Source organism: Carassius auratus, chromosome 44 (assembly GCF_003368295.1).
Source record: "Carassius auratus strain Wakin chromosome 44, ASM336829v1, whole genome shotgun sequence".
Taxonomy (NCBI): domain Eukaryota; kingdom Metazoa; phylum Chordata; class Actinopteri; order Cypriniformes; family Cyprinidae; genus Carassius; species Carassius auratus.
In genome coordinates this window covers 10,440,039-10,578,197 of record NC_039286.1, presented here as the reverse complement: position 1 = coordinate 10,578,197, position 138,159 = coordinate 10,440,039, and the positions used below count along the sequence as shown (strand labels likewise).

The 138,159-nt window shown below is 36.3% G+C and overlaps 5 protein-coding genes, 1 long non-coding RNA gene and 1 pseudogene across 10 annotated transcripts in view; 2 read left to right on the top strand and 5 right to left on the bottom strand.

The window, feature by feature from the left end:
- The window catches only part of LOC113061947 (uncharacterized), a 14,109-nt gene extending 4,855 nt beyond the window's left edge, over positions 1 to 9,254 (bottom strand). The window contains exons 1-3 of the mRNA XM_026231456.1: positions 8,691 to 9,254; positions 3,303 to 3,356; positions 37 to 143 (exon numbers count right to left, since the gene is read on the bottom strand). Of these exons, the coding sequence (XP_026087241.1) occupies positions 37 to 143; positions 3,303 to 3,356; positions 8,691 to 9,071 (542 nt within the window). The 5' untranslated portion in view covers positions 9,072 to 9,254. The remainder of the gene's footprint in view (positions 1 to 36; positions 144 to 3,302; positions 3,357 to 8,690) is intronic.
- Positions 9,255 to 26,386: 17,132 nt separating this feature from the next.
- LOC113062448 (uncharacterized) lies at positions 26,387 to 31,808 on the top strand. Its single transcript, XM_026232300.1, has 5 exons — positions 26,387 to 26,788; positions 26,881 to 27,089; positions 27,171 to 27,281; positions 28,248 to 28,391; positions 31,557 to 31,808. The coding sequence occupies exons 1-5, from the start codon at positions 26,773 to 26,775 to the stop codon at positions 31,773 to 31,775; spliced, it is 699 nt and encodes a 232-aa protein (XP_026088085.1). The 5' UTR covers positions 26,387 to 26,772; the 3' UTR covers positions 31,776 to 31,808.
- Positions 31,809 to 31,819: 11 nt separating this feature from the next.
- On the bottom strand, positions 31,820 to 37,316 carry LOC113062449 (mitochondrial import receptor subunit TOM7 homolog). Its single transcript, XM_026232301.1, has 3 exons — positions 37,030 to 37,316; positions 32,310 to 32,358; positions 31,820 to 32,224 (listed from the first exon to the last, which is right to left on the bottom strand). The coding sequence occupies exons 1-3, from the start codon at positions 37,193 to 37,195 to the stop codon at positions 32,209 to 32,211; spliced, it is 231 nt and encodes a 76-aa protein (XP_026088086.1). The 5' UTR covers positions 37,196 to 37,316; the 3' UTR covers positions 31,820 to 32,208.
- A 526-nt stretch (positions 37,317 to 37,842) lies between these two features.
- LOC113062447 (hyccin) lies at positions 37,843 to 70,455 on the bottom strand. 3 transcript variants are annotated; one of them, XR_003278531.1, is made up of 12 exons: positions 70,315 to 70,455; positions 53,154 to 53,234; positions 52,973 to 53,074; positions 51,181 to 51,360; positions 48,355 to 48,435; positions 48,164 to 48,279; positions 47,942 to 48,037; positions 46,528 to 46,644; positions 45,177 to 45,264; positions 44,681 to 44,840; positions 42,963 to 43,267; positions 39,439 to 39,575 (listed from the first exon to the last, which is right to left on the bottom strand). XR_003278531.1 is itself a non-coding variant. In XM_026232298.1 (11 exons), exons 2-11 carry the CDS (start codon positions 53,202 to 53,204, stop codon positions 39,049 to 39,051), a joined length of 1,518 nt encoding a protein of 505 aa, XP_026088083.1. In that variant the 5' UTR covers positions 53,205 to 53,234; positions 70,315 to 70,455; the 3' UTR covers positions 37,843 to 39,048. The 3 variants fall into 3 exon arrangements, 2 of the variants coding, with proteins under 2 accessions (XP_026088083.1, XP_026088084.1); XM_026232298.1 differs by lacking the exon at positions 42,963 to 43,267 and having other exon boundaries at positions 37,843 to 39,575; XM_026232299.1 differs by lacking the exons at positions 42,963 to 43,267; positions 70,315 to 70,455 and adding an exon at positions 63,106 to 63,187 and having other exon boundaries at positions 37,843 to 39,575.
- Positions 70,456 to 80,372: 9,917 nt separating this feature from the next.
- Positions 80,373 to 84,008, top strand: LOC113062008 (uncharacterized). The gene is made up of 6 exons (XR_003278486.1): positions 80,373 to 80,394; positions 81,347 to 81,367; positions 81,474 to 81,533; positions 82,928 to 82,984; positions 83,065 to 83,239; positions 83,783 to 84,008. It is a non-coding gene; the product is annotated as an uncharacterized LOC113062008 (long non-coding RNA).
- Positions 84,009 to 108,360: 24,352 nt separating this feature from the next.
- Positions 108,361 to 115,806, bottom strand: LOC113062007 (uncharacterized). Of its 3 annotated transcripts, none has more exons than XM_026231506.1 (4): positions 115,703 to 115,806; positions 114,595 to 114,667; positions 113,830 to 114,042; positions 108,361 to 109,003 (listed from the first exon to the last, which is right to left on the bottom strand). In XM_026231506.1, exons 1-4 carry the CDS (start codon positions 115,739 to 115,741, stop codon positions 108,633 to 108,635), a joined length of 696 nt encoding a protein of 231 aa, XP_026087291.1. In that variant the 5' UTR covers positions 115,742 to 115,806; the 3' UTR covers positions 108,361 to 108,632. The 3 variants fall into 3 exon arrangements, with proteins under 3 accessions (XP_026087291.1, XP_026087292.1, XP_026087289.1); XM_026231507.1 differs by lacking the exon at positions 108,361 to 109,003 and adding an exon at positions 111,432 to 112,420 and having other exon boundaries at positions 113,830 to 114,039; XM_026231504.1 differs by lacking the exon at positions 108,361 to 109,003 and adding an exon at positions 111,434 to 112,420.
- A 6,955-nt stretch (positions 115,807 to 122,761) lies between these two features.
- Positions 122,762 to 135,825, bottom strand: LOC113062446 (transcription factor Sp4-like; annotated as a pseudogene).
- Positions 135,826 to 138,159: the final 2,334 nt, after the last annotated feature.

Here is a 138,159-nt window from a genome sequence, read left to right as displayed (position 1 = left end):
AAGCGGCTAGCAAATGCAGGAAAGTAAATCTCTGACCTGATAATCCTGGCGAGGTGGATCTTGTCTTTTGCTGGATACGGTCCATGAGACAGAAAAGCATTTCTCAAAGCACGTCCAGCGCAGGGAAAACTCTGAGAACACGTCTGTCAGACAGAAAGATCATCTCAGGATGGAATTAAAAGTTGATGCTGTGTAATATGAATGCTTGACGCTATAAAATAATCATAAATATAAAGAGATCCACAATAAAATGTCTTTAACATCTTTAACTCTTTCTCCAGATAGCAAATAAATAGGCAAATGAACACTTTTGCTCAAGTTTCCTGATGTTTTTCTAGAGAAAATACCCTAATGAACTTACATTTGTCTCCTCTAGAGATGCAAATGATGTCTCAGACTGAGCTTCGAGCTTCAAAAATGTCTTAATGTTTTATATCTCTATACTTGTACTGCACACTCTTTTGTGTCCCTTCTTTGTCTTTTTATATGTGTGTGTATTTCTGCTGTCAAACACAGAATGCATATCTCTTTACTTATATTATCGCGTTTCCTCCTGAAGCTCTCTTTCTCATTTTAATCAATGGCACACTGGCCTCTCTGATCCACTCAAAGCCCCTTCAGCATTATTGAGCAGCTTTAATAAGAGCGTTAGCATCCATAGCAAAACCTTCAGCAAGAAGGCGCCCTGTATGAGGACAGAGGTCATTACATTTGATTTATTAAAGCACAAAGCAGTGCACTGCATTCATTTTATCTCTATAATCCCTATAACGGGATCTGGCTTTGCTTAAGCCCCGCCCACAGTGAAATCTCATTGGTCAAAACTCTACATTAAACATCTGATTGGATATTTGCCTTCAGATTAAATCGTGGCTGGATCGATCACGGCGTAATGCTCCTTCTCTCATGGCTTATTGCTGTAATAAATTCTGGGGTCAGTGAAAGAATAAAGATTATAATCTGTAGTCAGCGATAATCATCATTTTGTTCATTGTTATGTGATGATCTATGAATCAGAAAGCAGAAGAGCCTTTAGAGGGGTTTCTGGGGATCCTGACATTGTGTTTGATCCCATATCTAATGTATGTACTTCTGCACTCAAGGGTGATTAGCTGTTAGCGTGAGCGTTTAGCAGAGTTAATGCACGGATTAAAGGAGCTTCAGAGATTCTAATGAGATGAGATGAATCACAAGAGAAGATATTCATCAGATCCACAGATTAACACTACTGAAGTCACATGTGTGTGAGAAAGAGATGGTTTCAAAGAGATGTACTGATCAGATGTTCCTCATGGAGTTCTCGATTATTTGTTATTTGTCAACTAAAACTATAAATAAGAAAAATAATGCAAAAAAATAATGCGCTTTGTGTGGCCGTAGAGTGTGAAAACAACCAGCCTATAATGATAAAAATCCACTCACTCATTGTTTTATAATCCCAATAAATCATAAACAGTCTCTCCACATGAGCAGTTCCAGATTTCTCACTACTGTGACATCATACTCTGGAAAGTCCCGCCCATTTGTGAAGCTCTCTGCCCTTTTAACAAATACACTTCCCTGAGTGAGAAGCAGCAGTCCGCCATTACTGTTTTCTTGCTTTAGCTGCTGGAGGTACAAGGTCAGCACCAAAGATCTATTAAAAGTGTTGTGTGTTGTGTGTTGGGATTCACCAACGAACAGGTCTCCATAGACCACTGAGGACACGGTGGTTAACTTCACTTTTGAAGGAAATGTCCAGAAAAAACAAACAAACAAAAAAATAAAATAATTCTTATATGTTTCTGCTAAAATTTTATGCTGGACTGCCTCACAAGCCAGGGTCAGTTCAACGCTGGAGTTAAGGGATCAATAAGCATCATGCATCATATTTTGTTTTCCAAAAGAGCTTCTTGGCTCTCTGAAAGGCTAATGTTACTAAAGCTACCATTGAATCTTCCTGTTTTCGCGTTTGGAAGCAATGTGAGGTCAGCAATTGAAGCTTTGCACTTTTCTAAAAAAGGGATGTGGGAGCTCATTTTCATTTAAAGGGGACAAACACAAAAAAGGCACGCTTTGGCTCATACATAAAAGTGGCAATTTCAACAAGGTATAAGACATTATCTGTGGGGTATTTTTAGATAAAACTTTTCATACACACTCTGGGGACAACAGAGAATAATAAAAAATATTATATCAATGCATTCTAGCACATTAAACCAAAAAAAATTACAATTTACTGAAAACTAAAATATAATAAATGTACGTACTAAAATTAATAAAACTCAAATTTATATAAAAATAAAAATAAAGAATAAATCAAAATAATAAAAAAATAATAGAAAATAGAAAAACTAATAAAAAAGGCAAAAGCACACAACACAAAATTCTAAAGAAAAAAATAAATATATATGAAAACATAAAGAATGGCTAGCTAGTAAGCTAGCTAGTTCTAAAATTACTCAAATAAAAAATAAATTAAATGCTAATTAGAGTTTTTTAAATTACTAAAACAACCTGAAATTAAAATGAAAACTGAAAATATAGAAAATAAAAGCTAATGCAAAACATGAATAAATACTAAAAAAAAAAAAAAAAAAAAAAAAAAACTTAAATGCCACAGAAGATAGATAGATAAACAAAACAAAAAAAGAAAAGAAATGCTAAATTGTAAAACGGAATGTTCCGGTCCTTGATTCTGATTGGCTGAGCCACATTCGAAGCTGTTGTAGATTACTCTACAAACATACACCTTTGTTTACTTCTGTGTGTTGCTCGGCAACCACTTTGTTGGAACCACAGCTGTTTCTGAGGAACTACATTGTTTGGTGGAAGAATACTGCTTTTATTAATATCATAACACTTTATTTGCTCTGTTGTATTCTGTGAACTCTTACTACGTATATGGAATAGCCATTTTATAAAAGCAATTAGCCCCAAAAAGCCATGGTTTATGGTGAATTTATAACAGCTAAGGGGCGTTATTGGGTACGATCTGGGTAACTACATCTGAAAAAATGAGGCTTTTTCAAATGAGTCAAAACTCAAACAAGACAATTGTTTAAAGACAATGTCTTGACTTATTTGATGAGAACCATTTGAGCTCTCATGGAGATCTCTGACTTTTGTTACCTTGGCATGCTGAGCACAGTTTGAAACCCATCTTCTGAAACTAGAGGAGAAGTGGAAAATTTAAGCAAAAAGTCTCCACTTGTTGTCTTAGGAGAAACACTTGGGATGAGTTATTTGTCTTTCTTATAGGATGAAGTCAATTATATTCAGGGCGGGCCGAACTGTATCAGTGTTAGGTTGCACTTTCTTACCTTGGGTTTGGGTGTGACGCCTGTGCTGGGTCCTGGGATGGTGTCAGGTGACTGCTGCACAATCACAAAGACAGAAAAGACACATGAACGTCCTGAGTCACATTAAAACACGTTCACATCCTTCATATACAGCTGAAAGTGTCTGAAATGTTCTGGAGGGACCCTTAAGGGCATTTCAAAAGTCAGGACACCATGCAACTATGAAAGGACCTTCACATGAAAAGAGCTAGAGAAATGCAGAAATGCAATTTTACAAGATAATCCCACCCTGACAGTTACATGTTTCTGGATGTCATGATGTGTCTGTGACACTGTGTCATACTTCTGGATGCATCTGGATGAGAAAAACGTTTGTTTTTTTCTTTGGTATAGCATGCAAATCGTGGCAAACACAGAGTGCTTTGAAAGGTCAATGGGGTCAAACTTGTATTGAGTATGTTGATATATACTATGGTACTAAATGACTTCCAAATCCATATACCACAACATTTATGCCAAGGTACTTGAAAGAATACAACAGCAAAACAGTACATTTGCACAAAAAAAAAAAAAAGTATCTTTAAACCACTTTCTTTATGGTTAAGACAAACTAATTAAAATGACAAAAGCACATGACACAATTACTAAAAATAAATATATATATATAATTGCGTATACGCTACATACCGTATTTTCCGGACTATAAGTCGCACCTTTTTTCATAGTTTGGCTGGTCCTGCGACTTATAGTCAGGTGCGACTTATTTATCAAAATTAATTTGATATGAACCGAGAGAAATTAACCAAGAGAAAACATTACCGTCTCCAGCCGCCAGAGGGCGCTCTATGCTGCACAGTTCTCCTGTAGTCTACACCGAAGACATAGAGCGCCCTCTCGCGGCTGGAGACGGTAATGTTTTCTCTTGGTTCTTGGTTCTAAATAAATGCGACTTATATATGTTTCTTCCTCATCATGACGTATTTTTGGACTGATGCGACTTATACTCAGGTGCGACTTATAGTCCGAAAAATACGGTAACTGCTTGATTAAGCAAGCTAGTGAAGTGAACCAGTTCATTGAAATGAACTTTCTGAAAGAATCAGTTTGGGGAAACGAATCAGATTTCCCCGTTTGCCTGAGGCTCTGGATCACAGGTAATAATGTTGTAAATAATGTTCAGTTTCTTGCACAGACTGATCTTTCACTTCATAAGACTTCAGTATATCGTCAAGAACCACGGGTATTCATTTTGTGCTCCACAACATGCTTTTTTTGACTCTCAAAGTGCCGGTAGCCATTGACTTCTTGTATTTTATGAATCACAGATTATGAAGTATCATGGTTTCAGTTAAAACTCACTTTACTGTTCTACTGAAGAAAAAACCTTACTACATCTTCGATGCCCTGAGGGTGAGTAAATGAACAGGTTTTGGGTGAACTATTGATATATTCAATACTTAGCGCTCGAGGTTTGTGCAAATCAGCAGTTTCTTGATCCGAGCAACTACACATTAATATTTTGGGTTTCACAAACACTCAAACCAAGAAGATATAAATGACTAACCAACATTATCATTCTGTTTGCATGTCTTCATCAGAGAACTGAAAACAATAGCAATGGATTCATCAGGCTTTCGGCTTGAATACTGTCTGAACTTCCTGAGAGCACCTGTGATGATAGTATCTGTGCTTTCTGTGAGCCGGCGTGATGTGGGCCGACCTGCAGGAATCAGAGAGTAGACAAACCTCCCCAGGGGTCACGGCTTTGTTTTGACTGGGCTCTGAAGACGCCGTGTGTATCAGATTTACTCTATTGATTTGCTGTGGGCTGCTGCTGGAGATCTGGGATCTGAACTCTGTTTGGGTCGGATGGGAAATAGAGCGCACAGGCCACAGATAAGCAAACGCATGAAGCAGAAAAAGCTTTTTTAGATAAAAAGACATTCTTGTCCTTCATGCATTGCTAAAATCTTTCGATGAAATCACATTTCTCATCCTTCGTGGCTCATAAATCACGAAATGATCCCATTTTCTCAATGTCATTTGAACAAAACCCTTAACCTTAAGCATTAAAGTACTGTGTATAACTCGTCCCATGCTATTTGTGCTAAAGACAATGTTTATGTGAAGAGGCATGATGTTACTTTACTGCGGACTTAATATTTTCATGCACTAACGAGCAATGTGTTATACAAATAAACTTCCTTGCTAGCATCGATTACACTGCTTATATTGGTAAACTATGCATGGGTGAACACTGTCTACATTTTCTTCAGGAAATGTAAAATTGTAGTTTAGTTCACACAAACAGTTTTATTCACCTGCACTGAGAAGCAACATTTCAATCTCCTTCAAGCGAGAGAGAAAGAGAGAGAGAGATGAGGGAAAGGATTTACAAATGCATGAAGGAGAGGGAGAGAAGAGGACGAGAGAGGACAAACGGTACAGAAGATGAGTAAAGGATGCACAGAAAGCATCCCGGTTCACTATGTAGTGCACACTGCTCCAGAGTGCAGTGAGTGTCTGTGTTTCATTATGTGTCAGAAACTGATTACTCTCAGATTAGAGCACACACACACACACACACACACACACACCTCTCTTGCATGGCTTGCGAAAACATCTGTCGCTCTGGATGAGTGCACTGCAAGATGGAGACATCAAACAAGCCTGTCTTTCTCGTTAAGATTTCATTACATCCACAGGCACTCACTCACACACACACACACACACACACACACACACACACACACACAGGACTGTGTTATTAAGTGCAGCTTCTCCATCAGAGAATTGCAGAGAACTCCATGTGAGACGTCACTTTAGCACGCGGACGGTTTTGAAGCACTCTTCCTCAGTTCAGAGACGAGCATCTGTCGCCTCATCGAAGAACAATCCCAGCAGACTCAGAGGAAAACTGGATGGTAGATCTGTCATAGCGTGCATACAAGACTCATTTAGGAAACATTGTTGTTTCATATAAGACATGAAACCATAGTTGACAAACTTCAAGAATAAAGGGCTATAAAATGAATGTAACAATGAAAAGAATCTGATTGGAAATTTTTATATTCACATCTTTCTCCGGAGAAACATCTGAGAGGTTCTTCATGTATTGCTCTCAAAGAGAAACAACTGAGATCTAGTATGATTTTTCTAGCATCAATAGCATGATAATTTGTCCTAAACGGCACAAAAGCTTCCTTTGAGCAAACGGTTCTCACTGCATGGACAGAGAGTATTGGACATGCTCTTAAAAATAAAGGTTCTTTGCATGAAACTTTGGATCACCAGAAAACCATGTTATTATCTAGAGCAACATTTTTTGTCTTATAGCATCGTATGACCAAAAAACACTCATCAAAGTAACCTACAAAAATTCTAAAAGACTGTAAACACTAATAATTTGAGTGCACTTAAAAGAATAGTTTAAGAAATTATAGATGAGTTTGATTCTTCTTCAGATTTGGAGAAATGTAGCATGGCATCATTTGCTCTGCAGTGAATGGGTGCCGTCAGAATGAGAGTCCAAACAGCTGATAAAAACACTTCACAATAATCCACAGCACTCCAGTCCATCAGTTAACACCTGGAGAAGACAAAAGCTGCATGTTTCAAACGAATCCATCAAGATGATGTCTTAACTTTACACCAAAATATTCCACAATCCATTATAACTCTTCCTCCAGTGAAAAAGTCCATCTCCTGTTGTCTCTCACATCAAAATCCACCCACATATTTGTAACGAAGTGTTTTGGCTTGTAATTTTGATCTGTTCAGATCATCAGTCATTAACTGATGGACTGGAGTGCTGTGGATTATTGTGATGTTTTTATCAGACTCTCATTCTGACGGCACCCATTCACTGCAGAGCATCCATTGAGGAGACACTGATGCAATGCTACATTTCTCCAAATCTGATGAAGAAACAAACTCATCTACTGTACATGCATTTTGTTAGGCCTGAGGGAATTGTCAACTTTGAGTGTACTATTTAATAAATGTACTAGTGAAGTAATGATATCTTGATTGCTTCCGTGGCATTATAATGCTTCTTCTAAAAGTTTCTCCTATAGCACCAGCTGTTAAAGCCTTTATTTTTTGCTTGCAGTTGTATTTTACCACAGCAGAACCTGATAAACAGATGCTCCAGTAGTTGCTGTCATCGCAGCACACAAGGAAACAAATGTAATACTTGTTTCTCATTTAATACTAATGAGGCTTTCGTTTTTTAATTCTGTAATCGCCCCGGGGCGGATGAATTGAGTCAAATGAGCCTGAACCAAACATTCTGTTTGAAGCCAACTCGAGCAACACCTCCGAGACAAAGAGACGAAACCCTGAAGAACTATGTTCACGCTCAACAGAAGTTACTGAACAAAACTCAAGAGTCAGAGTTACAAACGTCCTCATTGATCGCTTGTGGATTTCCTCTCGCTCTCAGAATTAATCAGTGAAACAATTCCCGTCTTCAAGCCTCTGAGGCACTGAATAGCCCCTCTGTCGCTCCAGCAGTGTATAAACAGAATATATATCAGCTCTTTCCATACAGTCCACAAGAAACCTACTGTGATAGTGTCGTGGTTAAACTATGGCATCAGGTGCCTAACGATCACTGCTTTAGAAGAGCATATATTTACACGGCCACTTTAAAAAATAAAGGTTCTAATTAGAACCAAAGGCACTCTGATGTCATAATAGAATCTTTGTAAAGTGGAATATTGAGAATCAAGCATATTTTAAATAACAACAACTACATTATGCAATATTCCAAGAATATTCTATACAACCACAAACTAGTTTCACACAACATATCAGATAATTGCATTCACATGGTACACAAATAAAGTCTCCAAATACCAAAATTTAAGACGTTTACAAAAAGCAAGACAGTGAATGTCTGGAAACCATAACACTCTCATTGATATATTAGGCTTTAAAAGCATCATTCTGCCCTTACAAAACGTACTGTGTTAAGAAGTTTCTGTCTGTTATTGTATTATTACACTACGACAAGAATATTCCAAAAGCATCTCATATTAATTCATCTTTTAACAGCAAGTCACAAAACTAATGCTTTGGTACTTTGGCTGCATCAGATTCAGCAAATTTAATGTAATATGTTTTTAAATTGGGAAGTTTCACACAGCAGGTGTGCGAGTTTGTGTGTGTTTGTGTACCTGACTGTGTGTATGTGGATCTCTGTTGCCTGAAAAAAACATGACAGCCTCTCCTTTATAATTTAGTTATATTTAATAACGCATTAACGCATTGACAACACGCATGCATTGCACCGTGCTGGCTCGTGCACATCCACAGCGTTATAATAGCATTGATGGAGGATGTGGGTGGTGTATCGATCACGAAACACGCATTCTTCATCACGCACGGCTTGTATTAGTAACTCACGCTCTTTTTGCGCAGGTTCAGTCCGTGCTTTAACAAACCGGGCAGGTCTCGGATCTTCTGCTTGATCTGGACCTGGTCCCGGGCGGTTCTGTTCCATCTCCAGCTCGACACGAGCCCGTCCTCCGCGGTGCAGGGGATGCTGTCGGATTCCTCCATCATCATCATCATCCTCTTCCTCCTCCTCCACCTGCTCTTCACGCACACGGACGCCGGAGCGACGTTCCTCCTCCGCCGCTCGATGGATCTCCAGCCGCCGCAATGAGAGACGAGACCTGCCTTACACTGCTGCTCCACCCAGCGCTCACACACACACACACACACACACACACACACACACACACACACACACACACACACACCTCGCTGCCTGCATGAGGACATACAGACCTCTGCTTTTACATGAAACCTGCATCTGAAAGAAAACTCACCTGTCGACTAACTTTTGAGGATAATCGCTTCTGAAGTTAATCATTGAGACGCTCAGAATCATTTAACCCCTTACTGACCGGCGTTTTCTACACCCATGATAACAATGAGGAAGAATTTTATTGCACTTCTATAATTTGTTATTTCGAAATGTAAGTTATGAATGCAAGTATAACATTTCAATTAAATTTGTTAATATATAAAAGAAAGCAAAACAATTTCAACAGAAAATATAATTGTATATGGAAAATAATATGCTTTAATTTTCGTTTATATTTTATAAACATTACTGAGAAAAAAAAAGGAAAGGAGTAAAACTATTTCAGCAGAAAATATTGTTTTATATGGAAAGTAATTGCATATTTTATGTTATATTTTATAAATATTTTTTATGAAAAATTCCACACACACACAAACACACACACATATATATATATATTGCATATATAAAAGCCAGTCTCATGAAGAAATAATTCCCATTACTTGAATTATTTAAATAAAAATCCAGTCACATCATCCAAAACTGTATTCTTGCAGACTGAAAGAGACACAGATCTGTCCTCAGCATCTAAAGGATGTATCTACGTACTATGACCCACTTTCGGTGTGAAATCGATGTCAGTGTTCAGAGGTTCACATCAGTAGTGGTGACTCTGTGGTGTTTCTTGGGTCGCTGTGTTAAAGCACTGATCGGTCTCTGCTCATCGTCCCCATCCGAAACACAGCTAGTGTTTTCCAGCATCGTGTAATGGAGTTATTCACAGGGTCAGAAACAGGTTTCCAGCTTTACACAGATTGTTTGGGTGCTCAGGCATGTGTTTGAGGACGGATGGAGCCTGGGGTTGTTATCCATTAACAGGTTGGCAGGAGTCCACGCTGCACACAAATGCATGATGGGACAGAAACAGTGCCGCCCCCTTCAGCCGTAGAGATAAAACCTTCAGGACGCTTTTGGAATAAGCAAACGATCAGCCAGCCAATCTAAAGCCAAGGGCTGCTTCTCAAGGTATGAACACACTAAAAGCAAACGGTCGCGCTCGGAAAACCAGTATCTCCACATCTCACATGAAAGAAAAGCTGATGATCTGTCAAAATGAAAGATCACCTCTACACGGCTGAATGGAGCATATGCCTGGAGGACACAGTGTGTGTGTGTGTGTGTGCAGCTCGTCCCAGAGGAGTTGACTGCATGGGGGCTGGTGTGTGTGTTGTGGGTGTGTGTGCTCTAATTTCAGGTGTAACACCGAGGTGTTGGATCACATGAAGAACACAGAGGAAAGCAGGTGTTCAGTCTCCAGGATCTGCAAGAGAGAAAGACACGATTAACTGGATTTAACTGGACGCTCTGTGATCATTTGATACATAAAGGATCATGATGGGGAAATAAAAGTCATCTGAGAATCAAAAAAAAAGGGAATAATGGAACAAAATTGGGAAAAGAAGTATTACCATTGGGATTCATGGAGACGCTCTGGAGGTTAAAGTTTTCCCCCACAATCCACTGCAAGCTTGCATTCAGAAGTGACCACGGCTGTAGTTAACTACAAGCATTAAAACCTGCACTAAAAATGAAATAAAAATATATAAAATACTAACATACTATAATTAATAATAACAAAAAGAAACTAATAAAAATGAAAAAAAAACTAAAACGTTGTCATTCAAATAATTAAAATTAAATTAAAAATAAATGACAATAGAAAATGAAAATAAAATGAAAAAAATGATACAAGCCTAATTATTCAAATAAAATGAAAAAAAGCCTATATAAAAAATTAAAACTGTACTAAAAATAAAACAAAATAATTAGTAAAACGTTATTATTAACATGAAAACTGTAAATATAAAAACACTATAATAAAGACAAAACACACAAAAAATATTAAAACTATATCACTAAAATCCAAAAATCTAAAAATAAAATCTATAACAATAATTAACAAAATTAATAAAACTTTATCATTAAAATTGAAAAAATCAATAAAACTTTATAATGAAATTATATATATATATATATATATATATATATATATATATATATATATATTAAATAAAATATCGGGCAAACAGGGCGTTTTCCCGGTGGATAGATGCGCTTAAGGGACCGACAGAATGTTTTTTTTTTTTTTTTTAAGGCAAGGACCATCACACACGGACAGCGAGCAGCCAGTGGCCCATTGGTTGGTCTCCTGTATTGACAGTGTAAACATCCAATCACAGTGTGCTATAGATCGAGCAATGCTCCGCCTACATAAAGATCACTTCAGCTTAACTTCTTCCTCTTCTGCTTTTCCCAAGTTTCCACAGCAGCTTCATCAAGAACAGGCTTGCTCTGAAAGAGAGTAGATGAATCGGTATGAATCAAGTGCTTGATAGAGACAGGCAGGCATCTAACCTAAACTAATGCGTGCGTTCAATGAGTGTAGAACACAAAAACACTTTTTAATAAAACATAAATTCGTCCCCCATTATTTTTTTGTTTGGCCAAGTCAAGTGAAGTGTGTTCATAGAGGTTTCCAGGGGCATATGTGAATAAATCTAGACTTAATAAAAAATTAAAAAAAAGACACTATATTGTCGGACTTGACATTTTCTTCTCCAAAACAATGATACACTTCCAGTTAAAAAAAATGTTGAACGATAAGATTTATTTATTATATATATTTTTTAAGAATTATCTTCTGCTCACCAAATCTGCATTTATTTGATCCAAAGTACAGAAAAAGCAGTAATATTGTGAAATAGTTTTACTATTTAAAATAACTGCTTTCTATTTTAATATATTTTAAAATATAATTTATCTCTGTGATGTGCAGCTGTATTTTCAGCATCATTCCTCCAGTCTTCAGTGTCTTATGATCTTCAGAAATCATTTGATCATGCTAATTTGCTGCTCAAGAAACATTTCTGATTAACATTATTATTAATATTTAAAACAGTTTTTTCTTAATTAGGATTATTTGATTAATAAAAAGATAAAAAGATCATAGTTTATCTGAAATGAAATAAAAAAGTTTTTGTAACATTATACACTTCATCATTCAGAAGCTTGGAGTCAGTATATATATATATATTATATATATATATTATATTATATTATATTATATTCAGGGTCACAAATCCAGAAGAAAAATCTGTAAATTACTATCTGTAAGTTAACTTACCATATGAACAGACCTGAAAAAGAATGTAAAGTTAAAATGTGTACTTGGTTAAAGAAATACATATTTATATTAAAATTATTTATTATTTTTAATTATATGATATTTTTACGTGCAGAATATATTTGATCTATCATCATTTTGTCTTCATCTATGATATTCCAGAATTTATTTTATTGGATAATAACAAAATAATAATTTAAGAAAACTGTTTTTCAATTATTAACTTAAGAAAACGCTTATCCTTTATTTGTATATTTGTATATTTCAGTTGAAATTGCATGCTGAATTGCATTATTGTTTTTTAGGAAATTGTACTTATTTTTTTAAAAAAAAGTATTATATTAACTGCCTATTTATGCTGAATAATTGGAACATATTTAACATGACAAAAATATTTTAACAAAAAAAATTATGTTTAATTTATAATTAAAATGTTTTACTATATTTATCATGTATATATCTATATATATATATATATATATATCTATATATATATATATATAGATATATATATATATATACACACTCTAATATTACATGTAGGCTACTTTTACAGTTAAAATGTTACTTATTTTAAATAAATCATATTTATATTAAAGACATTTAACAAAATTTTTAACTGTCTAAGTAAATTATAAATATGTATCACATTTGAATCACACACACACACACACACACACACACACACACACACATACATTATTCTAATATGATACATACAGTTCTGATCATGTATATCTAACAAAACTAAACATCTTTCCAAGATTTGCTGTCACTAACCTTGCAAACTTTGGTAAATCCAGTGATGATTTCATCCTTGAAGGACTTCATCTGCAGTTAACACAACTTTTCTTTACACTGTAGAAAACCCTGTGTACTTTTACTCTTGTAAGCTGCATAAAGTCAGCTGATCACACTAGAGCTTACTAGACTGACGTCTTTATAAAACATGAATGAACGACATCCTGAACTTTGCTATCAACAAGTCAGATGTTAAGGTTTGGCTTAAAATTGGTAATGGTTTAAAAGTGACAATTCACCCAAAACTTTGCATCCTGTTCCAAATTCCAAACCTGTATGAGTTCCTTTCATTTGAACACAAGGATATTTTGAAGAATGCTGGTAACCAAACAATGGCGTCCGTCTGAAGATCTTCTTTTGTCTTCAGAAGAAAGAAACTACAGGTTTGAAACAAGATGAGGAAGAGTAAATGATGACTGGATTTTAAGTGCTTATTATAATAAGTATAACACAACATGTAAACTGAACAGGATATTGATGGGAAGAAGTGTTGTACTGCCATCTTGTGATTGCTTTACAGAACTTTTGTTGTGTCCAGTTCAAATAAACATAGGATCCCATTCTGACTGTATGAAATCTACAACAACACACCGAAACTTTCCATAAGTCTTACATAATACACGTTATACATATAATTCTGTAGTGACGTGGGAGGGAAAGAAAGAAAGAATGAAAGAAACCCTTACATACATAAACCATGGTTTTACTACAAAAAAAAAAAAAAAAAAATTATATATATATATATATATATATATATATATATATATATATATATATATATATATATATATATAAAACCTTGGTTATTACAAATTAAGAATGGTTAAGCTGCACTAACCATAGTAGGCCTATCTGTAGTAAAACTGTGCCATAAAAAAAAAAACCTTGGTTACTAAACTTTGACTATGATACAATTTTCGTAAGGGATAAATGATTGTGGTCAATTTAATTTGCAAGTCAATTAACGTTACCTTTTTTAGGAAGAGAGAGTTCTCCAAATCTTTCTCTGTCGACCAGGTTTGAGGGGAAGAAGCCTAAAACAGAAAATCTCCCTAAACTTTGCCTAACGTTAAATGTTTGGCAAAAAAAATTGAGAAATTGTGTATATTTCCAACACCGTTGTTGTCCATCCCTTCACGATTAGCGATGTGTCTTGCTAATCTGCAGTGACATTTTTCGCGGCATTAACAGCCCAAATTGTGTTTCTTAGTCATCTTAAATAAGTTTTACACATACTTGCACGTTTTCTGTGACGAGAAAACCTGTTAAAATTACTAATAATGCTAGTATTTGTTTTGTCAGAGACTGGCCCCAATGGCAACCAGATGCTGTTGATCTGCTGTTGCTATGGTTACCACCACCTGTCCGCGAATTCTTGTCTGAAAACGTCTCCGGTTACTATCGTAACCTCAGTTCCCAGAGAGGCGGGAACGAGACATTACGTCAGCTAAGACGTATATGGGAACTCTTCCCTTTTCCACTTTCACCGAAATCTTATTGGCTAATGCTAGCTGGGGGAAGCTGGCCAATTGACGCGAAGCATGCAAATACTGACAGGTCAGCGGGCAGTATAAAATGCATGGGCGCGAAAATTACGTCAGAATCATGACTGAACGCTAGTGTCACAGGTCGGGGGGGCCAAGCCGGACTGCACCCACCCCTGAAACCCAGGATCACCTCGGGGAGCGTACCAGAAGAACCAGACGGACGAAAGTATAAAAAATGAACAAGGTTTTATTTGGTTAAAAGCAATTTAAAAGTTCAGTGTTCCTTCCGTGTCTCCCGACCAGAACGGAGCCAGACCTCGGACGCCGGGAAGGCGTGGAGTCGTCGGCAGTTCGTGCCTGTACGGGGCCAGCAAGAGCCAGGATAGTCTGTCACCCGTCCCGGAGTGAGGGGGGGTATCCGGGTAAGTAGAGCTCGTGGATGTTTCGGTCGAGACCGGGAAAAGGAATAATTCTCGTGTCCACCTCCTTTTACAGGGACATCACATGCAGCATTCGGCCCAGAGGATCCTGCAATCTCTTTTCATAGGGACATCACATGCAGCATTCGGCCCAGAGGATCCTGCAATCTCTTTTCATAGGGACATCACATGCAGCATTCGGCCCAGAGGATCCTGCAATCTCTTTTCATAGGGACATCACATGCAGCATTCGTCCCAGAGGATCCTACGATCTGCACAGCAGAGTAAGCAATCGACAGCAGGTATGTAGTCTTTAATGGGTGATGGGCTTACGGCTGGGAGATGCTTCGGTTAAGACCGGGAAAGGAATAATTCGTGTGTCCACCTCTTTCTACAGGGACATCACATGCAGCATTCGGCCCAGAGGATCCTGCGATCTGCACAGCGGGGTAAGTAATCAACAGTAAGTATGTGTTCTTGAATAAGTAATGGGGCTTACGGCTGGGAGATGCTTCAGTTGTGACCGGGAAAGGAATAATTCTTGTGTCCACCTCCTTTCATAGGGACATCACATGCGGCGTTCGGCCCAGAGGATCCTGCGATCTCCTTTCATAGGGACATCACATGCGGCGTTCGGCCCAGAGGATCCTGCGATCTCCTTTCATAGGGACATCACATGCGGCGTTCGGCCCAGAGGATCCTGCGATCTCCTTTCATAGGGACATCACATGCGGCGTTCGGCCCAGAGGATCCTGCGATCCAACGATGGCTCCGTCCACTTCACAACGTTATCACTCCCAGTCCAGATGTATACAATTGATCGAAGTCCCAGATCAGGTCTCTTAACTTCCCTCCGATAGTGATGGCGCGGCCTGGTCTTCACTTGCTTTCCAGAACTCACACTCTTTCTGTCCTGAATATCTCCACTCGATCGCTGATATATCTGTTGCACAGCCAGATAGCCGAAACCCCACAATAGTCCTCAAATACCTCCACACGCCAGCCCAAACGTCCCAGGAATTCACCTCTCCTAGGGGAACACATCCGAAGAGAAGAACCACATACGGGGGAAAGACAACCAGGAAGAATAGCCGGGAGAACGAACGACCAATAAGAATCAACCCTCCCCATGGTCTCTGCACTTCTCTTTTTATGTGGTTACTCCGCCTCCATAATCCTCTCACAGATCGCCACATCAAGCTCCCCACACCAGATGTCAATCTGTCATTAGCGTTGTTATTGTGACATCGGGCGCAACCCGGAAGTGGACCGGTGTTACCGCGACACCGTCCCGGGGGGAACACAATTCCGGCAGGACTTAGTTCCGCTTCTCTTTTGTCACCCCGTGACACTAGCACAGCTGAACAAACAGCGACCACGGCGGCTAACCTAATGTCTCGTTCCCGCCTCTCAGGGAACCGAGGTTACGATAGTAACCGGAGACGTTCCCTCTCGAAGCGGTAACTCAACATTATGTTAGCTAAGACGTATATGGGAACTGTATTCAATCCTGCCATGAGAGCAGTGCAGATAAGCCCTGAATGGGGTCAATCACCCCCCACACATAAGCAGGACAGTTCTAGCCAATGGCCGTGCCGCTAAGAGTGCTTGCATCTGATAGACGGAACTAGACCAATGAGACACCTGCTCCGACCCTAACAAAATTTGCATAACTTCAAGCAATAAATCGAAATCTGCACTAACCAGGGCAGACACAACGCAATAGGCACTCAAGCATGAGAGTTAAACAGAGTCGACGGCGTTTGCGGTGACTACTGCATAAACCATATAATCCATAACACAGAGTTAGCAGCCATGGTAACTACTGTATAGCTGGTTATAACAGAATGAATAAAACTCACCGAAAGTACATGTGACGCTACAGAGGGTACATCCAGCTTGTAAAATCTGGCGATTGTGTTCTGGGAAGACCAGCCAGCAGCAAAACATAAATACTGGACAGACATACCTCTAGACCAGGCCCATCAGGAAGCATTTATATTGTCCTCGCAGAATGAGCTCTGATGTTGAGGGGATAATCCTTCCCCTGGCATTCGATAGCGTCCAAGATCCAGTGAGAAAGTCTCTGTTTAGAAACAGCACGTCCTTTATAACATCCACCAAGCACACAAACAGCTGGTCCGACTGATGAAAGGCAGCCGAGTGATTCATATACATCCGTAAAACCCTAACAGGGTCCCGGCGCTCTGAGCATCAGCGTCACGCGAGGCTGACGGCTCAACACATAAGGCGGGCAGGGAAACAAAACGGTGTATTGAGTGACTTCGGAACGGAACCCAGTCTCGGCCGGAGAGTGACATTACAGTCGCCAGGTCCGAAACCGATGCAATATCGTTCAGCAAAAACTCATGAAAGTCACCAAGGCGCTCGCCGAGGCGAGAGCAAAAAAACAAGGCAGCTTCAGGGAAGCTCCTTAACCGCAATCGAAGCCAATGGCTTGAACGGTAGAGATAGAGCCCTCAAAACTAGAGCTAAATCCCACGGCGGCACGGAGGGCATGAAGTATAAAATCTCCTTGCTCCCCTGAGAAAACTGATTACCAGAGCGTGTTTACCGATCGTTTGCCCGTCAACCGGGGAACGAAAGTGACAATAGTGGTCACATAAACCTTCAGCATCATACACCATCCATACTGTGCTGTAGAAAGCGCAAAACATCCGACACGGAACAGATGCCCGGGTCAATATAAATGTCCTCGCACAATTTTGTGAAAACTCCCCACTTCTGCGAGTAGCAGCGACTATTTGATGGTGCTGGCGTCTCTGTAAGCGTCCCGCTCATTAGGGTCCCCGCAGCGGCCACACATGAAGGTTCCACAGCTCGGGGCTGGGTGCTATATTGTGCCGTTCGCCTGAGACAGCAGGTCCTGCCTGAGGGGGATTCGCCATGGGGGAGCCATCACTAACTCTCTCAGGTCCGTGAACCAGGGCTGATTCGGCCAGTTCGGGGCCACGAGTATAACTGACGCTCTCTCCTCCCTGATTTTGCACAACACAAGCAGAAATCTTCACAGGAGGGAATGTGTAAGCCTGGCTTCCGGCCAACGCAATGTCAGAGCATCTCCCGGCAGGGGGGAGTGAGATGGCGAGAAGAACGTCTTACAGTGTGTGTTCTCGCTTGTGGCTAACAAATCCACTTCCTCCCTCCCAAACCATTAGATCTGATCCTGGGTGAAGCCTCCAAACTCCTTGAGGAATCCCGTTCCTCGAAAGCATGCTCAATCCAAGGTTCAAAGTACCGGGGATGTGCGACGCTCTTATAGAGATTAAGTGTCGGTCCGCCCACAACAAGAGACTCGCTGCCTGTTTGAATAGAGCTCTGGAGCACACGCCGCCCTGGCGATTTATGTACGAGACCACAGACGTGTTGTCGGTTTGAATCAGTACATGTTGCCGCTCCAATTTCGACCGAAATGCTTAAGGGATAAGGACACCGATTCCAATTGCCACGGCGGGCTATTTTAGCTGGTCTTTGAACCTAACGAGGTCCATAAGAGCGGAACCTTGCAGATGAAGACTGGAGTGAGCAACGGGGCATCACGTGACTCATCGCCTTGGCGCGCTTTCTGCGTCTCTGAGAAAAGCTCCATGACGTCACCAAAGAGGCCGAAGGGAGCAACTGAAACGTTTAGGAGCGCCCTACGGTCCGAGTCTTCCAGGAAAGCTAGGGTAAGCCATAGGTGCCTGTAAGGACGACCATGAGCCCCATGAAATGGCTGAGCAGAGCCTAGTAGCCATCAGCGCGAGATCAGTTGCCGATGACTTAGATAAGACTTCTAGTGTGAAGAAAGAGATTCTGACGTAATTTTCGCGCCCATGCATTTTATACTGCCCGCTGACCTGTCAGTATTTGCATGCTTCGCGTCAATTGGCCAGCTGTCCCCAGAGAGAACCTCTAGAGGGAACGCGCTCTTTTTGTCATTCTTTAGTAGTTACTCGTTATTTTAAATGTTTGATTGAATGTTGAGGTCAAATTAAACGTTTTAATACATTTGTGTACGTTTTAATAGAGAATGAGGTCAATTTATAGGCCAGACTTAAATGTATTCGCTCAACTATTTTCAGAATAGAAAAAATAAATAATGAGAGGTTATTGCGACTATTTATCTCACAATACCGGCTTTATTTCTCAGAATTACATGAAATTGCAAGTTAAAATCTCACAATTCTGACTAAAAGAGGTTATTGCGACTATTTATCTCACAGCTTTATTTCTCAGAATTACATGAAATTAAGTTTAATTGTGAGATTTTAACTTACGATTCTGCTTTATAACTCACTATTGTGAATTCATATGTCCAAATTCTGAGAAAAAACAAAAAAAGAATTGCGATCACAATAAAAAAAATTATAATATTCAGTGGCGGAAACAGGATTCCATAGTTTCGTTATTATAAGTACAAGAAGGAAAATAAACTTTCACATTTTTTTTTATAACAAAGTATACACATTTATACCAATTATTCCCTCTAATCCTGTTTTATTAAAGATGTATGCTGCAGTTCACATCTGCATGTCATCATGTCATCATGTGTGCACAGTCAGAGAGTGATGCAAGAGATTTTACTGTGGAAATCAATGGAGAAAATACTTAGCTCAGCAAAACTCACACATTGTGGCTTAAGCTTGGGCCAGTATACATACATGTACCAAGGTCTCTTTGGCAAAAACCTGATCTCTGTGACTCGTTGCACGATGGTGCCTAGTTTGCTCAAACTGGAAAACCTAAAGTTGCTCAGTTTAAAAGCATAACTATATTTGGAGCACTTGGGTATGAATCACTTTTCTTTTCTATTTTTTTTTTTTTTCAGCAGTGCTGTTTGTGACTAGTGCATTGCACTTTTCTTCAGTTACATTTGATGTTTTCAGTTTCGGAAACCAAAAAAAAAAAAAAAAAACACCCATTACAATCACACTTCATTTCTGTGGAAAAAAAGGGCCTTGTTATAAATGTGAAATATCTGTATCTGTAGTTTCACAACATATTTCTGCGAAATAACTTCTCTTTTAACATCAATCTTACAAAATGTGCTGACTCTGAAAAGAGTGAGTAAAGAGTAAGTGAAACCCAATAAGCACGTTTACTCATTCCCCACCTGAAAAGACCAGTGCATATTGTGTTTTAGTATGTGAAACTTCAGACAAACCATCAAGACTTTATCTAAACCTGCTGCTCTGTTAGCTTAACCACAAAGACCAACTCGGTCAACCAACTCGGTTTATTGGTGTAGGGCTAAAAACCAGCACTGAGATAGAAGTTCATACTAAGCTGGGATGTTTAACAAGCCTTAAAACATAGTGTAAGATCTTCCTAGCATCTAAGGGTGTTTTCCTGTCATTACATAACCTCTCATAAAGATCTAGTACTCTGGTAACGGTGCAAAATGCAAGGATGTGAGAAAGAATTAAGATAAACTGATATGACTCCTCAGAAAAAGGAAACACTTTCATTAGTTTACCCGCTAATGACCCATTTTCTTGGAATTAGGGCAAAGTAACGCCTGTTATCTCTTCAGAATCACACCTCAACGTGGTTTCGGTTGTAGACCGCTTTCAGAGCAGGGCTTCATGCTGGAGAAATGAACGAAATAACAGAAGAAATGTTTCTCGTCTATCACCACCCACTGCTGCTTGTGCCAATGACGTAAATAAATGCAGCAGAATGCCAAAGAAATGTTTGTTAGAATGCAACCCTGTTATAATGAAACTGGGAAATTGTTATATATATAGTATCAAAACCCAAGGCTTGCATCAGTCATTTTCAACGAGTTTTAAGAGGGGGAAAAGTAAAAAGATAAAAATCCAATCATGAAAAATTTAAATCAGTTATTTAAAATCAAAAATTGTTTTGATCTACAAAAGTTAAACTTCATGTCCAATAAAATTCCATGAGTCCATAAAATTAAAAAAATAAAATAATAAAAAAGGTATATACAGCAGCATTGTTATTCTTAGCTAATGCTTTTTACAATAGTTAGCGTACTATTTTAAATAATAATAATTATTATTATAAAAAGAAGAATATCTATAAGTGAAAACTAAAGTTTTGCCTTCACAACTAAACCGAAACTACTAAAATTAAATTTAGTAACAAAACTGAATTAAAAATAAAGCTAGGGTGAATTGCCCTAATGTTGGACACCGAAAAATGAAAATGATGTCATTAATGACTCACCCTCATGTCGTTCCAAACCCGTGAGACCTCCGTTCATCTTCGGGACACAGTTTAAGATATTTTAGATTTAGTCCGAGAGCTCTCAGTCCCTCCATTGAAAATGTATGTACGGTATACTGTCCATGTCCAGAAAAGTAATAAAAACATCATCAAAAGTAGTCCATGTGACATCAGAGGGTCAGTTAGAATTTTTTGAAGCATCGAAAATACATTTTGGTCCAAAAACAACAAAAACTACGACTTTATTCAGCATTGTCTTCTCTTCCGGGTCTGTTGTGAGCGCGTTCACAGCACAGCACTCGATGTAACCGGATCTTCTTGAACCAGTTCATCAAATCGAACTGAATCGTTTAAAATCGTTTAAAAAGTCTCCAATACGCATTAATCCACAAATGACTTAAGCTGTTAACTTTTTTAATGTGACTGATACTCCCTCTGAGTTAAAATAAACCAATATCCCGGAGTAATTCATTTACTCAAACAGTACACTGACTGAACTGCTGTGAAGAGAGAACTGAAGATGAACACCGAGCCGAGCCAGATAACATTTACATTTAATCATTTAGCAGACGCTTTTATCCAAAGTGACTTACAAATGAGAACAACAGAAGCAATCAGATCAACAAGAGAACAACAACAGTATACAAGTGCCATGACACGTCTCAGTCTAGTATGTTGCTGCCTTGCCAGTGGTCGTCTTGTAGGCAAGCATCAGTACCTTTAATTTTTATGCGAGCGGTTACTGGTAGCCAGTGTAACTTGATGAGGAGAGGAGTAACGTGAGCTTTTTTTGGCTCATTGAAGACAACCCTCACTGCTGCATTCTGGATCATTTGCAGAGGCTTGACAGTACATGCACGAAGACTCGCCAGGAGAGCATTACAATAGTCCAGTCTGGAGAGAACAAGAGCTTGGACAAGAAGTTGGGTGGCTTGCTCTGACAGGAAGGGTCTAATCTTCCTAATGTTGTATAAGGCAAATCTGCAGGACCGGGTCGTTGTAGCAATGTGGTCAGTGAAGCTTAATTGATGATCCATCACAACTCCTAGGTTTCTGGCTGTCCTCGAAGGAGTTATGGTGGACGAATCCAGCTGTATAGAGAAGTTGTGATGAAACAATGGGTTACCTGGAATCACCAGGAGTTCAGTCTTTGTAAGGTTAAGCTGAAGGTGATGGTCATTCATCCAGCTAGAAATGTCACTCAGACAGGCTGAAATGCGAGCAGCTACCGTTGGGTCATTTGGTTGGAATAAGAATTAGAGTTGAGTGTAATCAGCGTAGTAGTGATAAGAAAAGCCATGCTTCTGAATGACAGATCCTAATGACGTCATGTAGATGGAGAAGAGAAGTGGTCCAAGTACTGAGCCCTGAGGAACCCCAGTAGCAAGGTGGTGTGACTTCAAAACCTCACCCCTCCAAGACACACTGAAGGATCTGTCTGAGAGGTAGGACTTAACCCACAGGAGAGCAATTCCAGAGATGCCCATCTTTCTGAGGGTGGACAGGAGAATCTGGTGATTAATGGTGTCAAAAGCAGCAGACAGATCCAGTAAGATGAGTACTGAGGATTTTGAAGCTGCTCTTGCTAGTCGCGGGGCTTTAGTAACCGAGAGCAGGGCAGTCTCAGTTGAGTGGCCACTTTTGAAGCCAGATTGGTCGCTGTCCAGGAGGTTGTTCTGTACAAGGAACATAGAAAGCTGGTTGAACACAGCTCACTCAAGTGTCTTTGCAATGAATGGTAGAAGGGATAACAGTCTGTAGTTTTCAAGAAGCGCTGGATTTAGAGATGGTTTCTTGAGCAGTGGGCTTACCCGAGCCTGCTTGAATGCTGTGGAAAATGTTCCAGAGTGAAGAGAGGAGTTGATAATGTTGATAAGAAGGGATCGCTTGAAGGAGGTGAGTGGGGATCGGATCAAGTGGACAAGTAGTAGGATGACTGGACAGGCTAAGTTTGGAAACGTCCATCTCTGAGAGTGGGGAGAAGGAGGAGAGAGAGTGTGCATCGGCCATTGTGAAGTTGTCCTCAGTCTGCAGTGTGGAGAATTGGTCACTGATGGTTCTTGTCTTATTTGTGAAGAAAGCTGCAAAGTCGTCAGCTGTAAGAGTTGATGGAGGAGGAGGTGGATTAAGAAGAGAAGAGAGAGTTTTGAAGAGTGTCCAAGTGTCACAACAGTTGTTAATTTTGTTGTGGTAGCAGAATGTTTTAGCCGTGAAGACATTTGCAGAGAAGGAAGAGAGGAGAAACTGATACACACTGAGGTTGGTTGAGTTTCTTGATTTATGCCATTTTCTCTCTGCAGCCCTGAGTTTAGAGCGATGTTCAAAGTTGTCCAAGCAAGAGGTTAGAGTGGAGCAAAGAGTGTCCGTAGCACTGTTCGTGTCCAGAGCTGAAAACTGAGAGAGTGAAGGAAGCGAGGATGAAACCACAGAAGATAGGCGAGATGGAGAGATTGAGCGTAGGTTCCATCGAAAGGTGACCTGCGTTGGAGTGCGAGGCACTTCAGGAGTAAGTGCTAGGTTAGCAGTAATGAGGAAGTGGTCTGAGGTGTGCAGTGGAGCAACTGAAGAGGTGTCCACAGAGCAACAGTGCGTGTAGATGAGGTCCAGTTGGTTGCCTGATTTGTGAGTCGCTGTAGTAGACACTAGCTTGAGATCAAATGAGGCGAGCAGAGTTTTGAAGTCAGCAGCCTGGGGTTTATCTAAGTGGAGTTTGTAGTCACCAAGCAGTACCAGAGGAGTACCATCTTCAGGAAAGTTTGATAGCAGCACATCCAACTCCTCCAAGAAGTTTCCCAATTGTCCTGAGGGATGATAAATTACCACAAAGTGGATTTTAACAGGATGGGTTACAATAATTGCATGCAATTCAAAAATGAACCGTTACCTGTAGGTAATGGTTGAAGATAAAATTTCCATTCTTTTGATATAAGGAGACCAGTACCTTCACCCCTCTCCCAGTGGCTTCTCACAAGGGCTGCGATGACCGCTGGGGCGGTGGAAACTACCGCTTTTGTATTTGCCTGATTACCTGTGATTGAAGTCAGCTGGCCACGCCTCACTATTTAGCAGACCGAAACTGGGCAGTCCCGCGATAGGCAAACGCAAAACCAAGTGCCACTTGAGCACGTATTTACCAGGGTAAGACACACTTTAATTTAACCAAACTTTCCTACCAACGATGATCACGCAGTAGTCTAATAAGAAAACAAAGCAAAACACTTACAAACTGCTGTCCTTATCTGTTGCTCGACTGTTTCTTCTGATGGGAAGTTCGGTTCTTTTCCCGCGAACTGGTTCTTTCGGACAGTTCGAAGATAAACGGAGGTCTTACGGGTTTGGAACGACATGAGGGTAAGTCATTAATGACATAATTTTCATTTTTCGGTGAACTAACCCTTCAAGGTTTCTTGTTTGTAGCTCCCCCATAAATACATGAATTCCAGTGAAACTCTGGGTTACCAAAGCTGTGGTGTCATATGATCAAAATCACATCACAGGCCTAGGTTATGCCTGCTGTGGTAATATGTGTTTGTTGAACTAGAGAACACTCAGGAATTCTATCTACACAACACAACACAGGTCTATGATAAAAGTTGCTTAGTGTCTTAATAAATGCATCAAAACTATCATATTGTATTATTTGTCCGATCATATTTGATTATTTCATCCATCCACAACCAAGAGAAATCCTAAGTTTTAAGATTCGACTGTTCTACATGAAAGGTGATTTTGGCCTTTTATCACAGACTTATCAGTGTCCCACATTAGGAAGCGGCATATTTCCTCAGACGACTTGCACTAAGAGCACTAATAGGTCTATAATTTCTTTTACGAATGTGTAATCTGTATTTTCTCTTTTGATTTATTTAGGACACATCCTTGGGGTTTTTGAAATGGTATTGGGTCTGGATTTAATGTTTTGTCTACACATCGCAATACGTCACAGAAATCTGAAATGCAAAAAATGTCACACAATGGGGCACCTAAGAATGACAAAAGTACATAAAATTACTAAAACTGTGTTCATACACACACACACACACATATACATATAAACAAAATATACAAATATTCAAGACTCAACAAAACCCCACTGACCCAGTAATAAGTTCATTTAATGAAACTAGGGCATGGTTTTTGTCCCTTTTTGCCAAAGCAAACCCTGAAAAAAACCATCATTCAAACAAGGGAAGTCCTCGGTTTTACTAACCACCATCAACACACGTATAAACCACCGAGATCCTGAACGACTCAAAGCTGATGTATGAATGAATGAGATCCCTTCAAGCAGAATTCAAAAAGAAGGAAAAACATTGCTTTTATTTCTTATATTTGTAAAGCTCATTTATGTTTAATAGATGCATCTTTTCTTATTATTACAATAAAATAAACTACAAGAGTCTGAAACTGTATTTGCATGTAATATTCAGTGTAATATAGTATATCATGCACTGAGCTGCAACTTTACACTGTATGTGGGTTTAGAAAAGTCACTTTCTCGTTCAGTTCAAAGACTGGGGCAAGTTGTCACAAGGTCAATATCTCGAGGTTTGAAATCAAATTCAATCACACTAATATTTTCTCTCTAACAGTATATTCGTTTAATAATTTCTGTGATTTCTATCATCCAAACACTGTTTTTGTCAGATTTTATCACCCTATAATGCATAATATAAAAATTGATAATATAGTAATAATTAAACAATTATATTTTGAAAAACAACATTTTACTATATATTACAACTGTATATAAAAATATATAGCGTCATATATATTAAATAGAGAGAAAAAAAGAAAATAATTAAAGATAAAATGCATGAACTCAAATCAAAATCAGGGCCGTTTTCTATCTTCCTAAATGACAAAACCATTTTAAACTATAAAAATTATGAAGTTCAAACTATAAAATGATATATACAAACTATAAGTCCAAAAAATATTTTGTATGTCACTTTGTGGCTTGCCAAATATTTGAAAAAAAAAAAAAAAAAAAAAATTAAGTAGCCTATAATGCATATTTTAATAACTTATATTAAATGAACATATAATTTGCAAGATGGTCTATATATATATATATATATATATATATATATATATATATATATATATATATATATATATATATATATTTGTGTGTGTGTATTTATGTGTATATATGGCCTTTATAAAAACTTTTATACATTTATAAAAAAAAAACATTTTTTTTAAATATGCATTTAAAAACTTCTTGCAGTGTCACTGAATAGCTAATTTTGTGACAACATGCCCCACTGTAAAGGCCTCTATCCTCATAAAGAAACATTCAGAAAATAAATGCACTTAAATCAATCGATCAATAACGGTCTCAAAACTGAAATCAAGTTGTGAAATCCTATGTTTAGACGGGGGGAAAAATAACAGAAACAAAGTATTCATTTATGAAAACTGAAGCAGGGTAGTTTTTCCCTCTTCCTAAATGATGAAAAGGTTTTGAAAGGCGGGTTGAGAGACGTGAAACCCCAAGTGTGTGTATAAAAACCACTAGAGACGCACGGCTCAGAAGTCTCCCGAGTTTTCTTGAAGACATCGCACACAAGCTTGCGTAATCAGGATGTCGTCAGCTCAGAGTAAGTTCAGCGCTGGAGACGGAGAGCAGACGGACGGACAGACTGACACAGCTCTTCATGTTCTCTCTCTCTCTCTCTCACTTCCTCTGCAGACGCAGCGCTCTTCCTGTCTGTCGTACTGGCAGTGTTCATCAGTCTGGTGGATGCAGTGCCTGCCTACAGCGGTCTGGCCGAACTATCCGAAACATCTAGGGACGAGGTTCAGGACGTGGAGGGAAAGAGTCCTCTGAGCGAGCGGCAGAAGTGGTATCTGACGGCCCGAGATCTGCACAGAGACGTCAAGACGCTGCGAGACCAGCAGGTGCGTCTCGACTCACATCAACATCACTGCAATGATGCTCAGTGATACTCAAACTAACTCTGAGCTCCTCCTGTATCTCAGTTTGAGAGGGACTTCAGAGAGATGGTGAACATGACGGCGTGTGAAGGCGTGAGGATCAAAACCCCTCTCCTCAGACCCTCAGACGGCTGTCTGTCCAGAAACTTCAGCACGGTAAGAACACACTTCCTCTCGAAGGACTCAAGTGCTTTATTTGCAGCTCTCGGTTTAATCAGGAGCACGCTTCTGAGTCCTAAGCTGGTTTTAAATTGAAAAACATTAAACATTCAAATTTAAAAAAAAAAAAATTATTGTCTCTGTAAATACATTTTCTAACGCATTATGACCTAATATAAGCAATTAATGTTTTTAAACATTTTTATAAATATTAGTTTAATGATGTAAAAATGCATTATACATTTAGATTTGTATTTAAATATTTCATATTTGTTGCAATTTTTAAACCACATTGTTATTAGGTTATTAATACATTATATTTTTATTTATATTATTTAACTATATTAACAGGTCATTTTATCATTATATTTAGAAAATTGTTATTCGCTCATTTCAAAACAATAACATTAAAATTGTGAAAAGAAAATATTGTCTCTAAATACTTAACATTTTCTAATGTATTTTGAACTGATATGAACAAATAATATTTTTGTAAACATTTTATAAACATTAACAAAGTTTAATGATTCATTATAATTCATTATTCATTATACATTTATATATATATATATATATATATATATAATACATATAATAAATGTATTATATTTAGAAAATTACTAGTTCATTTTAAAAAAAGGATTAACAAATGATACTTCATTTTAAAGTGAATATTTAAATCACATTTTCAGGTTGGTCTCTTTTTTAAGTCACTATATAATTTCCATACTTCTGTGTTATTTCATTGTTTTGATAAGTAACTGTAATAATAATAGCAATACACAAAAGCCATAATAAATGTTTTATAATAACTGTTAAAATAATTGAGTAGATGTGTCCAAATGTCTGACTGTTTTTCAAATGTTTTATTACTTTAAAATCAATCATTACTATTGGAGCCAAGTTTTTTATTATTCAGATAAACATATGAACCCCCCCCCCCCCCCCCCACCAATGTTTCAGGAGAGGTGTCTGAGCCGTATATACATTGTCCTGTCCTGGTACAGAGAGAACTGGAGCATCATTGAGAAGGAAAACCTGACCTCTAGCCTTGTGAAGGACGTCAAACACGGGAGCAAACGGCTGCTGGAGGCCATTCACAGACAGGTACACACACCTCTGGCTAAAACCACTGACAAATGCAGATTTATTGACGGAAAGGTCACATTAAAATGCAATTTATTTATTTTGTTGTCAGATCATTGCTTTTCTTTATTTATACACACCTGCCTATTTTATTTATTAGGAGTTTGATTTATTCTTATATATATATATATATACTGTATATATGTGTGTGTGTATATATACTACAGTACGATGGCATTTTAGTGGCACATTGCAACAAAAAAACAAATATATATATATATATTATGGAAATAAAGTCGAAACTGGCCTACTATGAGAATAAAGAAGATATATTAGAAGAAAAGTCGAAATGTTATGAGAATAAAGTCAAAATATTATAATAATACATTTTCATATATTTGGAATTTTCGAATGAATTGTTTCACATAAATACAGCGATCTGATTTCAAATCAATCCCGGTGGCCTTCAACTTCTCCCACTTCTTTCAATCCAAGTATCCATGCACAATAAAGGCTTACTCTCAAAATAATATAACTTTAATTTCCACTATTTACATTCTTGAAACATTTTGACTTTATTCTCGTAACATTTCGACTTTATTCTCATAATATTTCTACTTTATGCCGGTAAAATTTCTACTTTATTCTCGTAACATTTTACTTTTCTCGAAACATTTCGACTTTATTCTCGTAACATTTCGACTTTATTCTCGTAAAATTTCGACTTTATTTTCATAACATTTCGACTTTATTCTCGTGGTATTACGATTTTATTCACTAAACATTTCAACTTTATTCTCGTAACATTTCGACTTTATTCTCGTAGTATTACGATTTTATTCACTAAACATTTCAACTTTATTCTCGTAACATTTCGACTTTATTCTCGTAACATTTCAACTTTATTCTCGTAACATTTCGACTTTATTTTCGTAACATTTCGACTTTATTCTCGTAACATTTCGACCTTATTCTCGTAACAGTTAGACTTTATTCACTAAACATTTTGATTTTATTCTCGTAATATTTTGACTTTATTCTTGTAGTATTACGATTTTATTCACTAAACATTTAGACTTTTTTCTCGTAACATTTCGACTTTATACTCGTAAAATTTTGACTTTATTCTCTTAATATTTCGACTTTATTCTCGTAGTATTACGATTTTATTCACTAAACATTTCGACTTTATTCTCGTAACATTTCGACTTTATTCTCGTAACATTTCGACTTTATTCTCGTAACATTTCGACTTTATTCTCGTAACATTTCGACTTTATTCTCGTGGTATTACGATTTTATTCACTAAACATTTCGACTTTATTCTCGTAACATTTCGACCTTATTCTCGTAACATTTGACTTTATTCTCGTAGTATTATGATTTTATTCATTAAACATTTCGACTTTATTCTCGTAACATTTCGACTTTATTCTCATAACATTTCGACTTTATTCTCATAACATTTCGACAATACTTTATTCTCGTAACAGTTACACTTTATTCACTAAACATTTTGATTTTATTCTCGTAATATTTCGACTTTATTCTCGTAGTATTATGATTTTATTCATTAAACATTTCGACTTTATTCTCGTAACATTTTTTCTTTATTCTCGTAACATTTTGACTTTATTCTCGTAACATTTCGACCTTATTCTCGTAACATTTCAACTTTATTCTCGTAACATTTTGACAATACTTTATTCTCATAACAGTTAGACTTTATTCACTAAACATTTTGATTTTATTCTCGTAATATTTCGACTTTATTCTCGTAGTATTACGATTTTATTCACTAAACATTTCGACTTTATTCTCGTAACATTTCGACTTTATACTCGTAACATTTTGACTTTATTCTCGTAACATTTCGACTTTATTTTCGTAACATTTCGACTTTATTCTCGTGGTATTACGATTTTATTCACTAAACATTTCGACTTTATTCTCGTAACATTTCGACCTTATTCTCGTAACATTTCGACTTTATTCTCATAACATTTCGACTTTATTCTCGTAACATTTCGACAATACTTTATTCTCGTAACAGTTACACTTTATTCACTAAACATTTTGATTTTATTCTCGTAATATTTCGACTTTATTCTCGTAGTATTATGATTTTATTCATTAAACATTTCGACTTTATTCTCGTAACATTTTGACTTTATTCTCGTAACATTTCGACTTTATTCTCGTAACATTTCGACCTTATTCTCGTAACATTTCAACTTTATTCTCGTAACATTTTGACAATACTTTATTCTCATAACAGTTAGACTTTATTCACTAAACATTTTGATTTTATTCTCGTAACATTTCGACTTTATACTCGTAACATTTTGACTTTATTCTCGTAATATTTCGACTTTATTCTCGTAGTATTACGATTTTATTCACTAAACATTTCGACTTTATTCACGTAACATTTCGACTTTATACTCGTAACATTTTGACTTTATTCTCGTAATATTTCGACTTTATTCTCGTAGTATTACGATTTTATTCACTAAACATTTCGACTTTATTCTCGTAACATTTCAACTTTATACTCGTAACATTTCGACTTTATTCTAATAACATTTCGACTTTATTGTCATAACATTTCGACTTTATTCTCGTAACATTTCGACAATATTTGGAGGAGATACAACTATTTGAAAATTTGGAATCTGAGGGTGCAGAAAAATCTAAATATTGAGAAAATCATCTTTAAAGTTGTTTAAATGAATTCTTAGCCATGCATATTACTAATCAAAAATTAAGTTTTGATATATTTACAGTAGGACATTTACTAAATATCTTCATGGAACATGATCTTTACTCAATATCCTAATGATGTTTGGCATAAAAGAAAAATTTGTAATTTTGAACAATACAATGTATTGTTGGCTGTTGCTACATATATACCCCAGAGACTTAAGACTGCATTTGTGCTCCAGGGACACAAATATATAACAGGTCCAGGTCAAAGTCAAACATTGAAGTTAAATTTTCTAACGTAAATATATCAAAATTCAAAACGTAATTTTTGATAAGTAATATGCATTGCTAAAAATTCATCTGGACAACTTTAAAGATGATTTTCACAATATTTCACGTAGAAACTAAATAAAAAAAATTTTGCATGTGAGCTCAGCAGTCTTCTGAACTTATATGAACAGGTCTGGTGTGTCTTTGCAGCTGCAGATAGCGGACGGACAGGAGGATCAGATCTCCAGCGCTCCTCTATCGGTCAGATCCACATGGACACACAAGACCACGGTCCACTCGATCCTGTTCAACTTCAGCAGCGTGATGATCGACTCGTACAGAGCCCTTCATTATATCAGCAAACGCAAAGCAGCGCACCGAGCTAAAGACACCAAGAGACCCGCAAACTGGAGCTCTGACAAGAACTGATTTATCCTGACTATCCTATTTATTTATTTAATCCAGGGCATGATAATTTAATATTTATGAGTCTGTTAATTTATTGACAACACTGATATTTATAAATGCACTATTTGTGGAATTTATTTTTATCGCCTGTGCATGGCCTTAGTACAACGCTGGAAATCAGTGCTGATGAACTGGTTTAGTTTATTTGAAACTGAAAAACTGAGACCATGCATCTAATTTGAGTCAATAATAATAAAAAAACAAAAAAAAAACAAAGAAAGCTCGGTTACATTTTGTGCGTTTCTCAATTGCAGTGTTTTAGAAAGAGGAAGCAGAAGTCTTGAAATAACACAAACGTTACTGGAGTATTTACATCCGAGCACAGCGTCTCGTGAGACGATGGATGTCTTCATGAGGTTTGTGAATAGGTCTGGAGTTTCTGTCAGGAGCGTCTTCATCCCCAAAGCAAACTGGAAACACAAGATAACGTCGGTCTTCAGCAGCTCTATGTGCTGAAACACAGAGATCTTCACACGAGCGACTCACTGAACTCACCTGAGCACCGAGGGTTCAGGCATCCCTGGATCAGCTCCACGCTTGAATCCTGAAGAATTTAAATATACAAATGTATAAACACGTAAATATTTTCAAAACATATACTGTATGTGTGTGTATTTTGTATATACCTAATAAATATATACAGTACACACTCATTATGTAAACAAAAATGTTTATGTTGGATGCGATTAATCGCGATTAATCGTTTGACAGCACTAGTTTAAATATTATTTATTTATTAAATCGAAATTATATATACAAAGAAACGTAAAGCAATTTCTCCCCATCACTTTTGTGTTTTCCCTTGGGTCTCTCTAGTGCTCCTCATGACTGCAATACTGTGTTTTCCCTCGTTTCAATCAGCTTAAGTGCAAAACAAGAAGATCTACAATCATGAATGAATTAATCTTTTACAATTCAATGTCATTTTTATTTTTTGCAACACAGCAAAAACAATGCAATTGAGATTTTGGGAGAAAGTCTGTTTAATTGTCACTAATAAAGTCAATGCAAAAAAAAAAAAAAAAAGTATTCCTTTTCTTAACGCAATTTTTTTTCTTTTGTGAGTTTCACTGATCTACAACCGTTCATAAACTCATCTGAGGTTTTATGTAATATTACAAAATGACCAAATGCAGAGTAATATATGTGATCCTGGAGCACAAAAACAGTTTTGAGTATCTAGGGTATATTTGTAACAATAGCTAACAATACATTGTATGGGTCAAAATTATAGATTTTTCTTTCACGCCAAAAATCATTAGGATATTAAGTAAAGATCATGTTCCATTAAGATATTTAGTCAATTTCCTATTGTAAATATCAAAACGTAATTTTTGATTAGTAATATGCATTGCTAAGAATTCATTCTGACAACTTTAAATCAAATTTTCTTGATTTTTTTGCACCCTCAGATTCCAGATTTTCAAATAGTTGCATCTCAGATAAATATTGCCTGATTCTAACAAACCACACATCAATGGAAAGCTTATGTAAAATTGAAAAAGTGACACTTGTGACTGTTTTTGTGCTCCAGGGTCACATCATGTACTGTCCATGTATTTATTGCATCACTCTCGCTCTCTCTTCTTGACAGAGAAAGCCTTGAGTGGCTGGATTCGACTAGCATCATGAGACCGCCTCAAATCCAGAGCACAAAAACAGTCTGAGCACATGCAATCCTTCCTGTTTTCATCCAGTGTTGTTCTGAATAACAGAACGAGAGCGTCATTTGTGCGAGATCTCCAAGAATCCAGATGAATCCTGACTTCTTGAGCAACAGCGTTCAGAAGAGCTGTGAGGAATAACAGAGCGCTCTCTTCTGCTTCTCATATTCTAGTATTACTCTCACGCTGGATATCTCTGAGCTCCAACCACATAAACAACTCCTTTTCTGCTAAATAAATGCCATATGTGGACTGTAAATATTTATTTTAGTTGAGACAGATATTATGCGGAAAACAAGTGAGCTCATGCTGGTTTAATTGTTGGATTGTGTGCTCCAATTTACTTGTTTATTTTATTTTATTTTATTTATTATTTTTAAACAGTCATATCATATATTTATATTTTACATAACTTTACAATAGCTATACATTATAGAATCTTTATATTATATCTTGTCTATTAAATACTTTTTATAAATAATTTATGAAAGTTTCATATGTACATATATATGATCATATACATTCATGTTTCTAATTATAACTTATTATAAATTGATTTATATATATAAAAACAAATACAACATCTATTTATAATATATTCTAATTATAAATATGAATGTGTACACACACACAAACAGATTTACATTTAATATTTAAAATAAAAGTTCTATATATATATGGGTCAAAGACGAAAAAGTGTTTAAGCATAAAAAAAGTGTAATACTGCTTTAAACTGTTCTAGTTTTTTCCCCAAAAAAATGCTAAAAGTTTTCTGTTTTATTTTATTGCAATTTTGTTTTTGTTTTTCTGAGCAAAAAATAAACATCATACATTTTCCCCTGATTTACAGAAGACACCCAGTAAAATGTCATTCAGTGTAACAATCTTGTCAGGCATATTTACAACAAAAATCAATATATGACATATTAAAAGACTAATTACTTTCACCCCAAATACTAATGAGTTGTAATTTTTAGTGCTGCTACGACGCGTCAACGTCATCGATTACGTCGACTACAAAAATACGTCGACATGCGTGAAATGCGTGGACGCGTCACACTGTTTGTTTACATCTCGCGTAACGGCAAACTGGTAATGGAGAAAGTTGCATTCTATCACAAAAACAGAGACCACTGTTATCAAAAGTATGGGAATACTTTAAACAGAGGTCAAATAAAATGGCCCTTTGCTCCCTTTGCAAAACCGATATGGTGTACCACGGCATTCTGAAGAGTTGAGATGTTTTTAACACGATGCGCCTGGAAAAAAACGAGCGTGTCGAACCGCGTGTGCGTCGCGACCGTGACACTTCCATTATGAGCGCGCTTATCGCGTGCCTACATTGGAAATAACGAATTTGAGCGCGCAAAAGACGCGACATGTGAACGGCTCCTTAAAAGACAGCGCGCCGCGAGACAACAGTCACAAACCACCGAGCTACCCCGAATCAGCTCTAGATCTCTGGAAACCATGCTAAACCATAGCAGAACCCTGACTACATTTTATGGTTTTTGATGCTAGAGAACACTTCATGACGACTCAGACAACTGTAAATTTATGGCTACTGTAGTTTAATTATAAAAGTTATCATAAGCTCATATTTACCATAGTAAAATAATTTTCTTTGCCTCTATTATTTTATACTGTAAAAACTTCAACCACATTGGTTGAAAATGAATAAAGGTTGAAATATTATATTAGAAGTTGTACTCATATTTTTTTTGTAAAGTTATCCAAAAGATTCATTAGCTAATAAAAAAGAACATTAGATTAATTATTTATTGTAATAAAAATAATCGTTAGATTAGTCGACTAATCGAAAAAAAAATAATCGTTAGTTGCAGCTCTAGTAATTTTACATTTTTAACATTTTCCACTATCCTAGGTTTTGCCCACTTGTCAGTAAGAATTTTTTATTAATTTAAAACACAATAAAATTTAATATGCTCCATTATTCTTTTAGATATTTTAATATGTACACGTCAGAATACGCCTGTTGTTTGAATCTTTGCATAAATATTGTGTTACACTGAATGACAATGTTACATTATTTCAACCAAATTTTGAAGTTTTATCTATATACTTGTGTACACATACAAGACCAATGATAATCTCCCTCGATCTGGGGCTCCACACAAGATCTCACCCCGTGGGGTCAAAATGACCACAAGAAGGGTGAGCAGAAATCCCAGAACCACACAGGGGGAGCTAGTGAATGACCCGCAGAGAGCTGGGACAAAAGTACGGCGCCAGGGACTCAAATCCTGCAGTGCCAGACGTGTCCCCCTGCTTGAGTCAGTACATGTCTGAAGTTTGCTAGAGAGCATTTGGATGATCCAGAAGAGGATTGGGACAATGTCGTATGGTCAGATGAAACCAAAAGAGAACTTTTTGGTAAAAACTCAACTGTCTTGTTTGGAGGAGAAAGATCTGAATGGAGGAATGGGCCAAAATACCAGCAACAGTGTGTGAAAACCTTGTGAAGACTTACAGAAAATGTTTGACCTCTGTCATCCCCAATTATCGGGGCGTAGCAACAGCAGGAAGTGATGCGCTTCAGACACTTAACGACCGCACACACCATTAAACTCCACATCATGATCAGAAATGATGCAGAATCTCAAACACAGAGGCTTTTAATGAGGATGAATTAAAATAAGAACATCAGAGATGAATTCAAATCAACACTTATCCAGAAATCAAACGGACTGACGACTAATTTAGACATGCATGCACACGCTTTCTTATGAAAGCCTGATTCTGTCAGGGAATAAAAAAATTAATGACTTTTTTCCTCTGAATTGCATGTGATATAAAGTCAGAAATGCTAGATTTAAACTTGCAATTTTGAGAAAAAAAGTGTCTATTTAAAAAAAAAAATACTCTAGTCTTTTTTTCTCAGAATAAAAAAAAAATATGAATAAGACTTTGCAATTTATTCATTTATGCAACTGTAAGACATAAACTCGCATTTCTGAGAAATAAAGTCATCAACTGCATGAAAAGTGTCTCACAATTGTGACTTTAAATCCCACAATGTTGAGTTCATATCTCACAAAAAAAAAAAGTCAGAATTGCAAGATAAGTCAAAAATATCTGTTTTTATTTTTTTATTCAGTGGCAGAAACAGGGTTCCATAGTTTCTGTCCCTAATATGTGACGCTTTAACACAAAACTAGTCATAAGGGTCAATTTTTAGAAAGTTTTTTTTTTTAAATGAGTCTCTCTTGCTCACCAAGTCTGCATTTATTTGTTAAAAAATACAGTAAAATAGTGAATTATTTTTACTATTTATATAACTCATTTTTATGCGGATATCTGTTAAGATGTAATTTATTTATTTGATCAAACCTGTATTTTCAGCATCACTCCTCCAGTCTTCAATGTCATTTGATATTCAGAAATCGTAATAATATTCTGATTCGCTGCTCAAGAAAAATTTCTGATTATTATCAGTGTTGTAAACAGTTGTGCTGCCGCTATATATGTTTCAAAAGAGCTCATATGAAGCCAGATAATGAGTGTAAATGGTGTAATCATGCTTCACTGACCCAGGTACAACACGGTGGGGATGAAACCCCAGCGGATGATGAACTGGCCGCACTGGAACACCTGCTGCAGCCGCTGCTTGCTCTCTTTACTCAGTTTGGACATCATTTCACTCTCATTACTCAGTTTGGACATCATTTCACTCTCATTACTCAGTTTGGACATCATTTAATTCAGATTTAATCAAAGATCGTCTCTGGATGCGATGTGGAGCAGTGAAGGGCACATAAGAGCGCAGAAAGCACGTGTGTGCCGTAAAGTGCGCGGCGGAGGCGTCCTGCGACAGTCGCGAAAAAAGCGCCACACTGACATCTAGTGGCCACACGGGGAACATATTTTATTTTTCATTTAACCTGTTAACTGCCACCTGGCCCCTCGGTGGGCCCCCATCGATTACTTCACTATATTACAGTTAAATCCTAATCTAATCATGACAAACTATATTTATTTGGAAAGGTCTAAGACTCCTAAATAGATATTTTTTTTTAAAAATCTTTTTTGTTAAAAATAATTTAGGAAAAGTAAGATTAATTTATGGCAAGAGTGCACCTCAAAAACCTACATCATAACAGGAGACAAAAAAAAGTCTGCTTTCTTGTCTTTTTCTCTATCACACTTTAGAAATCAACAAAAATTATATGTCACTTGAAAACATAAGATCTCAAAATTCATCCTTTGATACCCATTTTAAAATCAAGATTTTACATCAAAATCATGTTACAAAATGTTTTTAGTCATGAATTATAAAAATGTAGGTTTGGGTCATGCACTTTCAAATCTATGTTCAAAAATGTGAGTGACAATTAACAGGGCAATTGAATTCCACTTTATTTCACGTTGCTTTATTTATGAAAAATCATTCAAATCAAATGTTACATGTAAATGCATGCATTTTAACAATTACCTCAAAATGCTTCATAATGGCAAATAAAATAATACGTTTTAATTATACTATACTATTATTTTATTTTACTTCATTATCAGTGAAAAACGTGTCATTAATACAAAAATAAATATCATGTGTCAATGCCAATGCATTCTGACAGTTTCCTTGAATTAGTGAATAACGAAAGTGAATTAAGATAAAACCCTAGACAGAAAATAAATTCAGAGTTCACTGTTGTTTAAAGATAAAAAATGTAATCCTTTCATCTCCAAACTCTTTAAATACAACGAAAGAAAAATCTGCATTGAGTATCTGTAATTAAAAGATATTCAGTAAAATATTTTTAACTTGCTATTTAAAAATCCATTCACTTTGAAATAGACGTCTTTATTTTCAGAAACTGTAACGGTGATAAACGAAAGGCAAAATAATAATATTTACAATTCACAACCAAATATTCACATTCTCCAAATAATCTGAGCACAGACACATTATGAAGGATCCACTAGAAAAACACAAACCACTGAGAGCAGAAAAACACCATCCTACAAAACAAAACAATAAAAGATGAAAAATCAATGCTGTAATTAGATTCACCGATTCCGTTTTAAATCAAGAAATGATTTGTGGCTTATAATCACACGGTTTCATGGGGCTCTGGTTAGCAGCTGGTTAACTAAAACCAATCCTAAACCAGCCGTCCGAGTGTCCAGGCCTCTCTTATGGCTTCGCAAACAGCAACTCAATTAATAACCATATTGCTTTTGAAACACCACGACTGTCACTGAAGAAGAATCTTGTTTTGGTTTGATTTCAACAGGATCTTCCTCTCGGGTTTGTATTCAAGCAGCCGTTTTTTACTGTGAAGGGATGGCTTCGGTTCAAGCCCAGTGCATGCTGGGATACGCAGAGAAGAGAAACTACATACACACACAAAAAAAAAAATAGTTTGAATCGTCTTTATAAATACACAATATCTGACTTCACGAGGACCTTTTAAAAACACTTTAAAAATACATGACTTTGGTTATCAATCACGACTGACCAAAAACATTTTTTAGGAAAAAACGAAATCAACGTCCTGTAAGGTGCTGCAGTTTCATTGCCACCAGGTGGCAGCAGTGAGCGTCTCGGGTCACAGGTCAGAGGTCACATGGACACTGATGGTGGGCGAGCGCTGCCGGTGCTGGTGGGCGGGGCTTAGGTGTTCCAGATAAGCCACGCCCCCGTGGTCTGCTTCTGCGACGTGATTGGACGAGGGGCTGGCCACAGCGAGGACATTGCTGACCTGTTCAAAGGAGCGTGAGAAGACTGCGCTGGCGGTGCGTGACAGACTCAGAGAGCCGCTCTTGGGCACTGATTGGCTGGCGGTCAGCGTCAGACGCTTGAGTGACAGCAGCTCCAGGTTCTCGCTCATGGCGCGGACCGCGGCCTGTTTGCGTGTCAGCTGATCCGAGCCGGAGGCCGCCTCCTTGTCCTTGTCCTTGTCTCTGCTGGAGCGGCCCGTCAGGCGGCGCAGACCCTTCCCGCTCAGTTTCCCGCCGCTGCTGCTGATGACGATGGTCGGAGGGCTGCTCGGAGCGGCGGACGCTTGTGTGCAGATGCCCTCGTCCACCTCCGAGATCTCCGTCAGCTCATCCGGGGAACCCAGATCCACTGCATCTGAGGTGGAGAGAGAGAGAGAGAGAGAGAGAGAGAGAGAGAGACAGAGAGAGAGGAGAGAGAGAGACAGAGAGAGAGAGACAGAGAGAGAGGAGAGAGAGAACGGATCAGAGCGCTGGCGATTTTACTGTTTTTGATTGAAGTCTCTTCTGCTCACTGAGGCTGCATTAATATGTTGTAAAATACAGTAAAATCTGTAAAATTATGAAATATTTTTACTATTTAAAAAAAGTGTTTTCTATGTGATTATCTGTTAAACTGTAATTTATTTCTGTGATGCGCAGCTGAATTTTCAGCATCATTACTCCAGTCTTCAGTGTCACATTTATGGTGTTACAAAAGATTCTATTTCAAATAAAGGTTGTTCTTTTGAACTTTCTATTCATCTGTGAATCCGGAAAAATCAAATGTATATCAGTTTCTATGAAAATATTGTCTGGCAAGACAACACTGATAATAATCATAAATGTGTTTTGAGCAGTAAAATCATCATATCAGAATGATTTCTGAAGATCATGTGACACTGAAGACTGGAAGAATGATGCTGTAAATACAGCGGAGCATCACAGAAATAAATTACAGTTTAACAGATATTCACATAGAAAACTGTTATTTTATACTGCAATAATATTTCACAATTTTACTGTATTTTTTGATTAAATAAATGCAACCTTGGTGAGCAGAAAAAACTTTTTATGAAAACATAAAAAAAAAAGTGCATGTATTCTTCTTCTTATTATTATTATTATAGGTTTAATATCACAAAGAAATATCCAGGTCATATTTTACCACACACACACACACACACAAAAAAGATGAATTCATTAATAAAAAATGAAAATACTAACCTTGTTGGTATCAACACCCTGGTTTAGTAATCAAAAAATAAATCTTGCTAGATAATTAACAAACTGAAATTTAAGGTATTTTTTTATGTGATCTATTTTATATTATTATTATTATATTACAACCTGAATCTTATGAATAAATCTCTAGGCCAAACACTATTTCACCATACATATCAGAAGGAAAAATTATAATTAAGTACACAATTAAGTACATTTCTCTTCAAATTCACATTACTGTAATGCCGGGCTTCCTTAACTGGGAATTTAATTTAATTAATTGTTTTTTTTTAAATGTTAAAGTAAGTAATCTTAATGCAATACAAATTATAAATCTGTAATACAATAATGAATAAGTCAAAAAACGTATTAAAACTATTTTAACAAATACTACTACAGTTTCATTGGCTTTCTCCACTTATAAAAGTAACATGATTTTGAGTGAAATTCGCTTAATTATGCACTTAATGAAGTTTTTGTGAGATCCACCTAATAAACCAGATTAATTTTGCATTCATTTTTAATTGCATTGATCTTTGTTTTGTTAACAAGCAGCAGATCCCAGAATCAGGGAGGCAGAAATTTACACGAAAATGCTTCTTCACCAAAGCATCATCAGCTCTGACAGAAGAAACACACAAACAGAAGACCTCACACTCTACTGTAAGAGCGTTTCAGGGAAATAAAGCGCTGGAAGAGGAAGCTGTTGGGATGCTCGAAGGGAAGAGGAAGGATTTATGCAACAAACCAGAAGAGAAATACAGACTGACAGGAAGTTGCATAATTTATATGATCCATGCATGCACACTTCTTATTGGATATCTGCTCTGATTTGTATGGGACGCATCACTTCCTGTCAGTCTGTGTGGTCTAAAGGGAGGTTGTTTCCCTTGGCAGCCCAGCGGAGAAGTGTCAGCTCATCTTTATAATCGGCTCGTTGTGAGTTCAGCAGGTTTGACGGATGAAATGGAAGAGAACAGAAGGATGGAGAGAGTGGACGAATGCGACAGAAACAGACGAGTTGAGCTGATGGTTTCAGGACACGGTTAATAACAAGAAATCAGCTCTGTCCACTACATTAGTGATTTAATGTCTATCACCACGATAAAACATTTAGATTTGTTCAACAGTGATTTTTTTTTTTTTTTTTAATTATGTTCTAATTACAACGTATACTATTAATAAAAACAAGTATTTTTATTATTATTATTAAATTATATATTTTACAATAAAAGGACAGTATAATTAAATATTTTGATTGGTCCCCAAGTAAAATAAATTATAAATAATGATAAATATAATTATATATATTTGAATAATAATCATTTTATTAGAATATATTATTATTATAAAAGTACTATACTTAAGTTATTTTTTAAAGTAATAAAAAAATAATATCCAATTATAATATATAACAATTTAACACAATAGTATACATAATATATAATACAGTAATATGCAACAACATATGCAAATATTTATTATTATTTGTAATTACAATATATTATTATTTAATATAAATCAAATAAGGTATTATTACAATAAAAATATAAATAACAATACACTGTATATTTATATAGTTTATATACAGTGCTTATATAATGATATAACAATAATAATAATTATTATTATTATTATAAAAAAAATAAAAAAATGACAATTTTACTAGAATCAATTATTATTATAAAAGTACTATACTTAAGTTATTTTTTTTTAAATACAAATTATATCTAATTACAATATATAAAATTTATAAGAATGATATACGTAATGTATAATTATTAAAAATGATGAAATACAGTAATTTATGTATCAACATATGTAAATATTTATAATAATATGTAATTACAAAATATTATAATTTAATAAAATAATATATAATTACATCAAATAATTTAGTATTACAATAATTATATAAATAACAATAAACTGTATATTTATATATAGTTTATATACAGTGCTTATATAGTAATGTTGTTATTATTATTATTATAAATAAATACTAGGTTTAAAAAAATGTAATTTAATTAGAATATATTATTAGAAAAGTACTATACAATCTAATTACAATATATAATAATTTAATAATATATAGTTATAATAATAATAATATATATAATAATAATAAAGTAATATATGTAACAACATATATGTAAATATGAATTATAATATGTAATTTCAATATATAATAATTGAATATAATATATAACTATATAAAATAATTCAGTGTAACAATAAAGATATGAATAACAATAAACTGTATATTAATATAAAGTATATACTGATCTATAAATATAATAAAAATAATAATTGTCATCTATAATACTAATATTAATAGTAACCTTTTTGCATATTCAAATTATCAAGAGAAATGTAAATATGCAGCGCTATAAAAATTTTAAAATATTAGCATATTATGTATATTAAAGTACATACAAAATAAAAATAAATCTCCTAAACGCCGTTTCTGTGAGATTCAGAAGCGTTTACATCTCATTAATAATTAACAAGCTTATCGAGAAGCTCCGCCCACACCAAGTACCTCTGGGGCCGAGGGAGAGGGGAGGGGTGTGCGAGACGAGGGGTGGGTGTGGCTCTAGAAGTGAACCCGCCCCGCGGAGGGCGTCCCGTCCTCTAGGTGCCTCCGCACAGACTTCTGCCTCCTGACCTCTTGACCTCTAGGGTCGACCCCCAGCTCTGTGGCGCCCCCTAGCGCCTCCCCCTCCGTCCTGCTGCGCAGAGCCTCTCCGTTGAGCAGCCGCTCGCCGATGGCCCCCGTTACACTAATCTCAGGGATGGGCCCCGTCACGCAGGGGTCAGGGGACTCTACACTGTCCTCCTGAGACTCTGAGACACACACACACACACACACACACACACATGCATGACGATGATGAGACACACATGGAAATCAAATCTGACAAACGTAGACACTTCAAAAATTATAAAATGAAATGGACACAGATGACAATGAAATGAAAACAAATCCTTCCCATCAAAAAGTGTTGCTACTTTGAATTATAGTATTGCACTAAAATACTAGAAAAATTATATTTAAATCATATAGACCAAATAAATATTAAATTTATTATTTTTAATTATTTTAATATAGTTTATATTATTAAATGCATTAATATTAAATTTTAATATCAAATATTGTACCATAATTCTACTATAAAAATAATTAAATATTTTTTAAATATATAATAAAACATTTTATAATAACTATATATCATATTATAAACCTATAGTGGTTTAATTAAATATAATTATTTTATATTTCAGTGTAATATATAATTATTAGTATAAAATACTTATATGCTATAATATTTTATAATAACCATATATTGTATTACATCTAATTTATATATAATGTTTAGATAATAATCACATTAATGTTACAACAATAAAGTGAATATTATAATTAGATTATAAAGAAATACAATTATTTTATAACAATAACCATAGCATATTATAATATACCTCAAGTTATTTCATAAAACTAAATGTAGTTATTATAAAACATTAAAATTAACATTAGAATTGTATTATAAAATATTATACTATAATTAATATTAGATTAATTATATTAATATTAAATTATATTGTAATAATTTTATATTTTAGAATAATTACATAAATATAAAAAACTAGTCATTTAATTAAATACTTATTTTAAATTTCCATATTAACATTTAGTAAATTGATAAAACATTATAATTAATATTACATTGAAATTATATTATAAAATATAATTATTATATATTAATGTTAGGTTATTATATTATAGCTAGAACTAGGTTTTAATAACGTTTATCATACAACTATTATTACAAAATATTATAATTCAATTACATTATTATTATTATTATTAATAAATATATAAAATATTTAAAAAAATATTAAAATATTATACTGTTTTTTAATACTATGAATAAATGTAAATCCAAATTAACATCCACTTTATATTATAAAACACAAACAAAATTAAATCTAATATCCTAAAACGGTTAGCTCTGATCTACTTTCTCACGAAAGAAGCCGCATGATTCAAGGCGTCTAACACAAATGCTTCACACCGGTTAGTGAGATGAGCCTCAGAGATCCCCGCTAATGAGTGCGTTTGCTGCTTAATTACGGCTGACGAACAGAAACCCTTCATTACGTCTGAAACGAGTGAGCGCTAATTAGTCCGAGGGTGAAGGCTCCGGAGCACACAGAGCAGGAATCCTGTGCTTCACCGTGCAAGCGTCTCCTCACCGTGGCGTTTCCAGCGGTGTCCGCGGATGGAGAGGCTGGTGACGGCGTTGCGGGAGATTCGGGGGGCCGTGGGGGTGATCTCCACCTGGATGGAGCGGGCTCCCTCTTTATTGGCCTTCAGAGACGCGCCGTGGAGAGACGACTTGATGGCGTTTCCAACCTGAGCGAGAGTCAGACTTTAAGACGGAGCTGAGAAATCTTCTGCTTGGTTTTTACAGTGCTAGAAGCATTCAATGCATCTTTCTAGATTACATATAAACTGTGTTACGTGGTCATTTCTTACACACAGACATATGTTACAACTGTTATATTATATGTTATAACTGTGTTACTCTAAGCACAGCTGATTGTGGCTCTGTGGCTTGTGTTTGTGTCACAGTGCCACAGTCGCTCATTCTGACAGGATCAGTGTCAGTCAATCTGAGAAACGCTGGTAATCACGAGGCTTTCTCTGGATCAGTGTAATCTGTGCTGAAGCCTGAGCATGAACACACACCAGCAGCGCCTCGGGGAAGAGCTCCAGCTGCGCTCGGTACAACACATCATCCAGAGCCCTCGAACCCAGCTCCAGCTCACCGTTACACCTGCACACACACACACACACACACACAGAGAGAGAGAGGGAGACACAGAGACATAGAGACACACACACACAGAAAGAGAGAGAGAGAGAGAGACACAGAGACATAGACACACACACAGAAAGAGAGAGAGAGAGAGAGAGACACAGAGACATAGACACACACACACACACAGAGAGAGAGAGAGAGAGACACAGAGACACACACACACACACACACACAAAGAGAGAGAGAGAGCGACACAGAGACAGAGACACACACACAGAAAGAGAGAGAGAGAGAGAGAGAGAGACACAGAGACATAGACACACACACACACACAGAGAGAGAGAGAGAGAGACACAGAGACACACACACACACACACACAAAGAGAGAGAGCGACACAGAGACAGAGACACACACACACACACACAGACACAGACACACACACACACACACACACACACACACACACACAAACAGAGAGACACAGAGACATAGACACAGAGAGACACACACACACACACACAGACATAGAAACAGAGATACAGACACACACACACACACACACAGAGAGACAGACACACACACACACACACACACAGAGAGAGAGAGAGGTACAGAGCACACACACACACAGTCACAGAGACAGACACACAAACACACACACACACAGAGAGACAGACACACACACACACAGTCACAGAGACAGAGCACACACACACACACACACACACACACACACAGAGTGAAGAGACAGTTTGCCTGTTAATATCATTTCAGTCATAATTGACTCCGCCTCCTGTCAATCCAAACTCATATCGTGTTATTCACGGAACACATAATTATTATTTATCTGATTATTTTTAATCAGCAAAATGGAGATGATTATTGCCAGATCATCTCAGAATGACAAAAAAAATTATAAATAATAAAAAAATTCTTACATTATATTTTTATCCGACAAGATCCTTCAAAAAAAGATACTTTTGTGTATGTTAAATAATTAATAATAATAATAATCATATTAATAATAGATTAAAAAACAAGGTATACAAGCTTGAAACAAAATGATTGAGCAGAAAAATTAATTTATAATCATCTATTGCTTTTGTAAACAGCTATGTACCTAGTTTCACTTTGACCAGAATAGTCACGCTACAGAAGTATGAAAGAAACGTGTGAGTGATGTAATGATGTGGGCGGGGCATGTTTAGACTCCAGGCCACGCCCCCATCTGATAACTGGTTTGTTTGGACTGGCAGTGTTTGATTCGAAAGACTCACAGAGCGAAATGAATGCCGGTGATGAGCTGAACGAGGAACTCTGAGGTGACCATGAGCCTCGAGCTGATGCCTTTATAGCGGCGCACCTGCTGCCGAGGATAACCACAGATACACACCCTGAAAACAGAAGGAAACACTGTCAACACTAACTCCGTTATGATCAATCACAGTCCACGATGGTCGTCCACTGGTTTAAATTCATCACTATGTGTAGCTTTGACCTTTGACCTGCAGTCGAGGGAATGATCTTTGCTCACTCAGCTGTAAACGTCAGCTGATTGGTTGAGTCATCAGTCATGTGACCAACCAAAAGAGCAAGATCTAGGAGTATGGAGAGGGTTGTCGAAATCGTGCTGATGATATATTAATGTGCATAATTGTACATGAACTGTACACAAACTCGGTGAAATTAAACTATTTTACTTTACATTTATTCACAAACTGAAAATTTATAATAAATAATAATTTTACAGAAAGAAAAAAATTATTTACAAAATAATGCATTATAATAAACTAATTAATATTATTTATTTATTTATACATTTACCAACCAACACTCGGTGATGGATAATAAATAAATAAATAAATAAATAGTTTTAAATAAACACAAAAATAAAATAAAAATAAATGAATGCATAAATAAATAAAAATGTACTTAAATAAATTTTTTATAAAAATATAACATTAATCATTTTAAATTTAGTTTAGAAACAGATTTAAGTAAACTGATAAACAAGAAATTAATTAGTAAATAAATTTATTTAAATAAAAATTATTTAAACTGATTTAAAAATTGTTTTTTTCTTTTATAAATGAATACGTAGATAAATAAAATGCATTTAAATAAATTGATATGAACAATTTTTTTAAATACATTTAAATAAATAGGTTAATAAATAAAGTATTTCAAGTTATTTAAAAATTTTCTTTTAATAAAAATGTATTTAAATACATTAATACATAGATAAATAAAACGGTATTTAAAATAAATTGATTTAAAAAACTTCAATATCTAAGAATGAATAATAAACGAATAGTGTGTATATATATATATATATAATTTGGGAACTAATACAAAAGGGATTCACTTCTTTTAATCAGTTAAATGGGGACTGGCCTGTCCTGATAATCTCTAAAAAGCCAAATATCAGCCAAATTATTGCCCTGGCTGATATACATCAGTCTAAGTGAGTAGGTTTGGACTGAAACTAGACATCGACACACTACAAGAGACAGGAGACGAGCGCAAGATTATATGCTTGTTAAAGCGAACAAGCAATTAAAGCAGTGTATCACATAATCTTGATCATACAAAACGTTGGTGCTCAAACATTTGAACACTTCTGCCTCTCGATCCTGATTGCAGAAGGTTTTAGGGAACAGAAAGTGTATGTCAGAGTGTCGCATGTCGAACCTGGAGCTGAGCTGACACAGAGACTGCAGAGACGAGATGCTCACGTAGCTCAGAGCTGCATTATAACACAGCAGCAGAAACGTCAGCACTTCAAACCTGCAACACACACACCATCAGCATCATCAGATTAGAGCCGAAAACACAGCATCAATCCCCACTCAGCACTCGTTTGCTGATTAAATATTGATGGCTAAAATAAAGGCATGAATATTTGATGTGCACCTGTTCTGCGCGGTGAAGGTCTCGCGCTGCAGGTGGGGGCCGCTGTACACCACACGACTCAGACCGTGATTGGCTAAGGCTCCTTCTGTCAAGGCCAGAGAGCCAATGGAAGACGGCTGGAGGCGGGACAGAGAGAAGACAGTCAGGACAGATGCAGAAAGACAAACACACCTCGTGATAAACGCACTCACCTCGTGATAAATCGATGGCTTCGATAAGGAAGGGATGGTGAAGGACAGGACTTTACTCTGGCCATCTTTATCGACGATTTCCTGAGAGAGAGAGAGAGGAACAGGCATTTACGTTTTTTTTTTGTGTGTGTGCTGTTGATGAAGAACAGCAATAAAGCTTGCCCGGAAACAATAATCCACAGGATTGCATTAAAATGAACTAAAGAAATAATAATTTCCCATCACTCGCTTTGGCAGAATGATGAAAGCAACCAGATACAGCATCAGTTACACATCTAATGGGTTTCCTTTGCACTCGATTTCATTTTGTGCCATTCACAGAGAAAACAAAAGCTTTGTCCGGAAGTGAGACTGGAGAAACAAACATGTTGTTGCCCAAAGTGTTCATTTAGTTTAAATTAAATGTAATCTTGTAAAATAATGCAGAGATTTAAAAAAAAAAAACTGTATGTCAGCCTCTCGCCAAAATGTCATCATTCATTTAAAATATTTATAACAAATTTAATATAAATATTATTTCTATATAATTTTAATAAATAATAAATGTAAATAAATATAAAACTTTAAATATATCAATATTACAAAAACTATATAATTTATTTTTATGTATGTTTATATAATTTTTATACTTATTTATAGATAAGATTTCCACTATTATATAATTTATACACACACACACACACACACACACACACACATATACAGAAAAATCCATGATTATCTAAATTTCTAAAAGCATAAATATCTTTTGAATTATTTTCAAAATAAATATATTACTAAAAATACAATATATATATATGTAACATATATTAATAATATGTAATGATTATTTTAAAAGATATTATGAAAAATATTTGATCACTAAAAAAACAAACACACAAAAACAACAACAACAAAACTGTCTGAAGGTTTTGGTAAAGAAAAAAAAATTATATTATAAATTATTGAATCAAAAACACTTACCCTCAAACATTATTTATGAAATTTAATATACTTATTTATAGAATTTCTTTCCCCCGAAAACATTTCCCACTAAAATATTTATACATATATTTATTTATTTATGCATGTTTGCAAATTTAAATAGTAATATACCTAGCTGTTTATCACCACCATGCCATCTTCTATGGCCATTTTCAAGCCAAAAAACATTTAATGTAAATTACAACAGATATTAAAAAAAATTTTTTTTGCAACAACAACAACAAAAAATCGCTTTGCATTCAAAACAGTTACTCAAAGGGTTAAACCCTGCACACTCTAAAAAAAACATGTTCCAGGGATAAAGGATTTTGACACTGAGCTGTAAAGCTGTGCTCGTGTATAATATGACAAAAACCCAGGATGAAGCATTCACTCACATGGGAAAAGTGCTTGTTACTGGAAAAGCAGCTTTAAAAACAACAGAGCTACTCAGAAATGCAGTTCAGTCAGTGTAAGTTCAGCGCTCCGCTTCTCCTCAGCAACGATGATGACAGTGTCACAAGTTTGTGATGAGATGTCGAAACGCGTTTCACCACAGTCATGCTGAATCCACAGAGCTGATCTGGGTCACATGACTCTGTACAAACGAGCCGCCCGCTGTTTCAGAGCCGATGGTGTCAGGATGACTGACAGATGACCTACTCTCTTATTCAGGGCGACTTCACGGGGCGTAAACCCATGAAAGACCACCAACATCGCTAAGCACTAAAGCTTCCCTTCTCACAGCCGGCTGAGAAACATTACTTCCTGCTCAAGGCAAAATCCAGGGCTGATGTACACAGGAAGAGCCGGAGGAAGCTGCTTTCTGACCTTCATTGACACCCATTTTTGACCCGATTTCTGAAGGTTAATAAATATCATCAAAAAGTTTATTTATTTCACTAATTCCGTTTAAAAAGGGAAACTTGTATATTATATTCATTTGTTAGACATAGACTGATATATTTCAAATGTTTATTTATTTTAATTTTGATGATTATAACTGACAGGAAAATCCCAAATTCAGTATCTCAGAAAATTAGAATATAACTTAAGAAAGGATTTTTAGAAATCTTGGCCAAATTAAATTATGAGCATGTTCAGTTGGGTTCTTGAAGCACTGACTCCAGCTGCAGTCCACTCTTTGTGAATCTCCCCCACATTTTTGAATGGGTTTTGTTTCACAATCCTCTCCAGGGTGCGGTTATCCCTATTGCTTGTAGACTTTTTTTCGACCACATCTTTTCCTTCACTTCGTCTCTCTATTAATGTGCTTGGACTCAGAGCTCTGTGAACAGCCAGCCTCTTTTGCAATGACCTTTTGTGTCTTGCCCTCCTTGTGCAAGGTGTCAGTGGTCGTCTTTTGGACAACAGTCAAGTCAGCAGTCTTTCCCATGATTGTGTAGCCTACAGAACTAGACTGAGAGACCATTTAAAGGCCTTTGCAGGTGTTTGGAGTTAAAAAATCTGACCAGGTGTTGCACCAGGTCTTGAAAAGGTACTGAACCTTTTCACAATATTCTAATTTTCTAAAATACTGAATTTGGTATTTTCCTTAGTTCTCAGATATAATAATCAAAATTAAAAGCAATAAACATTTGAAATATATCAGTCTGTGTGTAATGAATGAATATAATATACAAGTTTCACTTTATTAATGGAATTAGTGCAATAAATCAACTTTTTGATGATATTCTAATATATATGACCAGCACCTGTAAACTCCTACCCCTAAATGAAATTGGGATTTGTTTAGTATCTCAACCAATTTTAAATTTCAGTTTTAACCGGCTCGCGGTTAATCGTCACATCCCTGATTTCAGTGTGTAGCGTGTGAAGTGTGTAGTTCCACAGGGCTCTCACCAGGTTGTAGATGCCCAGCAGGAGCGCCTCGATGCAGCCGCTGCAGTGAGGATCTCGTGCCGCCGTCACTGACAGGTAACTCCACACCAGCTCCGGCAGAAACTGCAGAGTAAAGCGTTGTAAACGCGGCTCGCCGCTGCGGTAAAATTCAAACAACTGATGACACACCGGCTCCAGCAGCTGAGAAAAAACAAACACAGCAGCGGTTTACTAAACTAAACACAAATCTACTCAAGTAGAATACAAAGTGACTAAAGCTGAATCTTACAATAACAAAATGAATGCCCAAAAAGTATTTAATTTTATATGATTATTCAATATAATACATTATATATATCTATTTTTAAATAAACACAAACATTTTTTTTTTTTTACATTCCCTTATTGTGTAGTTGTATCTACATTTTATATTTGATCTAGATTTTTAGGCTTTAATGTTAATTTTATCTGTATGCACCGGGGTCTGAGAGTAACGCAGTTTCGATTCTCTATATGTATATACTGTAAATGTGGAAATTGACAATAAAGCAGACTTGATCTTGAACTCATCTCTTTTAGGGAACTACAGACCAGTTTCCCTTCTTCCTTTCATTGCAAAAACACTTGAACAAGCCATGTTCAACCAAGTTTCTGTTTTTCTCACACAGAACAACCTCCTTTACAGCAATCAATCTGGCTTCAGAAGTGGACATTCAACTGAGACTGCCTTGCTCTGAGTTGTCCAAGCCCCAAGACTGGCAAGACCGGAATTCAAATCTTCAATACTTACCTTGTTTGATCTGTCCGCTGCTTTTGACACGGTTAACCACCAGATCCTCCTGTCAACCCTACTGGCAAAGGGCATCTCAGGAACCACACTTCAGTGGTTTGAGTCTTACCTATCAGATAGGTCCTTCAAAGTATCTTGGAGAGGTGAGGTGTCCAAGTCGCAACATCTAACTAATGGGGTGCCTCAGGGCTCAGTTCTTGGACCACTTCTCTTCACGGTCTACATGGCATCATTAGGTTCTGTCATTCAGAAACATGGCTTTTCATACCACTGCTATGCTGATGACACTCAACTCTACCTCTCATTCCATCCTTTTGTTCCTACGGTAGCTGCTCGCATCTCAGCTTGTCTAAAAGACATTTCTTACTGGATGATGGACCATCACTTTCAACTCAACCTAGCCAAGATAGAACTACTTGTGGTTCCAGCAAACCCATCATTTCATCACAATTTCACCATTAAGTTAGGCACATCAACCATAACTCCATAAAAAAACAGCCAGAAACCTTGGAGTTATGATTGATGATCAGCTGACTTTCTCAGACCACATTGCTAAAACTGTCCGGTCTTGCTGATTTGCTTTATTTAACTTCAAGAAGATCAAGCCCTTTCTTTCAGAACATGCTGCACGACTCCTTGTTCAAGCTCTTGTTCTGTCCAGCCTGGACTATTGCAATGCCCTCTTGGCAGGTCTTCCAGCCAATGTCCAGGCAGGTAGCTGACAGGTTTAATTCAATATGATACTAGCATTTAACTTGATATAGACCGGGATTTGACTGGTTTATGATATTACTGGTTAATATTTCATATCGTATCACAACAGCCTTGATTGCATCAGCAGAAAAACTGATATCAGGTGCTGAAGGTAATTAGATTCTGATGAAAGATGACAAACAAACAGTCTTCTGCTGCTGCACAATAAGATCTCATGCTGTTTTCAAGTCCGTGTCGAGAAAGAAACCATATTTTGATTTCAGGACTTCTAGGTGCTTTTTTTTTTTTTTTCTTCAGAGATCATCTTACGTCACTGTAATTCTCTCGTATGACTTTATAAAGCGCAGGAACCAGAGAGCCCTTGTCCTTCAGAGAGGCGGCGTAGCTGGAGACGGCCGTCTCTGGAAGAGTCTGAAAAACAGAAGAAAACACAGTCTCAGAGAAGCATGAAGGTGATCACGAGAGAGAGACAAAAAGAAAGAGAACGCACCTTAAACTCAGACAGCCACTCCTCCACCACGCCGTGATCCATGGCCGACATCTGCCCTCATCTGCTGCAGAAGACCTCAGCCTGAAACATCAAAATACAATTACATAAAACACTCTCCAAGGGCTCTGTCAGTCAGAAACTAGATTTGTATTGCTTTTAGAAATAAAAGAACCGCACTTGTAGTACAGTATGTAAACGTGTCTTCAAACTATTGTGATAATATTCTAAAACTGAAATAAAGCCTGAGCAACTAATAGAAATAAATAAGTTATGGTTGAAGTAGTAAAATTACTAAACCTAAAACTAAAATCTCTCAAAAAAACTCAACCGTTAGAGGTACAGGTTGTAGGACCTGCCACCAGAGGGCGCACTACCAAAAAAATAACAATCGCGTGGTTTGATGACGCTAAGGAGGAGTGTGGAATGATGGGATTTGTTGTCTTCTACCCAACCGCTGACGGTCATCAATGAAACGGAAAGATAAATCATGGATTTAACGCGAGTTCAACGATTTGCGCAAGTATATTACATACAAAGTCAATAACTAACGTCATTGACAGGCGACGGCACTGCCCCCATGTTTAGAATGGGAATTTTCTCATGATTTATAAGTAGTTAGAGATATTGTTAGTAATCAGCTGGACAAAATATATAACACTAACATAGTGGTTTTTGGATATTTTACTGCAAATATCTTACAAATTGTACTATAATAGTACATAAATAATACTAAAACAACACTGACCAGTTGCACTAGGAACATAAGATATCAAAACTAAAGTGTGTAAACAGCCACCAACTATGAGCTCATTAACATATGCCCCGCCTACATTTAGAATTCTGAAACTCTCTAACGTTGGCCAATCGTAACAGAGCTCATTAACATATCTTAAAGGCACAGCAGCAGAAACTGCCTTAAGAGATTCAGAGTGAGTGAAAACATGGCTTAACCTTTGACCTCTTGCTCTAAATGAGGATGTGAGAGCTTCTGGCATGTGGTGAGGAAAATCAGATTAACAAACATAGCGTAAAGCCAAAATTAAACACAGAGATGCTGTTTTTACTCCAGGGTTTCCCGCAAATTAAATCGGGAGATAACTGTACTGGTTAACCAGCTTCTGAAAAAGACACAGACTTTAACTAGTTAATTAAACGAGGATAAACAACTTATGGAAATATGATAAATGAAAAAAAGGTATATTAATTACATAGAAGCCTAAATGTGTTCATTTAATAAAAAGTAAGGTAAGGTATCACTTGGACTAGATTTTTTTTTAACTGCTTAAATTAGCTATTTAATCTAAATAGTTTTTGTTGTTGTTTTTTAATGAACAAAAGAAAATCACGTTTTTTTGTTATTTAAATGCAAACACAGAGATATATATCGAATATCGTAAAAATGTACAATATCAATATATATATTGTTTTATACATCACAACATTTTAAAATGTTGAAAATTTTAAAAATAAACATTTTTATTTCATTTTATTTCGATTTTTTATTTTAACAGTTACAAACATTTCAATTTAAGTTACAAATACATTAAATAATTCAAATAAAAAACAATACAAATTATTTAAATTAAAATTACAAATTATTAAAAATAAACGATTATTTAAATTATTTAAAAACAATAATTACAATAAAAAAATTAAAATTATTTAAATAAATAAACAGTTTTTTTTCTATAACTGTTGCCCATCATTTTTAATGCCACTTATAATTAATTACATTCAACTTTAAGTAGCAAAACTTGCTTAATATCTAAATGGATATTTCTAAAAGATTCATCAGAATGATTCAAACCAGAAGCTCCAGAACACAGGAGTAATGACTCATTAAAAGAATCAAACACAAATGATTCATTTATTTGTGAATCCGACTAAAACTCATATTTTTCTTGTGGTGTGTTGCAAAAGATTCAATGTCACAGGAAAGACGACACTCCAAAACACACTATTGTTCAAGCTTTTGGGGTCAGTGGAAAAAAGTTAATACGTTTACTCATCAGGGATGCATTAAAATTTATTAACCGTGAGTCACTCGGGTCTCTTTAAAACCTCTAAAGCGTCTTGACCGCCATTAGTCTGCGCCTCTCAAAAGCCATTCAATTAGCACAGAAAGCAATCGACAGCAGAGAGAAAGAAAGAGAGAGGCTCTGTAAACACTCCTTCATTCACGGCTGCATTGATTAGCCTGAAACGCTACTTTCACTCATGGATTAATAAACTGTTGCACAGCTTGCGTGAGTCTCATCCCGAACACGAGCGATTGGATTAAGAGATTCCAGTGCCAGGGACGGCTTTCCGCTTCAGGAAAGGGATTTTGCCCTGGTTTCCATCTATGGTGGTCGAAAGGCCGGATTCAGAGCTATTTTAAACAATCGGCTCTGGATGGAGAATCAGCTGATGCTGCGGATTCAACAGCCCTCGTTAATCACCTGACGAGTCATTTGAGAAATTTTAATATGGGTGACCTTTGACCTGGTAGAGCTGGAAAGACGATATCTGTTACAGGACTGATCCCAGAACTGTAATCCACATTCAAAAGGATTAATGCAGACTAGAAGCTGGCAGATGGGAAACGAAGAGAAGAGAGAGAGAGAGAGAGTGTGTGTGTGTGTGTGTGTGTGTGTGAGTGTGTGTGAGTGTGAGTGAGAGAGAGAGAGAGAGAGAGAGAGAGAGAAAAAGAAAGAAAGAAACAGAGAGTGAAAGGGATGCATGAATGGAAAGAGTTAAAGTAGGAGTGCTCTGACTGATCGGTAACCAATCGATATCAGCAAATAATGGCTTTGGGATGTTTGATCAGAGGTCTCTATAAAAGGCCGATCTCAAAGCGATCTCAAGCTGTGAGAGGTTTGTCACGACTTGCAGCAACACCAACTCAATCTCTGTCTGGCACGAGTAAAATAATTATAATGCTAATGGTGAGGTACAGTTCATATTTCTTCATTAAATAACTTAAAGTATTTAGAAAACTGAGTCGTAAATAGTATGCGCTATCTCTCTTTCCCTCTCAAATGTGCAAATGGCTTCAAATCAGCACATCGGGTCTGCACAGCTGACACCAAAGCAGTGTTGCATCATCACTAAAGTTTATCATTTGCATAATTATAAGTCTTGCCAGTGATGGATGGATGGATGGATGGTAGATGGAAAGAGGCAAAAAGGATGAATGCATGGACGAAAAAAGGCAAAAAAGGATGGAAGGATGGATGGATGGATGGACAAAAAGACAGAAAAGATGGATGGATGGATGGATGGATGGATGGATGTAAAGACTCAAAAAAGAGGTGAATGGATGATGGAAAGGCAGAAAAGGGATTGATGGATAGATGAAAAGAAGCAAAAAAACGAGATGATGAATAGATGAATGGATGGATAAAAAGAGGCAAAAGGGATGGATGGATGGATGGATGAAGAGAGGCAAAAAAGGATGGATGGACGATAGATGGAAAGAGGCAAAAAGAGATGAATGTATTGATGAAAAGAGCCAAAAAAAGAGATGAATGGACGGACAAAAAGAGGCAAAGAAGGATGGATGGATGGATGGTTCAAAAGGGATGGATGGATTTGAAGTAGGGTTGGGCGATGTCTACAATCAAACATCGCTGATGATGATGGCATCGTCTGTCGGACCAACCCTAATGTGAAGAGGCAAAAAAGAGGTGATGGATGAATGATTGAATTTTAAGAAGGGATGAATGGATGAAAAGAGTCAATAAAGGCAGACTGAATAATACTAAGAGGACAGATGTCTTTCTCGACTCATTATTGAATCAGACTGCCTAATTGAAGATTATTTACATAAAATGATCAATGAAAAACCTAGTAAACAGCTGCATCTATGTGGCAAGATAAGTGAACAACTCGACAGCAACTTTAAGTAAGTCAACTAGATGCCACCGGCTGAATTAACCACGCAACAGGAAAACAGGAAGCAGCATCCATCAAACCACACGCCCCTGTGTGCAAACATTAAACATGCATCTCAGGTTCAGTCCAGAAAACCACCAAACATCAGACTCCAGAGCTAAAATAAACCCTCAGAGATCTGATCAAAACACTTTATAACCCTAAAAACACACAACCACAGATACAAGAACGAAATGTGATTCAGATTTCTGATAAAGTTTGCTGTGCTTGGATGTAGGGTTGATAAATTTGCCGAAGATGTATAAATGTATCAATACTAATAAATGATAAAATAATAATAATAATAATAATAATAATAATAATAATAATAAATTATTATAATTATTAAATAAAAACTAAAATATTACTATTTTCATAATGCAAGTATTTTTTTTATTAGATAATAATTTTAACTTTAACTTATAATTCAGTTTAGATGAATAAATTAAATCTTGGGCTTTTTTCGTGATCTCATAACAACAACAGTTTATTAAAACATTATTTTGAATTTTATATGAATAATAAAATAACAATATTTTAAGCTATTATTATTATTATTATTATTATTATTATTATTATTATTATTATTATTATTCCTTAAACTAAACATAAAACTATTGTCATAATGCTATTTTTCTATTAAAATAAAAAGTACAACTACATGTAAATGTGTAAATGAACACAGTGCCCCACTTCACTTCAAAACATGCAATGCATCTATTTGATTAATTAAACTGCAGCACAACATTTCATTTAAAGCCAAAGTAGATTCAGATTGCATTTTCATTAATAGTTCTGCCCTGGTTAAAATAAAGTGCACAAGTACTATGGACTACTGTAAGCTCTAACAGGAAGGAAATGACTTTTTAAATGGTTTATTGTCGTTAACGACTAAAAAACCTTGAATATCAACACTAAAAACGTGCATTTGTTTATTTCTCCAGCTAAAACAGCCTCATATCGCACCAAACTAAACTCGAGGGTTGAGAAAGAAAGCACATGCTGTAATATCCCTGAACACTTCCACATCACAAAAGCCTGAGCAAAAATAGTCTCTGACAAGAGCTTAACATACAGAAGAAGAGCCCAGAAGTCATGGAGCATATTTATAGGATCTGAGTGACTCAGAACACCATCTGAACTACTGGAAATCAGCAAGAGATTCAGAACAGTATTCTTCATTTATTATGATTTAATAATGCAGAAAACACCAACAGAATCCAGGAATGGCAATGGAATTTACTGATTAATGCAGAATTTAACAAAATTAATAAATCAAAAGTAGGGCTGTACAACTAATTACATTTTGATATGGACTTATGTCTATGAATATGAAACTGCAAAAGACTGCAGTTTAAACAAAGTCTGCAAAATAAGTTAAAATTTAGGATCTTTTCATGATTTCATAACAACAGTTTATTAAAACATTATTTTTAAAGGAATATCACACAATATTGCACACTTTTTCCTCGTGCTTTACTAGTAAACCGTTATCGTGCAGCACTAACAACAACAACAAAAATCCCAACTAAATTGAATTACATTTTAGAAGATTAAATAAACAAATAGAAGATAAGAAGAAATAGAAAATAGAATATTAAAGTTGTATTCACTCATTTGATTACCACTGTACTTGATAATAAATTTGTAGGAAATCATAAAACACAGAATACAGAAAAATATTTTTTTGAAAATAAATAAAACACATTTCATATATTTTAAATACATTTATAAACTGGATTTGTATGAAAATTGTATGAATTCAAGCGATTAGACATTCTGTTTGATTATTACAATTTAATTAAAATATTAAAAATGTAATCCAGGAAAAACAAAACAGAGAGAGAATTTCAGAAAAAAACAAAAAACATTTTGTATGGCCCTATTATTGTAAAATGATTGTATTATTGTTTATTTAATAAAGTGTTAAAAAAAAGAATGAATGAAATGTATTAATCATTCCTTTTTTATTTTAAAACTTTATTAAACCATTACAAATGCAATCTAGAAAATCTAAAACTTACAGGGGGAAAAAACATATTGTTAAATTTTTTATAAATTATTACATTCTAAAAAAAAGTTATGAATTCAACTGATCAGCCTTCCCTTAAAATTATTACAATTTATTTAATCCGTTAAAAACAGAATCCAGAAAAGTTTGAACTAGAAACACAGAATATTTGGAAAAAATTAAAACCGATTTTATAGGATCCTATAGTACAGAATACTCAAAGCTCCAGGAGAGAACGAAATCTCAATCAGACCATTAAGTGAGCACTAAACCTCTCCTTCTCTGATTGCTCCATGATTGAAACAGTAAATATTCAATCTCCAGCAGCAGACACCACCGTTCACTTCTCTTCTGATGAAAACAACAGGCTTTTTAGCTCCAGCAGCATGACAAACATATCATTAGAGCTCAGTTCTGAGATTCAGAGGCTTCAGACTCCTGGAATTACTGCAGAGAGTCTGATTAAAGCCCACGGAGAGGTGAATACAGCACCCCTGCTGCGGCTCACTGTGAAGACGTTAATGAGAGTCCTTCACACTCCCTTCAGACGCTAAAGCACTACCTGCCACCACAGACGCAACCTACACAGCACTTTAGACGTTTCTGCACAGCTGCTACCGTAGTAAGGGTTTATTAACATCAGAGTGAGATGTTAAAAGAGGCTGAAGTCAATCTGAAATACCTCTGGTGACCGGTTTTATTTCTGCAACCTGATATAATGAAATAAAATGAGTTGATTTCTCTGTCTGCAGCTGACTGGATCATGAAGCTGCTGTAAGGCAATGGAGGGGGAGGGGCTATGAGAGGCCTTGATGACATCAGCAGTAGAGGAAAGTTGTTTCAGAGATGAAGGAAGAGATTTTCTTTTGATGGAAAAATGCATTAAAAAAAATAAATAATAATAGTTGAGACCATGAAAGTATATTAAAGTAAACAGTAAGAAGACTTTCATGTTGAAAATTGAAGGAAGAAATAACACAAAAGTATTAATATAAACTAAATGATTTATTATTAATTAATTTTAATGTTAATAATAATAATACAAAAAAATATTAAATTTTATATATATATATATATATATATATATATATATATATATATATATATATATATATATATATATATATATATATATATATATATATACACAAAATACACACACACACACACACACACAAAACAATAATATAAAAAAAGCATTAATTATTTTGATGTTAATAATAATACAAAAATGTCTCAATACAAAAAACAATAAACAAAAAAAAAAAAAGACCACGAAGCACATCACTGATAGTGACGATTTTAATTCTGTGGTTTACCCGAAAATGAAAGTTCAGACATATTTAATTCAGGCTTTTACTAAAAATATATTTTAATTTATTTATTTTTTTAGCACTTTAAACTACACTAAATTAGAATGAGAAATGTTGCCTTGGAAATAAAGTTTTTCATATTTTATTTTATTCTAATTTAAGTTAACATTTATTTCAAGAAACAACAATGTTGTTTTATGGTTTTAGTTTACTATAAGAACCATGTAATTGTTTTTTTAAAAATCACATTATAACTCTAACTTTTGGCTTTGTTTAAAGCATTGTATCATGACATTAGTATCATTTATTAAATCAAATTGTGAAATTAGTTTATTGTTACACCAATAATATAATTAACTAGACCACTGAAATGATCTTTATACTGCAAAATTATCCATCAAGTTGTATTTTGCATTAATGCATATAAAACTTGGTTCACGGAATTTCAAAATTTCTGAATGAATTAAATCAAAAGTGCGTCATTACACCTAAATAAAATCACGATATGGACTAGTATGTGTAACTATTAAGGTGCAGTTTAAATATGAGTTCTTCGTGACTCTGTTAATGAATGGTGCAGACACGAAGTTTCATTTATTCATTTACACATAAACTGAAGCATGCGTGACGCTCGCGGTGATTTCAGCATCTGTCGTTTCACTAAATGAGAACGTAAACAACATCTCCAGAAATGCTCTGAAATAGCCTTCATGAGCATCTGACAATTTGATTTGAGTAAAACTAGGTCATATGATATACACAGAACTGTAAAGGTATTCACGGCAACACGTCAAAATAAAAGTCTGGTTTGATTTGATGACTATTTTTCAGTAGAATGTACATAGCCTACTAGGCTAATACTAAAATGAAACAAACATTATTTAATAATAGAATAATCAATCAATTCTTCCATGTTTAAATTTAATAGTAAAAAAAAAAAAGTTTGCTTAAGTTTCAGTAATTAAAAGATAAATTAAATTAATGTTTCAAGCCTTGATTTGATAAGCAGAACATTTTTTATACACAACAAATTTTTGAGGGGAAAAGAAAACAAGGCTTCTTTAAGAAAAAATTTATAAATTGTTTTATGCATTCAAATAATTAGACATGCTAAAACACAGAATTTGGTAACAATAAAAAAGTGACATTTCATAGGGCCCTAAACATGTTAAACTTTTATTAAGTTGATGTGTAAGTTTCATGGTTTTATTTCATAAGACCTTCTTTTTGATTAATTTAATTAATTTAACTTTAATTTAACTATTAAATAAGGAGTGGAGAAAATTTTAAATGGAAAAAGTATGCAGAAAAATTTGATGCTCTGTTGGCATGTATGAGCGTCGCTGTCTAAGACTGAAATGTCCAGATCTAAAAACACCATCAGCTGCCGGCCACAACCCAGATTTCTGAACAGACCAGCTGCGGATCTTCCTTTTCATAGAAACACAAACCACAGAACACCTCAAATCAAATCAGTCTGGATCAAATCGCTTCAGGCAGACAACGAGAAAACAGAAACGGTCCGCTGAGACAGCCGAGATGTTGACAGAGGATGATTCAATCACATGAACTCGCAACACTTTAGCATTCTCAGGAAAAGAAAAAAACCTCCAACCACAGTTTAGCAATCAAAAGGAGGAATTATTGCCTCATGCACTAACTTTTGCAAAGCCGGTTTCTTTAGAATCACGTGATCAAGTCAAACCCAAACACAGAACAAAACGCCCAGCATTCAAAGTTATCCACAAGCCTTTATTCACTTATTACATAATTAGAATAATCCGACTATGATTTAATCAACCAAATGTAAATGTACAGCAGTTTTCAAAGCAGCTTTACAGAAAAGCATGATGTTTATGTTTATAATGTCTTAATATCTGTATGCCTTGTACTTGCATTTAGCAGATTAGAGGCGGATGATAATATAGTTCGATTTTGCGAAGATACAAGCAATCAAACGGTTGAGATTTGCTATATCTACTACTTTATTTGAGTGTTTTGTAAACTTCGGATAAAGTTGGGCATACTTGTATATACATACACGACTTCAATTAAAGAGGCAGAAGAAAATCTAATTATATTTTGTGATAAAACCAAATTGCATAATAGTATACATTGCTTCAGTAATAGAAACGCAGTTTTAACAATTTAATTTAACACATTTTGCCAGTATTTTACCACAGAATCAGTTAATAAGATCTAATATGATTATCAGACACAAACAGTTTCCATCCACACATTTATGGTACAGTATTAAACAAATACACTTTTTTTATGTGGTTTAAACCTCTTAAGTTTGAGTCCAGATTCAAGGCTGACAAGAACCACCCCACAAAACAAGATCTGATGAGAATTAGCTTAAGCGCAGTACTATGAGCTCCTTTTAACACATTTTACCACAACAGTACCACAAAATCAGCTGTACTATGAAAATCTAACAAGCCATCAGACCGCCATTTCAAACTTAAACACGTCCCCTCGTGAGTTTCAAACAAATATAGTTTAATATGGTTCAAACCTCTTATATCGGAGTGCACTATTTCACAACTATTTAATGACGTCCAGACAGCTCACACACACACTCCCTCGAGTCAGCACACACACTTCAGTCTGCCGTTGAGTGTGTGTGACTCCCCCCTCCACACATACACCGACTCAAACCTTAACACACTCACATTCCTGACTATTCCTGTTGTATTTTGAGTGTGCTTACCGTGTAGAGTCCGAATGACAGAGGAGTATCCCACAGAGCGGCACAAGCCCTTCTTCATTTCCTGTTTCAAACCTTGGTAGCCCCGCCCACCCTCACAGACCCGTCAGCCAATCAGAGCGCGTGCCAGTCCGCACAAGGACCAATCAGAACCCAGGAGGTTGGTTTTCAAGAGGGGTGTGAGGGAAACTGCCCCATCTGCTGTGACTGATGACACACGATTAACACAAACACACACACTTCACCACCGCAGAGAGGGAAACCAGCAGGATCTGACACGAGACGTGACCCGAAACAACCCAGAGGACACGCTTTTAATACATCCACAGACGCAGAAGAGCCCAATAAACACTTCCACGCCTACACATTAATAGCAGGAAACTCAGCTTCTATCAGCGCACTTTGAGCTGCAGAAGATACGTGACTTTCACATGATACAGGACTAGTTTGGTGCTGCATGGTTGAATTAGTAAGGTAATGATGCTGAAAATACAGCGCAGCATCACAGGAATAAATTACAGTTTAACAGATATTCACATAGAAGACAGCTGTTTTAAATTGCAATAATATTTCCCTATTTTACAGCATTTTTTATCAAATGAATGCAGACTTGGTGAGCAGAAGACACAATTAAAAAATATTAACAAATCTTACATGACACAAAATTTGAATTATAGTATATTACAATAATAAAATATATAACAATTTATATATATATATATATATATATATATATATATATATATATATATATATATATATATATATATATATATATATATATATATATATATATATATATATAAAATGGTTAATAATTATTTTCATGTTATGTCCAGTACCAAATAGATGGACAATACAAAAAAATAAATAAATAAAACTATACTATTATGTATAAATTAATTAAAACACACAAAGAAGTGAATTTAGGCATCATAACATAAATATAACTTAAATATCTGTAATATTGGTCGAATACGCCATAAAAACACTTTAGCATCCATATATCATTAAAAAACATGTCTAATCTGTTTTCAGCGGTCATACTGAGCCTAAACACATGACTTCGTAATTCAAACAACTCAAAACACGGACAACTCTGTCCTTAAAAAATTGGATTAATGATCCTCCAAACTGACACTTACATGCACCCTGACTTCTGGAGTAAACCAAGACCAAAAAAAAACAAAAAAAAAAAAACATATTTTTGCATGCAGTCGGAAAGCCTCCAAATGACTGGCTTTCTCAAATGCATCATACACTATGGAGCGTCAAGCTACAGCATTAAATGAAACTTTCTTTCTGTGATGCATGCGAGCCATCACCTGGACTATTTCTGTTTTAAGCTCAAATGCGTGCGATTGGACTGCTTTCATCGCTTCATGCATCTGTCGTCTACTCTCTCTCTCTGCAATGTTTTTCGTGTAGATGTGTCGTGATGGTCGTTCATGTGAGGCTGCTTCATCTTAAACATCAACAGGAGGATAAAATGTTATTGATTGTCTTCACTGCCATTCAGAAAAGCTTTTTATTCCACTTACACAAAGTACCACACTAATGGACAGCCGACAAAGAGAGAAACGGGTTACTCCGGGCACGAGCAGCAGTCGTGCCAATGCAGAACGAGTTCAGCTAACCTGAACGAACCCAGATCACCTTAAAGAAAGAGTTCACTCGAAACTGAATGGTTAGAGACTCAGTCTGGCAGATGCACAATATCCACCTTGAGCAGAAAAATATAATCACACATTTTATAAACGCTAATGCTACTGGACTCCAAATGCTTTTTAGAGAATTATGCAACCTGCACACGACGCAGCCGTCTGAGTAACATCAGAACAAATGTGTCCTGTCAGGAACATCATGAGATCCCCAACAGAAGCCATATCAACACATAAAACACCACTCCTAATGCATGTGAGTAAAGGCATGGGCTACGTCATGATGTGAGCAATCCTGCAACGCATTTACATTTTACATTCAAGCATTTGGCAGACACTTACATCCAAAGTGACTTAAAGTGGATTCAGGCTATATATTTTTCTTATCAGTATGTGCATTCCCTTGTAATGCCCACAACCTTTGCACTGCTTACGCAATGCTCTACCACTGAGCCACAGGAATGCAAACAATGTTTCACTTCCAGTTTTTGCTCATTTAGCTTAAAAGCAGAAACTAATTACACAAGACATCCTCTAAAACTGGGAAACACCATCATATAGGCCTTTGTTTCACACAGTGAGTGGTTCCAGTTCAAGAGAACGACTCTGCAATGTTCTTCGTCATGTGTTTTGTTGCTGTTAGTAAACTTATGAATACTGTATCAAGCAATAATACACAAAACTAAACTGTGGAAGCAAACATATAATTGTCTGAAAAAGGAATTGTCCAAGTTGTCTGGTAATTGCTATATATTGCCAAGAATAATGCAATTATTCACCCCGGGGGTAATTCTAGGAAAAGTAAGAAAATTAAAAAATCTGACCAATAGGTCATTGAGTTTCCATGATATTCTCAAGAAATTGTTGCAGAGACACAAATTGTTGTGCCAATATGCAAAAGTGTTGCCCAAACACAAACTCACTTCTTGTGTGCCATCTTTTCCTGAATGTTTGCTAGGTTTCTGGAGAATGGTGTCAAACACCAAAAACCCAATTTGTGATTTTAGTGCGGAAGGGTCTGAAGATGATCTGCACCAATTTTGATAAAGATTGGACAAGGATGTTTATTGCTGTGGTACAGTTAAGGTAATCGCTGAATGTTGCCAAACACAATGGCACAATTAACCCTTGCGATGTATTTAGGAAAAGCAAGCAAAGTAAAAAAACAAAACATTGATCATTTTTGACCAGTAGGAGCTGCTCTTATCAAATTGACATGATATTCACAAGAAATTGTCGCAAAGATAAACTGTTAAGTCAATTTGCAGAGTGTTACCAAAATACAAACTCACTTCCTGTTTAAAAAAACAAAAGTGACTATAGTGTGATGTAAAAAGCTATCATGAAATAAAGTCATTTCCTTTCCATTTCCTAAGTTATTATCATTTTAGCTAATTTGCCAATGGGCCTTTGTGGTGGCACTGGCATGTGATTATCATTATTATTATTTAATTGTTCTTTTTAATTATTAAAGGGGGAGAAATGTTTAAAAAGCAGGGCATACATACATACACTGGTCAAGTGAGAGATCTGTTTTTATAGATAAACTAAGTTCCATGTGGGTCATCTATTTTTCAATTGCTTTTCCTGTTGTTATGTTTTGTCCTGGTATTAGTTCAGTATATATTTTACTCGGGTATCAAATCGAAGTCAAAATTCTGATATTGTGTCAACACTCATGACAAGTGTCATTTAAATAGGGGTGCTCCGATCACGATCGGCCGATCGTTAATGCGCATTTCGTCAGTAAAGCCGGTTTTCTAATCAGCGGTTAATTCCATCAGGTGCGTGATTTCACATAGAGCAGCTGTTACTACACAGAGCCGTTGTTAACTGAGAAGATGGGCCAATAAACCCTGAAAATTAACGTGATTTGCGCATCTTCTCTATTAACAACGGCTCTGTGTAGTAACAGCTGCTCTATGTGAAATCACGCACCTGATGGAATTAACCACTGATTAGAAAACCGGCTTTACTGAGGAGATACGCATAACGATCGGCCGATCGTGATCGGAGCACCTCTACATTTAAATATGCAAAACTCTTGTGAAAACACAGGTCCACTTTCTATTTGGCACATTAATATTCATATAAAACACAAACAGTTTAGTATATCAGAAAGCTTTTCATTATAACAGTATTTGACTAGCGTTTTCTTAAGTCTAACTGACCCAAGTTTGAGCATAATCAGAGGAAAGTGTAAAAATAAAAAATGTAAGATGGAAATTGTGATCCCAGGGTGCATTTAATTAGAAGAGGAAAAACAATTATTTCTAAGCCACTTAGCTGAAAAGTTATTAACTAAAGCGTGCATGAGCTGTTGGTGGCACTTGAAGGAAAAAAAAAATCTCAGTTTTAATAAAGCTGCAGATAAGAAGCCAGCACAGATCTCACTTTTTCTCAGAGCCGTGGGCACGCTGTCAAATCTGCAATGACTTCTAAAGCTCTTATTCTTAATGACAGCTCTGCGTTCGGGCTCTAAAGCGCTGGACCCCGAGGACGCTGGAGACGCTGTCGGTGACAATTACAATCACGTCTACATGCCTCTACCTCCTGTCTCTTCAGAGTGTATCATAATGATTTAAATTAGTGCACTGCCTGTGGGTTATGCATGTAGAGCAGAGAGTGGACATCCTACAGTAATAAAACATCACAGCGCAAACCGCACATCGTTCACACGTTAATAAGCATCGTGAATAAGGTGCCACTTAAAGGTCAGACGTGTTAAAGAGTTAATTTCATCTCGGAAACAGCTTTGGGTTGGTTAATCTGAAAATTTATCTTACAAAAATACACTGGCAATGGAAAAATTTACATTAAAATTCAACAACACCAAACGAATAGAAGAACTTCTACCCATCCAGAGTAATAAATGCAGATAATTTCACACTATGGCTGGGCCATCCAGCTCAAAATATAAAAGTAAAAGGAATTTCCCACACTGCACTTGCCATTGACACAGATTTCACCAATCGATTCAATTCTGATTCACAAGATTTTGATTTGATTTTGATTCATTCAGACATATATTAGCCACATTACATGCACATCTCTCAACTAATGCTATAAACTACAATATGTCAGCCGGTGATAATTTTATAAAATCAGTCATAATAAAGTCTAAAATTAACAACGGAGTCTAAATGATTCAATTCAATTTCTATGATTATTGGATATATTATCAGCATGCAAATAAAAACTGAGATGTATCCAAACATTACAAACATTGCACGTATAAGTGTTTTTAATACAGAACTACGTTTCTACTCTAATTTGTTGTTGAAATATATACATTTAAACAGTGGCTGTAATCAAACGTAATGTATAATTGAATAAATCTCTTATTAAAAAAAAACAAGACATCACTAACAGGTTAAAGAAAAATAAATTAACATGTGATATAGCCTAGTGTGATTATTTAGCAAATGCTGCTCTCTAGAGTTAGTGTTTTCTAGGTGACTAATGCATTTAATATTATATTTATTAGGAATAGATTATATTATCGGAACCGATAAAGGCTTGAAATGGCTTAAAAAGAGTATTGCCCGTAAGGTAAAGGGTTTTATTGACTTAGGGGGCACTGTTGGCCAACTGGTAATAAACTGATAAGTAAAATACACAAATAACATTAAGATACTTGTGTTTCTGTTATTTTTAACAGGAGAGACTTGGTTTGAAAAAGGAAATATATTTTGATATCGGTATCGGTTATAAGCAATTAAAATATCTTGATTTTTAGGTAAATTGAACATTGCATGACATTTATCGTCATCTTTGCACAGTTGAAACACTGCTTAAGCGATTACAAGAGACGTGATAGACTTCAGTAAGTTATACAGTTTCTCAAAACAACATTTATGGTTTGAATTTGGTGATAAAATTGACAGATTTTAAAAGCTCAGACTTTGCTTGATTTCAAAAGTGAAGCACAATGCGGTTTATGATTATTGGACGGCAGGTGCATTACAAATGTTTAGTGAAGTTTCGAAACAACAGCATAGAGTAAAAGACTGATCTTGGGATTTAAGGATCAATATCAGTTCATCAACATGAATACAGATTACGACCAAGAAATCGATTCGGTCAACCCAGCCTTTATGACATTGTTTACACTCATTAAATCATTTTAATACACAAAAAATGTCACACAGAGACGATCTTGAAAATGTTGGAGTGATGAAGCACACAAATCTGTGAGTTTCGAATCGATCCTCTTTTGAAATGATTCATGGAAATGAATCACTTCAGCTCATTTTACAAAACCTCATATTCACTACTGATGGGATGCGATAAAAACATCAACTCTTTTTCATTGACAGAAATGTGAAAAGAAATAAGAATAAGCAATTCCGATTGTAAATATATTATCTTATTTGCTACTATGCCTTTCAGCATCTTTAACAACACAAACCTCGCAAATCTGACCAAATCCGGTGATTCCAACCAGCCTATTTTTGTGCACAATATGAATCAGACTGTCAATAACCAAACCATAGTCATGCAATCTGAAGCAGAGACAAAAAACTGTCTCTGAAACCTATGACTGACGTTGATCTGCTCATATCTACTCCACATGCCATAATAACATCTGAACAGCTGTGTTCTTCACATGCCAGAAGGACACCAGCCACATCTGCACGCATCTAATCGACTGTCAGATAATGAGCGGATTTCTGCTCAGTGCATGACTCTTATCGCTTGATGAATGGATTCTCTCATTTTATTTTATAATCTCACTCCTTTAAAAACAGGCTGCTCATCTGTTATGCACTAACTGGGAGGAAGGTGAACTCTGTGTGTGTGTGTACACTTGTAACTTGCATTGCACAATTTGAGATACTTATAGAATGCATGCACAAATACTCAAACTCATAAGGGTGACATACATCCATGCATGCACATGGTGTGAATACAAATAAGCACTTAAATACCAAATGCATGCATGCATGCATGCATGCATGCACACACATACTGTAAATACAAATAAAGCTACATGGATGGATGCATGCATGCATGCATGCATGCAAATTTATACTCAAACAAAGAAAACCATGCATGCACACACCATCAAGCACTCAAACCCCATACACTTATGAACATGTACTCAAGCAGACAAACACTAATGCTCATGCATAAACACATAAAAGCATGCATTACTACACACCAGCAAGCATTTAAACACACACACTAACACAAACCCATGCGTACATACACTCAGAAGCACACATTTGTACGAGCATCTACGCGCGCGCGTAACGTTAAACACTTAAGCATTGACAGCTCGTACACAACTGTGTTGAACTGCTTAAAACAGCAAAAGCACAGTATGTCTTTCATCATCCCTAATCATCGAACATATCCACATCTGTTCCTGCTCATACGAAGTTTGCAAAGACACACATGAATAAGTTTAATCATCATTGATGCTTTATAAGCTCAGTTTAATCAGACACATGAGAACCGCAACGCCATCGGCGAATGTACACGAGACTCATTTAGAGCTCACATTAAGACTGTTTTTATATATATATATATATATATATATACTCACTAATCATGCTGTATGCACGGCTTTCCTCCGCTCGTCTCGTATATGTCTCGTTTAGTCCATTAATACGCTGAAATAACTCAACACACGCAAGTCCTTCAACAGTACTTTCACACACTTCAGTCTAACATGAAGCGAGTTAGAATTTCTGATTGACATCGGTACGGGCCAGTGACGGAGGAGGATATAAACTCAAAGTCGCGTCCACAAATAGCAGCCAATCAAATGACCTCGGAGGCGGAGCCTCACGATTTCCGCTAGCGAGGTAGATTGTATCTGTTGTAACCATAGACATATATAAATACCTAGACGCCTCATTGGGCGCTTTGAGACGTTGCCGCGATACGTAATGTAATTTGAATGTACATTACATGATATGTTGTTGTTTTATTGCTTTCTCTATGTTCAATCCCAACATTTTTCTCTCTTTCTTGTGTCTCAGGTCAGAACACAGCTCATTCCCTTTGAAATACTGGGATAAAATCGAATTAATACATCTTTAAACACTAATAATTTACTATCGTTTAGAAAATGTTATAAAACAAGTAAATACAAATCAAAAAGTGACACACTTGTAGTCTGCTTTTCATTTTGATTGCACTATAGCCTACAGATGAACTCCACAACAAATAATAACATGTAATGATGAGGCTATGGATCCAGTGAAAATGAAAATATGCACTGATACAGTGCACAGTAGAAATATAGTAAAGTGATATTTTATATTAAAAAATATATGTAGTACAACTTCTGAGTCTTTCATAGAGTTGTTTTATAAACGCAGTTTTCAGATCGCACAGCAAACACAGAACGTTGTGAGGACGTTGCCATTTCGTTAACTGCTAACTTCCCAGAAACGTCTTGGGCACGTCCTCAAAAGACGTCGCTAGTTGGTCCCATTGGGGACGTTGTAGCGACGTGGTCAGCTGGTCTTCAGATAACTTTTAATAGTATTGCACTAGATGTATTATTATTATTAAGATACCATTTGAACAGCCTATTTTGGGGGAAATATAAAATAAAAAAAATAAAAAAAATTAAAAGATGGCATCAATTATAGTTCATTGAACAATAATAAATGAAGTACCTGAAGCTGTACCTGTGTGTTGTTAAATAAATTATAGAAATTCATAATTTATTTAGCAAGGATTCTTTAAATTGATCAAAGGTGATGATAAAGACATCCTTTTACAAGAGATTTCTATTTCAGATAAATGCTGCTCTTCTGAACTGTCTATTCATCAAAGAAACCTGAAAAAATTATACTCAGCTGTTTTCAACATTATCATGATAAGAGTTTTTTTTCTTTTTTTCAGCAGCTAATCAGTATAGTTTGCAGCACTTGGATCAAATAAATGCAGGCTTGCATGGTGACCAGAAGAGACTTCTTTAAAAAAAACATTAACAAGCTAACTGTTCAAAAACTTTTGACTGGTAGTGGATACTAAAGGCAAATTTAATTTTTCTCTAATTTCTAGCTTTTAATTGGCTTAGAAATCTATAACTGCTGGACAATAACACGTAATAATGATTTGCTTATATACTACAAACATTTTTTTAAACAAAATAAGGCAGAATAGTTTCTATACTGTAATAAATGCTGTGTCAATTAGCACTGTATTGTTCACATACTTTATTTATCACCTGTTGGAGATTTGTTTTGGACCTGAAAAAAACGAACCCGAAAACAACTGTTTTCATACAGCGATAGCTGGACGCTGTTGCCCATATTAGGAGATTCCTGGTATTACTTTCTGCGCGAGAGCACCCTCCGGCTTCGAGTATAAATGAAACACACTGCATTAAAGTTTAGCGCTCCGTGATGTTCATTTCGCCTTCTCGGTCCGAAAAAAACATCAGGCCATGCGCAGACTATGACTGTCTCTTTGAGTTTAAATCTATAGGGTGATATCAGCTAAATTGGGCCACTTTTTGGTAAATCGTTTGGGACAATAATACAATACCATATATGCCTATTCCATGTGTATTTATGATTAATAATGACTGTTTTTGATAATTTTGTGTTGAAATTATGTAATAAAATATAATTATTTAGGCCCTACAGTTCTTGAAACATCAGTTGTGCCAACTTTTTTTGCATGAGCAGTTTAAGGTAAAATGGGCCAGCTGTTCAGGTAAAATGGGCCGGTCAAACTGCAAAGGGAAATAGTAATTTATCATCAATTTTAATTTCAAAACAACTGCTTATACAGCCACATAACATTTAAACTGCATTAAAAAAACATATCCATATGTGCCATTAAAAAAAAATATACATTTTGGGTGCAAACCCACATATTCAAATGTGCAATTAAAAAAGTCAATTTTGGAACAACATAGATCAGTGAACTGATGTCAGTTGTGTGTGTGTGTGTGTGGGTGTGTATGCGTGTGTGTTTGTGTGTGTGTGTGTTGTGTGTGTGTGTGTGTGAACAATATATTTAGAACAAAATGTGCAAATTACAAAAATTCACATTCAAAATTGATAACTGATTTGTGTGTGTGTGTGTGTGTGTGATGAAAGTTTTTTTCAAACACAGTCTTTGCAAATTAAACCATCGTCATCACAGATACCATTCTCTTCACCACAGCTCTCATGAAACCAGGCAGAACATGGATCACATTTTATGTTTGTACACCTTTGGTGTGAGAGCCCTGGGTTCAAATCCACCAATGTGTCCCTGAGCAAGACACTTAACCTCTTGTTGCTCCAGAGGCGTGCGACCTCTGACATATATATATATATATAGTATATATAGTAATTGTAAGTTGCTTTGGATAAAAGCGTCAGCTAAATGTAAATATATATATACATTTACACACGTGTATATGTGTTTGTGAGTGACACAGATGATGGCCCATTTTAGCTGAAACCATGTGGCCCATTTTACCTGAGTGGGTTAAGGTAAATTGGGCCGCCAAGAAAAACATCACTTTTTCAAAAAATATGTTCCTATACCAAACTAACAACATTATTTCTGATTGATGCCATCAAGGCAGATATTATGCATATTTTTTTTATGTGCATGTTTGTTTTTTTATAGATTTATCATCCTTATAACAGTTTAGTTACATTTGGTATGCCAGGCTACTTACCATGCAGCTCTCTGGTGCAGTCTTGATAAGAATTATTACCCCACCCACCATAGCAACCATAAACCAATTAAAACACCTGTTACTTGTCAAGCACAGTTATGACAATAGTTTGAAATATTTTGTAGTCATTGGTTCTAAATTCCAGAGGGGCTAGGACCCCCAAACCTTAAATGGCCCATTTTACCTGATGGCCCATTTTACCTGATATCACCCTATTTATTCACACCAGCTCTTGAAAACCTCTATACGAACACACTTGCCCGAAAAAAGTGCGGGGGACGATAGTTCCGTGATGATAAAAGTGGGGGGACATGTCCCCCGCGTAATCTAAGCCCCTGCATAGAGGTTACTAATATAGGCTGAAATATAGTGTTTTTAAATAGTTTAAAGGTGATCTTATGGTGCATTGCTCGTTAAAAGTTAGGCTGTTAATATAGAGAAATATCATTCTAAATCATTTTTACTATTAAAATGCATTTACTTTTTAGGTCGAAGTTTTCAGATCGGCACTTCGGAGCATGTTCGCGACTCGGTTGATTCAGATCGGCACTTCGGAGCATGTTCGCGACTCGGTTGATTCAGATCGGCACTTCGGAGCATGTTCGCGACTCGGTTGATTCAGATCGGCACTTCGGAGCATGTTCGCGACTCGGTTGATTCAGATCGGCACTTCGGAGCATGTTCGCGACTCGGTTGATTCAGATCGGCACTTCGGAGCATGTTCGCGACTCGGTTGATTCAGATCGGCACTTCGGAGCCTGTTCGCGACTCGGTTGATTCAAAACGGCACTTCTGAGCCTGTTCGCGACTCGGTTGATTCAGATCGGGACTTCGGAGCCTGTTCGCGACTTGGTTGATCCAGATCGAAACTCCGGAGACTGTTTGTGATTTTTTAAAATTCAGATCTGGACATCGAAGCAGGAAGTGTTTGTCAAACAGTTCATTAGAGATAACTGAATATTTGGACCTGAGGCTTTTTTTTTTCTAACCTGTCGATTTTATTTTTAAATGATTTCAATGACAGGAAGTTGCATGTGATGTGTTTTATGAATTGTGAATGGATTTATCAACTGAGAAATAAAGTTGTACAGAAATGATCATGAACTCTTCAAGATGATGATGAAAAGAAAAAAGGTAATATTTCATATAAAATTAAATCCTCCTATATAAATTATATTCCTCCTCAGATGAGTATTTAACATGTTTATTATTGTGGGGCATTAGTGTGTAAGTGCTACACACACACACACACCAGACAGAGTTTGAGATCAGAATGATTTTTTACCACATTAATAAATGCCATTTTAAAGGAAAATTAAAATTGAAACCATTATTTTATTTTGATAAGTTTGAATTATTACTGATTTTTGACTGTAGCATCACTACCAATAGCCGCGTGTCGACAGCAGGTGGCGCTGTTGATCTATAATCCCCTGCAGAGACACTGAAATACAACCTTTTTTGTTTCAAACAGATCATTGAACAATAATAAACAGTGGCGGCAATAGACACATTTTACTAGGGGGGCAAATGAGGGGCCACTATTTAACCAGAGGGGCACATTAAAAATGGCAACATATTTTATTTAAATGTAATGCAAATAAATACAAAAATTAATTATTGAAAAAATCTACACAGTAATTTTACACAATCTAAACATGTTAATAAAAACAAATTACTATTAGTACTCTTATAAAATTCAATCAGGCAATCATACATTTCACAATTTAATATTTATATATGAATGTCAAGAATTCAGAAGTGTATATATTTATAATGCTTACTCTACACTACACAGAAATAATATACAACCATATAAATACCTAGACGCCTCATTGGCCGCTTTGAGACGTTGCCGCGATACGTAATGTAATTTGAATGTACATTACATGATATGTTGTTTTTTTATTGCTTTCTCTGTGTTCAATCCCAACATTTTTCTTTCATTTTGTTTCTCTCTTTCTTGTGTCTCAGGTCAGAACACAGCTCATTCCCTTTGAAATACTGGGATAAAATCGAAATAATACATCTTTAAACACTAATAATTTACTATCCTTTAGAAAATTTTATAAAACAAGTAAATACAAATCAAAAAGTGACACACTTGTAGTCTGCTTTTCATTTTGATTGCTATAGCCTACAGATGAACTCCACAACAAATAATAACATGTAACTGATGAGGCTATGGATCCAGTGAAAATGAAAATATGCACTGATACAGAGCACAGTAGAAATATAGTAAAGTGATATTTTATATTAAAAAGTATATGTACAACTTCTGAGTCTTTCATAGAGTTGTTTTATAAACGCAGTTTTCAGATCGCCCAGCAAACACAGAACGTTGTGAGGACGTTGCCATTTCGTTAACTGCTAACTTCCCAGAAACGTCTTGGGCACGTCCTCAAAAGACGTAGCTAGTTGGTCCCATTGGGGACGTTGTAGCGACGTGGTCAGCTGGTCTTCAGATAACTTTTAATAGTATTGCACTAGATGTAAGATACCATTTGAACAGCCTATTTTTGGGGAAATATAATAAAAAATATGTTAAAAGATGGCATGAATTATAGTTCATTGAACAATAATAAATGAAGTACCTGAAGCTGACAATGAAGTAAATGTATAATAATTAGTAAAGATGATAAATTTAGTGCTGTATACCCGCGTGTGAGGGATGCGGACACGCGCTGCGGAGCGTCAGACGCGCGTGAGGACCAAACACAGCAGAAAGGTAGGAAACTTCACTCTTCTTATTATTTCTCTTTTACTATAGCGATTTATTTTTGAGTCTTTCATAGAGTTGTTTTATAAACGCAGTAACCTGAAAGTTCCTGTCAGTGTTTAAAAACTAATTATGATTTAATAACGTGTTTAATGAATTTGGTAAGTAGCCTATACGGTATTCAATGTGTCCTTACATAGAGGTTATTAATATAGGCTGAAATATAGTGTTTTTTTATAGTTTAAAGGCGATCTTATGATGCATTGCTCCTTAAAAGTTAGGCTGTTAATATAATATAGAGAAAGACCATTCTTAATTCTTTTTACTATTTTAAAATGCATTTATTTTTTACATTCTTTGGTCGAAGTTTTCAGATCGGCACTTCGGAGCCTGTTCGGGACTCGGTTGATTCAGATCGGGACTTCGGAGCCTGTTTGCGACTCGATTGATTCAGATCGGCACTTCGGAGCCTGTTCGCGACTCGGTTGATTAAGATCGGCACTTCGGAGCCTGTTTGCGACTCGGTTGATTCAGATCGGCACTTCGGAGCCTGTTTGCGACTCGGTTGATTAAGATCGGCACTTCGGAGCCTGTTTGCGACTCGGTTGATTCAGATCGGCACTTCGGAGCCTGTTTGCGACTCGGTTGATTCAGATCGGCACTTCGGAGCCTGTTTGCGACTCGGTTGATTCAGATCGGCACTTCGGAGCCTGTTCGCGAATCTGTTGATTCCGATCGGCACTTCGGAGCCTGTTTGCGACTCGGTTGATTCAGATAGGCACTTCGGAGCCTGTTTGCGACTCGGTTGATTCAGATAGGCACTTCGGAGCCTGTTTGCGACTCGGTTGAGTCCGATCGGCACTTCGGAGCCTGTTTGCGACTCGGTTGATTCAGATCGGGACTTCGGAGCCTGTTTGCGACTCGGTTGATTCAGATAGGCACTTCGGAGCCTGTTTGCGAGTCGGTTGATTCCGATCGGCACTTCGGAGCCTGTTTGCGACTCGGTTGATTCAGATCGGGACTTCGGAGCCTGTTTGCGACTCGGTTGATTCAGATCGGCACTTCGGAGCAGGAAGTGTTTGTCAAACAGTTAATTTGTGATAAATGAATATTTGACCTGAGGCTTTTTTTTAACCTGTCGATGTGATTTTTCAATGACTTTTGGATGTCAATACTTCTTGTACCTCAGTAGCATGTGTTGTGTTTTATGAATTGTGGATGGATTAATCAACTGAGAAATAAAGTTGAACATAAATTATCATGAACTCTTAAAGATGATGATGAAAAGAAAAGGTAATATTGCATATAAAATTATATCTAAGTATGAACTAACTTGCGCAGTACAGTAAATATTCTTACTCTACCCTAAATCAGTGAAAAAAATGTTTGGCTCTGTTTACAGAAAAGTGTAGATCACACATCCTTTCATTATGATGCAACATAATTTTCTCCTCAGTTGAGTATTTAACATCTTTATTATTGTGGGGATTATTGTGTAAGTGCTACACACAAACACACACACACACACACACCGGTCAGAGTTTGGGATCAGAATGATTTTTTAAGATTTATTTTATTTATTTTTCTTACAGGAGTTTACTCATCAAAACTGCATTTATTTGATCAAAAATACAGGAAAAAAAGTGAAATATTATTATGAAGTAAAACAACATTATTCTTATTTTAATATACATTAAAATCTATTTTATTTCTGTGATTTTCGGCATCATTACTCCAGTCTTCAGTGTCACATTAATTAGAAATCATCCTTAATATGCTGATTATCAATATTTAAAACAGATGAGTAAATTTTTTCAGGATTCTTTGATGCAGTGCTTTAAGTGGGCCGGTACGCACTGGTACTCAGTACCGCCACTTCCAAATATAGCTCTTGAGCGTACCGCCACCTCTCCGTGCGCCCAGAACGTGCTTTTAGCGTACCGGTACGCTCATTTGGACAGCTGTTTTAATAGAGGATTTAATCTTTTACCTGCACTACCGATTTACTGCAAGCTTCCTAATTCATCCCACCGAAAGCAGAAAGTAAAATACCCAATTCTCCATTCACCCAAGTTATACAAGAGAATAGCGCATATGTCGCTTATCCCACTGTTAAATGTCAACAACTCAACGTTGCCGGAGAAGGGGTGAAAACTCGCTGACTGACACCTCACCAAGTCCTCACCAAGTAAAAGATATCACCGCAGGTCAGACTCAAGCTAATGAAGTAATGCAGCTCTTTCAGGTAGGGTGACCAGACGTCCCGAAAAATTCGGGACAGCCCCGAAATCTAAACTGTTGTCCAGACTCCCGAATCTGGCCCTAATTGTCCCGAAAATTAGCTATACTAAAGCAAAATCTTGATTATTTATTGTCTGATAAACATTAAAAACTGTCCGCGGAGGTTTAGTCGTCCTGCAACCAGCCCCCGCTGGCTGCAGCATCTTTTTTCTAAATTCTAAAAAAAAATACCGTAGGCGGCTAGGCACAAATTTAGATATTCATTTATCTAATTAATCTATAGCCTATGCACAAAGACAATATGATCTTTTTGTTCCCTTTTTGTTTTAAAGCTTGATGAAGAGAGAGAGAGCGCAAGTTGCTGCAGCTGAGGAGGACAGTGATGCACGCGCACAGGAGTGATTGACAGTTCGCGGCACTGTGTACAAAAATACTCCGCTACACAATTATTTCCTTATTTTCGTTTAAGCTTATTAACGTTAAGTGTTACAGAAAGGTCTGATATACGCACTGTTACAGCAGTCATTGTTTTAATATTTTTTTTTTTTTTTTTTTACAATGACATTTGAATTCATAATTTTAATGTTGCTGTTTCTTGTTCAAGACTAAAGAGTAATGACAGACGGTTGATCTTTGAATAAAAATGTGTTTTGTTAAGGTTTGAAATTCATTATATTTTATTATAGGCTACGAAGTCTAATATCATAAGCCCCCCATCCCGTCACCCAAGATCACGGACAACACCCCCCCCCCCCTCCCCCGTTAATAAAATAGGCTATAATAGAGTACCGGCACCTCTTTTGGGCCACTTAAAGCACTGCTTTGATGAATAGAAGGATCCACAGATCAGCATTTATGTGAAACAAAAAGCTTTTACAACATTATACACTATTCCATTCAAAAGCTTAGTCTGTATATATATATATATATATATATATATATATATATATATATATATATATATATTGTTAAATAAATTATAGAAATTCATAATTTTATTTAGCAAGGATTCTTTAAATTGGTCAAAGGTGATGATAAAGACGTCCTTTTACAAGAGATTTCTATTTCAGATAAATGCTGCTCTTCTGAACTCTCTATTCATCAAAGAAACCTGAAAAAAATTATACTCAGCTATTTTCAACATTATCATGATTACAAGCTAACTGTTCAAAAACTTTTGACTGGTAGTGGATACACTGTTAGACTTTGCCGCAATTTTACAGTAACTAACCGCAAAAAAGCCCAGTAAAATACCATTTATATTATTTACGGTAAACTACTGTAATATGCACTGCATTGTGGGTATTTTGTATAAATTTTACAGTAACTTACTGTATATGGTAATTTACAGTACTTTACTGTTTACGCAAAAGCAGTAGTGCTACTGTAAATGAAGAAGACAGATTTCTTTACATACAATTAAATTGTAATCACTGCCTTTGTCATTGTGTCCACAACTTGTATTTTAGGCCTATTAAAATGTCATATGATAATGTTTTATAGTTTTTTCTGTCTTGTTCTGCAGATGAAAATCATAAAATCATTCTCATTTCACACACTGGATGTTAATTTTAATAGTAGCATTTTCTCCAAAAAACAACAACAACAACAACAACAATAATAATAATAATAATAATAATAATAATAATAATAATAATAATAATAAACGGAGCAGAAACAATAGGGTCCTCTCACCATTGGTGCTCTGGCCCTAATAATAATAGTAATGGACAACTGGTTCCCATAGAGGCAAATTAGGCATTTTTGGTTTTATTTTTATGCCAGGTAAAAGAGCACAGGTGTGGTGATATTTAAATAGCAATAATAATAATAATAATTATTATAATTATAATAATTATAATAACTTTGCTTAAACCTCACAAATTTTAAATTGTTGCTCACGTGCAAAGCCCACGCAACAACCTGGCAGAATGTAAACTGATGTTTGTGTGACGTGTTGAGTGCGCGCAAAACTGACGTCTCTCAGAGTGGATCATACCTAGATGCCAGCTGCGAGATTTTCTGAGGTAAGTACCTTTTACTTAACAAATTTATTTTATAAGTTACTTTAACAACGTAAACAATTACCAATATCAATTAAATATAGCTAAATTTATGAAGAAAGTAAATAATACAATCTAATAGGCTATTATTAACAGGACAGTCTGAAGGAACTTTTAGTTTTCCTCAAAAACTGCCGCTTTCATTTCCCATTATGTCATACAGTTAACTGACTGCCTTTTCCAGATGGACCCAATGTAGTATTTACACAAACAATGGTTTTCCGTATTTTTTTACGACCAGTTATGGTATATTTTACTCGTCATTTAAATGAATGCCGTTAAATGTGTGACGTTAGGCTATTTAAAGTAACGTTGGCGCGAATTCTCAAACGCACTCTCTCGCAGTCTCTCTCCCCCAGTCCACCGCAAGCAAGAGCACACACTCAATGGATACTGAAATAATGTATTGGCGCAATAGATTTGGCAAACGCTCCAGTGTATATTAATGCTTATTTGTGTTCACTCTCTGGAGAATGGCAAATTAATCGTACAACGCGTTTTGCTGCGGTGAGCATCAATGTAGCCATTCACAGACATAACGTTAACGTTAGTTGTCTGGTCTCTTGAACACAATGACCTATCAAAGGTGTTCAAGTTAGTCATAATCTACTCACTGCTCATAACGCCATTTTAATTCAGTTCCGAATTATGCAGGCTCGCGAATCCTCTCATCAACAAAGTCTAGACAAGATGTAAGAGGTTTTTTTGACCGACAGCCAATTGAATGCTGCAAACTGTCTGGTTCACCGTGCGATTCACTCTGCACGTGACAGAAATATGACATGTTAAAATAGTAACGCTTTTAAAGCAATGTAAAGGCAGACCAATAGATTAACTGAAACATATTAATTGCAAAATATTTTAGATATTCTATGCTAATTATTGGTAAAACTGATTTTCTTCTCCCTTTTTTCAGTGTTGATTGTCATCTGATTGTGTAAGTGATCCCAGATCTGTGATTTAACATGTTCATACAGTCATTAGCCAATAATCATTGACGAAAAATAATGTTTCTTCTTTTTCTCTTTTCCCTGTGTCAACAGGAGCTAACTACAGCCCAAAGGCTCTTTTAAGAGCCACAAGCACTGAGGATCTTTGGCTTTGTAAGTATATGTTTTGACTATCAGATGCATTACGTGATTAACATATTGTAATGCATAACTTGCAGGGCTTTACACTTACATTTCCTTTTAGGAGCACTTAGGTCATTTTTTTTTTATCTAACCTTAAAAAAAAATAATAAAAAATAAAGTAAAACCCTGCCCTCTATTTAATATTCAGTTTCACATGGAAATACTTCACAACACTGGAGAAAAGTTGTTTGCAACTTTCTGTTCACTGAGGCTCTGAAGGGGCAAGAATGCATTTAAATTTATGATAACAATATGCTATGAGTTTAATGTTTTAAATGGAAGGTTTTGAATATAGAAATATTAAATGGTTTAAATAACTGAAAAAATACTTTAAAAATTAAACTAAAACTGCCAGTAGGGGACGGCAAGTCATTGTCTTTGTCACTGAATGATTCATTCAGTCAGTTCGTTCAAACAGCAGATTTATTCAGGAACAAAGCAAGCGACTGTCTTTTTGAATGGGTCATTGACTCACTAGATTTGTTTGAAAACGCAGATTGATTCATAAAAGAAACACTGCTGTGTAGTAGTGGGAAGTTCGGATAATTTTACTGACTCGGATATTTGAGTCTCGTTCAGCAAAATTTAAGAATCTTTTTCGAGTCATTTTGTTCATTTCGGAATAATATAAATAAAATGGTATGTTAAATATCCCAACACATCTAGAACTTACGAAAATTTTGATTACATTTGTAAAAATAATACAAAATAAACTATAGGGTAATGCAGCCAAAGCCAAATAATAAGAAACCAAAATGTTTTATTAATGATTAGTTGTTGGGTCTTAAGTTCAGGCTATTGCAGTCTGACTCTGTTAGTTTACCTCACCTCCTGATCCGAGGCGTTCTTTCCTTTGCAACTTCATATTTATCACGTTTGTTATAGTTTGTTTAGTTTTCTGCTCGTCAGTGTCTGACTCTGATCTGTCTGCTGGCCTGTGCCATGTGTGAAACAGAAACAATTAGTTAATCTTTTCGAGTCTCGGGTTCAGGTCTGAGTCTTTCGTTCTTCCTCAGTCCCATAGAGGATATGCTGTCAATACCGGAAAGAGAAATGGTTCATCTCTCGAGTCTTCGGGTCCGAGTCGTTCGTTCTTCAAGCCAGAAACCCATAGCACTATGCAGAAACAGAAATGATTAGTAAAAAAATTTTCGAGTCTTTGGGTTTGAGTTCTTTTGTCACATGACCGCTGGTATCTCGCATCACAACATTAGATTCGTATTATTGACTGCGTCTGACTGTATATTGTTTTATATTTAGGAATTAAAATACAAAATATTTGCAATAAACATTATCTGAAAAATGAAAGTTCCATCTATATATCATTAAATATCTGAGAATCTTTTATTTATTTTTTCTTTCAGCCAACCTCAACCAAGATGTCGGTTGAGCAGGAGATGACATTGCCTACCACACCACAGGTGAGCATGCTAGGTATGAGAAATAATTGTTGAGAATTCTATTACAAGAAACAATTTAGCTGAAGATGCCTTTGTTTTAGGGAGTAGTCTGCTGTTTGCAACCTACTGGATGGTCAGCATTGAGGGGAAGGTCTTCTATGAAGCTAACCAACTTCATAACTTTGCCAGTGCTTTCGCTGTCTTTTTCGGCTCCTTTTATGTTTTCAATCTGGAGTATCAGGAGGCAGCATCCACTATGCTGGAGATGGTACAGAGGTGAGTAATTCACCACAAAAAACTTGATTAGTTAACCCAAAATTAAAATTAATGTATATCATGTATTCCACCCCATGTCATTCCAAACCTGTATGACTTTCTTTTGTGTAATACAAAAAGAAGATAATTTGAAGAATGTTGATCGTATATATATATATAGTATTTTCCGGACTATTAGTTACACTTTTTTTCATAGTTTGGCTGGTCCTGCGACTTATAGTCAGGTGCGACTTATTTATCAAAATTAATTTGACATGAACCGAGAGAGATGAACCAAGAGAAAACATTACCGTATCCAGCCGCGAGAGGGCGCTCTAAATAAATGCGACTTATAGTCCAGTGCGACTTATATATGTTTTTTTTCCTCGTCATGACATATTTTTGGACTGATGCAACTTATACTCAAATCTGGTGCTGGTGCTACAATCTGTAGAACTTGCTGTGTGAGTGTGTTACTCCAAGGATGTAATTGTTTTGTTTTGTTTTCTTTATTTATTTATTTTCCCCTTTCTCCCTGTTTCTCTCTCTACATCCCATTTGCAGAAAGGAATTGATGCCACCTGACACCAGTGATCTGCTGTGATTGGTGGAGTGGAAGTTTGGAACTGTTTCTGAAGTGTATTTTTATTGTGATTCTTTTTATTTTATTTGTTTTGTTTTGTTTTGTAACTTAGTTTTGTTTTAATTAGATTATTTGTTTAAAATAAAATATTTTGTTTGACAAAAAAGCACAATAAAGAATATGTTGATGTACATGGACTCAAGTCACTTTTTTTGGAATTTGTTAAATTCAATAGCATTAATGTAAAATATAAATATTAAAATATTTTTAATAAATTACAATAAAATGACTAATATACTGTAAAATGAAATTGCAGTAAGGGAATCATACTGTAAAATTAAATCGCGGTAAGGGCATTTTACTGTAAAATGTAATCACAGTAAGGGCTTCTTACTGTAAAATGAAATTGCGGTAAGGGCATCTTACCGTAAAACACATTTACAGGTAAGCTACTGTAAAGGGGAACTTACAGTAACTTACTGGCAATAGTGCTGCCAGTAAGTTACCGCAAAAATACGATAAAAAGTCTAACAGTGTACTATAGGCAAATTACATTTTTCTCTAATTTCTAGCTTTTAATTGGCTTAGAAATCTATAACTGCTGGACAATAACACGTAATAATGATTGCTTATATACTACATACATTTTTTTAAACAAAATAAGGCAGAATAGTTTCTATACTGTAATAAATGCTGTGTCAATTAGCACTTTATTGTTCACATACTACTTTATTTATCACCTGTTGGAGATTTGTTTTGGACCTGAAAAAAACGAACCCGAAAACAACTGTTTTCATACAGCGATAGCTGGACGCTGTTGCCCATATTAGGAGATTCCTGGTATTACTTTCTGCGCGAGAGCACCCTCCGGCTTCGAGTATAAATGAAACACACTGCATTAAAGTTTAGCGCTCCGTGATGTTCATTTCGCCTTCTCGGTCCGAGAAAAACATCAGGTCATGCGCAGACTATGACTGTCTCTTTGAGTTTAAATCTATATTTATTCACACCAGCTCTTGAAAACCTCTATACGAACACACTTGCCCGAAAAAAGTGCGGGGGACGAATTTCCGTGATGATAAAAGTGGGGGGACATGTCCCCCGCGTAATCTACGCCCCTGCATAGAGGTTATTAATATAGGCTGAAATATAGGTTAGTGTTTTTTAATAGTTTAAAGGTGATCTTATGGTGCATTGCTCATTAAAAGTTAGGCTGTTAATATAATATAGAGAAAGATCATTCTAAATCATTTTTACTTTATTAAAATGCATTTACTTTTTAGGTCGAAGTTTTCAGATCGGGAATTCGGAGCCTGTTCGCGACTCGGTTGATTCAGATCGGCACTTCGGAGCATGTTCGCGACTCGGTTGATTCAGATCGGCACTTCGGAGCATGTTCGCGACTCGGTTGATTCAGATCGGGACTTCGGAGCCTGTTCGCGACTCGGTTGATTCAGATCGGCACTTCGGAGCCTGTTCGTGGCTCGGTTGATTCAGATCGGGACTTCGGAGCCTTTTTGCGACTCGGTTGATTCAGATCGGCACTTCGGAGCCTGTTCGCGACTCGGTTGATTCAGATCGGCACTTCGGAGCCTGTTCGCGACTCGGTTGATTCAGATCGGGACCTCGGAGTCTGTTCGCGACTCGGTTGATCCAGATCGAAACTCCGGAGACTGTTTGTGATTTTTTAAAATTCAGATCTGGACATCTTAGCAGGAAGTGTTTGTCAAAAAGTTCATTAGAGATAACTGAATATTTGGACCTGAGGCTTTTTTTTCTAACCTGTCGATTTGATTTTTAAATGATTTCAATTACAGGAAGTTGCATGTGTTGTGTTTTATGAATTGTGGATGGATTTATCAACTGAGAAATAAAGTTGTACAGAAATGATCATGAACTCAAGATGATGATGAAAAGAAAAGGTAATATCGCATATAAAATTATATCCTATATAAATTATATTCCTCCTCAGATGACTATTTAACATGTTTATTATTGTGGGGCATTAGTTTGTAAGTGCTACACACACACACACACCGGACAGAGTTTGAGATCAGAATGATTAAAATAGAAACCATTATTTTATTTTGATAAGTTTGAATTGTTACTGATTTTTGACTGTAGCATCCCTACCAATAGCCGCGTGTCGACAGCAGGTGGCGCTGTTGATCTATAATCCCCTGCAGAGACACTGAAATACAACCTTTTTTGTTTCAAACAGATCATTGAACAATAATAAACAGTGGCGGCAATAGACAAATATTACTAGGGGGCAAAGGAGGGGCCACTATTTAACCAGAGGGGCACATTAAAAATGCAACATATTTTATTTAAATGTATTGCAAATAAATACAAAATTAATTATTGAAAAAATCTACACAGTAATTTTACACAATCTAAACATGTTAATAAAAACAAATTACTATTAGTACTCTTATAAAATTCAATAAGGCCATCATACATTTCACAATTTAATATTTATATATGAATGTCAAAAATTCAGAAGTGTATATATATATATATATATATATATATATATATATATATATATATAATGCTTACACTACACTACACAGAAATAATATATAATTAAATTATGCTCATTTTAAATGTATTGTGCAGGCTAAAAATATAATAAGCTTTTAATAGTATTTCAGTGCGCAAAACAATGATAATATGAAACGCTTCAAAACTGAGCTCACAAAGTGATTTGTAAGTCGCTTTGGATAAAAGCGTCTGCTAAATGAATAAATGTAATTCAAAACGTCTGTGTGATCTAACAGGCACAAGAGAGTCTATTAAAAACAGCAACAAACATAAAATACAAATACAGAAAATAAAGTCATTTTATGCAAATCCACAGCCTTTTTATCTACAGATCAAGCATTATAATATGAGTATATAATATTGGAGAGAGTTTTACCATGCATCCTGCTGTAAATGGACGAGGTGCGCGCTATTTGAATACTGAATGGAGAATGATTGAGAGCCGCAGAGGAGGGAAAATAAGGTTTCCGTAAACTTTATTTTAATGATGTAAATAGTCTCCTGTCCATAACATTTTGCTATGGAATTGCTTCAGATGACCAAGTCACCCAAACTGATGTGAAAAAAACGGGAGGCGCCGAAAAGCGCGATGTTTGCCTCCCTGAATATGATTAATGTCCCTAACATAGACAGTAAAAGAAATGGACACAGCGACCCCATTGGAACTCAATTGAAACAAATGAAGCCCAGTTTTAGCGTTTTTTAGCACTTCCGTTTCTGACGCGCAGACTCAAACTAAGCTTGACGACGTCAGCAACCTGTCTGACAGATGTAAATCTTCTAGTAGCTGTGCTTGCAAACTGCCATCGTTAATCTTGCAGAGACGGCGAGCTTGAGCGGGAGGTTCTTTGTCGTGAGTGAGCAGGAGTAAGTATTCTGATTAATTATTTTGTATAGTATTTTAAAATGTAACGCATATATTAATAAGTTAATTGCCTGCGAGCTTCTCCTCCTGTCTGTACGGTAATGCGACAGAGAGACTAGTGGTTATGACGCAATCGTTAGCCTATTTTTTACAAAAACTGTTTATACGGGGCCAAAATGTAACATAGAAGGTAATGGAGCCCTTTATACATTGTCGTGTATCTTTAGAAATAAATAATGGACAAACGGAGTCTTTAAACGCCTCAGATGTAAAGTTATTCGCTGTCAAAGTGACGCCAAAATGAATGGGAGTCAATGGGAATGCTAACGCAAGTGAAGTTCTGCTAAAACAGTGGTTCCCAAACCTGTCCTGGCGTACCCCCAACACTGCACGTTTTCTTTGTCTCCCTAATTAAACACATCTGATTCAACTCATCAGCTCATTATCACATGGGTTAATGAGCTGATGAGTTGAATCAGATGTGTTTAATTAGGGAGACAAAGAAAATGTGCAGTGTTGGGGGTACGCCAGGACAGGTTTGGGAACCACTGTGCTAAAAGATGGCAGCCCCCGCCCAACTTCAACTTCCGGTCGAGTTCCTTGCCCCCTGGTTCCTAAGTGTTTGGGTGCGCTGCACTAAATTACCCGTGTAGAACATTGCGTCACATTAGTTCCGCTTTTGCCGCTCGCGTGTAAAATCATATTACTTTTTTTTTCAGCACGGGGGTGGCCAGGGACATGTCTACAGAGGCATGGGCCTCCCTAGGCCTCCGTGTAGAACCGCCACTGATAATAAATGAAGTACCTGAAGCTGACAATGAAGTAAATGTATAATAATTAGCACAGATGATTAATTTAGCACTGTAAATGTGCGTACGTGTGAGGGGCGGAGACGCGCAGCGGAGCGTCAGACGCGCGTGAGGACCAAACACAGCAGAACAGTAGGAAACTTCACTCCTGTTATTATTTCTCTTTTACTATAGCGATTTATTTAAAGTGAATAATATGAAAAGCGAGAACAATGGTACAATGATATACCGGTATAATAGAGTTATAATAGCATAAAATTATATGTATAATATGAATAATACCATAACATAAGTCAGTTTGGGGTTCGTGAATCATTTGAGTCAGTTTGGATCGCGAATCATTTGAGTCAATTTGGGAGTTCGGAGCGGCTTCACAGATCATTTGAATCAGTTCCGGAGTTTGGAGCGGGATCGCAAATCATTTGAATCAGTTTGAGAGTTCGAAGCGGGATCGCAAATCATTTGAATCAGTTCGAGAGTTCGAAGCGGGATCGCAAATCATTTGAATCAGTTCGAGAGTTCGAAGCGGGATCGCAAATCATTTGAATCAGTTCGGGAGTTTGGAGCGGGATCGCAAATCATTTGAATCAGTTTGGGAGTTCGTAGCTGGTTCGCGAATCATTTGACTCAGTTCGGGAGTTTGGAGCTGGATCGCGAATCATTTGAATGAGTTCAGGAGTTCGTAGTGGGTTCGCGAATCATTTGAATCAGTTCGAGAGTTCGTAGCTGGTTCGCGAATCATTTGAGTCAGTTCGGGAGTTTGAGCTGGATCGCGAATCATTTGAATGAGTTCAGGAGTTCGTAGTGGGTTCGCGAATCATTTGAGTCAGTTCGGGAGTTCAAAGCGGGTTCGCGAACCCTATCGTTCTATATAGAACTCCAACTCCTTTTTTCTAAGAGTGTTGTCCAGTGTTGGGCAGTAATGCGTTATTACTGTAACAACTTGTTGACAGTAACTAATACTGTAACGCATTACTTTTTAAATAAATTAACTCTGTTACCGTTACCATATGGTGCATTTTCCGTTACTTTAAAAAAAATTAATTAATTTTGACTGAAGTGCAGCCTAACCTGTTTGCAGTAGCGACGCATTGTAGGATTGGTGGATGCCAACCACTGTAAACACGAAGACGCACTGTGGGTGTGTTTCTGTTTATTCAAGTGTGTGCGGCAGTCATGGCGAGTCAAGGCGAGAGCAACACGAGTTTCTCAAAGTGGAAATATGCTCATTATTTCACTTTAGTTGAGCATAAAGACAAAAACATTTTATGTTTAATGTAATGTAAGCTGTCTTTCTGGTTCGAATGTCCTATCCTAGCCCACAAATTTCCAATCTGTGCACTCAAATTTTGTAATCTGTAATCTCGGTTTTTGAATCTGTACCCACAAATTTATAATATGCGCGCACACTTTCGCAATCCGTTCCCATGGATTTGTAAACTGTAGCCTCAAGTATTCATGCAGCAAGCTCCTACGTGTTAACATACAGTTTTAATGAATATTATTATGTGGAATGGGTCTACAGCAAAGTGTCTTAAGTGATTCTCTGTATGTTTTTCTCATACAGGTGAAATATTGTTGAAAACATGCAGCCTTTCTGTACTGTGGAGTCGCCGGCTTTCAGTCAGCCCCTTAGCATGATAGCATAGATTATATTTTTAGACAGCATCTTTATACATACATATACATATGTATATGTATGTATATGTATGTTTCTCGAAATTGATTCCGAATAATTCAGATTGCTTTCATTTATTTATTTCAAAATGTTTTGTGTTATGTTGTCCATTGTTGATAGTTTTCATACTTAAGCTGTGAAAGGAACTTTTTAAGGGCTCAACACAACAGCTCTTATGATGCAGAAGCCACTTTAGTTTTTGATTCTGAAAATATTATTCAGGTGTTTTGTTATTTATTTCAGAAATCCTTGTGATATACAGTCGTGGCAAAAAGTTTTGAGAATTACATAAATATTAGTTTAGTTTGCAGCTAAACTGCTTTTAGATCTTTCAGTTGTTTCTGTGATGTACTGAAATATAATTACAAGCACTTCATACGTTTCAAAGGCTTTTATCAACAATTACATGACATTTATCCAAAGAGTCAGTATTTGCAGTGTTGAACCTTCTTTTTCAGGACCTCTGCAATTCGAATGGGCATGCTCTCAATCAACTTATGGGCCAAATCCTGACTGATAGCAACCCATTCATTTATAATCACTTCTTGGAGTTTGTCAAAATTAGTGGGTTTTTGTTTGTCCACCTGCCTCTTGAGGATTGACCACAAGTTCTCAATGGGATTAAGGTCTGGGGTGTTTCCAGGCCATGGACCCAAAATTTCAACATTCTGGTCCCCAAGCCACTTAGTTTTCACTTTTGCCTTATGTGCCATAATGATGGTGCTCCATCGTGCTGGAAAATGCATTGTTCTTCACCAAACTGTTGTTGGATTGTTGGAAGAAGTTGCTGTTGGAGGGTGTTTTGTTACCATTCTTTATTCATGGCTGTATTTTGGGGCAGAATTGTGAGTGAGCCCACTCCCTTGGATGAGAAGCGATCCTGGCACTTGCTGGACTTTCTTGGACGCCCTGAAGCCTTCTTTACAAGAATTGAACATCTTTCCTTGAAGTTATTTATGATCCTATAAATTGTTGATTTAGGTGCAATCTTAGTAGCCACAATGTCCTTGCCTGTGAAGCCATTTTTTATGCAACGCATAAACGCATGTCTTTGCAGGTCACCATAATTAACAATGGAAGAACAATGATTTCAACAAGCATCACCCTCCTTTTAACATGTGATCAGATGAATTGCATAGTCCAGTCAGTCTGACATAATGATCTCCAGCCTTGTGCTCATCAACATTCTCACCTGAGTTAACAAGACGATTACTGAAATGATCTCAGCAGGTCCTTTAATGACAGCAATGAAATGCAGTGGAAAGGTTTTTCCGGGATTAAGTTAATTTTACTATGCAATTCATCTGATCACTCTTCATAACATTCTGGAATATATGCAAATTGCTATTATAAAAACTTTAGCAGCAACTTTTCCAATTTCCAATATTTAGATTATACAATATTCAGTTTGTGCTGGTTTGCCTCAATCAAAATAATGTTTGTAATGTGTTTGTATAGACCATAACGCATAAAAGCGCATAAATGGGAACATTAAAGAAAGTTATTTAAAAAAAGTAACTAAAAAGTTACTTTTAACACTAATGCATTACTTTTTGGTGTAAGTGATCAACAAAGTAATTGAGTTACTTTTTAAATTAAGTAACTAGTAACTGTAACTAGTTAGTATTTCTTAGTAACTAGCACAACACTGGTGTTGTCATAACGTTCACTATGGAGATTGAAAATGTTTCTTTTTTAAGACCCCAGGAGCCCAAATTCAGACCCAGATAAGAGGTGGAAGTTCAAAAGAGGAATCTTTATATTACCAAACTGCAGGGAGAGGAAGAGTAGATATAAGTCATGATCTGCAATATTAACCACAATCTGAGGCATCGGAGCGTGTTTGCAAAACATTTGATTCAGATCGGGACTCCGAAGCGCGTTTCGCGAATCATTTGATCGGGGCTTCGGAGCGAGTTCGCAAAAAATTTGATTCTATAATGTAGGCTACTAGATCAAGTTTTAATAAAGAGAAAAGAGAAAATGTTGGTTAAAACCCTGGCTGAGAAGGTGACAAAAGCTTAAACTTACTGGAAGATAGCAAAATTTGCTCATCACAAAGCAGACAAGTTACTAGCAGGTGAAGAGAAGCATGGTGTCACTAGCATGTGTGTAGATGATGCTGATGTCACTAGCACTTGAGTAGATGATACTGATGTCACTAGCATGTGTGTAGACGATGCTGATGTCACTAGCAGGTGTGTAGACTATGCTGATGCCACTAGCATGTGTGTAGATGATAATGATGCCACTAGCAGGTGTGTAGATGATGCTGACGTCACTAGCAGGTGAGGAGGAGCATGATGTCACTAGCCAGTGAGTAGATGATGCTGATGTCACTAGCAGGTGTGTAGATGATGTTGATGTCACTAGCAGGTGAGGAGGAGCGTGATGTCACTAGCCAGTGAGTAGATGATGCTGATGCCACTAGCAGCTGTGTAGATGATGCTGATGTCACTAGCATGTGTGTAGACGATGCTGATGTCACTAGCAGGTGTGTAGATGATGCTGATGTCACTAGCAGGTGTGTAGACGATGCTGATGCCACTAGCATGTGTGTAGACGATGCTGATGTCACTAGCAGGTGTGTAGACGATGCTGATGTCACTAGCAGGTGTGTAGATGATGCTGATGTCACTAGCAGGTGTGTAGATGATGCTGACGTCACTAGCAAGTGAGGAGGAGCATGATGTCACTAGCAAGTGAGTAGATGATGCTGATGTCACTAGCAGGTGAGTAGATGATGCTGACGTCACTAGCAGGTGTGTAGATGATGCTGATGTCACTAGCATGTGTGTAGATGATGCTGATGTCACTAGCAGGTGAGTAGATGATGCTGATGCCACTAGCAGGTGAGGAGGAGCATGTTGTCACTAGCAGGTGAGTAGATGATGCTGATGTCACTAGCAGGTGTGTAGATGATGCTGATGTCACTAGCAGGTGTGTAGATGATGCTGATGTCACTAGCAGGTGAGGAGGAGCATGATATCACTAGCAGGTGTGTAGATGATGCTGACGTCACTAGCAGGTGTGTAGATGATGCTGACGTCACTAGCAGGTGTGTAGATGATGCTGATGTCACTAGCAGGTGAGGAGGAGCATGATGTCACTAGCATGTGTGTAGATGATGCTGACGTCACTAGCAGGTGAGGAGGAGCATGATGTCACTAGCAAGTGAGTAGATGATGCTGACGTCACTAGCAGGTGAGGAGGAGCATGATGTCACTAGCAAGTGAGTAGATGATGGTGATGTCACTAGCAGGTGTGTAGATGATGCTGATGTCACTAGCAGGTGAGTAGATGATGCTGACGTCACTAGCAGGTGAGGAGGAGCATGATGTCACTAGCAGGTGTGTAGATGATGCTGATGTCACTAGCAGGTGAGGAGGAGCATGATGTCACTAGCAGGTGTGTAGATGATGCTGATGTCACTAGCAGGTGAGGAGGAGCATGATGTCACTAGCAGGTGTGTAGATGATGCTGATGTCACTAGCAGGTGAGGAGGAGCATGATGTCACTAGCAGGTGTGTGGAGGAGCATGATGTCACTAGCAGGTGAGAAGGAGCATGATATCACTAGCAAGTGAGTAGATGATGCTGATGTCACTAGCAGGTGAGGAGGAGCATGATGTCACTAGCAAGTGAGTAGATGATGCTGATGTCACTAGCAGGTGTGGAGGAGCATGATGTCACTAGCATGTGTGTAGATGATGCTGACGTCACTAGCAGGTGAGGAGGAGCATGATGTCACTAGCAAGTGAGTAGATGATGCTGATGTCACTAGCAGGTGAGGAGGAGCATGATGTCACTAGCAGGTGTGTAGATGATGCTGATGCCACTAGCAGGTGAGGAGGAGCATGATGTCACTAACAGGTGTGTAGATGATGCTGATGCCACTAGCAGGTGAGGAGGAGCATGATGTCACTAGCAGGTGTGTAGATGATGCTGATGCCACTAGCAGGTGAGGAGGAGCATGATGTCACTAGCAGGTGTGTAGATGATGCTGATGTCACTAGCAGGTGAGTAGATGATGCTGACGTCACTAGCAGGTGAGGAGGAGCATGATGTCACTAGCAGGTGTGTAGATGATGCTGATGTCACTAGCATGTGTGTAGATGATGCTGATGTCACTAGCAGGTGAGGAGGAGCATGATGTCACTAGCAGGTGTGTAGATGATGCTGATGTCACTAGCAGGTGAGTAGATGATGCTGATGCCACTAGCAGGTGAGGAGGAGCATGATGTCACTAGCAGGTGTGTAGATGATGCTGATGCCACTAGCAGGTGAGTAGATGATGCTGATGCCACTAGCAGGTGAGGAGGAGCATGATGTCACTAGCAGGTGTGTAGATGATGCTGATGTCACTAGCAGGTGTGTAGATGATGCTGATGTCACTAGCAGGTGAGGAGGAGCATGATGTCACTAGCAGGTGTGTAGATGATGCTGATGTCACTAGCAGGTGTGTAGATGATGCTGATGTCACTAGCAGGTGTGTAGATGATGCTGATGCCACTAGCAGGTGAGGAGGAGCGTGATGTCACTAGCAGGTGAGTAGATGATGCTGATGCCACTAGCATGTGTGTAGATGATGCTGACGTCACTAGCATGTGTGTAGATGATGCTGATGTCACTGTAGATGATGCTGATGTCACTAGCAGGTGAGGAGGAGCATGATGTCACTAGCAGGTGTGTAGATGATGCTGATGTCACTAGCATGTGTGTAGATGATGCTGATGTCACTAGCATGTGTGTAGATGATGCTGATGTCACTGTAGATGATGCTGATGTCACTGTAGATGATGCTGATGTCACTAGCAGGTGAGGAGGAGCATGATGTCACTAGAAAGTGAGTAGATGATGCTGATGTCACTAGCATGTGTGTAGATGATGCTGATGTCACTAGCATGTGTGTAGATGATGCTGATGTCACTGTAGATGATGCTGATGTCACTAGCAGGTGAGGAGGAGCATGATGTCACTAGAAAGTGAGTAGATGATGCTGATGTCACTAGCATGTGTGTAGATGATGCTGATGTCACTAGCAGGTGTGTAGATGATGCTGATGCCACTAGCAGGTGTGTAGATGATGCTGATGCCACTAGCAGGTGTGTAGATGATGCTGATGTCACTAGCAGGTGAGTAGATGATGCTGATGTCACTAGCAGGTGAGTAGATGATGCTGATGCCACTAGCAGGTGTGTAGATGATGCTGATGCCACTAGCAGGTGTGTAGATGATGCTGATGTCACTAGCAGGTGTGTAGATGATGCTGATGCCACTAGCAGGTGTGTAGATGATGCTGATGTCACTAGCAGGTGAGTAGATGATGCTGATGTCACTAGCAGGTGTGTAGATGATGCTGATGCCACTAGCAGGTGTGTAGATGATGCTGATGTCACTAGCAGGTGTGTAGATGATGCTGATGTCACTAGCAGGTGAGTAGATGATGCTGATGCCACTAGCAGGTGTGTAGATGATGCTGATGCCACTAGCAGGTGTGTAGATGATGCTGATGTCACTAGCAGGTGAGTAGATGATGCTGATGTCACTAGCAGGTGTGTAGATGATGCTGATGCCACTAGCAGGTGTGTAGATGATGCTGATGCCACTAGCAGGTGTGTAGATGATGCTGATGTCACTAGCAGGTGAGTAGATGATGCTGATGTCACTAGCAGGTGTGTAGATGATGCTGATGCCACTAGCAGGTGTGTAGATGATGCTGATGTCACTAGCAGGTGTGTAGATGATGCTGATGTCACTAGCAGGTGAGTAGATGATGCTGATGCCACTAGCAGGTGTGTAGATGATGCTGTTGTCACTAGCAGCTGAGGAGATGATGCTGATGTCACTAGCAGGTGAGGAGGAGCATGATGTCACTAGCAGGTGAGTAGATGATGCTGATGTCACTAGCAGGTGAGGAGGAGCATGATGTCACTAGCAGGTGAGTAGATGATGCTGATGTCACTAGCAGGTGAGGAGGAGCATGATGTCACTAGCAGGTGAGTAGATGATGCTGATGTCACTAGCAGGTGAGGAGGAGCATGATGTCACTAGCAGGTGAGTAGATGATGCTGATGCCACTAGCAGGTGAGTAGATGATGCTGATGTCACTAGCAGCTGTGTAGATGATGCTGATGTCACTTGCAGGTGTGTAGATGATGCTGATTTCACTAGCAGGAGAGTAGATGATGCTGATGTCACTAGCAGGTGAGTAGATGATGCTGATGTCACTAGCAGGTGAGTAGATGATGCTGATGCCACTAGCAGGTGTGTAGATGATGCTGATGTCACTAGCAGGTGTGTAGATGATGCTGATGTCACTAGCAGGTGAGTAGATGATGCTGATGCCACTAGCAGGTGTGTAGATGATGCTGATGTCACTAGCAGGTGAGTAGATGATGCTGATGCCACTAGCAGGTGAGGAGGAGCATGATGTCACTAGCAGGTGAGGAGGAGCATGATGTCACTAGCAGGTGTGTAGATGATGCTGATGTCACTAGCAGGTGAGTAGATGATGCTGATGTCACTTGCAGGTGTGTAGATGATGCTGATGTCACTAGCAGGTGTTTTTTCCGGCTTCTTTATTTTTCCCATGCCCCAGCAAGAGCACTTAATTAACAAAGCAAACAACAATACATGTATTATTTTGTGTTAAACATTACACTTTAAAAAAAACAACTCATTAATTTGGAAAGTTACTACCACATTTATGCAATAATATACCAGTTACTTAGAACATCAATTTAAAGTTAAATAACCTACAAACCATTATAAAATAATTTGAATTCTGCTGGTACAACAGGTGTTTGATCAACTGCTCGTACTTCCTACATTGTTGTGGATTTTATTGATAACTTTAAATGTCTTTGTTAATTTTGTGTGACTTAAGCCAGAAAGAGAGCAGTATTAAAGGGTGATGGCAAAAGTATAAAAACTAGGGATGCACCGAATCCAGATTTTTGGGGTTCGGCCGAATACCGAATCCACTGTTTAAGATTCGACCGAATCCGAATCCTACTCGCATCCTTATTCCATTAACACAGTAAAACACATTGATGAAGTAAAAAACGTCCACAGCAATGTATTTTATTTTATTTTAAATGTAAAAGAAAAAAAAATAGAATAGGCAACATTATGCCAGGGTGACAAGTGAGAAAAACTTTTTTGACAATCACCAAGCTTATGCTTACCCAAGTAAACAACCAAAACCTTTCAATAAAAGTGCAGCAATGCAAAGAAAAGTGTTTTTCTTTTCTTTTTTAAAATCAGAATATGTTTGGTGACTTAACTGAAATGAATGTAATTGAACATTAACTCAATAAACATGGATAGTAGGCTGTTTAGTTTTTGTTTATAACAGTAGGATAGGCTACGATTAGAACAGTGGCCAAAGATCACACACATCTCCTGCATCATAATTAAATTAACGTAAAACCAATAATCTTTCACATGAAATGAGAGTTTAAATAGAAAAAAAACGCTCTGCATTAAAAGGTGACCGGTGCAGCAGTCAATTCTGTTCCCCTCTGAATGTCTGTTCCACTTTACGCAAACATACTACAATTCTTGCGTAGTTGCCGAGTTACTATACGTACAATCAGAACTAGCGTGCGCAAGAAGTGCGACTGGATGTACGGCAAGTCAAATAGTTCAAATTACCGTCCTAAGTACTAAACTTGAAAATAGTTTTATGACGAGAGGTCTTTCAACTTTCAATGTGATGCTTGATGCTTTGGCTATTCTGTTTTATACTGTCGTATACTTATTAATTTATGCTCATTTATGTTTATGTTTTTTTATCATATGCTGTTGTTGTATTTATGTATGCACTGAAAACTTAAAAATCTCTGTGTGTGCAAAACATACATTAGAATAAGTATACAATGAACCATAAATGTTGTGTATAAATCAGAACCCTATGCTCACATGCAAATTTTAATTCATAGTGATCTTTTTACCCTTTATGCAATAAACTATATAGACCTGGATAACAGACTCTGTGCCTTGGTCTGAAAGAATGATCTTTGTTGCCCCAAACCTGTGAAATAAAGTAATGCAGTACACAACTGCTTCATATTTGGTAAGATTAGCATTTTGTGTAATAGTCAATAAATGTAGTACTCATTTGTGTCTTTCCCCACTAAATTCATCCTAGCTGTTAACATAATCAGATTATGTCTCACAGCAATGTTGAAAAGGAAAATATTAAGTAGCCTTAACCATTTATCAACGTCCACCTTCATTCCAGGACAGTAGAATCCAGCTGAAATGGCAAGCTTGCATTTTTTCTAAATCTAAAATAAAAATCGGCAGGTCTCTTTTTGTCCTAAAGCCACTTTTCTTCTAAACTTTACATTGTATTCTGATGAGATGTGATCAAGTTTGCCATCCATTGAAATAGCTTTATTGTTAAAATCTAAACAAATAACCTGCAATGAGGTTCTAAAGGCCCAATTGAAGGAACACACCCATTTAAACTGAAATTAGAAAACAGGTCATTGTCAATGTGCTAGTTGCTTTAAGTCAGTTAAGTATAGTGTCTTGACAAGCACTGACTTTTTGTTATTATCAAGACTTGGTGTATCACTATACCTCACTTTAAACGTGTCAGTGAAGAGAAATTATCACTTAAAGTACTTTGCTTACCATGAGCTTGGAAACTGGAGGAACATCTGCAGGTGAAATATTTCTGCTTTTTTGTTGTTGTTGTTGTTGTTGTTGTTGTTTAAGACAAATGGATAAACACCTTGAATTTTGTAATTTAGAATTTACTCATAAAGGTTGGACACATATGAGGAACTATATTCCACTGTTATCAGTAAGAAGGTAAACAGATTAATCAAATAAAATATTAGTTCAAATGTACTGGTGCTCTATATGGAAACAGCAATATAATACCCTGAGTTTGGACGTCAGCATGGACAGATTACACTAATCTGCAATGGAAAAATTAAACTGCAAAACTCGAACATAAGACAAAAATAAAGTAACAACTGAAAGATGAATAAAAAAATAGAACATAAACGGGAGTGTGAGAATCATTTTACTACGCTGCAGCAATAAATGTGTCCCTTTTTGCTTCCCTTACATCCAGGTGCGTCCCCAGCAGTACTGAAAAGTCTTTCACTGGGCACAGAGGTAGATTTTTGCCAGAATTGGAAATCGCTGCTGGTTTGTCTTCCACCACTGAAGAGGAATCAGAGGCTCACCGAAAAAAACGCTTATCTCCACGTCAGCACCCGATGTGACTGGCTGGCTACAAATCGTCCCCAGTCGCTCAAGATTCCTGAACGGTTTAGTTTATAGCGAACTGTCGGGTCATGTTCCTCTTCATATAAACACTTTCACACAATCAACGGCCGCGTGACGTCGACCAGCGTAACGCAAGCCTAGGGTTCGGTTCGGTGAAAAAACTAAGGTTCGACCGAAACCGAACCCCGTCAAAAAGCCCAGTATTCGGCCGAATTCGAATCCTGGATTCGGTGCATCCCTAATTAAAACACCGCTTCACTAACCTGCTCGACTGTTAGCATAACTGCTACCAAGTGCTACATTAAATGTATAACGTTACATCTAACAATACAAATAAAACATACTATATTTGTATAGTTGCCGATAAGCTTTTAATATAAGTTATTGTTGTAGTTAACACATTACACTCACCTGGGACTGGACGGCTGTTGTAAAACCATCTCAACATTTACTGCTCTGCACCACAAACATCCCGTTTTGACGCGTGATTTAACGTCTCCGCAACTTTTCCACGCAAACCTGTAAGGCACAGCCCACGGTGCGAGATTGACCGAACTCCGACATGGACCACTCCGTGAAGTGCTTAGCACACACTAAAGTACCTTTCCTCACAGTAATTGTCGCCTCCTCCTCTTGCTGTATAGGCCAATTTCAACGCTTTTTTTATTTTCGTCGGTGGGAAAACTATGAAATGATAAATAAGGTTTTTTTTTTTTTTATCAAAGGCACACTGAACACATTTGATTACTTTTGGTCTCCGCCATTTTTCGGCAAGCAAACGCTATCGCGCTTTCACTGGAAAATAACTTGAGATTCGGAGGGAGTTTGCAAAATATTTGATTAAGATCGGGACTCCGAATCGCGTTTCGCGAATCATTTGTTCAGATCGGGACTCTGAAGCGCGTTTCGCGAATCATTTGATCGGGGTTTCGGAGTTCTCAAAATATTTGGTTCAGATCGGGACTCCGAATCGCGTTTCGCGAATCATTTGTTCAGATCGGGACTCCGAAGCGCGTTTCGCGAATCATTTGATGGGGCTTCGGAATTCACAAAACATTTGATTCAGATCGGGACTCCGAAGCGCATTTTGCGAATCATTTGATTCAGATCGGGACTCCGAAGCGCGTTTCGCGAATCATTTGATTCAGATCGGGACTCCGAAGCGCGTTTCGCGAATCATTTGATTCAGATCGGGACTCCGAAGCGCGTTTCGCGAATCATTTGATTCAGATCGAGACTCCGAAGCGCGTTTCGCGAATCATTTGATGGGGCTTCGGAGTTCACAAAACATTTGATTCAGATCAGGACACCGAAGCGCATTTTGCGAATCATGTGATTCAGATCGGGACTCTGAAGCGTGTTTGGAGAATCATTTGAGATCAGGTCTTTCGACACACACACACACACACACACACACACACACACACACACACACACACATGGTTCTGGTGTCCAAACAACATCAAGGTCTTTAGAAACTGTTACAGCACTTACTCAGAGTGACACATAGCATAGCTTTTAGCCTCATAGTTGCAGTTTGAGGTTTAGGAATTAGTTTTTTATTTATTTATTTTTTTTAGCCTTTATGTTTATGTCAGTTTTAGCTAATAATTTTAGCATTTCAACATTTTTGTAAAAAGTTAATACTTTAATTTTAGTACTGTTTTCATTTAATTTATAGTGCTTTTTACTTTACAAATCATTGCAAAACAACTTTACAGAAAATTAAGTTTCTACAATATTTAGTAGTAACTTGCACGATTTATCTATATCATTTTACTTTAGCTTTATTTCAATTACAGAAAACTGTTTCAGTCTTAGTTAACAACAATGACACATAGTTGGTTGCTTTTGGGAATTACTAGTTAGGAATAAAAGTTTAACTGTGTGTGCTTTTTTTACATCTTTTTTTTAAATAAAATCTACAAATTATATATATTTTTTGTACGAGTTTCTGTCTTCTGCTGAATGCTAAAAATATGATGCTTTAAACACCAAACGGTTGATGGTACCCATTCACTTCCATAGTATTTCTTCCTGTAGCATAGAAGTCAATGGGTGCCGTCAACTGTTCGCTCTCAAAAAAACATCTTCTTTAGTGTTCAGCAGGAAAAAAAACACAATATTCAATAATGTCATTGGTAATTCGTTACATGTTTTGTTTGCTAAATTAGATTTATAAGTACATACGGTTATTTTTTTTATATATATAAAACAAAAAACAAATTTCACACAAAAAGTAAATCACTGTGAAACCAAGTATCCACGAGGGTATCAACGGAGCATTTAATTAAACGAGGGAACGAGTATTAATAATAATAATAATATTAAAAATAATAATAACGAAACTGTTTGACGACGTGTGTGGCAAAATGATTCGATGCTTTCGATTCGAATAGCGAATCATTTGAATCAGATCAGGAAATTAACAATGGAAATTAGGAGCATGTTCGCAAATCTTTTGATTCAGATATACGATATTTAGGCTATCATATACTTCAACTTGTACCTTTTTACATATAACTTTTATTTATATATTATGTGCTGAATTTTTTTTAACTATAAACTTCGAACATTTAGAAAAAAAATAATAAAAAAATTAAACAGATGTTTACTTTACAGGTGCAATCATTCTAACCTAATTCAATTATTAATAAACAAAAGTAGAAAATGTTACAAAGCTAAAGTGTTCAAGATTCAGGATCAGTGTTCGCATAAACTCATTTTCACATGAGGAGGACTGATTCTGAAATACAAGTGCTTTCAGAAACTAAAATACATGTAAGTAAATACACAAAAGTGCTCAAGATAATAGAAAATGACAAATCCCCTGATTATGCTTTCCAATATTAAACTATTTGTTCTCAAACAGGGGAGTTTTATAATCATCAAGACAGTAAAATGAGTAAAATAATAAAAAAAAAATTCTGCCCATGCATGCATATTTTAAATAAGATGATACTGAACAAATGTATAGATCTATTATGATGTTTAAAATCAGCCGAGGCATATTATTTATAGGATACTTCTATGCACTTTTATGTATTACATGCATGTTCTGTTTTTATGTTATATGCATATTTTGTATTTGTACTGCCGCTGTATTTCCATTTACAACTTCTCACTTTTGAGATAAAGTCTTCTCTTCACTGTATAACATTATCAAATCTTTTATACTGGCTGAGAGTCAGTTCAGGGTGTGATTCCAGAGAGCCTTGCGGCCTCATTGAGGAGATTCTCAGCCTCTTTCCTGTAGTTCGGACTCAGTTCTTTGACTCTCCGAGTCTCTCTGAGGTTTTCCCGCAGGTTTTCCACCAGCCGTCTTCGCCCCTGGTGTCTGGATTCAGCTGCTTCGACCTGACTGATCATGCCGTCCTCGGCTCTCAGAAGAGAGTCGATCATTTGGGTGAGTTTAGTGCCGACGGAGATGATGGCTTTGGTGGCTCGGCTCATCTCGGTGATGTTCTCCTGCGTCTGCTTCAGTTCGCCGGGGATCTCAGTGTCTGATTTCACCATCAGAATAAAGTCGTATCCTTTGACCTCCAGACTGATGTGGCACAGCTCTGATGGAGGAAACAGTGATGAGGGCTCTCAATAAAGATGGAAATAATTGAAAGAAAATCTGATGGGCAAAAAATACCTAACGTGATGATCCTTACAAACTGTTTTTTTTTTCTTCTCCACAAAAATAATATGTGTGTGTGTTTTAATGCATTAATCAAAATAACAAAAGCACTCAAATTTTTTAATTTTAATGACAAACAGAAGTATTCTAAATGTATAAATTTAACTTACATTCTATAAAGGTGTGACCATTTTCAAATCAGTGTTTTTTTAGTACATTTTATTAAAGTTCATATATTGAATTTTATTTTATTTTTATATTTTCTGCTTTTATGTAAATTTCTGTTTTATTTTTATTTTTTATTTTGTTGTGTGTTTTTGACTTATTTGTTTTTATTGATTCATTTTTATTTCCATTTTGTTTTTAGTTATTTTAGTGCATCAAAACAAACTAAATAAAAAAGGTAAATGTTACCTTGTTAACTAGCTGAAATAAAATAAAATTAGATTTTTATTTGATTTATTTTAATTTTAATTAATGAAAATGTTAGGCACAGCCCACGGTGCGAGATCGACCGTACTCCGATTGGACATGGACCACTCCGTGAAGTGCTAAGCACACACTAAAGTACCTTTCCTCACAGTAATTGTCGCCTCTTCCTCTTGCTGTATAGGCCAATTTCAACGCTTTTTTATTTTCGTTGGTGGGAAAACTATGAAATGATAAATAAGGTTTTTTATTTTTTTTTTTTTTATCAAAGGCACACTGAACACATTTGATTACTTTTGGTCTCCGCCATTTTTCGGCAAGCAAAGGCTATTGCGCTTTCACTGGAAAATAACTTGAGATTCGGAGGGAGTTCGCAAAATATTTGATTCAGATCGGGACTCCGAATCGCGTTTCGCGAATCATTTGTTCAGATCGGGACTCTGAAGCGCGTTTCGCGAATCATTTGTTCAGATCGGGACTCCGAAGCGCGTTCGTGAATCATTTGATCGGGGCTTCGGAGTTCACAAAACATTTGATTCAGATAGGGACACCCAAGCGCATTTAGAGAATCATTTGAGATCAGGTCTTTCGACACACACACACACACACACACACACACACACACACACACACACACACACACACACACGGTTCTGGTGTCCAAACAACATCAAGGTCTTTAGAAACTGTTACAGCACTTACTCAGAGTGACACATAGCATAGCTTTTAGCCTCATCGTTGCAGTTTGAGATTTAGGAATTAGTTTTTTATTTATTTATTTATTTTAGCCTTTATGTTTATGTCAGTTTTAGCTAATAATTTTAGCATTTCAACATTTTTGTAAAAAGTTACTACTTTAATTTTAGTACTGTTTTCATTTAATTTATAGTGCTTTTTACTTTACAAATCATTGCAAAACAACTTTACAGAAAATTAAGTTTCTACAATATTTAGTAGTAACTTGCACGATTTATCTATATCATTTTACTTTAGCTTTATTTCAATTACAGAAAACTGTTTCAGTCTTAGTTAATGACACATAGTTGGTTGCTTTTGGGAATTACTAGTTAGGAATAAAAGTTTAACTGTGTGTGCTTTTTTTTACATATTTATTTTTTTTAATAAAATCTACAAATTATATATTTTTTTTGTACGAGTTTCTGTCTTCTGCTGAATGCTAAAAAGATGATGCTTTAAACACCAAACGGTTGATGGTACCCATTCACTTCCATAGTATTTCTTCCTGTAGCATAGAAGTCAATGGGTGCCGTCAACTGTTCGCTCTCAAAAAAACATCTTCTTTAGTGTTCAGCAGGAAAAAAAAAACACAATATTCAATAATGTCATGGGTAATTCGTGACATGTTTTGTTTGCTAAATTAGATTTATAAGTACATACTGTTATTTTTTTTTATATATATATAAAACAAAAAACAAATTGCACACAAAAAGTAAATCACTGTGAAACCAAGTATCCACGAGGGTATCCACGTTCGGGACCATTTAATTAAACGAGAGAACGAATAATAATAATAATAATAATAATAATATTAAAAATAATAATAACGAAACTGTTTGACGTCGTGCGTCGCAAAATGATTCGATGCTTTCGATTCGAATAGCGAATCATTTGAATCAGATCAGGAAATTAACAATGGAAATTAGGAGCATGTTCGCAAATCTTTTGATTCAGATATAGGCCTACAATATATAGGCTATCATATACTTCAACTTTTACCTTTTTACATATAACTTTTATTTATATATTATGTGCTGAATTTTTTTGAACTATAAACTTTGAACATTTAGAAAAAAAATAATAAAAAAGTAAACAGATGTTTACTTTACAGGTGCAATCATTCTAACCTAATTCAATTATTAATAAACAAAAGTAGAAAATGTTACAAAGCCAAAGTGTTCAAGATTCAGGATCAGTGTTCGCATAAACTCATTTTCACATGAGGAGGATTGATTCTGAAATACAAGTGCTTTCAGAAACTAAAATACATGTAAGTAAATACACAAAAGTGCTCAAGATAATAGAAAATGACAAATCCCTTGATTATGCTTTCCAATATTAAACTATTTGTTCTCAAACAGGGGAGTTTTATAATCATCAAGACAGTAAAATGAGTAAAATAATAAAAAAAAAATTATGCCCATGCATGCATATTTTAAATAAGATGATACTGAACAAATGTCTAGATCTATAATGATGTTTAAAATCAGCCGAGGCATATTATTTATAGGATACTTCTATGCACTTTTATTTATTACATGCATGTTCTGTTTTTATGTTATATGCATATTTTGTATTTGTACTGCCGCTGTATTTCCATTTGCAACTTCTCACTTTTGAGATAAAGTCTTCTCTTCACTGTATAACATTATCAAATCTTTTATACTGGCTGATAGTCAGTTCAGGGTGTGATTCCAGAGAGCCTTGCGGCCTCATTGAGGAGATTCTCAGCCTCTTTCCTGTACTTCGGACTCAGTTCTTTGACTCTCCGAGTCTCTCTGAGGTTTTCCCGCAGGTTTTCCACCAGCCGTCTTCGCCCCTGGTGTCTGGATTCAGCTGCTTCGACCTGACTGATCATGCCGTCCTCGGCTCTCAGAAGAGAGTCGATCATTTGGGTGAGTTTAGTGCCGACGGAGATGATGGCTTTGGTGGCTCGGCTCATCTCGGTGATGTTCTCCTGCGTCTGCTTCAGTTCGCCGGGGATCTCAGTGTCTGATTTCACCATCAGGATAAAGTCGTATCCTTTGACCTCCAGACTGATGTGGCACAGCTCTGATGGAGGAAACAGTGATGAGGGCTCTCAATAAAGATGGAAATAATTGTGCAGGATGTGGCTTATAAATGAGGGGTATACAGACTCAGTATCCGGTATGATGATGAATTCATTTCTGAATGACAAACTGCAATGAATAATTCAATGCAAAATCGTACTAATAACATCTAACACACAAACAAAACAATTACACAGCCATGCATCTTGAAGAAAGAAAATCTGATGGGCAAAAAAATACCTAATATTAGCTAACGTGATGATGCTTAAAAACTGTTTTTTTTTTCTTATTCACAAAAATAATGTGTGTGTGTGTGTTTTAATGCATTAATCAAAATAACAAAAGCACTCAAATTTTTTAATTTTAATGACAAACAGAAGTATTCTAAATGTATAAATTTAACTTACATTCTATAAAGGAGTGACCATTTTCAAATCAGTGTTTTTTTAGTACATATTATTAAAGTTCATATATTGAATTTTATTTTATTTTTATATTTTCTGCTTTTATGTAAATTTCTGTTTAATTTTTTTTTTATTTTGTTGTGTGTTTTTGACTTATTTGTTTTCATTGATTCATTTTTATTTCGCTTTTTTTATTTTCATCGGTGGGAAAACTATGGAATGATAAATAAGGTTTTTTTTTTTTTATATCAAAGGCACACTGAACACATTTGATTACTTTTGGTCTCCGCCATTTTTTCGGCAAGCAAACGCTATCGCGCTTTCACTGGAAAATAACTTGAGATTCGGAGGGAGTTCGCAAAATATTTGATTCAGATCGGGACTCCGAATCGCGTTTCGCGAATCATTTGTTCAGATCGGGACTCAGAAGCGCGTTTCGCGAATCATTTGATTCAGATCGGGACTCCGAATCGCGTTTCGCGAATCATTTGATTCAGATCGGGACTCCGAAGCGCGTTTCGCGAATCATTTGATCGGGGCTTCGGAGTTCACAAAACATTTGATTCAGATCGGGACATCTAAGCGCATTTTGCAAATCATGTGATTCAGATCGGGACTCCGAAGCGCTTTTCGAGAATCATTTGAGATCAGGTCTTTCGACACACACACACACACACACACACACACACACACGGTTCTGGTGTCCAAACAACATCAAGGTCTTTATAAACTGTTACAGCACTTACTCAGAGTGACACATAGCATAGCTTTTAGCCTCATCGTTGCAGTTTGAGGTTTAGGAATTAGTTTTTTATTTATTTATTTATTTTAGCCTTTATGTTTATGTCAGTTTTAGCTAATAATTTTAGCATTTCAACATTTTTGTATAAAGTTACTACTTTAATTTTAGTACTGTTTTCATTTAATTTATAGTGCTTTTTACTTACAAATCATTGCAAAACAACTTTACAGAAAATTAAGTTTCTACAATATTTAGAAGTAACTTGCACGATTTATCTATATCATTTTACTTTAGCTTTATTTCAATTACAGAAAACTGTTTCAGTCTTAGTTAACAACGACACATAGTTGGTTGCTTTTGGGAATTACTATTGAGGAATAAAAGTTTAACTGTGTGTGCTTTTTTTACATATTTATTTTTTTAAATAAAATCTACAAATTATATATATTTTTTTAAGAGTTTCTGTCTTCTGCTGAATGCTAAAAAGATGATGCTTTAAACACCAAACGGTTGATGGCAACCATTCACTTCCATAGTATTTCTTCCTGTAGCAATGGGTGCCGTCAACTGTTCGCTCTCAAAAAAACATCTTCTTTAGTGTTCAGCAGGAAAAAAAAACACAATATTCAATAATGTCATGGGTAATTCGTGACATGTTTTGTTTGCTAAATTAGATTTATAAGTACATACGGTTATTTTTTATATATATAAAACAAAAAACAAATTGCACACAAAAGTAAATCACTGTGAAACCAAGTATCCACGAGGGTATCCACGTTCGGGACCATTTAATTAAACGAGGGAACGAATAGTAATAATAATAATAATATTTAAAATAATAATAACGAAACTGTTTGACGTCGTGCGTCGCAAAATGATGCGATGCTTTCGATTCGAATAGCGAATCATTTGAATCAGATCAGGAAATTAACAATGGAAATTAGGAGCATGTTCGCAAATCTTTTGATTCAGATATACGATATTTAGGCTATCATATACTTCAACTTTTACCTTTTTACATATAACTTTTATTTATATATTATGTGCTGATTTTTTTTTAACTATAAACTTCGAACATTTAGAAAAAAAATAATAAAAAAAGTAAACAGATGTTTACTTTACAGGTGCAATCATTCTAACCTAATTCAATTATTAATAAACAAAAGTAGAAAATGTTACAAAGCCAAAGTGTTTAAGATTCAGGATCAGTGTTCGCATAAACTCATTTTCACATGAGGAGGACTGATTCTGAAATACAAGTGCTTTCAGAAACTAAAATACATGTAAGTAAATACACAAAAGTGCTCAAGATAATAGAAAATGACAAATCCCTTGATTATGCTTTCCAACATTAAACTATTTGTTCTCAAACAGGGGAGTTTTATAATCATCAAGACAGTAAAATGAGTAAAAAAATAATAATAATATTCGTATTATGCCCATGCATTCATATTTTAAATAAGATGATACTGAACAAATGTATAATGATGTTTAAAATCAGCCGAGGCATATTATTTATAGGATACTTCTATGCACTTTTATGTATTGCATGCATGTTCTGTTTTTATGTTATATGCATATTTTGTATTTGTACTGCCGCTGTATTTCCATTTGCAACTTCTCACTTTTGAGATAAAGTCTTCTCTTCACTGTATAACATTATCAAATCTTTTATACTGGCTGAGAGTCAGTTCAGGGTGTGATTCCAGAGAGCCTTGCGGCCTCATTGAGGAGATTCTCAGCCTCTTTCCTGTACTTCGGACTCAGTTCTTTGACTCTCCGAGTCTCTCTGAGGTTTTCCCGCAGGTTTTCCACCAGCCGTCTTCGCCCCTGGTGTCTGGATTCAGCTGCTTCGACCTGACTGATCATGCCGTCCTCGGCTCTCAGAAGAGAGTCGATCATTTGGGTGAGTTTAGTGCCGACGGAGATGATGGCTTTGGTGGCTCGGCTCATCTCGGTGATGTTCTCCTGCGTCTGCTTCAGTTCGCCGGGGATCTCAGTGTCTGATTTCACCATCAGAATAAAGTCGTATCCTTTGACCTCCAGACTGATGTGGCACAGCTCTGATGGAGGAAACAGTGATGAGGGCTCTCAATAAAGATGGAAATAATTGTGCAGGATGTGGCTTATAAATGAGGGGTATACAGACTCAGTATCCGGTATGATGATGAATTCATTTCTGAATGACTAACTGCAATGAATAATTCAATGCAAAATCGTACTAATAACATCTAACACACAAACAAAACAATTACACAGCCATGCATCTTGAAGAAAGAAAATCTGATGGGCAAAAAATACCTAATATTAGCTAACGTGATGATGCTTACAAACTGTTTTTTTTTTTCTTATTCACAAAAATAATGTGTGTGTGTGTGTTTTAATGCATTAATCAAAATAACAAAAGCACTCAAATTTTTTAATTTTAATGACAAACAGAAGTATTCTAAATGTATAAATTTAACTTACATTCTATAAAGGAGTGACCATTTTCAAATCAGTGTTTTTTTAGTACATATTATTAAAGTTCATATATTGAATTTTATTTTATGTTTATATTTTCTGCTTTTATGTAAATTTCTGTTTTATTTCATTTTTTTTGTTGTTGTGTGTTTTTGACTTATTTGTTTTTATTGATTCATTTTTATTTCCATTTTGTTTTTAGTTATTTTAGTGCATCAAAACAAACTAAATAAAAAAGGTAAATGTTACCTTGTTAACTAGCTGAAATAAAATAAAATTAGATTTTTATTTGATTTATTTTAATTTTAATTAATGAAAATGTTAGGCACAGCCCACGGTGCAAGATCGACCATACTTCGATTGGACATGGACCACTCCGTGAAGTGCTAAGCACACACTAAAGTACCTTTCCTCACAGTAATTGTCGCCTCCTCCTCTCGCTGTATAGGCCAATTTCAACGCTTTTTTATTTTCCTCGGTGGGAAAACTATGAAATGATAAATAAGGTTGTTTTTTTTTTGTTTTTTGTTTTTTTAATCAAAGGCACACTGAACACATTTGATTACTTTTGGTCTCCGACATTTTTCGGCAAGCAAAGGCTATCGCGCTTTCACTGGAAAATAACTTGAGATTCGGAGGGAGTTCGCAAAATATTTGATTCAGATCGGGACTCCGAATCGCGTTTCGCGAATCATTTGTTCAGATCAGGACTCCGAATCGCGTTTCGCGAATCATTTGTTCAGATCGGGACTCCGAATCGCGTTTCGCGAATCATGTGATCGGGGCTTCGGAGTTCACAAAACATTTGATTCAGATCGGGACTCCGAATCGCTTTTCGAGAATCATTTGAGATCAGGTCTTTCGACACACACACACACACACACACACACACACACACACACGGTTCTGGTGTCCAAACAACATCAAGGTCTTTATAAACTGTTACAGCACTTACTCAGAGTGACACATAGCATAACTTTTAGCCTCATCGTTGCAGTTTGAGGTTTAGGAATTAGTTTTTTATTTATTTATTTTTTTAGCCTTTATGTTTATGTCAGTTTTAGCTAATAATTTTAGCATTTCAACATTTTTGTAAAAAGTTACTACTTTAATTTTAGTACTGTTTTCATTTAATTTATAGTGCTTTTTACTTTACAAATCATTGCAAAACAACTTTACAGAAAATTAAGTTTCTACAATATTTAGTAGTAACTTGCACGATTTATCTATATCATTTTACTTTAGCTTTATTTCAATTACAGAAAACTGTTTCAGTCTTAGTTAATGACACATAGTTGGTTGCTTTTGGGAATTACTAGTTAGGAATAAAAGTGTGTGTGCTTTTTTTACATATTTATTTTTTTAAATAAAATCTTCAAATTAAATATTTTTTTGTACGAGTTTCTGTCTTCTGCTGAATGCTAAAAAGATGATGCTTTAAACACCAAACGGTTGATGGTACCCATTCACTTCCATAGTATTTCTTCCTGTAGCATAGAAGTCAATGGGTGCCGTCAACTGTTCGCTCTCAAAAAAACATCTTCTTTAGTGTTCAGCAGGAAAAAAAACACAATATTCAATAATGTCATGGGTAATTCGTGACGTGTTTTGTTTGCTAAATTAGATTTATAAGTACATACGGTAATTTTTTTATATATAAAACAAAAAACAAATTTCACACAAAAAGTAAATCACTGTGAAACCAAGTATCCACGAGCGTATCCACGTTCGGGACCATTTAATTAAACGAGGGAACGAATAATAATAATAATAATAATAATATAAAAAATAATAATAACGAAACTGTTTGACGTCGTGCGTCGCAAAATGATTCGATGCTTTCGATTCGAATAGCGAATCATTTGAATCAGATCAGGAAATTAACAATGGAAATTAGGAGCATGTTCGCAAATCTTTTGATTCAGATATACGATATTTAGGCTATCATATACTTCAACTTTTACCTTTTTACATATAACTTTTATTTATATATTATGTGCTGATTTTTTTTTTTAACTATAAACTTCGAACATTTAGAAAAAAAATAATAAAAAAAGTAAACAGATGTTTACTTTACAGGTGCAATCATTCTAACCTAATTCAATTATTAATAAACAAAAGTAGAAAATGTTACAAAGCTAAAGTGTTCAAGATTCAGGATCAGTGTTCGCATAAACTCATTTTCACATGAGGACGACTGATTCTGAAATACAAGTGCTTTCAGAAACTAAAATACATGTAAGTAAATACACAAAAGTGCTCAAGATAATAGAAAATGACAAATCCCTTGATTATGCTTTCCAATATTAAACTATTTGTTCTCAAACAGGGGAGTTTTATAATCATCAAGACAGTAAAATGAGTAAAATAATAAAAAAAAAATTATGCCCATGCATGCATATTTTAAATAAGATGATACTGAACAAATGTATAGATCTATAATGATGTTTAAAATCAGCCGAGGCATATTATTTATAGGATACTTCTATGCACTATTTATTACATGCATGTTCTGTTTTTATGTTATATGCATATTTTGTATTTGTACTGCCGCTGTATTTCCATTTGCAACTTCTCACTTTTGAGATAAAGTCTTCTCTTCACTGTATAACATTATCAAATCTTTTATACTGGCTGAGAGTCAGTTCAGGGTGTGATTCCAGAGAGCCTTGCGGCCTCATTGAGGAGATTCTCAGCCTCTTTCCTGTACTTCGGACTCAGTTCTTTGACTCTCCGAGTCTCTCTGAGGTTTTCCCGCAGGTTTTCCACCAGCCGTCTTCGCCCCTGGTGTCTGGATTCAGCTGCTTCGACCTGACTGATCATGCCGTCCTCGGCTCTCAGAAGAGAGTCGATCATTTGGGTGAGTTTAGTGCCGACGGAGATGATGGCTTTGGTGGCCCGGCTCATCTCGGTGATGTTCTCCTGCGTCTGCTTCAGTTCGCCGGGGATCTCAGTGTCTGATTTCACCATCAGGATAAAGTCGTATCCTTTGACCTCCAGACTGATGTGGCACAGCTCTGATGGAGGAAACAGTGATGAGGGCTCTCAATAAAGATGAAATAATTGTGCAGGATGTGGCTTATAAATGAGGGGTATACAGACTCAGTATCCGGTATGATGATGAATTCATTTCTGAATGACAAACTGCAATGAATAATTCAATGCAAAATCGTACTAATAACATCTAACACACAAACAAAACAATTACACAGCCATGCATCTTGAAGAAAGAAAATCTGATGGGCAAAAAATACCTAATATTAGCTAACGTGATGATGCTTACAAACTGTTTTTTTTTTCTTCTCCACAAAAATAATATGTGTGTGTGTTTTAATGCATTAATCAAAATAACAAAAGCACTCAAATTTTTTTATTTTAATGACAAACAGAAGTATTCTAAATGTATAAATTTAACTTACATTCTATAAAGGAGTGACCATTTTCAAATCAGTGGTTTTTTAGTACATATTATTAAAGTTCATATATTGAATTTAATTTTATTTTTATATTTTCTGCTTTTATGTAAATTTCTGTTTTATTTTTTTTTTATTTTGTGTGTTTTTGACTTATTTGTTTTTATTGATTCATTTTTATTTCCATTTTGTTTTTATTTTAGTGCATCAAGACAAACTAAATAAAAAAGGTAAATGTTACCTTTATAACTAGCTGAAATAAAATAAAGTTCGATTTTTATTTTATTTCATTTAATTTTAATTAATGAAAATGTTTTATTAATGGTTTTAGTTAACTATAATAACCCTATAATATATTTCATTGAATGTCAAAAGGTTTTTTATTTTAACAAAATCTGTGATTTTCTGTGGCTGTTTGGATGAAGAAAAACATCATGCTCATGTTTTCATTTTCTTCTGTCACTGGCCATAACTCTAACCTTGAAATCATAATTATGCATAAAATAATGTCATGAAAATGGTCTGAGAATTGAAATAACAGCAGTAATCTGGATCAGATTCGGGCAGGAATCATGTGTTTGTGTCAGTTTCTTTGCTGATTAAAGGAGACTTATACAAGACTTCTACACCTTTGGTTGTCAGAAGCAAAACAGCTACGAAATGCAATATTTTGTCAGGTACTGTGTTCTGCTGGAGAAAAAAAAGATGCTATTTTTGCATTCAGCACCCAAAGTTTGTAAGAAACCAGTATAGGATTCCATTCAGCAAATTTGATGCATGTCTAGACGAAGATATGTACAAAACAATATTACCACAGGACACATCACCACTGCACCTGCATGCATCCAAAACATGATTCTGAATGAATTATTAAATGCATTGTGCACAACATAAAACTTTTATCCCTATTGTGTATTCTATTAATCTTAGTCCATTATAAATGAATGAGTTTTGCTGTGTGCACTCGTTGCTTTGGCAGGCTGTGCCCCCTGCAGGCCCTGTGAAGATCTTACCATGTTTCTCCTTGATTTTCTTCAGGCATTGAGACAGACTGTCATCGTTTTGGCAGTGGTAGTGGCTTGCGAGAGTCTGAAGATTGTTCTTCATTGTTTCATAATGGTCCTGCTGTTTGTTGAAAGTATCAGCAACGTCAGTAAAACGCTCATCGAGGCCCGGAACGCCAACATGACGAGCTGTAAATCTGCCGCTCTTCTGAACTCCATCTGCTGGAGGATGAACATAGATAGATAGATAGATAGATAGATAGATAGATAGATAGATAGATAGATAGATAGATAGATAGATAGATACTCTGAACAAAATTATAAACACAACCCTTTTGTTTTTGCCCCCATTTTTCAGGAGCTGAACTCAAAGATCTAAGACTTTTTCTGTGTACACAAAAGTTTGTTCACAAATCTGTCTAAATCTGTGTTCGTGAGCACTTCTCCTTCGTTGAGATGATCCATCCACCTCACAGGTGTGGCATATCAAGATTCTGACAGCATGATTCTTGCACAGGTGTGTCTTAGACTGGTCACAATAAAAGGTCACTCTAAAATCTGCAGTTTTATCACAGCACAATATGTTGCAAGTTTTGAGAGAACATGCAATTGGTATGCTGACTGCAGGAATGTCCACCAGAGTGGATGGCGGTGGGGTTATGGTATGGGCAAGCATATGTTATTGACAACAAACACTGGATTTTATTGATGGCATTTTGAATGCACAGAGATGCCATGACGAGATCCTGAAGCCCATTGTAGACAGACAGATACCTTTAGCTGCTGGTCGTGGTGGTCTTGCAGATTCAGTTTGTGTTCTATTGCTGGACTGAAGCAAAGGTTCTCTCTGTAAATGACGGAAACCAAAATAATATTAAAGAACAAATTCACAGCTAAAAGTAGAGAAAGGACATTTTAAGTGAATAAACTTCTGAAGCACCGAGTATTACAAATCACACGCACAAATGACAAAACAGGAATCATCTCTCAATCATTCAGACAGAATTACACTCACTTATCGTTCGCTTAATGATTACTCTTCTTTCTTGTCAAGCTACACATGACCTGCTTTACAGCGCGTTTACATGCACGTTTTCTTTTATGATATAAAGTCATAAACCGGTCGACACAGGCAGTTTTTAGCATCTTACTCCGATTTTTTTAGCTGCATGTTAACACACAATAACCCTCTATCTGTCCTCCTATTGAAGTGCGCATGCGTGAAGCGTGACAGGAGCGCATCAGAGCAGATTTAAGCGCATCTAGACGGAGAGAGCGTTTTGCAGTAAAGAAAGAAGGAAATATGTCTCGAAAGCAACCTCTTTCATGTCTCAGAAAATTAAAAAAATGTGTTCTCATCTCCTGGAGAAGAAGTGGTTCAGTCAAAACGCTGCATTTATGATAATATATGACATGTTGCAAGGTTTAACATTAGGCTACAACTAATGTATGGACAGGCTACTCGGAATCAGACAGCCATACTTTGACGTCACAAAAGGAAAATAACCCGATTTATTAATAAAGTCATGTAAACGCAGCTTACTTGCGTGTAAATGGCGAAATTTGTTATTTTAATAAGCGGTTATTTGTAAGTTATCAGCTTACAGGTGTGCATGTAAACATGCAGTGAGAGAAAGACTTGTGTCCTGAACTACTGAGGCTCAAAACAATAAAACTACTAGACTGGCCTACAAAATTAGGCTACTTCATATATCCTACTAGATTTTCTGTGTTTTTCCAAGTCTAAAAGCAGTGACAAGGAAGAACGCCGACACTTTAGTCTGCTACAGATCCACCTGATAAACTGTCCTACTTCATAATAATTCATATTTTTAATTTTAATCCACCTGTAAAATCAAATAACCATAAAATAGCCTTCTACCTCAACGTCTCGATCGGGAGAGGAGAAACAACATCCCATTTTTCAGAGTTTTCGGAGTTTTCATTCCCATACAACACTTGAAATGAAAGTTGGGTGTCGATGACGTACAGTCATGTGATGCACGTCACGGACAGGTGAAACAGGTAAAACATTCATTACATTCATTTCATGTGTGATATGAGCATGTGATAGCCTACTTTCGTTTTAAGTTAAAGCATCAGTTTAAGTTGAAAAAAAAAAAACAGACAAATAAAAAGTGCAATAAAATAACAGCATTATGCTATATTTATATTAAAGTATAATAAAAAATAATAATACGTCAACGATAATATTCTTCCCATTGATAGCATAGCATATATATCTATATCTATTAAGAAAATAGCAATTCTGTATTATGGCCTCTAGAGGTCACCATTGACTTACGTTTAATGCGCTCTGTTTTCCTTTTTATTTTGCTTTTAATATTATTAAGCTTTTGCATCATACTTCCATAATTTTTTTTTCTTTAAATAGATTTTTTTTTGTTATGTCGGCATTGAATACAATTTTTGTGCATGCTTTTTGAAAACATTTTCATGGTCCTAATACACAGCCATGTATATATATATATATATATTATAGTATAAGTAGATAATAAGTATAATCATGAAAACAAAAGTCATTCTATGGAAAGTGAAGTTTGCACGAATGAGAAATCAGCTGATTTGAGTGCTGACAGTTAACAGCACCTTAGGTAACCATTTCAGGAAGCTCATTTGGTTATGATGTCGAAGTAGGCATCAGTTTGGATTGAGACACATGGTCAGAGATGCTGCGTAGGCTATTAAGCAACTCATTTGGTGTCTAATTTTGCCAAAAATGTGCAGCAACTATTGTGACAAAGCCACTGGTTTGTCTTTGACTTTGAGTGCCAAGTGCTTGAAAACACAAAAGCAGGCAGCTAAACAAAGCTTAAGCAGCTGTTGGTAATTTGTCCTCTTTATGTGCCGCTACCTGCTGTGCGGTGGCGCGCTGCGCGGGCGCGTCGGCACCGTATCATTTCGCTGTCACCCGCGCGCTGTTTGTTGAGCGCATAAGTGAAGGTTTGCGGAATAAAGCAGTAGCCAATTGATGGGGGACGTCTCCGGATGCAGGTGTTTGTGCTGACAAATGAGAAAAAGCGCTTCACTAGATACTAATTGAGCAGAAGGCATGGATCGAGACGTGCATTAGTTGTCTGTGGGCGAAGAGACGCGCATCCAACCGGTGCAATCACGCGTCAAACACAACAATAGCACTCAGGATCAGACGAGGCTTATCTTCCAATGACTTAACTCATTCTGCACGCTCCTACACATTACTGAAGTGATTAGAAATGCGTTTTAATATTGCATTATGTACAGAAATCATTAGGCTATGTAGCCTATATATATAGTTGCTTCTGACTTTATTTCAAGATAGTGATGTATTTCCAAGTGAAGCGGAATATTGAACAGAGAGCGGGGTTTTATTTTAGGGAACTGGACAAACGTCATGCATTTTTAAGGAGACACAACAAATCAATATAGGGAAATAAATTATAGATCAATATTCCTATGAATTATGAGTTATTCTTATGAGAATGTTTAAAAATGTTATTACTCCAATCATAGCACTTCCTTCTGCATTATGGTTTGCCCCAAGAACAAATTGATATGCAAATTAGATGCAATGTATAGAGACAAAGTAAGTGAATACCATGCCATTTATGAACATTGTATGCATATTCCATAAAGTACAGGAGAACATCGTATCATTCTGTTATACTAATCATAGTTGAGAAGCATCTTTGTACAACGTTTGGCAATGAAAAAATAAAACATTGTTTTTGCCTATACATGCTTTTCATGTGTGTGTGTGTGTGTGTGTGTTTAATTTTTTCATGTGTTTTTGTAAAGAATATATATTTTTAATAAAAATTAATAAGGATATTTCATTTTAACATAATATTTGTACTATTTTTGTAAATTGAAATTCAAAACAGCATTTTGTCATATATATATATTTATATAAAAAAAAAAATTCCTTTAATTTTTAAAAAATTATTTAATTTTATTATGAAAATGGAAGTCAAAACAGCATTTTTCATATATATTTGTAAACAATAAATACAACATTTTAACATTTATTTTGTTTGAATAATATTTGTACTTAAAATACATATAAATAAAAACTGCATTTATGGTATATATTATAACAAATCATAATAATAGTAATTTAACGTTTTATTTTGTTTTAAAATAATATGTATATATATTTTTTAGAACTTTTCATATATTTGGAATTAATATTCTGAGTGACAGTTCATGTGGAATACAGATCTGTGCTTGAGTAGTTTTTGGAGGTGTGTGTGAGGTCTGTGCTGTGCTCCTGCAGGCCTGGGAGTGTCCCATCTGACAAGGAGTGTGTAACTGCAGTCTGTGTCCTAATATTATTTTAAAATGAAAAAAATATATATTTTTGTTAATTTTATTATTAATTTTATTTTATAATTATTACTAACAATTTTATTTACAAATATGCTCAGAAACAAATGTAACTACATTTAAAAAACTATATTTAAAAATTTTCTAATATGACTATTTGAATTATCAACCTAAAAACTACCTTTTTTATTATATATATTCGTTTGTAGATATTTTTAATTTAATTATTTAAAAAAAAAACTGGTATAACTAATTATATTTATCAACTCACAAACCACCCTCACAATAAATATTTATACATTTTATATTTCTTCTATAATTAATTATAGCTTTTCGCAAGCTTTTCATATATATTCATGCAGTGTTCAGCACTAATATGCAAATCAGTTGTTTCTTACTTCATGATGTTACACTGTGTTTGTACTGATTTTATATTTGTTTCAATGAATCATACTGTTCTCTTGCTAATTAAAGGCAGAGATATCATCATGAGATCCTGTAACAGATGTTTGTGATTACAGAGCGCTTTCTCTCATTTGCACAATTTGTGTTTTTCTCTCCAATTTTTTTATTTTTATTGGAAAGTAGATTTAATACAGGTCCTTTTATTTCACATTTTACATGCGCAGTTTTTTTTTTTACATACCATATGTGTACTAATAAAGATTTAATTAATCAAGCACAAATTATAGATGGTTTTTCTTTGTCTTTGATGTTACTCTGGAGGGAATGTGAATGGAGAGAAGTCTATTATAGATGTTAAAACCTCAAACACCATCAGCATCCAGAACATCTTACAATACAATTACTTTCTTTATTAAATATTATATAAAAAAAACATATTACAGATATTACAGATGCACTATCAAGTAAATAAATAAACAAATCAGTTAATTAAACTGTTTTATTTTTATTTTTGCTTATTTTGTCTGGGAAGAGAGATTTTCAAAGTCATTCTTTGGCAGACAGAAATACAGAGAGAGAGACATACATACATACATACATACATACATACATACATACATACATACATAAAGACATACAGACAGACAGACAGACAGAAAGACAGACAGACTTACAGATAGAAAGACAGACAGACAGACAGACAAACAGAAAGACAGAAAGACATACAGAAAGACAGACAGACAGACAGACAGACAGACAGACAAACAGAAAGACAGAAAGACATACAGAAAGACAGACACACAGACAGACAGACAGACAGAGACACAGACAGACAGAGACACAGACAGACAGACACAAACAGACAGACAGACAGAGACACAAACAGACAGACAGACAGACAGACAGAGACACAGACAGACATACAGACAGACAGAGACAGACAGACAGACAGAGACACAGACAGACAGAGACACAGACAGACAGACAGAAAGACAGACAGAGACACAGACAGACATACATATAGACAGAAAGAAGACATTACAGACAGACAGACAGACAGACAGACAGACAGACAGAGACACAGACAGACAAACAGAGACACAGACACAGACAGACAGACAGACAGAGAAACAGGACAGACAGACAGACAGACAGAGAACACAGCAGACATACAGACAAACAGACACACAGACAGACAGACAGACAGAGACACAGACAGACAGAGACACAGACAGACAGACAGAGACACAAACACAGACAGACAGACAGACAAAGACACAGACAGACAGACAGACAGAGACACCACGACAGACAGACAGACAGACAGAGACACAGACAGACAGACAGAGACACAGACAGACATACAGACAGAGACACAGACAGACAGACAGACAGACAGACAGAGACACAGACAAGCAGACAGACAGAGACACAGACAGACAGACAGACAGACAAGACAGACAGACAGACAGACAGACAGAGACAGACAGCAGACAGACAGACAGACACAGACAGACAGACAGACAGACAGAGACACAGACAGACAGACAGACAGAGACACAGACAGACAGACAGAGACACAAACACAGACAGACAGACAAAGACACAAGACAGACAGACAGACAGAGACACAGACAGACAGACAGACAGAGACACAGACAGACAGAGACACAGACAGACATACAGACAGAGACACAGACAGACAGACAGACAGACAGACAGAGACACAGACAGACAGACAGACAGAGACACAGACAGACAGACAGACAGAGACACAGACAGACAGACAGACAGACAGAGACACAGACAGACAGACAGACAGAGACACAGACAGACAGACAGAGACGCAGACAGACAGACAGACAGAGACACAGACAGACAGACAGACAGAGACACAGACAGACAGACAGAGAGAGACACAGACAGACAGACAGAGACACAAACACAGACAGACAGACATAGACACAGACAGACAGACAGACAGAGACACAGACAGACAGACAGAGACACAGGACAGACAGACAGAGACACAGACAGACAGACAGACAGAGACACAGACAGACAGACAGAGACACAGACAGACAGACAGACAGACAGAGACACAGACAGACAGACAGACAGACAGAGACACAGACAGACAGACAGACAGACAGACAGAGACACAGACAGACAGACAGAGACACAGACAGACAGACAGAGACACAGACAGACAGACAGAGACACAAACACAGACAGACAGACATAGACACAGACAGACAGACAGAGACACAGACAGACATACAGACAGAGACACAGACAGACAGACAGACAGAGACACAGACAGACAGACAGACAGAGACACAGACAGACAGACAGAGACGCAGACAGACAGACAGACAGAGACACAGACAGACAGACAGACAGAGACACAGACAGACAGACAGAGAGAGACACAGACAGACAGACAGAGACACAAACACAGACAGACAGACATAGACACAGACAGACAGACAGACAGAGACACAGACAGACAGACAGAGACACAGACAGACAGAGAGAGACACAGACAGACAGACAGAGACACAAACACAGACAGACAGACATAGACACAGACAGACAGACAGACAGAGACACAGACAGACAGACAGAGACACAGACAGACAGACAGACATACAGAGACAGACAGACAGACAGACAGAAAGACATACAGACAGACAGACAGATAGATAGTCAGATAGACAGATAGAACTATGAATCTCACAATCTGTTTATCTTCCATTATTAAATATGAAAAGCAAACTGTTGAGACGTGTCAAATAAGACAGGTGCTCCGTTACTGTCTGCATGCAGATGGAGCGGGTGTTAGGCGCGCGCACACACACACACACACAGAGCAGCTGTTAAAGTGAATAAAGCTTACCTTTGGTGGCGCACTGCAGGTACAGAGCTGTCAATCAAACGGAGAAAAGAACAAAAGAGAGTCGCCCACCTGAACCATCTCCACCTCCACACTGTCATCCCTCACTCCTGCCCTCCATCACCAACTCAACACTCCACACACACCCAGAGAGGAACAACTTCTGCAGTCGGTGATCGGAATGACAGCAGTGTTTGGTCACATGACCTGTCAAGCATTTTTTTAAATATAAAATTTTGTATTATTATTATTATTAATTTATTTACAAATTTCCAATCCAAAGCATCACTCTCAGGACATGCACAGCCCGTGTTCTTTCTAAGACTTCATCTATTCAGCACATTTCTCCAGTTCTCCAATGTCTACACTGGCTCCCAGTGAAGTATTGCATCGACTAAAAAAATTTGCTTCTAACATTTAAGGCATTTCACAGCTTTCACAAACTTTTATACTCCTTCACACACTCCCAAATCTTCACTCTCTATTTCTTGTGTTGCTGCATATACACTTAAACACCATGGGAATAACTCCCTCCATCACAATATATGCAACAGTGACAGTCTGTATACTCTTAAATCTCTTTAACCAGACTCTTATAACTTGCTCTTTTTAAGCCTCTAATGTTTTTATGATGTACAGTTGAGGTCAAAAGATTACATATAGCTTGCAGAATCTGCAAACTGTTATTTTACCTAAATAAGAGGGATCGTACAAAATGCAGGTCATTTTTTTTTATTTCATACCGACCGGAATAATTTCACATAAAATACATTTACATATAGTCCACAAGAAAAAAGAAAAGTTGAATTTATGAAAAATGACCCCGAACAGAATGAAAAAAAAAACTCTTCTTAAATGTTTAGAAAGTGTGTTTTTGTTTTTTTTTACTTAATGGGAACATTAGCAAAATGCTCTTACATTTTATTGGCATTTCAAACTGGAACGTCTTAATAATTTGTTTCTTAGGTTTTCTTTTCTCAAGACATTAACTGATGGACTGGAGTGGTGTGGATTACTGTGATGTTTTTATCAACAATTTGGACTCTCATTCTGACGGCACCCATTCACTGCAGAGCATCCATTGCAGAGCAAGTGATGCAATGCTACATTTCTCCAAATCTGATGATGAAACAAACTCATCCTAATGTTGAATGGCTTGAGGATGGGTAAATTCTCACCATTTTTGGGAGAAAAACTCCTTTAAGAGGTATTTGTAATTGTTTACTAATGTAGGTGACTAATGTTGAAAAAATTAAAGCTCATGCTGCAAATAATAGCACAGACTGAAATAAATAATTAGACATGGACATGGAATATTTAAGACAGAATTACTCACTTTAATTTCAAGTGTTATGCAGGCAAAGTTTTTTCTCTTTTTTTTTTTTTACCCATTAACATAACACGTTTGTACAAAGTTATTTTAAAAATATCAATAAACTGCAGCCTTTCAGGCTAACCTGGAAAAAAAACATTATCAAATGCCATGAGGACTAAGGAACATCTTAGAAAAATGATTTACAAATAAGGTGTCACTAGAAAATATTAAAGAAAATCGCTCGCCACAGAAAATATTACCAAAAAAACATCTATTTATAATTGTTTGGTATCAACCACTTCTTTTTAAACTTTTTTTTTTCTCCATTTGAAACACATCATCATGTCGCGAAACGTCAAATAAACGAAAAGCCATGGTTTTACTTCTAAAAGGACCACGTTTAGAAATAACCGAACGGTACTAAATAGAAATTGTTAGCGGAAATGAACCATGCAGCACATCATCTCTGCATTAACAGCGCACAATACACATTAGCATATACTAATAATAGAAGGATAAATAATAAATTAGACGCGCACACGCAAACGCACGGGCGGCTTGTTACCCTACTCGTGCTGTGTGGGAACAAAAACTGGGCTTGAAATGAAACGAAACTCATGGTTAAGAACGCCAAGCCACAGATTTCTCACTATCAAACTCATCTAAGTGGCTTCGGGGTGCGTTTCCCACCCATTCGTGACCTGTGGAGGCAGAGGGAACGTTTTTGAGGGCGTTGGTGCACATAACAGGGTCAAATCTCTTTGGAGAGCGCAAGAAAGTCAACGGGCGACAGGCATGCGGGTCGGGGATCTTCACAAGGGCTGAAGTGGACACAGTGTTCGCCATCGTGTATAAAAAGCTAAACGCGGTCTCCTGCACACGAATATGTCTGAAAACACAGTCCCCCTGCCCAACCGTAACGTAGTGGTACTGCAGTGTTTGTTAAGGCATCAGAGTACAGTTTATATGACTTGAGATCAGAGAGAACTTCTTAAACCTATTCTACCCCTCGGTAATGTAAACATGGTAAAGATTGTCTTTAAAGTATTGCTTTCGTTTAACATCGAATGTCTCAGAAAGCTAGATTGTTTTCTTTTTCGTTTATTATTATTATAAATTTTTCTAAAGAAATCGTAACTGGAATGCATTATTTGTAAATCTACTGTGCTTTTCTTTAAATAGCCCGTTTCTATAATCTCGTTTCTCCTTACATAAAAGTTTGACTGTTGAATCATCGGTTTTATATATATATATATATGCCTGAATTCTAAAGCGCTCTGAACGTGAGGCCGTGATTGGCTGACGCTTCGCGACATGCTCCAATCACAGACAGCCTCACTTTCTAGCTTGTGCTGCGGCTCTAATCATGCACTAAAGATCCTTCAGGTACTTATCTTTTTAGCCTGATCGCATGGAAACCCACAGATGTCGCGTGAAATTTTGCGATTCTCAAACCCCGAGAATCCATTTGAAACCTACGGAAGCTTGTTTCCACTACAGGGTAAAAATAAATGAAAAAAGGTATTTGCGACTTTTTAATCATAACTATTCGGACTACTTTTCTTCGCAATTTCAAGTTTATATCACAATTCAGACCTTTTTTGCAATTCTACATTTGTATCTCATAATTCTGACATTTTTCCCGCAATTCTGATTTTATATCACAATTCGAAAAAAAATTCTCCCAATTCTAACATTTCATCTCATAATTCTGACTTTTTTTCTTCCACTTGAAAGAAAAAATCTGAATTTAAAGATAAAAATTGTGAAAAAAAATGTGTGAGAAGCGAGATAAGAAGTCGAAAATTACTTTGATTAATTTTTATTTTATGGCAGAAACAACCCTCCGCCCCCCCCAAAAAAAAAACAACAAAAAAAAACAAAACAGAACACCGAAACGTAAACTTATAATTAATTATGATTAAAAAGTCAAAATTACAAAATATAAACTCATAATTTAAAGAAAAATCTGAATTGCAAGGTATAAAATCCATAATTAAAGAAAAATCGGAATTGTGAAATATAAACTTAATTAAAAGAATTGCAAGATATAAAACTCAGAATTCAAAGGAAAAGTAAAATTTACGAAATATAAACTCAGATTTATGAGAAAAAAGTTAGAATTACAAGATTTAAACTCAGAATTACGAGATATAAACTCAGAATTCCGAGATATAAACTCAGAATTCCGAGATATAAACTAGAATTACGAGATAAAAACTCAGAATTACGAGATATAAACCTAGAATTACAAAAAAAGTTAGAATTACGAGATATAAAATCAGAATTCAGTGAAATATATCAATTGCGAGATATAAAATGCGAATTATGAGAAAAAGCTGAATTGTGGAATATAAACTAAATTCAAAAAAAAAGTCAGAATTGTGAGATGAAAAAAAAAAGATAATCCATATTTATTTTTTTCTTGTGGCGTAAACAAGTTTCCACACAAACCACTTCGAAACTGATATATATTATTTTTGTGTATAGCGACATCTTCAGGAGCATCTGGGAACTTCAATACTTCAGTAACTTCAGTACTTCTTGTGCTACTCGTAACAAAACAAATGCCATCTCTTAGAAATGCGCGTCTCTTAACAACTCATACTATTTCCATTAGATTATTCTGTCATAATATTTGATAGTATTAAATTTCCATAAGAAAAAAAATCGAGTGCGCTCAAACAGCTGTCCATCGTCGATAGAAAAAGAATGAAGAACATAAACAAATCAACTTATAAACAAACAATATTGTGGTGCTTTCAGCCGATCGTTTTTGGCGGGAAAACTACTCAAACTCCTCCTCTAAATTGTTTGAAGTGGTGGGCGTGGCCGGGTTCGAATCCTGCGAGATCGTGGACACAGTGACGATCCTCGGCGAGCCCAGCGCTTCCTCCATCTCCTCCTCCATCTCATCTGTGGTGATGATGGTGAGTGCCGCTCCACCTTTTTTGTTCTGGTGGGTTTTGATGTGCTTTGACAGGTGGTCGCTCCGCATGAACCTCTTGGAGCATTCTGGACACTCGAACCTCTTCTCACCTGATCGAGAAAAAGAGAAAATCATTCATTTATTCAGATCAGAACAAGAAAAAGACACTTGTTCTGTGTATATTTTATTTGTAATATTATATATGTATATTATTAAATGTATACTGTATATTCACACACACTCTACCATTCACACACACTCAAAATATATATAAAATGAAAATAATAAAAAACATTAAAGAATATTGCAATTAATAAAATGTAATAAAAATGCAAAAAAATGTAAATAAAGATTGAATAATAAAATGTTATCATGAGTAAATAAAGAGTGAAAATGGATTTAACATAAAAAGAAAAAAAACGAATACACCTTGAAATAAAATACAGACAATTTATAATAAATCAATATATATCACAAAATCATAATGAAATGTAGCCATCAATAATTGAATAATAATTATTATAAATAATTATGGGGTGTGGAATGTAATATGTGAAAAATGACCTGAAATATGACGTTATATTCACCTTATGGTATGAAATATGCCTTGAAATTACCTATAAAACTCTTGAAGAGGTCTGAAGTTTAAACCTGCTTTAAGAAATTTTAAGGGGTGTTTGTGCTCGAGTCGAACACATTCAATCATGTTTATTTGTTACTGATAAAGAATGATGTTTATTAATTGAAATGTATGATATAAATTAAATCAATAGTTATGTCTTGTTAAAACCACACTTTTAACCTATATTTGTCTATGCTATATTGACAGCTAACAAGACGTTTGATTGGTTAATCAGCCTGGTGGATATAAACACACTCAAGCTGATTTTCTTCCTCCTGTGCATGTTTATCGTCCTGTTGTGTGATCGTCTGCGCACCTGTATGTGTCCTGCGATGCCGCTGAAGCTCGTCGCTCCTGGTGAAGCGTTTCCCGCAGAAGATCCAGTTGCAGACGAACGGTCTCTCTCCCGTGTGCCAGCGCAGGTGAGCTCTCAGGTGAGACGTTTTTGCCGTAAACCTTCCCGCAGCCCTCCATGTGACACACGTGCTGCTTCTTCTTTGACGGGTCGCTGTTATTTCTGTCAGATTACAGTGAAATTATTAGCTTTAGCTGTTCAAAACACAAATTATAACACACTAAAGAGATTTTTAACATTTGTAGTACCTGTGTATATATATATATATATATATATATATATATGTGTGTGTGTGTGTGTGTGTGTGTGTGTGTGTGTTTTGTACAGTCTGATCTACTTAAAATCTATTTTACATTTGCTATGAGTTGTACATAACTGTATAAGTTTTAGGGAAAGGATAAGAAAAAAAATAATAATAATAATTGCAACTTTTTCTCTCACAATTCTGAATTTTTTCTTAATTTTTAGTTAATATCTCACAACTCTGAGATTATATCTCATAATTCTGTGGTTATATCTCATAATTCAGGGTTTTTTATCTCCTAATTCTGGGATTATATCTCACAATTGTGAGGTTATATCTCATAATTCAGAGTTCATATCTCATAATTGTAGTTATATCTCATAATTATGAGTTTACATCATATTATAAGTTTATATTGTGTAATTCTGAGTTTATATCTCATATTTCTGAGGTTATATATAGCAATTCAAACTTCCAAACTGACTCAAATGATTCGCTTACCAGCTCTGAACTCCCGAAATGACTCAAATGATTCGCGAAGCCGCTTTGAACTCCCAAACTGACTCAAATGATTCGCGAACCTACTCCGAACTTTCGAACTGACTCAAATGATTCGCGAACTCGATTCGAACTCTTGAACTGATTCAAATGATCCGCGAGCCCGCTACGAACTCCCGAATTGACTCAAATGATTCGCGAACCCGCTTTGAACTCCCGAACAGACTCAAATAATTCGCGAACCCGCTTTGAACTCCCAATCTGACTCAAATGATTCGCGAACCTACTCCGAACTCTCGAACTGATTCAAATGATCCGCGAGCCCGCTACGAACTTCCAAACTGACTCAAATGATTCGCGAACCCGCTACGAACTCCCGAATTGACTCAAATGATTCGCGAACCCGCTTTGAACTCCCGAACTGACTCAAATGAATCACCCTCACACTTTCCCTCCTCCATGTAGTTTGGTAATATAAAGATTCCTCCTTTGAACTCCCACCTTTTCTGTGGGTTTTATTGTTCTGGGTCTGAATTTGGCCTCCTGGGGACTCAAAAATAAAAAATAAAACATTTTCAATCTCCAAGGTGAACGTTATGACAACACCAGTGTTGTGCTAGTTACTAAGAAATAGTACTAGTTTAACTAGTTAACAGTTACTAGTTACTTAATTCAAAGAGTAACTCAATTACTTTGTATATTACTTACACCAAAAAAGTAATGCATTACTGTTAAAAGTAACTTTTTAGTTACTTTTTTAAAGAACTTTCTTTAATGTTCCCATTAATGCGCTTTTATGCATTCTATACAAACACAAAGTAAAACAGTAAGTAATTTTTAAACACTATTTTGATTAAGCCAGAACCGCACAAACTGAATATTGTATATCACAAGGATTTCCATTGTTGGTCATCTTACTTTAAAAAACTTCTCCTAAAATGTAACTCAGTTACCACATTGTAAAAGTAATTAGTTACTTTTATGTTCTATAATGCTATTACGTCCTATAACATCTTTAATAGAAGATGTTCATATTAACTAATTGAAGAATAAAAACACTATAAGTATTTTAGAAAATATTGTATTTATTTGAACTCGGTAGATTGCAGCCTGCCATATGAAATGCATAGAAATAAAACATAAAAAATAAATACTGAAAATTAAATTCAAGTGCAAAATTAAGACAAACAAATTTAAACTTGGGTAAAAAGAAACAAAGGGTAACCTGGCCATTAGTGCATATCTCTGTAACTGAATATTAGGCCTAAAGTTACTGCACAAGAACACTATCCAACTCTTATGGTGAGTTCACACCAGACGCAAACAGAGCATCTGTCGCGAGTGATTTCAATGTTAAGTCAATGCAAAGACGCTAATAGACAACCTCCAAAAATCGGCAAAACAGATTTTTAAATAGACGCTGTCTTTATAAATAAACCACATATTTGAGTTTAAAACAACTACATTCTCGCATTAAATACTTTCAAAACTATATTTATTCGTGCAAGTCGCGTCTGGTGTGAATACAGCATTAAATATTCAGTACAGTAACATGTTAGCATGTGCTGATATGAGGTGGTTCGTAAGATTTGAGTTGCTTGAGGCAGACTTGGATAAAGTCTTTTTTCCTGGGCATACCGTGCATGTTACAGAAACATTCTTGCTTTTAATTCCCGGTACTTCCAGTTTGAGAACGGCATTATCGCTGACGCCGTCTTGTGTTTAGTGGTTGTCAAAATGTAAACACAGAATTTAAATTTATTAGAATAATAAATTAGAATAAAATGTATAGTGACAGTGAGACAGCGTGAGCAGCCAATCATCGGATTTGCAAAAGCGTCATCGACCCCACTGCTTTCTCAATGCAGCTGATGTGTAGCCAAAAGCATGACACATCGCGCGCGCTTTATTCAACCAAATTGTAGTAACGCAACACTTCACATTCTCAGTAAAGATAACAGCGTTGCAATGATGGGAAAAGTAATTAATTAGATCACTCCGTTACTGAAAATGTAACTCTGTTAGTAACGCCGTTATACTTAAACGCCGTTACTCCCAACACTGCTCATAATACTGAGGTTCTATCACATAATTCTGAGTTTATATCTCACAATTTTGACTTTTCCTGATAATTCAGAGTTTTTATATCATACTTCTGAGGATATATATCACAATTCTGGCTTTTTCATCATAATCCTTAGTTTATATCTCACAATTTTGACTTTTTCTATGAATTCTGAGTTTACATCTCTTAGTTTTGACTTTTTTTATAACTCACAATTTTGTCTTTTTTTCCCCTCATAACACTGATTTATAAATGAGAGAGAGAGAGATGAGATATAAATGCATCTGTGAGAAAACGAGTCAGAATTGTGAGATAAAAAGTTTCAATTACATATTTTTTTATCCTCTGGCAGAAACAAGCTTCCATACTTAACTGCTAAAAAAAACATCATAAACAAAATGTGTGCATGTCTTTGCATCCCCCGGTTTATTCTCTAAGCCAAGCTTCTCTCATAGTACATTTTTCGGCGTACCTCCCCTCTCCGTCCCTGCAGTTGGGGCAGGAACAGGCCACCCTGCGCAGCCTCTTGCCGGGCTGACCCTCCTGATCCGACGGGCTCTGGACCTGCCCCATCTGGTCTGGACTCACTGCGTTTAGGGTCGTGCTGCTGATGTTGCCAACAGTGACCGTCATCGGGGCCGTCTGAACTTTGACCCCCTCTTGACCCTGCTGCTGACCTGTGGGAATTTACAAACAGCACAGTTAAGTTCAAACGTCAATGGATTTTGGAAAATATCATTTAGACCCCAAAAAGCAATGGTCCAAGATGTTTTGAACCGAACAAATGTTTGTGAGTCCCTGTAGTTCCAGTTGAACTTTTTACACAGAGTACAGCTAGTCAACAATGGATCCAGACGTACAAAGGCCAATAACAAAGAGTTTCTGAAATCTGACACCTTGCAAAGCATTTGGAAACACCATTCAGAGTCTGACTCATAAAATATAAATGCCTTAATTTGTCATTTTAATTCATGAGTAATAAAGAGTCTATGGAAACACATACAACTACATTTTATTCTACTGTTACATATTTTACAAAATAATATAATATAATTACAGTTATAATTTTCCAGTTGAAATGATGCCTAATTTTAGAGCCATTATTTTCCTGGCAAAAATTTCATTATTGTAATAAATAAATACATAAACAAATAAATAAAGACGTTTTCTTTTAGTATCATTGAGATACAGTACTGTTAGTTTTTATTAATATTTTGCATTACTTTCTATTTTTATATTTTAGTACTTTTAGTTAAGTGCAAATGAAAATTAGAAATGTTACTCAAATAAAGTTGAGTGTTTTTATATTTTATTTTTGTTAATAACTAAACACTTCAAAATAAATAAATGAATAAATAAATATTTAAAAATATATATTTTGCTCGTGTTTTTTATTATTTGTATTATTTCTATTTTAAATATGCCTATTTAGATGTATTAGTGTTTGTAATTTTGCTTATGTGTTTTTTATTTGTTTAGATTTATTTTTATTTAGATTTACGAATTTTATTGTGGCTTCAGCATTAGTTATTTTAGTACACAAAGTTAAACTAAAAGAAACTGAGAAATGTTGAAATATTAGTATAATATACTAGCTGATATGTTTATTTTTTTGTATTTTTTATTTTACTTCATTTCATTTAAAGTTCATTTTATTTCAAGTAAGTTAAATACTTAAGTTTTTAAGTTTTTAGTTTTAGTTAACTAATAACCCTGCTTCATACTCACTACTGTAATTAAAAAAATATTAAAATATGTGTTTTATACACACTTAGAATTATTAAGTGTTTCTACATCGTGGTATTATTTTCTGTACTGCTTTTTCGTATAAACACAGATGTAAACAAACTCATCACTGTATTACAGAAAGGTGAAATTATTTAAAGAATGAAAAGATCTAGTCAACATCACCATAAAGACTAAAACAAATACACAAAAATGCAATGTCAAAAAATGTGCTTAATTGTCAAAATGCAACAAAAATTTCATAGTTTTTAAACACAGGCTTAATTTTCTGGCACAAAATGATTTTGTGATGAACATGAACATGATTATTTATGAGACTCACCATAAACTCAGTCCAAACGTTTAAATGATTTCAGCGGAATACTGTGCATTAATTCCAAATAAATGGTTTAATTATTTATGCATATAGGTGACTGGTGGGAGGGGCTTACCTTGCACGCCGGTGATGGTGAGCGGCACGCCCTGCATCTGGACCCCAGCCGTCCCTAAACCTGCGATGTTCACCGTCTGCACCCCGGTCCCAGAGGACAACTGGGCGGCGCTGAGCGTGATGGGCGACCCACCGAGCGTCAGCGGGGCGATCTGCGTGTACGTCCCCCCGCTTGTGTTCGACCCCATGGGGGCGAGTGTCAGCTGCTGGGGAACGCCCGCATTCTGGACCTGGACGGTCTGCCAGCTGATCTGACCCGACGGGGTGAGCGTGGGCGTCCGGATCAGAACCTGCGTGGGGTTCTGGAAGGCCTGCAGCTGCAGGTTCTGCTGCATCGGCTGTAAAGTCTGGCCGGGCTGGATCTGTATGGAGCCCTGGACCACCTGCTGTTGGGGCGACTGGATCTGGATCTGCTGGAGAACTGGGTGACCCACGATTTGGAACTGCTGGATTTGGCCGGCCTGCTCGGACACGGATTGCAGGCCGTTGGATTGAGCGAGATTCTGGGCGTCCGACTCGCCCGACTGACCCTCTTTCTGGCTCTCGGTTCCAGTGGACGCTGTAGGATTGGTAGACGTCGCGACGATCGCATCGCTAGTCGTGGTGAACGTCGAAACGCTTGTGGATTCTGCTGTGCTTGCTTGGTTTCCGTTTGAAATGCATCCGTCGCCTGATTGGACGAGTTGAACCGAAGCTCCGCCCCCTGCTACGTTATTGATAACCGGCAGCGCAAAAGTCATGCCACCGAGATTAATAGGTAGCGTGGTCATCATAGGCCCTTGCGTACCCTGAATAGTTTGCAGCTGCAAAGGAAACGACGGTCTGATTTGAAGCGGAATCGTCTGGTTTTGTGCGACGATGCCGGTTGATCCCGCCCTTTGGGGCGTGGCCAGAATGGCTTGGTTGTTTCCGGTGGAAATGAGCTGGATCTGTTCGGGCTGGACGCTTAAGGCCGTGGGGTTACTAGGGCTTATTTGGATCTGCTGTCCGTCGGCGGTCTGAAGGTGTGGGATGACTTGATACTGAATCCCGCCGGACGAGTTCGGCAGATTCTGCACCTGGATGATCTGAAACTGTTGCTGCTGCTGTGAACCAGGTGCATTATTTGAACCCATCAACTTGACCTTTCGTCCTGCCGCGCCGTCATTGGCCGCCTGCTGCTGAACGCTGTCTTTGGTTGCAGTGGCAGGGGAAGTGGCTATGATCTGCCAGCCGTTTCCTGTAAGCTGTGCAGGAACCAGCTCGAGCTGCTGCGTGGGGTTCTGGAGCTGAAGCAGACCTTGGTTGGGGTCGATTATTATCTGCTGTTGCGTGGCCGCTTGACCCTCGCCGCCAACACCGCCTATTTTACTGCACGTCGCTGCAAGCATTGCGAGAGGAGACGGCTGTGCATCCTACACACACACACACACACACACACACACAGTGAGATGTCAGTGTCAGCAGATGTGGGCGGGTTCACAGGAAGAGTAAGTGGGCGTGTGAAACACAGTCTCTCCATTTCACAAACGAGGCCTCCAGAGTCAAACTAACACAAAAAATAAAAAAAATAAAAATAAACTAATTCAAAGGCTTTTCTGTTAAAACTAACTCATAAATACTACAAACACAAACATTTCTAGTACAGTGGGTTGCAAAAGTCTGAAATCACTAGTGAAACTGATTCTAAAATGTTTTTCATGACAAATATATATTTACATTAATTTTACAAATATATTAACATTTACATTATAATTTGCATTCTATTATTTGTTTTAAAACGATTGTTTTTAATAACTATTTATGCTTTATTCTTATTTGTACAATATAAATATTATATTATTTATAATTATTTTTAATTTAAACAAACAAACAAATAATTATATATATATATATATATATATATATATATATATATATATATATATATATATATATATATATATATATATATATATATATACATACACGTTTACAAATTAAATATTTAAGTGAAATAAGGCATTTGAAAATATATTTTGCTCATATTATTTTTATTATTTAGTAGCAGCAGCATTTAGGCTGACTTGAAAAAGAGGCTTAATATCCTCTTTGTTCACATAAAAATTATTTATGCATTTTATATTATAATGAATATATCTGAGTGAACATATACAAGATTATGCAGATATCTTCTCCTTATATTATTTTCATTATTATGCTGTTGTTTTTTAAATGACAACAGCACTGGAGCTGACATGAACAAAACATGATTGTTATCTTTGTTGTCACAAAAATTAATTATTCATTTTTATATTTACAAATTAAATACCTTTATGTGAAAAATGTACAATAATTTGGGGAGAATTAATTTATTATCTATTTAATTTTACTTGTTTTTTTAATCTTTAATGACAGCTAAACTAAATCTGACATTAACAAATATTTCTTGTTTCTTTTTGCAATTATATTATTATACATATTATAATTATATATTATTTATATTTACAAATTAATATATTTTAGTGAAAAATGTAAAATAATTTACTTATTTTTGCTTTAATGGAACTGACATACACAATGCATGATAATCATGTACTGTTGTCACAAATTTGGTTATATTTAAATCGGTAAACAATAAACAGAGCAGATTCTTAAATGTTTATCTTTTATCTGATGCCTTTATCTTTCTTTCAGTTTATTTTCAGGTTAAAACTAGATTTCAAATGCAGTTTTAGACTTTTGGACACAATTGCATTTTTGTGCAAAATCATTATAATGAAAGTTTGTCCCAGTTCTGATATGCTAAAGATTAAAAGCGTTACCTAACACAGTCCACAAATGTTTAATCGAAGCATTACAGAGCACAACAGGTTAAGACAGGAACAGTGTGAGTGTGTGTAACTGTGCACCGAAGCGCCCTGCAAATAATCAGGAAGTGCTTTTGGTGCACAAACAAGTGGGCACTTAAGGGACGTCAAACGTGACATTTGTGCTACCTGTGATCCAGAACTTTTCCCTTTCGTCCCAACATCAGCTCCACCGGCTTTCCCCCCATCTGTGGCCATGGCTTCCTTCTTTTGATCTGTAAAAAGTCAAAACCCAAAGCAAAAGTTTGAGTTTGGAAATCAAATGCATGATTAAAAGATCAGGGTTTATCATGCAAAACCTCCTAGAGACATCAAAGCAAACTCTCCAGTGCCTTACAAGCATTGCACAAGAGCCCAAACTGATCAATGGGCACAGATAAACAGCAGATCCCTTATGAAAGTAAGGGGACAGAGATGGATGGATGGCACAGATGCACGCATGGAGAATGAAGGGGTGGAGACGCATAAGGAGGGGAGGGTACGTACCACTCATTCCGCATTAATGAAACCCGGAGAGGAGTTGTTTAAGAGAAAAAAGGCCGGACGCCGTGGAAGGCAGGCGGAAGGCAGGCAGCAGCCCAGCAGAAGGACGGCCTATTTTCTCCAGCGGCCGCAGACCGTGGCGCAGCTCTGACGCGCGGACCCACCCCGTCAGGAAGGGCGGTGCCAATGCAAAAACACCCGTCAATAACGGAGCACAAACTGTCAGGCGAGTCCGAGCGGGTCGGGTCGAACGGCGGAGATCTCAAAACGGGCCTTGTTAAATAATATTCCTGCGCGGATCTGTCAGAGAGCTCCGTCTGCGCGAAGGCCCACCCACTTCTATTTAAATATCGATGTATTCCGAACCATCACGCCCTTGGTATTCCCCTCCGCTTTTTTTCTATCCCGGATGTATTTTTGTGAGATTATTCGGAGGAATTCACTCCCGGATTCACTTTTTTTGATGCACAATTGCGTTTGAGGCACAGTAAAAAAAATTCTGTGGCTTTTGTGGGCGGACGCGATTCCCTCCCACATATTCAGATTGGATGGGCGTGGTGACGTTTGGGGCTTGTAGTTTTAAAGCGCGCTGCGTGTGTTGGGATTCAATACGCCGCGGACTACAAGTCCCGTGAATACGTTCGGGTGTTCCGGCCGAAGAAGGGCGGGCTTTTGTGGTAAGTGGGGGTTGGGCGAATGGAAACGGGTGGAGAAACACGAACCACCGGCCCGGTTCTGTGAAACACACGCCCTGCACGTTATCACGACTCTTAAATATGAAATAAATAAACGCTTTGTGACTATAACTGCCAAAGCTTCACACTTCTTTGCAATGGCAGCAGCTGAAAGTGCTCGGACGCTTAACAATGTGTGAATGTCATTGCATTGCATAACCATGTGGCGTTTATTTTAAACAAATATAGCAAGAACACCTTTTAAGCAAATTCTTTAACAAAAAAATATTAAAACAAACACCTGTGTGAACCTGAGGAAAACTGACTTACGGTGCACATGTAGCCTATGGATTACTGAAGTGCAATACTCATAATCAGGCTACAGTTAGATTTTTTTTATTGATTATATGATTTCATATTACACAAGTGGCAATAAATTATTAATAATTTGTCACCCTGGAGCACTTAAGGCACGTCAAACGTGTCAATTTTCCAAAATTATAATTTATACATCATCTGAAAGCTGAATAACTAATCTTTCCATTGATTTGTTTGGAGGAAAATATTTAGATGAGATACAACTATTTGAATCTGAGGGTGCAAAAAATAAAATAAAAAAATAAACAAAATTAACATCTTTAAAGTTGTCCAAATGAATTCTTAGCAATGCATATTACTAATCAAAAATTAAGTTTTTAGATATTTACCATTTACTAAATATCTTCGTGGAACATGCTCTTTACTTAATATACTAATGATTTTTATGCATAAAAGAAAAATCTATAATTTTTAGCCATACAATGTATTTTTGACTATTGCTACAAATATGCCCCAGAGACGTAATACTGCTTTTGTGCTCCAGGGACACAAATATTGATTATTTTTTATTCCCATTTACTATTTCCTTTAGAAAATAGTCTAGCGCTTTTATATACAGTCAGAAAGTCTTCCAGGTTTGTGGACAGTCACACAGAAATCAGTCTAGACAGCATTTGATCAATGCATTTAACAAACATCATTTCAGGATTAAGAAGTGTTTCAACATTGCATAAACTACTACTTATCTGAAATATCACTCTGTAGGTCATTTAATCATGGTTTGTTATGTCTTCAGAAGACTTTTTTTCTTCACATTAAAATGCACAAATTCACATATGTTTTTCTTTTTTCACACATATGTTTTTTCTTTTTCTTTTTTCTCTCAAAATCACTTAAATCTAAATAAGAAATATATATTTACAAAGATAATTATGTTTTCTTATAATTATGTCAGCTTAGTGCCAGTGTCATTACACAACAATAATAACATCAGCAAAAAAAAAAAAAGTATATATATATATATATATATATATATATATATATATATATATATATATATATATATTAGACTTCTGGACATATTGGTGCAAAATCAGTTTTAATTAATTTTTTGTTCCAGTTCTGAAAAAGATTAAAAGTGTTATCTAACACAGTTCACAATTGTATTTGGTCTTATTTTAGATCATCTTCTGTTTACTTTGTTTAATATGTTTAATTACTTATTGAACACTGGTGTCTTTTATCATATTTTTGTACTTTGCATAACAGCATGCATTAACTAAGATAAAATAAAAATAAAAACATGCATTAACCATGATAAAACAACTGTAGGACTCATTGTTTTATTGTAGTTAATTTGGGCTGGCATTAATAACTCTATTTGTTAAATGTACAGCTGAGTTTAAATTTCATTATTTCAGTAACTGACCTAATGTCCCACAGCAGTGAGAAAACCTCCATTTCTGTTCATGTGTGTGTGTTTGTGTGGTTCACACACTCACACTGACAATCTGCATTCAAATTCTGTTCTTCTTCTTCTGCAGCTGATGTTCTGAGGGTCAGTGTTGGTCACTGCTGCCCTCTGCTGGCCGTGGGAAGTTACACTCTGGACAAAGTCAAGTGTTTTAAAGTGGTATTATTTTTTAGCAAAATGAATTGACATGAAATAAAAATTTAAATTGAAAAAAACACTATGCATACAACCAGAAAATCTAAATCTACATTAGTATTGAAGTAAAATACGCCATATTTCTTTGAAACAAAAAAAAGCATGCAGAAAAAAGAATGCATTACATTAACAGTGCTTATTTCAGGGCTTGCATTTGTAGGTCTTGAAATCTAACATAGTTGTTTATTTAAGCTGTGAATATTTTAATGCACAATATTTCGCACACATTTTCATAATAAAAAATTCAAATAATTCACATTCACATTCACCAGAATTCCCTTTCAAATTCTATTCCTGCAGATTGGGCGAATTTTCTGCACAATTTTAACCACTGAATTCTGGAAGGTGAATATGATTTATTTACTTAAAAAAAAATTAAATGCACCTAAAAATGCACGGAAAACAAAACATTAAAATGCAAGCCTTGTTAATGCAATGCATTATTTTTTCAGCATGCTTTTTTTTGATTGTTTCAAAGCAGGGGCGGATCTAGAAAAATATTGATGGGGTGGCGAGAAGGGGGCAGGAATTTTTGA

Excerpts from the sequence above, each read along its gene's own strand:
- LOC113062448 (XM_026232300.1), top strand. Across the intron at positions 27,282-28,247 it reads TGTCCAGAAACTTCAGCACG|GAGAGGTGTCTGAGCCGTAT; the intron begins GTAAGAACACAC and ends CCAATGTTTCAG. Across the intron at positions 28,392-31,556 it reads TGGAGGCCATTCACAGACAG|CTGCAGATAGCGGACGGACA; the intron begins GTACACACACCT and ends GTGTCTTTGCAG.
- LOC113062449 (XM_026232301.1), bottom strand. The coding sequence starts at position 37,195 with ATGATGTCCAAACTGAGTAATGAGAGTGAAATGATGTCCAAACTGAGT. Across the intron at positions 32,359-37,029 it reads CCCCACCGTGTTGTACCTGG|GATTCAAGCGTGGAGCTGAT; the intron begins GTCAGTGAAGCA and ends TAAATTCTTCAG.
- LOC113062447 (XM_026232298.1), bottom strand. The coding sequence starts at position 53,204 with ATGTCGGCCATGGATCACGGCGTGGTGGAGGAGTGGCTGTCTGAGTTT. Across the intron at positions 48,280-48,354 it reads AGCCATCGATTTATCACGAG|CCGTCTTCCATTGGCTCTCT; the intron begins GTGAGTGCGTTT and ends TCCCGCCTCCAG. Across the intron at positions 44,841-45,176 it reads TCTTCCCCGAGGCGCTGCTG|GTTGGAAACGCCATCAAGTC; the intron begins GTGTGTGTTCAT and ends ACTCTCGCTCAG.
- LOC113062007 (XM_026231506.1), bottom strand. The coding sequence starts at position 115,741 with ATGGGATGTTGTTTCTCCTCTCCCGATCGAGACGTTGAG. Across the intron at positions 114,668-115,702 it reads CTCCCGATCGAGACGTTGAG|AGAGAACCTTTGCTTCAGTC; the intron begins GTAGAAGGCTAT and ends CGTCATTTACAG. Across the intron at positions 109,004-113,829 it reads GAAAATCAAGGAGAAACATG|AGCTGTGCCACATCAGTCTG; the intron begins GTAAGATCTTCA and ends TTCCTCCATCAG.